Source organism: Telmatherina bonti, assembly GCF_933228915.1.
Source record: "Telmatherina bonti genome assembly, chromosome: 9".
In the NCBI taxonomy this organism is placed as follows: domain Eukaryota; kingdom Metazoa; phylum Chordata; class Actinopteri; order Atheriniformes; family Telmatherinidae; genus Telmatherina; species Telmatherina bonti.
The window spans coordinates 31,540,893-31,644,817 of record NC_136627.1 but is presented as its reverse complement, the minus strand read 5'-3'; the positions used below and the strand labels follow the sequence as shown (position 1 = coordinate 31,644,817).

Here is a 103,925-nt window from a genome sequence, read left to right as displayed (position 1 = left end):
ATGTGAAACAAAAGTCAAACAAGAACTAAAACCAACAGAGTAACTTCAAGAGAAAAAGGCACTCTGTCTTCGATTCGGAAGGTGTGGGGAAGAGCATGTAGCAACAGGGTTGTTCACTCAGTCGGTGTAAAACTAAACTTTTCAAGCAACTGAAAGAGAACATATTCTTGTGGGCGGTGAAGTCTTGAACTGTGACTGCACTCCTGCAGCACAGCATGGCATGAGCTACAGTATGCGCCAAGTTTTTTTTTCTTCTTTCCGGTCTTTTTTCTGGTTTAATTGATGCTATTAGTTATGTGTTACATACTTTGTATGGGATACACAAAAAGGTGCTCTTACGTGTCGAAAACAAGCCTATAAAGTGTTAAGAGGCAAGTCAATACAGCAGAGATTATACTTATGTTACATATTTAGTATGATTATATCAAAGTGTTTGCTAATGAGTAGATGTGTTAATACTGCCAGATGCAAGCTGTTGTTATATTATCGCTTCTGTTTTCCTCTTGTTACTTATATGTTGTCAATATAAACAGTAAAAGAGACAAATTATACAAGTTTTTGTTGTTGAAGCAAACTAAATGTAATGAAGAAAAAAATAAATAAATAAATAAAGTCTGAGCAGGAATGAATCTACATTCGGAGCTTGTTACATCGGGGTAAATGTGTTGTTATAAGCCAACACAGCTAAAACGATCATCCAGTAAATAAACTCGGCCTCAGAGTCACACTGCACTCAGACACCACAGCTGACAGGTCTCAAATAAAGCAGGTAAACAGTTCATTTCAGCTGACAAAAGGCGCTTAGATATGACATCACACACACACACCAGTGTTTTCATTAATTCCCGTGTCATCTAGAAAAGTTAGTCAGAGTTTAAAAAGAAAACAAATTAGTGACGGCTGGATAAAATTAACGTGACCTTAATGGGAGGGTGGAGGTTGGAACTGGGGGCGGCAGAGTGCCCACTTATTTTAATGGTAAGGAAAGCTGTTGTTATGTTTCCAGCATGTGTCCAGATGCTGTATTTCTACTGTATTTCTACTGTATTTCTAGAGTCCATCTATCAACAAGAGGGAAACTTTCCCCATTAATAGACATTATTAGAGTTCTGACAAACATGGTCCACATGCTGGATCCTGCAAGAGTACATGTAAATGTACACAGTTGAAAATGTCACACTGCCACATATGTCAACTGAAAACAAACAAAGGAAATACAGTTTTACTTTTATTCTTCTGAAAGCATGCGTTGAATGAGAAGATGGCTACTGAGGGAATGTTTCTCAGGAGATATTAGCTGCTGGATAAAATATCCCTTACATTTGTTTTATGTGTAAGACATCGTGTGGAAATGAAGCAATGAGACCAAGTAAAGCATCACATTAAGAGCCATGCGTGGACCTTGTTGTTCTCTCAGCTTTACCTCATTAATAATTGTCAGACTGAATCCAACCTGCAGTCCCTTATGGCATCCAGCACACAGCTGGAAAAGTTGCAGGGAACTATAGAATAGAGAAATTTACTCTGCTGGTTTTGTAGACAAATAAACAACATGCAACGTGTTTTCAGTTCATGCAACTTGTAAGATATCTTCTTTCTTAATTAAAAGGATGGAAAATTGAAGATGAAGCTTGCAGCGCCATGTTTATGGATTTATTAACCATCACAAGACTATAGATGCAATAAACCCTGATGTAGCCATTACAGCTTGCCATGTTTTCTGGTAAAGCTGTAGGTGAAAGGATGACGGGAAACTGAAAACTGAGTCCAGGAACAGCATGCCAGACAGATTCTGCAAGGCTTAGCTGGCAAATGTGGTGAAATTCATGCGGTCTGGGCAGATTTATTCTTCACAAACAGCCAGTTCTCTCAAAATGACAAGAACTCAACAATAACTCAGGTAGATGGGCATTCTTCTTACTGTAAGTCACATGTCAGTGCATGTTCCCAACATGTTTAGTAACTTTATCTGTAATTACTGTAATTATCACAGATAGTTCACTATATTTAAAAACATCTTAAAAGGACTTAAATTAAACTAGTCTCCCACCAGACACACACAATGTGCTGTAATATCTTTACTTTTATTTCTATTGTGACCCTGTTTGTTCATCAAGTTTGCTTTGTTGGGGTGAAAACTTCCATTTAAGTTGTAGAAATATGTACCGGCTAAAAATATTTAATGTATAATCAACATTTAATCCAAATATTAAAGATGCATTTCTAAATATATCTAATTATAAAGACCATTTTGATATTTTTTACTTTGAATTTAATGAATGATTTTTACACATACATACTGAAAATAAAAGTCATCAAAACAGACTGATGGGACTTTAAGAACATTTTATATTTCCATAATCAGCATTTTGCAGATATATTAAAATATGCAATGACAGCAGAAGTGGAGCAAACTAAGTTTTCCAGAGCTCTGCTAAATTTTAACAAGAAAAAAACATGAATAAACAGCTCAAACATTTTGATAAGGCATTTGTGTAACCAACACAGCGGGGAGCTGAAGCAGCTTTCTAAACCAGCAGCCGGAGAACAAACATCTTTGCAGCCCACACTGTGGTAGAAAGGGAAAACGTCATGAGATAGCTTGTGGGCAGCAAACCTGCATGAGGTTCTTACCTACTAGATCCTGTTTGTTGTTAGCAGGTGATAGAATATTTCTTGGCAGTTCCAGCCATCAGCACATGACAAAAGCTGAAGCTGTCTCAATAAAGGTGCTTGTGTTTCTAAAAAAAAAAAAAAAGAAAACATCCCACTTACTCTTATCAGCTTAACTGTGCAATTGACTGAAGTGAATTTTACTCCCCAGTGACTGTTACTACAAGCAGAGCAGTTTCATGGATCACATATCCGCCAGACTACAGTGGGTGCATTCTTCAAAGTCATTGCACTTTGACGGTGATTGTAATGTCAATGATAAAAATATTAGATTATTATGTCTTTCTATCAGCACTCATTGTCTGCAAGTGCCCAAGTACTTGGACCCGATCTGAAAAAGTGGTCTGTGTGAATGGACAGGATAGTGCTAGAGGTAAAACAGCACAGCGTTCTTTATGCAAAACATGCTCCAATCATGCTAATACAACCGAGAAGCTGCTGGTGGATTACAGCAGGAATATAAAAAGGAAAAATGTCCCTGAGAGTTTCAACACAAAATCATTTTACACTGATATGTCACGTTCACGATTCCTCCAGTCCAGTTCCTGCCCACTCTGCTGTTCGACCAGTTTGAGAAAAGGCAGACAATACCCAAATGACAACACGCTCACAAAATTAAGAGTTAATTGACTGGAAAATAAAACACCATGTTAAATTAAAAAAAAGAAAATAATAAGATAGAAATGACATAAATTGACTCCTTTTGTTTTAATTCTTAGCCTTTTTCAACACGCTCATGCAACTACAGGTGTTTTGCTTTTTTTTTCTTTTATTTTTTAAATTACAAGGCGCTAGAAAATGAGGCCGACACAAAGAAGAATAAATTATGCATGGTTAGTGACTTCTGCATTTTCTGGACATTCTTCCATCAACCCTTAGAGCTGGCTGTGCCACTGCATTTGTGATCTAAATGGCACTAACAACTTGGATGAAGATGAGACGTACTGTCAATGAGAGGAGGCACAGAAATAAATACAAGGCTCAAATGAATGCATCCTTTTTTTTTTAGATAAATGGAATGAAACCCTTCTCTTTCAAAGAGATGAATGGTGCTGAGGCGAAATAACAAGGTCAGCACAACTCCCTTTATAATATCAGCCAGATAAACAGCAATGCAGCATCTGCATAGTTTTCTAAATGGAGTTATGGAAAGAATCCATAATAATAAATTTATATCTTTTTATAATCTTTGTTTTAGCCTTAATGTTTGGTTCTGTACATATGATGGTGGTATTGAAAACTCCAGCAAAGCTTGATGAAAAACTCAAATTAATGGCAAAACTAATGTGAAATAAATGACATAGTTGTGCTTCTAATTGGTGTTCAGTGGATTATAAGAGTCAGCAGGTGTTTTTTAAGGGTTGGGTGAAGGCCACAGGGTTTGTCATAGCTCCGAATCTGCTTCCTTCTTTCAGGGTGAAAAAGAAAAGACTGAAATGGTTTTGCTTCAGGTGGATGCAATCCCCTAACAGGAGGCCCCATTGTTGACTCTTGTCACAGCTGAATTCCATCCAAAGCTGACAGAATATGAACTTTCGTATTTTAGCTCGGAGATTGTGTTTTTGCAAATCTCAAGAGAATCCAGTTGTCATACAAGTCAAATGAATAAATAAACGTTCCGTGCTGCAGGATTCCTGTGTTGGGACAATGATCGACGGCATATGTGAAGTCAGCAAGGAGAGGGGTTTTTGCTGTTCTCACTGTGAGAGCATGAAGGTGTGTTTGGGGATAAGAGAGCCTCCTAAGGAGCCTCTCTTGTAGGTAAAAAAAAAACAAAAAAAACATATTTAACCAGTTTCCAAATTCGATGTGGGAGGTGCATTAAAATTCAGGAAAACAAAGGCTTAATTGAATGAATATTGTCTGTGAAGGAAAAGATAAATATAGTATTTGTTCAGTGTCCTTTATGCACAGCAGTGGCATAACATCCCTCACCCTGCAATCAAAGATACAGTGCTGCCAGTCTCAGACTATTCACACTGTGTATTTCAAGCATACATGTGCCACTTCAATAGCCTTGTTAGTGATGTGAGTGCCAGCCATACTTTGATTCCATGAAGCATGTTTGATTTTTTCTCAACAAAAGACGTGCAGGGAATGGGAATGTAATAGCTCTGTAGACTGCACATAATTAGGGAGCATGTTGGAAATGCAGGAAGAGATAGCAGCGTAACTCGCTGTGTAATTTCACACGGAACTGTAAAGTGGGAGCTGATGTTTCATGTGTAGCTCCCCTGTGGACCAGCTCTTTTGGAGTGGACATCTTTGTGATAATGAAAGAAGCGAGCCAGTTCAGTGATTTGGATTAACACCTGGTTCAGTGTACCTCCAGATGCAGATTACAAATGACAGAACATCCTCTCACCTCATTTTTTTTTCTCACTCTGTTGGTAGGCACAGCTTTAATGAAGAAGCCGAACTGCTAACATTCTTGCAGAAGGGACCCTCTTCAAGAAGTATGGCGTCACCGTGGAAACCACTTCTCTTGCTGTCCGTCATCAGTGGCCTTTCAGGTAAGGAAATCAAAATGCTGCGCCAGAGATAACAGCAGGAAATGAATCTAGTGAATGATGTTCATAAATGCTGGCATTACAAGAAACTGGACGGCATTCGTTAAAATCAACCATGATTACATGACAGATGAAGACTTACTCTGTTCAGTTTTCCTTTGCATGAATGAATTACAAGTTTTGTCACATTTGGAAAGAGGAAATCTGCCTGTTTTAAGCTTGGAGTTTTGAATTCCTGAGAGGAGCTTTGCCAGTCGGGTTTTTCTGAGTGCAACTACTGTTTTTCCGAACATAGTTTTACTGCTGGTTTTATTGGCTGCCAGGTTTTGTTTGAGAAATTACTTTTTCACTTTATTAGGAAAAAGAAAATAGAACTCACTCCATCTGACAAAATACCTGAACATCATATTTTCTGCCGTTTGTCACCCAACAGCAATCAAAACGACAACACAGCGGCATCTCAGAGCTCGGTTTTCTCGATTTGCTGGTGTTTTGAAGTGTTTACTAGCAGTGAGTGCACATTTTTAAGCACAAGTGTGTCTGCTGGTCAATCCAGAGCATGTGTTAGCCAATTTAATGGATTCTGCCCTTTTTAACAGTTCTTCCAGCCCACCAGGGGAAGGTTCATGCACTCCTTGGCTCTTTTCAACCTTCATTTATGGGAGGATAATACACACCACTGACCTCACTTGTCTGCTTGTTAAACCATACTATTACATGGCAACAACTGTTTGTTAACTTGTTAGCTGCTGTCTGTAGGGACTATAGGACTTTGAGTAAATTGTAGTTATTTTTAGAGGACAGGGAAACAACACTTTACATAAGCCAACTTGTTGTTATGCAACGGAAAAAAAAGTCCATTTATATTTGGTTTGCTAATTTATTCATAGCATCTAAGAAAATGCTAAAACTTACTTTTAAGAATAAATCATAGGAGCAACCTGCAGGAATAGAAACAGCAGAGTCAACTCTAATTTTTTTTTTGTTCTTTTTTTTACTGCTGTACTCATCCTCCTACTGCTACTGATCCATATTTAGTTATCAGGTAACTATGATGTGTATATTCTTTTTATTATTATTTAAACAAGCTCCTTACATTGAATAAACCTGATTACAATGCAAAAAAAACAAGGCAGTAACCCAGCATCAACATAACAAACTGGTTTAGGTGGACAAATCTTTGATTCAAGAGGGGAAGCAAAAGAGTTAAAATAACTGCTGGAATTATGACTCCAGTGTGAATGCCAAACAAAGGAGCCAACATTACAGTCTCCTGTAGGGCTGGATTATGAGCAGTCTCAGCACTTATAACAAGAATACTCGCACAATAACAATGACATACAAAGTAATGAGTCAGTTATGATAAATTTCTATTTGGGTCAGCCTTTATCCTCCTAGTCAGCCTCTTAAGCTTCAGCAACATGGATACATAGCTGACACATGCTGGAAAGAAAAAAAGCCATGGAAGAAAGCACACATTTTAAAAGAAAAAGGAAAAAAAAGAATGAAAATAAGCATTCCAAGGGGTGCAAATGCTAAAAGATAAGCACACAACCTTTGCAGACAGAGACAAGAAAACATAGTTTCTTCACCTTCTGAAAGATGTGTGTTATGCAAGAACAAAATAGTCTTTTCCATCGTCATTATAAAACTCTAACCTTCCACCAAGTGCACAAAAAGCCAAAGTCTGGGCTCTAAAGCTGCCAGCGCTACCATTAGTGAGGAAGCTGGCTAAGCAAGCCTCTTATAATTTTAGTGTGGAGCCCAGCGGCAGGCCTTTACATTGGTTTGCAAAAGTACACAGAGAGATGTTGTAATTTAATCATGAACAATTTAAACTACTGTCTTCAAAGTGTAATGAGCACATCCCCAGGGACTGTGTTAGTGATTCATGGATGCGTGGGAATGTATGAGAAAATATGGTTAAGCTAAATCAACTCGCAGCTTATCGCTGCTGCTGTGTAGCGGTTCATAATCAAACCTTTTTTCCATTAGAAGTAGCATATCACAAAAACTTTAGAAAGCAATATAAAGAACTTATCTATTATTACCCCCAGAAAATGTCACAAAAACATAGCGTTGAGTGTTGCTCTCATGTTTTACTATTGATCTAAAAAGGAGGTAGATATTAAAAAATATTATTAGCAGCAATTAACCTTTCAGATAAAACAAATGGAAACTTGAAAAACTAAACTAATTGCTTTATTAACTTTCCTGACACTGTACAGTAGTATTCTATTTCCGTCCATGTTGTACTGTTCTGTAGTGCCACTGACTGCTCAAGGCACTTCCACCGAGATGCATCAGGCTTAATCATTGGGTCAACATTTAACCTCAGATTATAATATCATAGGTCCTGTTGCCTCTGATGAACTCCAGAGGACACTTCAGTTTGCAGGATACTGACACTCTTTAGTAAATTACATTTCAGACTATTCAATTTGTTGGTCCTTTGTGGTTCTTGAAGCAGATCAATGTACAATCAAGTGAAATTACAGTCAATCCCTCAAGGGAAAACAAATTGTAATGATATCAGGTTGTTAACATGCTGGGCTGCTCCACAACAAACAAGAAAACGTTATATCTGTTTGTTTATTTATGGATAACCCATATATAAATTATTTTTTCTTTTCCTATTGTTATAATATTAAGCCTGATATATTGAGATTGAAAAATGATTTACATATACGAGGTACAAGACAGAATAGCTGCAGAATGCATTGACATACAGAAATATATTGAATTATTGAAAGCTTTTGAGACCAACAATATTACTTAGAAAACCTCTCAGAAATGCCTCATCTATTGTGAGTGTCTCTGTGCTTTGATATGTTACAGCCGGGCTCAACGGCTGCACCAAAAGGGGAGGAAGGCACAAAAAGTGGATTCTTTAAAAAGACATTTTCTAACAAAATCCTAAAAAAAAAAGATAAGATAAAATAAAATGAAAACCTAAAGGTTGATATCAGCAGTGTAAGCTGAGCATGGATGTATGGAAATGTATGTGTAACCAAAATATGCAGAGTCAGCCAAAACCCGGGTGATCATCTGGCCCAAGCCTGGGCGAAACCCCAGTGAAGCTCCTAAAAAGGTGGCGGATCACAGGTGTGGCTTGTGCCACTAATCACCAAACGACACCTGCAACACACCTAAAAGAGCACTGGTGGTGAGCTGTCAGATACAACAGGAATGGTCACGGCTGCTGCAATCTCTGTCGCTTCTATCAGGAGCAGAAACAAAATGGAAAAACATGCAGAAGTACCATACAGCCTGTTAGCATGATGGCTATGTAAGTCTATTAAACCGTGCAGTTTTAAGGTGAGAATAATAATAAATGCACCAAAATGTTTGAATTTATTATAAATAAGAAGTTCATTTAGTTTGTTAGTATTGAAAACTCAGATAAAGTCATAAATTACAGTATTTATGGAACATCATTGTACAAAGTATTAGAGATTTAAGAAATACTTAATCCAAATGTTTTTAAGGAATATTTGCATTTGTTAATATCAGCATATGTTTGTTTTCTCAAGCCATATTTATTTGTTTTAAAACAACATTATTATTTAATTTCAGTTGTATTTCTGATCTGGACCAGCCTGACTGGGTCTGACGTCCCACGTTACTCACCTTTATTTGAGAATCAGCTGGAAATTAGTAGAACTACATCACAAGTATTTTTAGTTAGATAAATGCATCAATAATAAATAAATGTTTTTGTTTTTTTTAAAGACAGTTCTCTGAATTTAAGAAATATGGCAATGTAAAATAAAAATCACTTGGAAAAAGTAAAATTGGTTTCCAAGGAAAATTTAAAATGGTTTATTTTCTATCAACCTATATAATCTTCTGTAATTATATTAGCTTTATAGTTTACCTAATTTCAGAATTTATTCAAAATCCTTTTTCATATATTTCTATACTCATATTTTCTTTTGATTGGAGCAACATTCCATGCAATCCTTGCTTTGTCTAATGTCAAGAGTTGATAAACTTATGAGTTTCTCAAACTAATGTATCAGTTTTTAAAAACTGATTAAAAAGATAAAAATCAGCTTTTTTCAGTTTTTGGATTTTTGCCCCAATCCCTCTTGTGTCCAAGGAAATATTCCAATACATCCACTTTTGGTTTGCTGACAGTGAAAGTTCTACTAAAGCATTGTTTAACTCATGCTAGTATTTATCTATTAATGACAATGTTGATTATCAATACTTGATTTAATCAAGTCAGCCTTCAGCAGAACTGTGGATGGATGGATGGATGGATGGCTGGATGTTTTTTTTTTCATTTTTTATGGAGATGATTATTTCATGCAGATACTTTTCCACCAGTGTTTCAGTGTTTTTTCCTTATTTATTTTTATTCACAACGGTGCAGAGAAATGGGTATGCATTTAGAACTACAGTTATCCAAAGTATTCCACATTACAGTAAAAGTGCCACACTTCAAACGGGTTTTTTAATATCATCAGCAGCAGGGACTAAGAGCAGCTGTTCTCACTGATATGATGCTGTCCTAAAATACTTTTGACACAATGGTTTATGTAATGGATCATTGACCTACTGCTCACTCTGAATACTCTAAAACTGCTCACTTTGAAGATAGCATATCCTCTGTTTGTGTTTTTTCTTTTTACCTATCTCCTCTGTTAAGTCCTTTTTTTCATTCTATAGATATTGAAATCACATGGAGGCAGAGAAGTCTGCACAATTAGTTTTCGCTCATGTTTAAAAGTGGGTTTGGCTGGCATGATGTCTGGGACCATTTTTTTCTCCCCCACAGTCATCCACTGATTGAAATAAAATGTTGCTTGGAGTGTTAAGTGTGGAATGGTAATTCGGCTGTTCCTTGGCCAACTTTGAGGTATCTAAATATTACAAGTGGGTTGCAGGGAATATAGAAGTGCAGCGCTGGATAAGTAATGCATGAAGTCATTTTCACCAAGGGCAAAAGAGTCAGACACCAGAAAAATGGTTGTGTGTGGGGAAACGAATAAGTATTTGCATGCACTACACACAGCTGGACCATGCAATGAATATATTGCTTTGATTGTACACCTTGAAAAATAAACACTCAGATATGGAGCTGGCTGTGGTTTAAAAAGTCACCTCCAAAGCCATAAAGGTTTTGCATTTCCAAATCTTCTATCATACCCAAATATCAGCGTCAGTGCCAGCAATAAGCAGTCGTCACTGGCCAAGGTTGCTTGTGCACGAGCAGATAAACTGTACCTCATACACAAAATATGGATTGTGTTTTTGATCCTACCATCAGGGACTGGTGGATTTCCTCCAGCTGGCAGGGGGAACCTGACTTGTGATCATCTCTTTTATTCTCATAACTTGGTTTGGAGAAACAGAAAAAAGAAGTCATTGTTGATTTCTGTGAAGTTGGGCAAAACATTCAAGCCTTGGCAGTCAGGCTCCGACGGCGTGGCTGGTGCTCAACGCTCTAATCAGCATCCAGGGATATTTGATTTCGCATTTCAGATTACATGAATAGATGCGATAAGTTTGCAATATGGGTGACAAAGATTGCAAAACGACATGTTTTCAGGCCATGTGGCCTAAAACCAGGTAAAAATGTTGCTGTTCATTTGATATTCTAGGTACATAAAACATGTGGATATTGCCTTTGATTCTGTGTGATTATGTCGTAGCCTATCCCCGATAAGTAAGAAAATGAGCAGCAGTAAAACTGAGTATGCCGAAGACTCCCACACTTCCCATTAGAAGGCATGACACTTTAATACCATGCATTATAAAACACCTTTGGTTTCATTGTTACTCTGGCAAGGTTGAAGCAACTAATACAACCCTCACATTACAACCAGAATACGGGGAAAATAAGACTGAATAAGACTTTAGTAAGCAGTCCACTGTGATAGGAGGTGAGCTGAGGTTGCATATGATGTATGGATTGTTCTATCTGTAATGATATTCTGCTGAATAAATGGTCTCAAGCATAATCAGCTTCAGTCAATATAATCTCCCTGTGAAGGTCTTCATTAATCTTACAGGCTATGGCTAATCATGTCCGTCTACTTGAGACCCCATGAGCGCGTCACCTACTTACTGTATGTTATTCTAATTAATTTTTCACATCACAGTCCAGAGGCTGCAGGCAAATCCTCACAAGACTCACAAATCGTCCTTTATGCAGAGTCAGCCCTGTGACAGCGCAATGAGGAGTTTTCCACATTTCTATGGAACTTCTGTTGCTATGAAAATGGTCATTCTCCTTTAAGCTCACCTTCATCCTGTCAGTGATTTGTTTGCATGTTAAGTCCCTTGTTTGAATGCCATGTGAGTGACCTCAGCTGGTCAGACAGTACTGCATAATTTAATGGCCATCAACGCAACACACAGTCTAATAGTTGAACATAAGAATGATAATAAGGACAAGGTAACGGGATCGTTTGGCTTTTTGTTCTCTATTCAAGTATAAAATGGCTTTTGCTGCCTTTTTGATGTTATCATAAAGGTGGTGTTAAGACCTGAGACGATAAGCGATGGCATTGTGCTGGAACTCTCAGACATACAGCAGGTGCAGCCCTTTCAGCAACAATGAGTGCTTCTGATTTTACGCCCTCTAAAAGATAGGGATCAGTGGGATCTGTAAGGGTCATTGCTTTTATCAGATGAAGGTGACAGCTGACAAGAGAAGGTGCCTATCAGCTTCAGTAGTCAAACAAACAAAAGAGACTTTCTTTTTTCTATGCTGTATGTCTTTAGGATTTAACCACAGAACTGGGAAATGATAGGAGGCCTTCATAAACCTCACTTGACAACAGAATCTAAAATGCACATGTTTTAATTGATAAAATATCTTTGGAACCTCCTTTGCAACCATGACCAAAATGATAGAAGTGGAAGCAAATCTTAAGGCATGCCAGTTTATTGCAGAGTTTGACACAAACTGCAGCAGCAGAAAGTTGCGACATAAATCTCTGCATGGTTCCCATCTGTACTGGAAATTATAAACTTAAAATCAGGATGCCACCCAAATATCTTCAGTGACTATTTTATTTGGTTAAACTCAGCCATTAGAGAGCATTGCTTGCTTGTGTTCAGTTTTAGTAATGTAAGATATCTTAAGCCTATATTTACTGAAACCCTGAACTATCCTACATATTAAGAGGCTGAGTGGGAAAATGAAAAAAAAAAAAGTCAACAGAGAAAAAAATAAACAGGAACTTATGTGAGAGATATATATTTATACACACACAATGTAGCTCCAAGTCAACCACACTTCTGTGAAATGGAACTGTCCACTTAGGAAGCAACACTGATTGACCATAAATTTCACATGCTGTTGTGCAAATGGAATAGACAACAGGTGGAAATTATAGGCAATTGGCAAGACACACCCAATAAAGGAGTGGTTCTGCAGGTGGTGACCACAGACCACTTCTCAGTTCTGGTGCTTTCTGGCTGATGTTTTGGTCACTTTTGAATGCTGGTGGTGTTTTCACTCTAGTGGTAGCATGAGACGGAGTCTACAACCCACACAAGTGGTTCAGGTAGTGCAGGTCATCCAGGATGGCACATCAATGTGAGCTGTGGCAAGAAGGTTTGCTGTGTCTGTCAGCGTAGTGTCCAGAGCATGGAGGCGCTACCAGGAGACAGGCCAGTACATCAGGAGATGTGGAGGAGGCCATGGGAGGGCAACAACCCAGCAGCAGGACCGCTACCTCCTTCTTTGTGCAAGGAGGAACAGGAGGAGCACTGCCAGAGCCCTGCAAAATGAGCTCCAGCAGGCCACAAATGTGCATGTGTCTGCTCAAACAGTCAGAAAGAGACTCCATGAGGGTGGTATGAGGGCCCGACGTCCACAGGTGGGGGTTGTGCTTACAGCCCAACACCGTGCAGGACGTTTGGCATTTGCCAGAGAACTAAAAGTTTGGCAAATTCACCATTGGCGCCCTGTGCTCTTCACAGATGAAAGCAGGTTCACACTGAGCACATGTGACAGAGTCTGGAGACACCATGGAGAATGTTCTGCTGCCTGCAACATCCTCCAGCATGACTGGTTTAGTTTGGCAGTGGGTCAGTAATGGTGTGGGGTGGCATTTCTTTGGAGGGCCACACAGCCCTCCATGTGCTCACCAGAGGTAGCCTGACTGCCATTAGGTACCGAGATGAGATCCTCAGACCCCTTGTGGGACCATATGCTGGTGCGGTTGGCCCTGGGTTCCTCCTAATGCAAGACAATGCTTGACCTCATGTGGCTGGAGTGTGTCAGCAGTTCCTGACACACTCTAGCCACACTCCTGAGGGAACACGGCGGATGTTCCCTCAGGAGAACATCTGCCGCCTCATCAGGAGCATACCCAGGCATTGTAGGGAGATCATACAGGCACGAGGCCACACACACTACTGAGCCTCATTTTGACTTGTTTAAAGGACATTACATCACAGTTGGATCAGCCTGTAGTGTGTTTTTCCACTTTGTATATAACTCCAAGACCAGACCTCCATGGGTTGATACATTTGATTTTCATTGATCATTTTTGTGATTTTGTTGTCAGCACATTCAACTATGGAACAAACAAAGTATTTAATAAAAATATTTAATTAATTCAGTTACTTTAGTTTTCCCTTTATTTTTTTTTTTAGCAGAGTATAATCTTACATTACACACAAACAGTTCAGACCAAATGTGTTTAAAACATCATGAAACAGAATCCAATTCTTTTCTCTTTTCACACAACTTATTTGAATATTTTTGCATAAATACTACACGTATAGCATTGAGACAATCTTCATAAAAGTTGACTACGCAGTTTGTCAATTCTTTTCTGACTTTAAAACACTAGACAAAAGCACTGTGCTTGTTTTCTTGCAAAATCCATGTAGTCATGAAAACCTTTAATTTGAAGATTTTGTAAAATGGTAGCATGAACAAAGGGAGAGAATGATTAAAAAGGAGTGAGTTAGCAAGGATTTACACTTTCTGTATAACATCTCCAACGACATTTATAGTTGTAAAGTATTACATCCTGTCAGACTATGTATTGTATGTATTTTAAGAGTGTAAACCCAGAGCCATGACTTTTGAAAGGATGTAATAGTATTGCTTGGGCAATTTGGTAATTGTGCTTGAGTTGAGACATTTTTATGAGAAGCACTACCTCTGTTGGTCTTTTGAAAACATTAGCATGCCTTTATTTTCCGAGCTCCTCTAGGCCACTTGCTAATACTGACATCAGCACATATTTGATCAGCCTCAGTGCAGACAGCATTCTGTTTTCATTAGATGAATGAACATGTCATTATTCTTACTGTGATAACCTGATGGCAGACAAATAAAAACAAAACAAAACAAAATTAATGTAATTGGTGCCACCATAAATGTTCACTATGGGTCGATTTGGATATTTCATTTTAAAGCCTTTATCGGCTGGAACAGATGACTATATTCTGCACCCCACATTCACTCTGTGATAAGCACTCCTCTGGTATTCTTTATGACTTTGGTCTAGTCTGATTGAGCAGATTGTCTGGTTCATACTTGTATTGAAAGGATTTGCATCCTGGACTGTTTTTGCACATTTCTGCTTTATCCAATACTTTGTTTGTGTCTTCAAATTACTTGGCTTTATCTAGATCTGACAGTTCCTTTTAAGACATACATCTTTGTAACTGATAAACCTTTTTTTTTTTTTTTTTTATCACAGTCACTTTTATTATTCAAGTGAAACTTAATGCATGTATTCATAAAACAATTTAATAACACAACAGCAGTCTGTCAGCTGCTGAAGATGAGACATGAAATTTGCATGTTCACTACATTTTCTGTGAGTGAAGTGAGCCTTTTACTCAGACAGTGATTTGAACCTTGGCTAAATGAAGACCGTGCAGCTGTCATCTTTTAACAGCATCAACCTACTGTGTAATAAACTGCTTCCATGTCGTCAGTCTCAGCTTTTCTCAAGCACACTGAAACTGTCACAGCACAGCTGTCACTCAGAGCGAAGCTGCATTTATGTGTATATGCAAAATGCCGAGGTGTAAACGTATATCAGTGAAAACATTATGACATCAATCAATTAAATGGAAATGTGGAAGAAGTGTTATTACTCATACCTTTTTATCTATATATCACATACGATATTAACTACATTGAAGAAAGTTTGCTAGTGACAAGCTGATCTTTGTCATATTTCCGATTATTTTGAGGCTACAGTGCCCCACTGACTTTCCTTTCATTTTCTGAACCGCTTATTCCAATTCAGGGTTGCGGGGAGCCTATCCCAGCCAGCTTTGGGCGACAGGCAGGGTACAGCCTGGACAGCTCGCCAGTCCATTGCAGGGCGATGAACACAGAGAGATGAACAACCACACTCATGCTCACACTCACTCCTAGGGGCAATTTAGAGTGACCAATTAACCTATCATGCATGTCTTTGGATGACGGGAGGAAGCTGGAGTACCTGGAGAGAACCCATGCATACATGGGGAGAACATGCAAACTCCACACAGAAAGGCCACTGACCAAACCAGCCAAGGATCGAACCAGTGACCTTCTTGCTGTGAGGCCACAGTGCTAACCACTGCGCCACCTTGCAGCCCCCCACTGACTTAATTTTTTATTTTTTAAGTTGTACATTAGGGTTTTAAAGAGGTTTAATTTACATTAGGCATCCGATTGTGCTAATCAAATCAAAACAAAGACTATTTATGAAGCACTTTACATACAAAAAGCAGCACTAAGTGCTTTACATCATGAAAATGACATAATAGAATAAATGGATAAAACGGATCACAAATAAGCATCCAGTTATACTGCTAGGGGATCATTATGTAGAGGGAGTTAAGGAAATTGTAGGTAGGTTTTCCATGTTGTTTTACTACCTGAAACAAATGCACTAATTTTTCTCCCTGTGGAAGATCACTTTCCAGCAGTGACTGTTATGAGCACAAGCCAAGGGAAAGTGATTTCCACCCAACTGAGCTGATTCGCAACATGATGGATGAATAGACTACCATGACTACAACCAACTACCAACTGCCTCGCGATTCAATTTTCAAACTCGCAATACTTTTAATTTCAAACTGAGCTCCATTTCCTGCTGTACTGGAGAGAATATGTTATACAGTAATTGCCACACTCCATTTTTAGATAGTGGTATTTTTGCAGATGACAAGTCTCCAAGGACATATAATTACTTCTCAGTTTTATTCAGTTCCCTTATAGTAATTTATCATGTGCTGCAAAACTCTCCCACCCCCTTTGCCGAACTCTGATTAGACTTTTCCTTTTCAGTTTGAGCATTGTACCTGCATAGAAATGGTTCCAGATCATTTTACCCTATGTTTCAGATGTGATCTGCAGCTGCCTCCAGAACGATGTGTTATCAGCTGTCAGGGGGAAAATTGTGTTTATTTTAGTTGGTTATATATAAGGCATTACAAAAGTCCAACCAGATGCCCTGCTACACTAATAAAGCAGTTCGTATTCCTGAAGAACATGTACTGGGAATGTAGAGGGACGGTGAGTGACAGTTTGCTTTTTTAGACACGATGATGTTCCGAACCTTCCTGGACTCAGAAGGAAGCAGTTCTCCTCTGTTGTTAAATTTATCTCTTTATTCAATTTGAGACTTTGATGACAGACTGAGTGTATCTGTGGTTTGTTTCAGGAACTGGATATTTTCAGGCATATATGAGCTTCAGACTGAACAGCGAATGGCTGGTGATGCAGATAAAGACGAGCTGTGTGCGTGCTACAGACAAAACTCCCAGCATTGTTCTTGGACAAGAAAACATTTCACAACAATTTTAACTATTTAGTTTTGTTTTTTAGTTATTTGACTTTTAGTTATTGATTTTTGGAAAAAAAAAATATGTTAAGTCACTTCATATTTAGACAGGCATGAGTCTAGACTGCAAAGTCTTTGTCTTGTGTTTTTCTCTGTCCTTGTGTATTCATAAGACCCTGGATGGTTTTTTTGGGGTTTTTTTTTTTGCTCATTTCCTTTAGAGGTGTGTCTGAAATGTGACCCCCTTTTTACTGAGCTGTCTCTACTTTTTTGTTTGGTTCCCGAGCTTGTCTTTTAACACTAATTTGTTTTTTTTTTTCTTTTGTCAGAGAATAGAAACCTGCATTAATCAGCTTTGTGGCACACAGAAGACTGTACTGTTCTCTGTAGTAGAGTGCGCACTGTATTTAAATAAACTTGCATTTGCATTGTTTTTATCTGTGTTAATTAAATTTAGTGTCACTTTAGATTGTTGACTATGAATGCCTGAGCCGTTTTTTTGGGGGTTTTTTGTGTGATTTTCTAGACTTTGCAACTGCTGTTGCAGCACGGCCGATGTCATACGCAGCAGTATTACGGATGAAGCAAGACAGCTCCTCATCAGTGCTCAACTCGCACGCCAGATCTCGGCAACATCCCAGTGGAGGACTGGGGACTCCTGACTGGCCTGCTTTCTCCAGCCACCCCCTGTCAGCCCCCAGTCTGCTCAGCTCTCAGGAGGACTACAGGAGTGAAGGTAAAATTAATGTTGTGGTTGAGTGCATGCTTTGTTTGCTGTTGTCTGAACCAAAGTGGAAAAGTTGTTTGTGCACTTTAAGACTTGGACACAATCTTAATTGTATACAAAAAGAATATAGAGAAAGCAGGTCTGTAATGTGGCTATCTTGTCGTCCTGTGTACATTTCATCTGCAGCTTTCACCAAGGATACACTAGTGCAATATTATTTCCATGTTAAGAAAAGAAGATTAAAAGGAAACGAAAAACACAACTGTTCATTGTGATTATGAGCAACAAATTATCTGCTCAAATGTCAGAATCTTCTTGAACTCAAAATAGTGTGTCCTGCTTTTAGACAAAAATTAAATTCTGACCATGTGGTCACATGGTGCAAGACTGAAACCTGAATGTTCCAATCGGCTTAGTGCAAAAAGTTTCAGGAGTTCAGAAAACAATGGTCTTGTTTGCTAAAGCTGAATCCAAACAGGTGGACCCTCCAAAGTTTAACTGGACCAGATATGACTGGTGTGAATGTGCTGTGCTCTCTCAGCACTCTGCCCTTTACTTTCACATTTTGTGTGCAGTCCTGTCTGTTTAGATTTGCTCTTAAAATGAATGTTACCCATCCATTATCGCAGTGTATGGTCTGCAGCAACCGGGGTCGTACCCTTTGTGAAATTGAAGTGGGATCATGGCAATATCCAGCACTCGTTCTGTTTCTGTCAGTATAGAAGGTGCAAATATAATAGATATCTTTGTCAAAAGGGAAGATTTAATATCCCACATGCAGCATGGAAACACATCATACATTTCCTGTGTGTCACTTTCTGTCCTGATTTAAAGAATGAATTTTCTGGAGGGGGTAATGAGACATCCATGCTTCAATATCTGATTAATCACATCCATGCTGTTTGCATCTGAAGAGCTTAATAATGTAAAATGTGGAGGAGCTGCTTAATTGGCAGACATGATCAGTTACAATAAAAACAGAAAGAAAATTGAAATACCAGCTGAAATTTTCTCTAATTTGTTTTAAAATCCTTGTTCTCCTCATTATCCAGTCTGCCTGTCATTTTGTTTGTTTTTTTTTCTCTCCATGATTTTTTTTCTCTCTATGTAGCTGTGAAATGACATACCCCCTCCAGCCAAGGTAAGGGTAATGCCTCTCTATTGTCAGTGGTGACAAGCCCATTATACCACTGTACAGGATTGATGGTCAGTGGATGAAATGGATGCCAAGAAGCAGTGCACCTTTTGGTACCTTAAAAGAAGTAACGCTTTTGTGGCTCTGTGACTGACACCTGGCCATGGCACTTGAGTCTGAGCGATCTGAACAACCTGTAGACTCGTGTGTGTGTGTGTGTGTGTGTGTGTGTGTGTTTTCAGTATTCACACAGATGCTCATAAACCACTTCTCCTCAGGGACGGAAACCTTTTACTTTCATATTTTGTTATTTAAAGGATCCCAAAATTGACTTGGAAATGGATAAAGATGGTCTTCAGTGGTGAAACACTTAATCTTCTCATCATGTTAAATTGGATCTGAAATGCTTTTAAGTTAATTAAACCAACATTTAGCTTTGCATATTATTTTAAACCTTTTCTTTTGGCTGTGCACCATAATAATTATGTTCTGATTTTCATCAGATCCAGAAGATCATACAACTCTCCACAAGGAAAAAGTTTGCATTTCATTATAAAAAGCTTTTATCTGAAGCGCTCAGTATTTCAAAAGTTCAAATTAGGTTTAAGTTCAGTTTGCAAATATACAGTTAATCACATTGATTGACTCATACTGCCATTCTTTGCTTATACTAACAAGTGAAGTTGTTGTCCAGACACATCAACAGAAATCATTCGTCTTCTAAAGCTTGAGTTTGATATCATCCAGCTTCACTTCTGGATTTCTACATCTCTTCTGTCCATTATGTTTGTATTTTCTCTCCATATGCAAGCCTTTAAATTCGTCCATTTGCTCCATTTCTCTGAAGAAAGTCTGTCTGCTTTAATTGTCTGCATTCATGTAGCACTTTTTGACCTCATCGAGGCTCTACAAAGTACTTTTAAATTGCATTTCTCACTCATACAACACTTCTTGTGATAGCTTTACACTATTATTTTTTTCTCAGGAACTTCCACAAAGATACGCACACTAGAGGAGAAATAGGGTTCAGTTTTATGTCCAAAGAAACTCAAACACATGGAAGAGTTGTATTAGTTGTGTATTATTCTACCACCTGAGTCATACCTGCTGTTAAAGCCTAACTTCCTACAGGATATGAATTCTCAGGAGAAATATAAATGCACTCATTTCATTTTTAAAATTTCCTTCAGCGTGTTTTAAAGGACTGAGCTAACATAGTATGGAAGGAAGACTATTTTAACCATTCAATTTTTACCTGCTGTGTGATCCGCAACCCTTGTCTCTTTTCTACAGAGAGCTTTGCAACTTAATATTGATTTATATTTCTCCAGTGATTAAGATATTGCATCAAAAGCTCTTTATTTCCCTGTAGGACAGAGTTTGGGCAATTACTGACACCCTAAGAGAGAGAAGCCATGGCTCTCATCTTAGCACAGTATCCTTTCTAAGGATCTGCAAGTGCACCAGATCAAATGCAAAGCCAAATCAAAATGTGTAATTATGCCTCAAAAATCAAATTTAGCCTGATAGAAAGTGCATCTGCTTGCTGGGCTTTGCATTTTTATGCATTCATCATAATACAGAGAAACAATTCATTTCAAAAGCACAAAACTTCAAGAATTCAGCTCTCTTTTGTACCAAGACTCTCAATAGTAATATACCATCTTCAATCTGCTCGATGCATCACTTCAGAAGGCTCCAAAGAGCATGGTACTCTGGAGAAACAAGTGTGATTTGCAATAGTAGCCTAACTGTCAGAGTGGAAACACTGTAGCAACAAACAGATTGGTGTAAGGGTACATTTGTGCCTGAGAGAGTGCAGATTTCTGAAAAGATTAATTCAGCAGGAGCACCTGACTTCAACACATGGTGTAGTCAGACAAAGTCATACCTGTACATGCTGAACCATGTTAGTGAATTTAAGTGTATGAAACTATATGTGGACCCAGATTTTAACTCTTACAGCGTGTAACATCCTCTGGCTAAGTGTCAAAGGAACTTTGACAGTAACTAACTTTAATAAATGATCTTTTAGATGGTAGGGCTTCTTCCTGGTTACTGTTAATGGGTTAAAGGGGCATGTAAAAAAATCAAAGTTCAGTGATCTGGAAAAATGTCTTTTAGGTGTTGCTATGTGTATGCATGTAATCACATCATTAAAATGTCATGTTTTAATTTTCTTAAAGGGTTATCTACTTGCTGTTTGCCACATTTATTTGGAATAAGTGATGCCTTTAAAGGCGCATGGAAAAAGTCCTTATCGTTGCGGTGGTGCAGGTATTTATGTTAAAAGAGATGGACTTCTGTACAGGATGTTACTTGTTCAACATATCACATTTGTAGTAGGTATTTTGAAAAGTACAGAGATAAAATGGAAACAATAATTTTTAAGGTCAGTTTTTAGGTTTTTTTCTTTAACTGTTTAAACATGCTTGTAGCATGTAATTGCTTGTAGTTAAGTAACCAAAAATTGTCCAGAATTAAATTGTCTAAATTATCAGTGAGATACTTTATTTTTATTTTTATTATTATTATGTAATGTATATATAATATTTCAATTAAGAGATAGAGCTCAGTTTTAATTAACAAAAGTGGATGATGAAGAAAAAAGGCAAGTTTTTCTTTTTTTTTTATTTGCACATAGTCCATTAGGAGGCTGATTATGATTATTCTACAAAGATACAGAAACAGTGAGGAGAGATTAGAGATAATATCTCATTGATATTGTCACTCTTCTAACTCTTCCTCCCTTCAACCACACCAAATAAAATAAAATGTGAAAATGGGCCAAAGTGGGAGAGGAGCCAGAGCGATAGCAGATGTCCACTCCATGCACTGCATTCCCAAACGTGGCCAAGACATATTACTGCGAAGTTGGAACTCTCATTTATCTCACTTAAATACTTGGCCCTCAAGGCAAACAACAGTGGTGTAAAAGGTGTAAAAAGTAATTACTTGATAGATTTAGGGTTGAACCCAAAAGTGTGATATTTCAGTGTGGAGTTTTTAGCATGTGAATCATATTCAACATGATTAACTGTAAGATCTCTAAGGTTTACTTCAGGCTGAAATAAGTTATTTTACCTTTGGATTCTCCCTTTCAGGGGTGTTTCCATGTAGCTTTGTGTCTAGCAACCAGATCAGACATCAGTTATCACATTGAAAATAAGAAAATATGTTTGCTTCTGGATGGGATTTTGTTGTTCATAATTCCATCACATCGTGGTGCTGCACGTGCAGCTTTTCTGTTGTTTCATGCACTAACTGGCTAATAATAGAAAAGATAATTGGACTGTAGAAATGATCATTACTGCTGTGGTGAACATTGCAATCATCATCACCATCATTTCTTTTCTTTCCTTTTTTTTTTTCCCTTCCTGGCAGAAAGCGAAGAGTTGGGGCCTGTTTTTATCCAGGAGCCAGACGATGTTGTTTTTCCTTTGAATTCTGATGAAAAGAAAGTGATCATGCACTGTGAGGCACGGGGGAATCCACCACCCACATACAGGTGTGACATTTATTTGTCTGTCTCCACCTCAGCTTCCTCAGCTTATTAGTTTGCCATTCATCACAAATATATTAAAATCTGCTTTTTATGTGTGTGTGTGTGTGTGTGTGTGTGTGTGGTTTTTTTTTTCCAGTTGGTACATCAATGGGACCACGGTGGATTCAGAGACAGACTACCGTTACAGCTTCATTGATGGAGACCTAATTATTACCAATGCAAGTGAAATCACTGACTATGGGAAGTACCAGTGTCGAGCAGAGAACAGCTTTGGGACAATCCTTAGTCGAGATGCTGTCCTGCAGTTTGCATGTGAGTTGTCTTTTTTTTTTTTCTTTTCACTTTCACTCTAGTACTTTTACAGCTCTACATGCTCACTGTAAAGTAAGCCAAAACCCTGAATCCCTGTGTTGGGGAATTTTTTATTTTATTTTTTTTCAGACTGGCATGACCCTGATAAGAAACACATAATTAGCTTTAACCTCTTTGTCCGTTTAAGTCAAAACACACCTGTGTTGTATCAAGGGTAAATAAACGTGGAGCTGTCCAGTTAGCTTTTGATGCCGAATATAATTCCCACAGGCTCCGTTTTATACTCTATAGTTACACCATCAACGGGGTCTGAGCCCTTAAATGCTATTTCAGTGTTAAATGAGTGCAAAAACAACATTTTCCCCCCAGTAATCCCCTGGCTTACCTCCAGAGCGCCATCTCAGGCTAAGCAGCACACACGGAAAGACCGGGTGTACTATGTTGAGAGGAAAACGCATTTCTGGTGTACACTGCGGCTTTCTCAGGAGCAATGACCATAACAGCCTTATTGGCATGTCTACAGGGAACTTTGTGCTCTCAGTCACTGAGCTGTTGCTAGAAAGAAAAGTACATGGTCTCCTGTGTCGTTATGGGGACTTACAGTTGTAATAGCATTACTTAGAAAACAAATGGCCAGATTAGCCTGAAACTATACAGGCAGAGGAAAGGGATGGACTTTTCCTCAGCTAAAACACTTTCATCCAATGGCTAACAGAATAAAGTTTGCTTTAGTTCTTTCTTTTTTTTATGTACAGTATGTCAATGATTAAAAGTAGAGAAAAATAAATAAATAAAATAAGAATTGGTATTTAAGTCAGGCTACACTGGCAAGCTGAAATGCCCAGATGGTAAAGCACAGACTGCTACAAAAAAATTGCTGCTACTTTATGAGCAACATAAGTCGTATTTCAACATGTACCCACTTCTGTCCTTTCAGCTGTCCAGCTCTTTTCCTCCTCTTTCTGCTAAATGGTCACATATGCATGTAATAAAGAACTGAGCTTGAAAAATTGCCTGAAAATGAGCAATGTAACATTTAGACCCCAATTTATTACTCTCAGGCTAAGACATGGCCGGCTATTTATAGTTTTGCATAAATATTATGCATTGGCTTGACTTGTATTATCCATCAAATTTATTACAGTTGGATCCAAGAAACATGTTGTCATATGATTTAACTGACAGTGTTTACATTTTGCATTGGCCCTTCCTGATAATCGTGTCACTCAATGATAAAGCTTGACCTGGTTGTGTGTGTTTTCACTTCTTCATTAGTTTGTAATTATTACACATGAAGTTCACTCTAAATTCTTAAACAAAGGACTGGAATATTACTGGAAGGTTTTACTGTGCATCTGTCTCCTGGATTGCCTGCTTTGCAGCAACCAGCCTTGGTGCCTCAGTATCTATATCAGCAGTCTGGTTTATGATGCCTCTCTGTATTTGCTGCTCGAACGAGGCTCAAAATAATCTAAATATGCTCCAGTAAATGGGAACATCACCATAGCTACAGCTTAAATGCAAATCTTTATTTATTAATTTGATTTATTTATTTATTTATTTTTTTCCCAGTTTAATCCAGTGAGTCTTAAAGTTTTGATTACAGAGCCCAGCTATGGCACCAGCATTTGACTGAAATCCAGGAAAAATGCAAATGGCAACCAACTCATACAAATGTTCTCATCACGGAAACGGCTTAGTGCACTTGGTGATTTCATGAGCTGCAACACAGCTCCCATGTGTCACTACTTTCCACATGATTTGTGAAGACTGACTTTTGGGCTAATGAGCCTTGTTCAAACTGTCCAACCTGACATTTGCACCCATGAACTTTAAGATTTATTAGTGTCATAACTGCATTTAATATTAAGTTCTTTTTGCAGATAAGGCAGGTTATCTCCCCCCTGAGTTCAGACAAAAGAGTTCATCATACTTCCCTGGATCCCTTTCCCTCCCAACTGCACAGTATTTTTATTTTTATTTATTAATTTAGTTCTTTAGTGGCTTTTTGTTTGACTTTGTTTTGAAACTGTTGAGTTGTCCATGGGAGTTAGTCGTGTTAGCTTACAGTGTTTGTATTATTGTCAGGACTAAATTCAGTTGTAGTTGTCATGCGACCCATAGATTTCCACAAAATGTCATTTCCAGCCTGACAGACTAATGTTTGAGAGGAGGGGTTGACTGACAGAGTAGATGGGTAGTGTAATAAATACAGGCTGTTGCAATCGCCTTCATTTCCCATTATGTGTGTGCTGGACTGGACGAGTCACTGTTGCATCCTGATGTGTTCCACTGCCAGATGTGATTAGTCCCATTTGGAGGTGAAATACTTTACATTAATGGGCATCTATCTGTAAAATACTGGATTAAATATCTTTTTTCTGGTTTTAGTCAACAATGACTGACCCTGCACTGTGAAAGTCTCGTCCTGAACACGTGCACGTTGGCTACAAAAGTGCACAACGATCCGTGTATGTAGTGGATACAAAGCTGACATACTTAGTCTCTGTTGACGGCTCCACTGGAGGTTTTCCAGTCCTGTCTTTGGCTGAGCTGAACACTCGGATATCTCCCTCCTCAGTCTGCTTGAAGTTGATGTGTGATTTTTGACACGCATGGGCAGCTCACATCAGGCAGCAACTCGCATCAGATAGTGACAGTCACCACTCACCACTTTTGGTTAAGTGTCACTTCTGCATCTGTCCAGAAGATGGTGGTTATAGTTGATAGCGGTCTCAATTTGACCTGCTTTATCATTTTTAGTACGAGCAGATGTTCAGTTTCTTTACACCAGCTGTACTTTTGTAAAACGTTAACAAGTTCCAAGTAATCAGTTTCAATATTGACTGACTTTAACTCAGTAATTTCACAGAAAAATGGTTTATTCTGCTGTAAAACCATTACATTAATGTACAGTAATGTTTTTGTTTTTGTTTTTTGTTTTTTTTAAATAAGCCCTTCCATTTGACAACTTATTTTTAGACCATACAAATCTGAACAGATGCACATCTTCCTGATATGATTGCAGTTTGTTCCTTGGCTCATGTCTTAGAAATTAATTTGTGGAGAATATGCTGGGATGAGCAGATATGTTTGCGGTCATGCTTGGATGACTGACAGGCGTGACAGCCCATGCGATGGCCGCTTGTCACACATCAGCTTCACCTAAGCCACCTTTACACAAAATTGGATTTTCTAGCAGACGGGTCATTTTCTGGCAGACAGGTCAGTCAGTATCTTGTCGTAGAAGGCGTGACAGGGAGTAATGTGGAAAGATGCAGCACAGACACACTGCACCACCATCATATTGTTACTCTAGAAATTGCTTACAATGCTCTGTGGTTATTATTCAACTTGTTTTAAGCAAGCTCCATGTTGACTTGCAGTGCTGGACAGTAGCAAATGTTCTGTGGTCTTGAGGTTTGGGACCGCAGCCTTAAAATTTCACTCACTTAGTAAACGTGCAGCTCAATCGGACTGTGGAGTCAGCAACAAACCCCACAGCTCACCTGTCACAACTGTTGTTATGGAGCCAGGTGAAAAAGCATCCAGGAAGGTCCATGTGGGAGAATTGATTATTTTTTGTGCAATAGAAGCTAGGGAAGTCAGCAGCTGCATTTCTATGACATTTTTTCACAAAATAAAAGTGATATTTGTCAGTTTTGAAAAACAGTGATTTCCATTGAACATTGTGTAGCACATTAACCTAAAAACCCAAAAAAGTAGCATTAATTTGGGATTTTCTACTTGCAGAAAATTTGCTATGGCTTTTCAAAGCTTTTCTCCTTCATTTTAATTTCTAAAACTCTGAAATTTGCTGCTGTTTGTTCCACACCGTGCCATCTTTACCAGAAGTGAACAGGTCACGACACATCCGGGGACGCGTAAATGCGAAAAAAGTGTTTCCATTACACTTTTGCAATTTATTTTTATCTCATCTTGAAAAACCACCTTGTGATATATTAGAATCTTTTTAGCAACATTTAAGTCTTTTTTTTTTTGTTTAGGTGTTCTTAATAGAAATTTTCCTTGCGATATTTAGTTTTTGCACAATTCTAGGTGTAATAGAAACACACCTGTATTTGCATTAAAGAAATCAAACCTTCATGTAGCAGCATTACAGGTATTTTCTGTGTTATATTACTGACTACATATATAACATCGAAGCAGCAAGCCACAGAAAACTTCCAGGACAAACTCTTGACTTAAGGTTACTGATTAAGACTTAGTTGAAATCCTTGGACTTGGCTGTCTAGACAGCCCTCTGGCAGCTTTCATCCTCTTCATCATCTTTACGTTACTGCTGATATGATTAGACACTCTGCTCAGCAGGTACTGCTTATGTGTGGGATACATTCTGGAGCTCAGCCATGTAATTGGTGTTCCTCTGTAGCTCATTCATATTTATGTGTCAGACAAAGGGGCTGCGGATGCTGAAGGAGCAGTGGGTTGACTGCAGAAGGAGCATCGTGTTACTGGAGGTTTGTGTTGTGCGTGTTCAACAGTTGTTTGATAAACTGCTTGTGTTGGCTCTTCCTGTTGAGTTTTGTTGGACTAAGGGATAACGAGTATTGCTGGCTTTAACTCGAGTGCTACATTCTTGAGATGGAGCGCCATGTCAGCTTTACTGCCTCAATTGTGTGTCTTCCACCCTGGATGATTGTGAAGAGCTCATGTATGGAGACACAGAGGACAGAGACTGATGGAAAGTCAACACTCGCTGCTGTTTTCAGTGTCCAGTCATATATAGCATCATCTGATGAATTATTAGCTCAAATTCCGTTATCAGAAAACGCTAATGTAATTGTCTTCCTTATCTGCCAGCAATATATTATCAGTCATTCCTAAAATATCTGTTTGCTTAGAAAATGGAATCATTTATATAAACCGATAAGATCTGAGAATAGTGGATGCTTTATTGGGACACAAAGGCAGCGGTGGCTATTTTGTGAAGCTACAATCAGAAATAAGCACAAATAAATAAAATCTAGCAGACATCCTACTGAGGTTGTTTCTTTTGTTGCTTAACTTACCCGGAGACTTGAGTGATTTGAGCTCTACATATCTGTGGAGACAGCATCTGCGAATTAGATCTTTATCTACGTTTTTCTCTAAATTTCCTCCACATTTGTTTATCCTTTGAATTGACACACTTGTGTAACTGTTTCTTTAGCTTCATCCTGTACAACCATTCAGCAGCATCAACGGGCGATAGTCTGCATTGCTTTCAAACGCGAATCTTCAAAAGCTTCCACTGAAACAAAGAAAGGTGCCCTGCAGCACACATTTGAATGCAGAACCTCCCCTCGCTCTTTCCACATATCAAATGGTGGGTATTTATCACTCAGCATGGAGTCTAACTTTTTCTACCCTTTTTATGTCGGCGCTGCACATTTTCATGCAGCGGCACAGTGGTTGATTGCTTTACCTAGTTCAGATACACATGAACAGTGTGTTTCCTCTGAATATTTTAAAGCAGTAATTGCATGCCTTTTTGACTTGAAACAAGTTTTGACTTGTGCTCTGCAGTTTATCTAAATTAAGATATTATGCAGAGTTAGCAGACTTCTTATTGCTCTGCTTTAGATGGGGAGTAATATGCCCCAATTACACACTGCAGCTACGAGAATATCAAACATAGAAATCCTAGAAGTTTGCAATTTAACTCAATGCAGGTTCCAGTCTTTTTATAAATACTGCAGTTTCAAGTTTGATTTAGGATTATAACTTATTTTTCTCTCTAATATTTACCCTAATAAGACTATATTACTATTTTGTTAGTTCATGTTTGCAGTTAGTTTGCCTTTACAGCTCAGCTGGAGCCGATGCTAAATTTAAGGTAAATTCAGTTTTTTTAAAGCAAGTGAGAAATTTTCATTTATCAGCCCTGATCATTGTCATGGAATGGAAAGTATTTAGTAACAACACTTGGTGTAGCGCTGCCCCGCTTGCATGCTGAACACATTATTTGTCCATGCCAGGAAAGAATTAGAGTCCACGTGGGAAGGTGCAGTCAAGGCTCTCCGTATTATATTGTGAAAATCTTCTGGGTCGTGTATTCTGCTCAGAAGATGTTTCAGAAGGATGCTTTTTTTCCCCCCTTTTTGTTTTGAAATTCTGAGCTGCTGAACTCACACTCGGGCTGCTTTTCAGCCGTGACTTTGAAGGCAGCAGGCAGAAAGGAGGGCCTCTGATCTTTTCCCCCAAAGACTTCTTCTCTCTGCAGACGTGAGTCTGGCTAAGGCTCAGGTATCGAGCCACTTTCAGCTGTACAGTAATAATGAAATTAAAGTGATGCTTTGACTTGAGCATCGAAAGATTCACACATACACACACTGATCAGATGTGTCCTTCGGTATCATTTCTTATTGTCCATTTTTTTTAATTCATACAGACCATGAAGCAAGTGATTTGCATTAAGAACCTGCTGAAATGCTGGTTGCAAAATTAACCACAGAATTTCTGTATTTTAAACATTTAAATGGACATTTCTTGATGTGTAAGGAAGCTTTGATAATCATGCAGTTTTTACATTATTAAAATGTGTTTAATATTAATTTAGATGCATAATTGTGGTTTGCAAAGGAACCCTCCTGGTTGGTTCAGAGATTCATTTGAACCCCAAAATAATTCTCACACTTGTGTCCTGTTTTTTGATTGCTAAAATGTCCACTTGCCCTTCATTTTAGTTTTTCATTTTGTGTTAAATGATGATTGTGTCTATATGTTCTAATTACCAAGGTTGCTACCTTAAATGCAAAACGTACAATTATTCCAGCTGCCTGGAAATGTTTGCCAGGAGAAGAAAAAATGTCATCCATTTCAGGCTGTTTTAATGAGTCATTTAAAGAGGATATACTGTGCCGTAGTCTGAATTCTTATCACGCTGTAACAGCTTTATGTGGAAGCACAATGGAAGTGCATGAAGTAGGAAACATTTAATGTTTATTAAATTAGACAACCTGTCAAAAAAGAGTCTTTACCATGCAGAATAACTTAAGGGAAGGAAATATGTACAGTGAAACACACTCACGGCTGGTTGCTTCCACAAAGGACTATCTTGTTGTGGCTTTGCAGTGACTTGTGTTTTGCTTTTTACCCGTTTGTAAAGCAGTGATTTCATTCTTTATCCCATTTATCTACCAATGGAAAGTCTATGTAGTTTACCTACTATCTGTTAACTGATTAAATACATTGATCATTTATAGCTCATACTGTGCTTTTGAAATGAAAGTGACAAAGAGTCACAGCCGCAAGAATTTATACTGACATAATGGGCATAGTGGTGACGGCTGCTGTTGAATCATTAGCGAATATGGTGACAATCATTTGCTTTCGATCCTTACCCTGGTGGCATGTTGTCAGCACAAATGAATTAAATCTGGCCACACAGACCAAATGGCTGGAGTTGATGGGAAGTATCTGCAGGATAGTGCAATACAGCTGTGATGCAAAAAGAGAAAGGCAGCCAAACTTTAAGCGTGCAATTTGTAATACTGACAAGCTAGCTGGCCCTAATTTGACTCGTAGCAGCTGAAGTTACATTGGCACTCCATTGTGTGGCGAATCAAACATAAGTAAAAGACTCATTCAGTGACATAAGAAAAGTTAAAAAATAGCTCAATATGGTGAGATGAAATCAAAATATGTCACATTTTATTAATCGATGAGGATTAATTTTACTAGGCGAGTAGACATTATCTCATTGAAGGAGGGGGACCAGATCAAGATGCTGGCAGTGAATTAGACATGGTAAACATTTCTGATTTAAAATCCTTTTTAAGAATGAGAATCAGCTTGATTAGCTTAACTAGTAGTTCACAAACAGATCATTGGACCAGAGTCAGGATCTGGTGAGTTCAACATTGTGGGAAATGAACATTAGAAAGCGCAGCAGTTTCAGGCCAAACACCAGACAATGAGGGCTGATCTTGCTTGTTAAGGTTGCAGATTAGTTTAATTTTATCTGTATTTCAAAATTCTAGCCTGTTTACACCTTCTTTATTGTTCCCCACTTTGAAGAGCTGAACGGTACATCTGGAGGCTACATGTGACTTGTTGTAAGTGCAGGAAGTTGTAAGTTTGGCAGATAGATTTGTGGAATGGATCGATTGCTTGCAAATCCAGGTTTTATGGCAGGCTACTCAGCTGAGTCTATGGGAAATTGCAACATACCAAATGAAATATTCATTCCCTTCCTTCATTTTTCAGCATACTCCATCTCTAACTGTAGATTCCTTTCTATCTTCTGCTAATGGTTCACATCAGTGCTCTGTACTGTAAATTTCTCTGTTTTATCTGCATTCATTGTAGATGAGATGGATTAAATTGAGTTACTAAGAGCTTTCTCGTGTTCATTTCCCACAATGTTGAATTCACCTCATCTGGTGAATTGTTGTTGTATGCCATCCTCAGCGCATATTGCAGAGGTGCTTAATCCAGACTTGCAGCCGGCTACATGCAAGTGGAGATAATTATTAAACTTTATGCAACAGCTAAATAGTTGCAGTGAGATGATGTTAAAAAAATCATCAAGTTAAAGCAAAGTATAGAATTTAAATTTGAGTCTGACACAGAAGATGGGGGGTAGCAATCTGCATTCCTCCAAAGGAAAACGTGTATGAAAATAAAAGTGGACCAAAGTAAACTATAGATGAAGATGATGGGAATCCAAATGACCGCGTCACTAAAACAACAAAACAACGGCCAAACCAACAAATGGATGGCAACGGCTTTCCTGTCTGGCTGATTCTTCCTGGGTAACGATAACCTGCGATTATTCTGCAGCTCTTTACTCAAATCCAAATGCAGATGTTAGAGTACATTTTAAAAAACGTGGAGCTTGTGGCAGTGGGTGGGCATGTAAAGCTGTCACACACACCGGGTTTAATATCGCTGCATCGGCTCCTCGTGCATTCCAGGATTGATTTGAGGTTTATTTTCATTTAATGTCTTAATGGTCTTGTCCCAGAGGTCTGGTGCTTCATCTGGTGCTTCCTTTTAGCTGTTCCTAAAGTCAGGACTAAAACGTTTTGGTGAACCCGCATCCCACCACTGAGGTCTTTGTCAGTTTGTCCGTTGATTCCACATTTATCTGTCAGTCTGTCTATGTCAGTTGTTCTCAACAGCTTCAGACAGATGTTGTTTGTGGATTTCTTTTTTTTTGAACGGGTCTTGGTCTGAATTAGATTCCATTAAATTTTGGGAATTACTTAGAAGGAATTGTGGACGCAGGAATCTTTACACTGTTTGTAGAAATGAGCTGCTTGGTGGAGGTCTGCAGTCTCCGTGTGCTTCTCTAATTTATTTGCTGTTTTAATCATCTTCATTTATCTTACGCTTTGGGTGTTTCTCTGTGTGTGTGTGTGTGTGTGTAAATGAGTTAAGAAAAGAGTAGGTGTGTGTTTTTAATTTTAATCTTTTTTCACATGTAAAGCATTTTGTGCTTCTTAAGTAGAAAAAGTATTTTATGAATCAAATTTGACTGACTGCTTGACAAGCACACCTGCCCTTTGTTTGCTAAACACACCCATTTTGCCATCTTTTGGTTTTATTTTCTTATTTAATGAGCAAAACCATAAAAAAAAGAGAGATCACAATCTTTCTATCCAGAATATTAATTTCTCTTAATTGTGCAGTTGGTCAAGTTATAACTGCAAGAACTGCAGGCAGTGTCTGACTTTTTCAGAGCTTTGGAACAAGTACAACTTTTTGTTTATATCCTCATTAAACTATTTATCCCCCACCCCCCGCCCCATGTGATTTATTCGAGCTGTGGATAATTACTCAGTGTGGCTAAGAAAAATTAACTTTGTCATTTCAGATCTTGGAGATTTCAGTCCCAGAAACCGGGGTGGTGTTTCTGTGCGTGAAGGCCAAGGTGTGGTTCTTATGTGCACACCCCCTCCTCATTCACCAGGTAAGAGGTTTCATAATGAGTAAAGAACAAAATAAAATGATTTATTCATCGCTTGTCAGTGTTTATCATAATTTTGATCACAGCAGGTAATGCTTTCTATTAGACTGCCAAGGTGAATGATTGCCCTCTTTATTTATTTATTCATTCGCTGCTTTGTATTCCATGATTAAGTCTTGTAGCAGTCCTGTCCACCCATCCATGATGCACAGATGTTGAGTGTGATAATAAATGGCAACAGCTGAGTGAGAATACAGATTCTTGGAGATCAAATTTCCTGGATCATTAGAAATGGAAATAAATTTTGCACAGTCCGATCTTTCACAAAGACAGAAGGCAGGAACACTTTCAGTGGTGCAGCTTGAGTCTTCCCTTCTACGGGTGTCCAGAAATGATTCTTGTCACCTTGGTTATGTTCTGGATGCCATTTTACATTAAAGTCAATGATGAGATTATTTCAATATGTAATGACAGACAAATTAAACTGTAGCACAAATCAGTGTTACTGTAAATGATGACACTGATACATAAATTGTCCTAAGTATGAACAATTATCTGTACAGAATTTATTATTTAAAGCACCATATGCACATTCAGTTTGGTTTGTTTATTTATTGAATGGTTAGAAATTTGATTTGATAAAATTCAAGCACCATAAACTATGCTGAGGAGTGAGAGCAGCATGATGGAAATATAGATTTTCTGTCTGTTCATATGCTGCTACAGCTCTGCCCTGATAAACTGTAATTGACCCAGATTTCAGCCATAATAACACTGTGTAAGACCCTTAGGTTACATTGGATGCATTATGTTGGCCAACTGGATCAATATATCATACAAAACCACTTAACAGATAAAAAGGGAGCTCAGAACAGGAAGATTAGAGTTCAAGTCCCGTGCATTCCTCTGTTTTATGTTCAATACCCAGTTTTAAGATTAATTGAAGCAGCCCACTTGACATTGGACTTTAAAAGACAGCTAAATGAAATGAGAAAATGTGAAAACAGATTTAGACCGTACTACATGTACCATACATCAGCTTGTATTTTAACCGCAAACATGAGTTTAATTCAAAATGATTTGCGGATAAATCACATTCACCATAAAACGTCTCTGTCACATGTCGAGTGAAGTTCTGATAGAATCATTTCTGCATCAGTAAATTGCTTTTGAGCTTAAATTTTAAAGCTCATGTTTTTATCTGTTCAGATAATACTCACACACACACAGTACAGGTGAGATTATCATTTGCCTCCTCAGCAATACTGACATGAGCCCAGATAATGATCTCAAGTACAGCAGCAAATACAATTAGTCTATTTTTAAATGCCACAGGCACCAAATTTGCTGCTTTGATGGATGCTTTGCTGACTCACTGTTGAAATTCATATTACATTTGGAGTTTAAACTGTTTGTGGGTTAAATTGGTTGTCAGAGGATTCAAAGACATTAAAACACCACTTAAATTAGATCGCTCTCATGAGCGAAAATGATTTGCAATCATTGAGATGTAAAACAGTTTATTGTTTCATTTCATGGCAATGATTGGGTTTTTTCATGAACATTTTGCTAAATAGTTTTTTTTTTTTACTTCTATGAAGATGAAAAACAATGAGCTTTGAATAGAACCTATAACAACTGTGATGTCTTTGTCACAAACATTTTGTGTCATTTTTAAGACTGACATGCTGTCAGCATTACGTTAACATGCAGCAGAGAATCACAGCTGCTGAATGTTCCCAGTTTCTCCTCCTGTTTTCAGCCTCTCCTGCATTATTAAGCAATCCTCTCAGCAGACTGAGCAGAGGATGCTTACTTTGTAAATTCATGCTGACATTATGTAAAATCTGTTTTTAGTTAGTTATTTATTTTATTATTATTATTTTTTTACTTACTAACTTTACTTACTAACTTTGGGCTGTAAAATCCATTCATTTATTTATTGTTTACCAAGCAGATGAGAGGTTAGCATGTTTGTCGATATGTTTTCTCATTATTATTCTCATTATTATAGGGGATTATGATTGCAGATCAAAGAGCTGTGACATACTGTTTGGAATGTTAAATAGATTAATTTCTCTGTTGCTGACAGCACCCAGATTTTAATACAATGATGGATGTGGCTGCGTGGACACATGCTTAACAGTCTCAAGGCAAACTGCTTACTACTGAAGTCACTCCTACTCTCTCAGTGTGATCACATTTCTCAGATCTAATGTTTAATTTGTGCCTCAGCATGATTTGGAAAGAATACAAAACACAAAACCATATTTATTCTTTCAGGGATCAAGATATATGCCACGGTATGCCCCAACAAACTCTTATTCATGAATAAAATATAAAAAAGATTCCCTCTATCCAAATACCGTCATAATTATTCAGAGGTTATTAGGTTTGAAGTCAAGTAATCCCTTTCGGTGCATTTTCCTTTTGGTCTTATTACACACCATAAGACTGCACCTGTCGTTTAATAACCCTAAACACATGCATACACACATCCATACACAAACAAGCTTTTCCGAAGCAGTCTTTCACTATGCTAGTTTACCTTCTGATGCTATCACCAGTTAATTAAAATAACCTCACTGCAAAGAATTGGCTCAGCGATGCGCCTTTCAGTTGTTTATCAGAAGCAGAACGATTTTACTCGACTTTGTCATGACAAGCAAGATCTGTTGTTGGTGCGCATTTACTGTAAGACTTCAGAGCAAAGGAGTAGTCCACATGTCAGATAAGAACAAAAGAACCTCTTGGATGCTTCAGTAATTATTTACCATACTTTGCCAGAAAGTGAATCAACAACTGCCTATTAGTAGTTCAGAAAACTTGGCCGGTAAGATTGCTATGGATAGTTTAAAGGAAGACTCGGTGACAGGCTATAAGAGTCGGCACTATTATTTGTTTCTTCTGTTTGCTTTTATGTTTTGTTCATGATATGCTTTCTGTATACCTCAAAGGATGTTGATCTGAAGGAACATTGCAAATTTACTGTAAAAGAGGAAAAGCACTTGGAAAAAGCAAGTCAGCATGGAAATGTGCATTAGATATATATTAACTTAATGTTTAATCCCCTCCCCCAACCCTCCCTTACTCTCTGAATTTTTCCAGATATTATTTACAGCTGGGTGTTTAATGAGTTCCCATCGTTTGTTGCTGAGGACAGTCGGCGCTTCATCTCCCAGGACACAGGGAACCTGTACATTTCTAAGGTGCAGCCCTCAGATGTTGGAAGCTACATCTGCTTGGTGAAAAACACGGTGACAAATGCAAGAGTCCTAAGTCCACCAACTCCTTTAACACTGAAAACTGATGGTAAGGTTTCATTAGTTAAATCATCCACAGAAAACTGCGGTGCTCTCTCTGCTCATCAGATCCATCTGCAGTTTTTCCAGATCTGTTGCAGGGCTTCCTCTGATCTTGTTTAACAGATGAAAATCTAAGAGCAGATTTTATGACATTGTTGTACTTCTTTTGGGATTATGTATTTGGAGTTGAAATTTTCAGATCAGATTGGTTAATAAAAAATGGGACAGGCTCCTGCTTTCCTCCGAGCCTTATGTTGGCAGAAGGCATTTGGAATACCGTACACACTGTAAATAGATGCAGTGCAATGCTTTAGCGTTTGTGTGGGGAGCCTTCTTAGCTCACAATATGTTTAGTGAAACCGGCCATCAGGGAAATCATTTTCCTGCATAAAATTAACTGAATCAATGGCCCTTGCTGTGGATGGGAGTCTGCTCTTTTATACTTGCCTCTCAGGAGTCAGGCTACAGAGCGTTTTGTTGGATTCAGGTGTAGTTTTCAACTACAGGCTTTTGCATCAGACTTCAAAAAGAAACGTCCATCACACACATGTCGGTTATTGCAAAGCTTTCTGCTTTTTTTTTTTTTTTTCTTTTTTCTTTTTTCCTTTTAAATGTTGCATCAAAACTTAACCTCTCAAGGATTACATCCCTTCCAGCAGGATTGTTGCTCCATAATTGCATAACGCTGTATGAAGTTGCCCTCTGAGACAAACATAATACTTAGCACATAACCGTGCTAAATTGTTTTGTGTCTCTCGGTAAATGAGATGCAAAATGCAGTCAACAGGGCATGTGGTCAGTCTGCTATCAGCACTGTAGTGCAGAAAGAGACCTTGTGGTTATTTTTGCAACACTGAAATTAAGCAACAGAATTCAATTATGCAGCATTGATGGGATATAGTTATGAAAAAATAACCATTAGACATAAGTGGGCTTTTTTTTATTATTATTAATCTATTTCTTTGGAATAGCCAACCTTTGATCTGCTTTGAAACTGTGCCTTTTAATGAAAGCAAGCTACTCAAGCAAATGACCTGTAAAATTGACATTTTGTAGTCATTTACATTAACAAAATGGACAAAAGTTGGATCAATCATATGCAAAAAAAAAAAAAAAAAAAAAAAAAAAGGTACGCTCTTGCATTTGTTACACCCTCAAATCCATTAAATTAGAATAATGGGTGTCAGATCAAGCACAAATGATTAGATAGTCCTTTGGGATTGGAACATGTCACTCTTTTTATTTAAAATTGAACATCTATAGCTCTGCTTCTTTGTTACGGGGATCTATGAATCAAGGTCTTTAATACAAACAACTAGTATGGAAATACTATATGGAAATAGTTTAAAAATATATCTGTCAATTTTCAGATTTAAAATAAAAATTCACTGTAAGAAAACCACCTACAAGTGATTAAATTCCACAAGGCTGCCAATTTATGCAGGACCTGCTGCCTCCTCAAATCCAGCTCAAGAGCAAAGGCTTTAATGTAAAAAGAAGTTGCTGTCAAAGTCTGAGGCTCTACAGTCAGCGACATTGCACATACTGAACCTACATTTGAGACGTGCCAAGAAAAAGACATTGCTGCTTCAAGAGAACATCAGAGTAAAGCCACAGTTTGCCAATGAAAGATCAGATCAGGCTTGTTGGTACAATGTACTGTGGACGGACGAGTCAAACACGGAGTGGAAATATTTGGTGGAGAACAAATCCAACTTCTCAGGACAAAAATCCCATTACTAGTTCCAAAGCAGGACTTGCTTCACTGCCTCAAAGTGAATATCGTGCTGTCACTTATTCAACTCGAATTTCTGCATGCTTTCAAAGAGAGAAATTTAAGTTTAACCCTGAAATGAATGTTTTAACAGAATAATTATCTTGAACAAACTGTTATGTCCACTAAGAAACGACTCAAAAAAGCAAAATGTGAGAGATGTGGGGAGGCTAAGGACAAGCGTAGATGTAAATCCCTTAGAAATCTTGTGAGAATAAGAAGCAGGCAGCACATAAAAGAAGCCCCTCAAGCATTTTGCAGCTGAAGGAATATTGCATGGAAGAGTGATCCAAAACTACAGCAAGCTGTTGTGGGAGACTAGTGGACAGTTATTCCTTAGGCTTAATAGACATACAAGCTTTATCTTTTCTTTATTGTCATTTTATTGTAAGATATTATATCTTGATATATGTATGTAGGTTATATATTAGAAATGACCTGAAAGCAAATATCTTATGTTGTGTTTAAGTCGTACATTTATAGGCCCTGCTTTAAAGATAATGACATTCAGGCTGCATAATTTACTGTTTCAGCACTGGCACCGATGTGCACATGTAATGTCAAATATAGCAAGTTAAGAAAACAAAACTATTTATTTATTTTTAGTTCCTAATACAACATAATATATTCAGACTTGAGGGTATAGGATACATAGATGCAGTGATTTATGGAAAAAAATCTCAATAAAATATGTTATTTTTGATTATAAAAAAAAAAAAAAAAAACTTTTGCAAATGATATTCACGCAATATGCAGCCAAATGTTTAAAAGCTGTGAAAAAGAAAGAAATGAAGAAATACTTTGTAAACAGAAAGATGATATCAGCGTTGCAGAAACATTGAGCCTGCAGAAACCACGTTAAGCAAAATCCTCTTTGTTGGCAATCGCTTGTAGTTGTTTCCATTGCACAATAATGGTTTAATCACTTGACTTGGCAAAAATAATCTGATATTTTAACGAGTACAAAGCCAGATCCGTGTGCCATGCAGAGGAAATGTACAGAAATGTATCAGACAAAGCAGATCAGTGACTTTTGCTTGGATTAAGGTTATTTGAATACTGCGGTATCATTAAACCGAAAGCGAATTGAACAATCTTATTTCACTCAACAAAATCACTAAAGAGGAATTAAAACACTAACCTGCTCTGTACTGATACCAGTTTTGTAGCTTTAATAGTTTTATGGATTTTTTTTTTTACCAGTTTAGCTGCTTGTAAACCCAAATTTACCAAAATACTGTAAGTTCAGTGATTCTTTTTTTTTCCAACAAGAATGATTCAAGTCAGACCCATATTTTCCTTAATGGCTGTATTTTTTCTTTCTGTCTTATTATACACACAAAACGGCATCAGCAAGGCAAGTTTATATGTTTAACACATTCATGTACAAGACAATGGAATGTGCTTAACTTACATTACATGTGGTGTAAAGACAACAAAGAGCAATCATAATAAAATAACAAATTAAAATAAGAGCAAGATCAGCTAAAGGTTTATGACCTTTACTTGCTTTAGATTGTGGCTTATTTTCAACTGTTTTGCAGCTGTAAACAATGTTTGCATGTTGAAAAATGTGATGTTGTGTCTTTTGTATTCATCCACTCTGTCACCTGCAACACAAAGCAGCCAAATCAACACTTTCCAAATCTTGTGATGCTCTGCAGCTGTATAGGATATAAATTTGGGTGTAAAAATCTGAAAGTTACATCAGTGCACCTCACAGCAGTAACTCAAATGTGTCCAAGCCTTCAGTCACTGGAGTCTGACCAATTAAACACTGCAATCTGTGCCTCAGTCGAAGAGCGCGGTTATCGCAGCGCAGACAGTTCAAGCTGGATTTGTTTGTGACTAGCCACTGTCAGTTACAAGCCTGACTCTCTTCATCAAAACAAGCATCTGGGCTGCATCATACCCAGCTGGAGGCCATTGATCATCAGATTGCAATCCTGTGCAGAACAAGGCTACGCTGAACCCCAGATTAATGCTCTGGTTTCAACATGGTCTCTGATGATTTGCTTCACTTAAAGCAGAAACTCTACCAGCTGCATTAATGATTTTAAAGAGATTCTTGGTGTCTTAACATCATCTTCCCAAATGGATGCAAGTGAGACTGTTTTTATAACCCACACTGCTTCTATCAAGCAACTCATCAGTTTCAAACACTTATTTATGTTTTTGTTTTACAGAAGACAGACAGGCCTTTGTCTGCTCTAACTGTATTGTTGAATACCTCTAAGTTTTTATAGAGGTAAATTGGATGATTTTTGGCGCTTATTCAAATGCGGCCTGCCTGACAACATTGTTTGTGCAGGCTACTAATGGCATGCTAACATTTATTTACTGGAAAACCTTTGTTTTTGTTTTGAATGCTCTCCTAGCTGTTTAAGTCACATTTAACCTCCAACTTCAGTCACATTCTTTTTTTTTATGATAAAAAAATTGCTTTTCAACACATTTAAAAGGGCAGGAAAGCATCTTACGGTCCAGAAACACATTTATAATACAAGATAGCAGGCTTAGAAGTGTAATTTTGCCTGCCCCAAACACCTAATTATAAGTTTAGACTAGATCAATAAAGTAAAATCAATTAGTCACATAACCAGATATGTCATGGTTCATTACACCCTTTTCTGTGATATTAATCATTTTTCCAAATGGAAACCATTGCGTGCTTTTGATGTAGTTTAGGTGGAACTGTTTGGAGCAACCTCAGGAGATGTGAGACAATAAAGTTATACAAAGGACGACTGTCCAGAATTTAGTTTGATAACTTTTTGAAAGCTTGAAAACTTTTCAGTAAAAACAGCTAAATGAGTTAAAACTGTGTTTGCATTTTCATTTTTTTTTTCTTTTTTTTTTTTGTTTGTTTTATTGATTTTAAAGAAGCCATTTTAAGCATATTAATGTGAGTACACAGACCAGTGCTTTTTAGCTCAGGGATGCAGTCTTAATTCTTTGAAACTGGTCAAGAGAAGAACAAAGCACAACTGACAAATGCAATTTTTTATGATTAATAAATAAAATTGAAACATAAAATAGCAATGCGCACGTTGGGGGTGGTTATATTTTGGCAGACTGACTCCAGGCCTCATTTCTTACAGTTCTATCAAGTCCATCCACTGAGACTGAATATCATATTGAATATACCATAGCAAGCGGCAATGACATATTGCAAATTCATTATATGTGAAGGGCTGCTTTGGAGCCATAAATGTTGAGAATGAGATTGAAATTGAAAAGTTCTTTGGAACAAATATCATAAAACTCCCTTTCCATATATAGTGGGCTGCAATTCAATAACTCCACTCCTCTACTGCATTTATTTTATAACATAAAAAGTGTCAGGTACACGTAAAAAGTATAATTATGGTTTCTGAAATGCCATGCTGGTCATTTGTCTTTCTGAACATGCTACTCTATCATGCATATGGAGAACAACTGCTGACCATGTCAGGATTTGCTTTGGCACACATTCATGTAGGAAGAGGAGAAAGCGGTGCCCATCGGTGGTGTTAACTGCAATATTTTTCTAAAATGTAGAATTCTCATATGATATTCAGGTTGTAATCTACCAGTTAGTAAGATGGATAATGGTAATTAGAGCCTAGATGATGGTGTTTGCATTTGAGGGTCTAAATTTTCTCAATGCCATCTGACATATCATCCCGGCAAATGGAAATAAATGGTTGGCTTAACAAACTGATGAATAAACAAAGAAAGCATGTCCTCTGGCTATGACTTAGAGGGAAGGTGTTAAGCATTGTGGTGCTTAACATGACTGATAGGCTCTATGGCGTGTGTCCTTCACAGTGTGTTTGTGAATTGTCAAATGGATTACTCACTCTTAAAAACAACAGAGTCCTGCTCCCTGTTGTCACTGAAGAAAATTAGTTACTGCATCATTCTGTTTGTTATGACTGCTTTTTAGCTTTTCTGCCTTTTCTTTTACAGTTTGTCATGTTATGTTGATGCCAAGACGTTACCTGCACAATGTTCAGTTTACTTTTCTGAATTTTTCAACTGAAAAAAGTGGAAAACCTTTCCGAAACGATTTCATTTACTATGAATTAAATCTATTTGTAATTTTCTCTTTGTATTTTTGTACACATTCAAAGCATAGGCTGAAGTTGATTTAAACTAGTTTTAAGATTATAAATTGTATAAAATGAAGATGGAGAGTTGGAACATATGCCAGATGGTGTGCATAATGTGCTTTCCACGCTTTTATATTGTGTGTGATTTAATTTACTGTACCGTGTGTATTTGGGGAGATTTAAACATTATGAATCTTCAGAAAAATTACTGTTTCCTTTTCTGTTTGCATTTATCACAAGAATTCTCATCAAGTTGCCCCTCCTGGAAACGGAAATAGGCATCCTTTTTTTTTTTCCAGAAGTCATTGTTGTCAGTTTGTCTAGCATGCTGAAGGAAACAGGAGGATGATGGGAGAATGGGAGCTACAGTAAGTAGCTGTAGCAATGTTCTGAGTTCTTTTGTCCTCAATCCCTCTTTCTTAACCTTTTCCAGGTGTCATGGGTGAATATGAGCCCAAAATTGAAGTACATTTTGCTACATCTGTCCTGGCTGCCAAAGGAGTGACTGTCAGGCTGGAGTGCTTTGCTCTAGGAAAGTAAGTATATAAGGACATATTACACAAACATAGATTGTCAGTTACTACAGTACTATGTTATTACATGCTAGGAACTGTAAACTACAGCTCATCTTTGCTCTGAAGCTGAGAGATCCCTTAGATTATGCTGCCTGTGCTTTTCTCTCCTTTAAAATGTCATTATTCCATTACCTGAATGGGAACCAGGCATATCTTGTCTTCAGGCGGTATGTTAAGTGAGTGTAGGGAAGTGCAGCATTGTAGTTGCGCTGTTAGATGGCATGTTAGTGCATGGTAGTGGTGGGGGGAGGGCAGTGAATGGGGAATTCAGCCCTCGGGATCCATGTGTTCCTATAATTGAGAGTCTTAATGTATCTGTTTTTCCTGGTTGCTCTCAGTGTCGGTTATGAATTTAGAAAGTGAAGGATATGAGGTTGGAAAAAAGTGAAATTGATAATAGTCGTCTACCAGAAAGGAAGCAGTTTTACCCACAGAGACTAAACCTAAACCACTTACCACAGTTGCTTATGTGAAGCTTGCTTTACAGGGTTTCATACTGCCTTTTCAAAATCCAAATGTTTTTGTAAATTTGTTTTTTGTTCAGATGGCTGAAATGTGGATGGAGTCTATGTGCAAAAAAGAATTTTATCTTTTCCGTTTCAAAGCAGAATTGAAGTGGTCTTTGACTTTACAAGAAACCACTTTGATTAAACAATTTCATAATCGCAGCTGTTTACTGTTATTTCCCCCAAATGATTCATGGAAACATGCTTTTCTTAATTGCAAACAGACATTAATCTGATGACAACTAAAGGCCACACAGCATTTCACCATTAGATCAATTAATTGTAAAAAACGATGGTTAGCAATTTCCTAAACATATGGACCCCGCATTATTATTATTCCCAATCCTTTTGTGTTTTTGTGAAGATAAGCAGGAGTTTTTTTTTTTTGTTTTTTTTTTTGTATACTTGCTGAGGAGTCAAACAGCTTCAGTTATTCCCCCTTGATTCCCTTATTGAAGTAATTTGTGCATGATGGCTTTCAGTCAGACAGTGATCCCACTGACTCCCCCTTTTACGTGAAGATTAATGATTTATCAGAGTGCTCTATTAAGACATGCCAGTCTTTATATAGTGCTGAAAATGAAGTTAAAATGGGTTTTGTACTTACGTTGATCAGTATGTATGATGTCACTTCTACCTAATATGGAGCAGAGCCCCTTGTGTTGTGACTGCCAAAGCTTCTTGGTGATAGTTGTTGGATATTTATGAGGCGATAATACCTTGAGAGATTGCGTATAAGAAAAAACAGGAGCCATAGGACTATTTTCTTAATCATGATAAGGTTTGCATTGTGCTCACTTTTTTGACATCACCAAAATGTGCAATATGCTTTTGTAAAATGCGCTGACATCTCAAGGATCCGTGTTGGCATGTGTTATCCAAAGCTCCAGCTGTGGCAACATTAGATGCCAGCAGTAAATACCGCAAACATCCATCAGAAGCATTTCCTTGTGAATGTGTACAGTATCGCATAACACGGCTAGAGGAGTGGAAGGAAGTCAGCGGAACCATCAACATGGCATTTAGTCATTTAGTTTAGGTATTAATAGCTTTTCTACTTGCTTTTTGGCTAGTTCATGCTCAGGATTAAGCAGTTTAACCCCTTGTTTCGGTTTAGAAACCAAAACCGCTGAGTTGAGCTTAGAAAAATACTTCTCTCTCACACACCATGTCAGGAAAAAGTCTGCTCTAAAAGCACCAAAACGTAATATTGTTTTTATTTTAAGGGATAGTGGAGTGTAAAGTTCCCATTAGTTCAAAAAGCCTTATATATTTGATGTGTTACAGATTCAACCCACTCATTCCCACTTTAAATATGATATACTGCATGTGCATGGTGCTTGTACCTGAATAGCCATAGATTAGTGGGTAGACTTTTTAGTTTCAGTGACCTCAACTGGAATCAAACTCTTAAATTCCTGCAGTTACTCTCCTCAACGAACAATACAGGATCACATTATCAGCAGCATTAGAAAGTGCCTCTTAACACAACGCATTTTGTGCTTGTGGTGCAGTGCTTAATGTGTTTGACAGACTTGTCTGTGATGTGATTATACAGGTGAAGCACATCTTTGTGTTCCATTTTGCCGGTCTTTTCAGAACAGTGAAGAATTTCCTAAAGGGACTAGGAAGTTAGGAGTTTAGCAAATGAGCTAAAAGCTGTATCATTATCTAGATGTTAGCAACCTGAAAGAAACTGACTCACCATTATATTTTAGTATCAGATTTAATTTTCAACCTCTATTATGAAACAAGTCCAGATGAGGGCATAGCAATTGTGTAAAATGCTAATTAAGATGTAATCTTCAAAGCCTGCCTATAGGCACAAACTCTAGTTGAAAACTGCAACACCTTACACACACTCCAGTATCTAACAGCTTCACCTAGCTGGGATTGAATACTTATTTGAAGAGAATGGCACAGAAGACCAGAGTCCAAGATTGTATGCCAGCAGCTCTGGAAGACACTGACATGGAGAGATTTCTTTTTTAAATGAGAGAGCCTATTCCCTCCTGGCTGCCCCCCTCAGTCCTGCAAGCATGTTCAGTCCTGGCACTCATTACTCAGCCTCCAAAGAGAATCCTGCCATGAACTCTCAAAGATTCACTGTCATGTTCTGCCCCCCCCTTAAGGTCTCTATAGATTTCCTTTGTTCTCTGGCTTGTTGAGTTTAGTGAGAGCAAAGGTCCCAACATTCTCCATTAGAAATGCATAAAGTGCTTTACAACAAGTCCATGCCGTATTCAGGGCTTCTGATTGAAGACTTGTCTTGTTAGTATTTATGTTGTCCATAAAGGCATGAAAATTAGGAACCTCATGAGACTGGTTGAATTTGGCTTAATTTCAGTCATTACATGTTATGCTGTAGTCATTTTGTACAAAACCTTTTTTATTTTTTTATTTAGCACACTTAAGATAAATACCAGTCTGTCCTTCAGGTGGGAAGCTGCTAATGATGCTGCATCTGATGCTGAATGAGGGAAAAACATGTGGCTGTTAATTAATTAAGTTAAAATGAAAGATAAGTGATGTATGACTTTCTTTTTATTTTAGTCCAAAATAAAGAGAAATATTGAGTTTATCATAAAACACGGTGCAAAGCCTAATTTGAGAGTCTTGCAGTGAAGGGCGATTGGGTGTCCTTGCGAATGGATAAAGAAATGAAGTGACGTAACATTTCCATCCTGGCTAAATGATTGATAGTTTCACCGGAGGTTTGCTTGGTGTCACATTTCCATCTTTCAGAGACCTGTCAAATCTCATTGTCATACAAGAGCTGACTGATACTTGGGCACATTATAGGTCATTCATGTCAAAGTTATTTGTCGTAAAATTCGACTTAGAAATTTTGGAAGAAAAGGATTTGGATTATATAATCATAAATCTTTCATTTATCTCAGGCATTTTTCAAAAAGAAAAAAAAAAAAAGATTTATATGTTGCTGACACCCTCAGAGAGACTGACAATTCCCTGTACAGTCCATCACTGAATCTGCAATAAAAGCCTTTTTATGATTTTGATTCAGATATTGGTTCTAATATGTGTTATATGCGTGCTGGTTGGTACAGTGTATAAATCACTCATGGTCTAAAGTTCAGTAAGATATTGTTAAAGCAAAACTGACTAAATTCTCATCCGTGTTTCAGTACTTGTGAGTCTAGTTTGAAAATGAAAGAGAGGCTCATTTTAATGGCAGTTTCTGTCCTCCTTAGGTTTGGGTCACAATTACATATTTGCCTTTACTATCAAATGTCAGGACAGTTTAATTAGTAGGTGAAAGTCCAAAACATAAAACCAATCTGTCAGTTAATGATTCATTAATCATGTCATAGTACATGCAAGACAAGAAATATACTCAAAATTGGAAAAAAAAAGGTTTAACTTACGTCACAAATATCATTGCGGTAAACTATTATATACTATTCTGCTCATGTATTTAACTAATTAACTTTCTCTTAAGATAACCATTCAACTGATATTTTTAAATGCTGAAATGCATCATTGCCGCTAAAGCCATTAACTGTATGAACATATATATATATTTTACTGTTTTAGATTGTATAAACTGCAACACTGTCATTCCTCTCACAGTCCAGTGCCAACAATCACATGGAGGAAGATAAATGGTAACATCCCAAAAAAGGCAAGACTTCGGAAGTCTCAGGCGGTACTAGAAATTCCCAATATTCAGCTGGAAGACTCGGGAACTTATGAATGCAAAGCTGAGAATCCAAGAGGAGGCACTGCTTTCAAAGGTCATCTGCAGGTCTACAGTGAGTATAAAAACATTTATATACCTTTCTTTTCTTTGTCCGTGGATACAGTCTAACTCTTCTGTAGAAAATATGTGATGTGCATGCTATTCAGGCTGTCATGTTCCCTTTTGCTGCTGGTTGGTTTGGGTCCTTTTTGCTTTCGTAGTCACCATGCATTATCCAAAAGCAAGCATATATTATTGCAAGTGTTGATATATTTATTACAGGAATAGCAGTCGACATAACTGCTCTACTTACAGCTTCTAGGCATCTCTCATAATATAAGCTTAGTTAGAAAGTCCCCAAATCTAAGGTATGCACTGTCACCAGTTCTTTGAAATTTTATGAAGAGGCCAAGGACTAATTATTTATCCTGTCCACATAAGAAAAAGCTTTCTTCTTTTTTTTTTTCAATCTAATTCAGTGTGCCCTTAAATGTAAGCTTAAAACACATTTGTTTCCTAAACAAGCTTAGTTTTTTTTATAAACAAAAATCATAGATCCAGATTTTTTTTTTTTTTGATGAGTGCAGATGATTTTTGTAACAACACGAGAAGAATTTATTTCTTTTGCAAAAATTGCCATGAGATTGATCTTTTTAACAACATATTTTACATGAAACAATATTGATAATGATGTAACATAAATAATAAAAAGTTATGTTGCTGGAAATATTGGTTAAAGCCCAAAATTAATCTGCTTTAACACTAAAAATCACCATTAGTTAATTCATTTACCAATGGAAGACTTTTTCCAAACCATCAACTAAAGCATGGAGGTTTGAACAAAAACCTGTTGTTTTTCTTCATGTTGAGAGAATAATACGTTAATTTCTTTAGGAACAGAAACACATATAAGTTTAAGGTTGACTTCAGTTAAAAGCAGTTTCTGGCTTTCTACCAATAAAAGGTAAAAAGAAGTGAGTCTAAATTACTGCTTTTGCCACTTTAAGCTAGTGCATGTCTCCCATTTCTCTTGTCTGTGCCTTGTGCACAGGACCAAGATAATGGACTGCCTCAACCTTGGTAGGACACATTTTCAAGGCCCTGCACCTCTTGGCAAGCTCCATTCTGTTGACATCACAAGGAGAATAGGGGACCTAATTTGTAGCACTCTCACACTAAATGTAATTTACACAGGTCAGCTGGTAGTTTGAACTTTTGTTGTGAGGGAGACCTCCCTGACCATAATCATTCAATCAAACTGCACAAAAAGTACTTTACCAAAGGTGGCATATGCATGGGCTGGGGGAAAAAATGTCCCCAGCGTCTTGCTTAGGGGAGACGGCTCAATCCTGACCGTGTCCTTTTCTTTTCTTCTGAACACCAGACAGGAAATACAATACAGAAGAGAGTGGGCTGCTAAGATCTGGAAATGTGTCACATTTTACACTAATGTGTAAGGATTCATTTTAATAGGTTTTACCATTTAGAGATATATAATACTGCAGGAGTGATCTTTCTCCTGTGATTGGTTCATGTAAATTTTATATCTTTGCAAAAGTGTGAGCAGTGAGAGGAATTCACAACTGCACATAAGAACCACTAGATGGAAAGAGTCTGCAAGATTAAAATGAAAAAGCACACACCCTGTATGCGGTTTGGATCTTGAGTTGTGACAGATGTCCTGCAGCATTTAGAATTCAGCAGGACGTGTAGATGCACTTTGGAAAGCAAGTGGGCTGCGTGAAAAAGAAATCTTGATGATAAAAGGAGCCTCCAGGAAAAGCAGTAGTCAAGTTTGCATAGATCCTGGAGCTGCCATGAAGTGCAAGGAAAAAAACTCATGGGTTAACAGACAAAAAACTCTAGGAAGCAAGCAAAAGGTACTTCAGTGGTTACCCAACTGGGACGGATTTCTGCCTGCTCATTTTCTACAGTCACAATTATGTCCCGACAGTTTTGAACACGCAGACTGCTTGGTGACATGAAAAACATAAAAGAGTTCTGCATAAAAGCATTTGAGCAGTGAAAATGCGTCTTTCTTTTTGACAGCTTTCGGCCCCAGAGCCCTCCCTGTTGTTTTATATCCGTGCATGCATACATACATTTGCTGTATGTGCATTATAACAAACCATTTGCAATGAGTCCTGCTGTCTCGTTCTGTCCTTGTTTTGTACCTGTCTGAACTTATTTGAAGTAGTGATATTTTAAAGAAAACGTGGTAAATTTTCACAAACACACAGTGTTTGGCTTTTCTGCTTCATTATAGAATAATAGCATTCTGTTAAATCAATTAATCAGCCATCCGTTGCAACTCTGAAGTTAATTACAGCGTCCTGCATTGTTGATGGTACATTTGTTCAGACACATTTTCTCTCACAAAAGTGCACATAACCACACTCAGGTCTCATTTGTGTTTCAAGGATATATTACCTATTCTTATATCTATTTTCCCATCCTCAAGCCCTCCCTCAGTGGGTCAGAATGATTAATGACACTCAGATGGATAGTGGAGAGAAGCTCCAGTGGGAGTGCAAGGCCATCGGGAGGCCTCGGCCCACCTATCGCTGGCTTCGTAATGGGTTGCCCTTGACATCCCAGGTACTATTTTATGAACTCTTACCTTTTCTTCTGTAACTGTACCATGAATCGTGTGAATAATTCCTCTTAAATTACTTATACGCCTTTTCAGCATTACCATGTAAAGTGTGTCTACATCTGGGTATAATGTTTTTCACGACTGTTGTCTCATCGCAGGGTCGGATTGAAATGATGAATGGAGAACTGACCATTCACAAAGTGCAGCAGACCGACTCAGGAATGTACCAATGTGTCGCAGAAAATAAATATGGGGCCATCTACTCCAATGCTGAGCTCAAGATTTTAGGTAGTAACTCATTTGGTTTATTGAATGAGACTAAATTTAGGTTTTGAAGTTACTTTTCCTTTTGCACTTTTTAAATATATATATATATATATATATATATATATATATATATATATATATATATATATATATATATATATATATATATATATATATATATATATATACATACACTCTTCCAACCAAGCATTGACGTCTGAATAAGGTACAGGATGATAGGTAAGGGAGATTGAAATGCAAGTGGGGAACGCTGAGCTGTGAGATATGCTGATTGCCAATCAATGGTTCCTGATTTAACCCAGGCAGTGGACAGCATGAATAAAAGAGGACTCTCATGGTTATATTCACAGAGGTGTCTGCAAGCAGCATGTTGAGGAGAGTCTGGAACATTTCTGCATTAATCCAAGGAGAATAAAAAACAATCACTTGGAGCTTTAGTTTTATAGTAACAGAACCAACTACTAGAAGAGAGACATCAGTGGTTTGTTAGGTGGATTTTAATGACTTCATTAAGGTCTTACCTATTCTGTCAGTCCCCTTTACCCAAACAATTGCTTTACTTAATGCATGACTTTCAGTAGGCTGTTTATTAGTCAGTTTCCATTGTTATTCTTTAACAGTAAATTATAATGATCGGTAATATTCAAGTTAAGACACTGCACAATGTTTAATAGTGTTTTCTTAAAAGAAAAATGGTATTTTCACTTTGCAAAAGTAGCACTGTTTTAATGTAATTTAAAGACATTAAAATGCACTCTTCAGTCTTCAGTCTCCAGGCAAACAATACAACAGTGTTACTGAAAAGACGTCCACTATTTTGTGCCAGTGCACTATTTTCTCTTTTTCATCTTCTACACTGTGACACATCTGGTGATACACATTCCCTTTTCATGTTTCCCTGAGGTACAGTTTGATTTACTGTCTTTATGATTTGCCCTTTTTGAAGAGGAATCTGTGGCATTTTGAAAATCTTCCTTCGAACTGGAAAAGTTTCCGTGTCTCCACAGTATAAAGCATCGGTTTAAAATCTGTGTAAAACAACCAATGTGGTGTTGAACGCAAGGTGTTTGTCCAGAAAAGTTAAAAGTTGTAGATTTTTGTTTAGCTGGATCTGAACTGATGAGGAGGTACTTTTGCCTTCCTTGGAGTCACAGTCACATTGATGATATTTGGGAGCTGTTGACGAATGTTTTCATAACTTAATCTTCCGGGCACATCTTCCCAATGACCTGTGCTCTGTGTAGATGTCCAGAAGCAAACACTATCAGGACAGATTACATGACTAATAACAGCCTGCAGATGAGTGATCACTGGAGGCTACATGGGGGCAGCGCCTGCCCTCATGTCTGTGATCTTGTCCCAGATCCAGCTCTTCTGGGAAAGTAGCGGGTGAGGCAATATGGGTCCTGCTGCCACCAGCTTTGATTAAAACAAATACACACAGCAACTGCTCTGTTTTCTCCTCCTTTTGTTGTGTCCAAAGGGACCTCTGCCACTCAGACAGCTACTCAGGCTCAAAGACACAAGTGTTACAGGGATAGGGGGGGTCAGCCTGTAGCTACAGATGGGATTGAATTGTCATTGTGGATAATGTCACCTACAAACCATCATTCAAGATTTAAATAATCAAAGCCGACAAAGCCCTGCAGCCTGTAGATGGCCTTGATGTGTAACATAGTTGTGTACTATGGTACCATATCAACATAAGAGCCGGAAGCCTTAGTTGGACCATTACTGGTTAATGTGTTCTCTTGAGCAAGTCATAATTGTTGACAATGTTTATGTCATGAATTTATTTTCCACTCAAACAGTCTGATTAAATAAAGTTTAATAACAATAGACATAAAGGCTGTGGAAATCATTCAACCATGCCATCATTAACATGACATTCAGTTACTAATTATGCTGGTTAAACATATAATAGACACAGTTTGGTACATATTACAGTTCATTGTAAATGTAAGAATAAAAGCAATCTTGATGATTTTTCATGTGGAAAATATAGTAACAGCAAAGTTATACTGTAGTATTTTTGTCTTATAGTGTATTGAATAGCATCCGCTTGAGACCTGTTCTTTGTTAAATGCTACAACTGAAAAGGCAGAATAATGGATTTCTGTGCAATTATTTATAACTTGATTACTTTTCAGCAAAGCAATTATCTAAACTACATTTTTTTGTTTTTTTATTCTACTACGAAGCCACAGATGTAAGCAGACCAAGTTGTGTTATGAAAAGATTAAACAAACGGATTAATCGCACAGATCAGAATGAGAATCCCATCTGTGTTGTCATTTTCTATAGTGCATGTATCATGAATCATGTGCTGTGTGCTTATTTTCTGGCTCACATTTCAAAGCCAACATTATTTCAGAGAAACGTAATGTGTGCAGTGTTTTTTTGTTATGTTATGTTTTTTGTCTTTTGTTTTTTTTTTTACTTAAAGTTTAAAGTCAAATATTAAGATGCACTAACCTTAGCCATAAAGCTCGACATAAGCTTGTGGTGTGTCGGATGCTATAGCTCAATCTACCACCACTCTGGAAGCAAAATATGTTTTGTTTGTTGCTGTGAAAAGGACCACAGCTGGGATTTGGTTTAAAATATTGCCTTATATATGGTAAAGGCTGTTAGCTACATATGAGAAGGAGGGGGCTGGGGTTGAAATGCAATTGTGGGCAATTGTCCAACTTGCTCATTATGCAAACACAATAAACAGTGTCCTACCTCTGTAGCTATACAATGTTTTGTTTTCACATTATCTGCTTTCACATCTTCCATATATTCTGTATTTTGGTGATTTAAGTAAAATATGCTTCCATGTATCTTACATGTAGGGTACCCACATTTAATTTAGTTTGAGTTTAAAGAGACTGAAATAAACACCATTGATTTACCTTGACATTGTCACACAACCAGTTACATTCAGCAACATCCAGTAATTGACGGATCATTTGATGTAAATGCAGAAAGTCGTCACTGAGGCATAGAAACACAGCCACCAAGCAGCATTTTAGCTGCCTGATTGCACAGTGACACAGGCACACCAGCATGCAGGTAGAAAGGCTTACAGAGACTCTGGTCACTTGTGTGACAATTTTGATCTGACAAAGCATAAATCAAACTCAACCCCATTAGTTTCATCAAGATTTAACTGGGTCATTGCATCACAGACAGATCAGTGATTCTACATTATTTAAGAGTCTGTGATTTTATCTACTGGGCATGATTCATTTTTATATATCAAATTTGTGTTAAGAATTGTTTTAAACTACAGGATTATTCATAGAAAAAAATGTTCATAGACAACAATTCATAGACAAAACAGTGTTTTTAACCACAATATTGCCTTTTTTCAGTCCATGTAAAGATACTGTGTGTTTGTCCTACACAGCGTCAGCACCTGTCTTTGTCCCCAATCCAATACGGGTCATAGCCACACTTGGAAAAGATGCGTCTCTAGAATGCAAACCGAGGGCATCACCCAAACCTAAGATAACATGGAGGAGGGGAGACAGACGGATACAACCAAGTAAAAGGTACAGATTATCTGTTATTCGTTCTCAAATGTTTTTACATTCTCGATTCCTGATTTTCATGGTGGTGTGTTGGTGAGCATTGCAGTCTCAGCAACAAGGTTCCTGGCTGAAAAATGAACATGTTTGATGCTTCACATTCCTCCCTCAAACTGGGCACATGCACTTCACAGCAATAATCTCTTAAATACCACTGGCATTTCCATTCATAGCAAAGAGTCACACGTTTTCTTTCATCAGATAAGGTAAGATTTGTCCTACAGTGGGGAAATTCAAATGCCTTAGTAGCTTCTGAAGAATTGTACCTTATATTAAACAAACAAACAGAACAATAGAAACATAATACCACAGTGCAACTCAGGGAGTGAAATAAAATCTGAGGGAATTTTATTTAATATATGTGCAAGTTATACAAATAAAATAGGTAAAACTAGGTCCATGATCCGGTAATTGTGCAGATATGAATAATTTACAGGTTATTTGTGCTCACTGAGGAGTCTGATTGCTGTGGGAGTGAAGGAGCAGCGAAAACCCTCCTGTTGTACATGATGAAAAACCGTAAGCTTACATTCTTCTGACATGTCAGGGATGGTGTCTTCTCAGAGTCTGTCATTGTTAGTTCATAGTTATCACCCTGCAAGCCGTGTTACAGGTGTGTAATGATGAACAGATGAGCAACCCAGAACGATGTCTTTTGCCAGTCAGAGTGCAGCTGATGTCGTTTGACAGTCCAAAACATTTTGGTCTGTCTCATGAAAATATTTCTTTGACTGAGGACCAGCTCGAAGGTAAATGAGCACATTGTCACAGCCGCGGTATTCCATGTCTCTTAGTTAGAGCTCTAACACTCATGATTTCTTTGATAAATATGCAACATGGTTAAAACAAGACCGGATTTCCTCCCAAAGTGGGTTCAAATGCCAAGGAAATTGCACATACACACACAAACACGGCGCCACTGGATTCTTTCATCTCTAGCAGACATTGTTGTGGCTCCCCATTAAAACAATAACAACTCTGTGCCTCAGTTTGCACATTAACAGCATCTTGGCATCGCATTTTGTTTGATTCAAGACCTTGGTTGGACTCATTGTAGAGTGAATGTGCAGATGATGTATGTTGTTTTAGCATGTTTGTACAGAGCTGTAAAGATCTGTAATGTTGCACAGCTGCAGGTAATGAGCAGATTTACCAGAGACATCCTGCTGAAATCTTTGGAATGGTGGTCGTTGGGCTCTTCACCTCTTTTTCCGCTTCCAATTTGGCCTCAAACATGTACGGCGGGATTTAAGTCATTATGGTGGAAAACAGTTTGTGAAAAGTGTTGTATTTGTTTACAACTTCCAATCACTTTCCACGGCGACAGTACATGAGTTACTGATCATACTTTAATGCTCCCACAGCAATTCAACCAATTACAAAACATTTCCTTAATATACTTTCATTTTCAGGAGATGAAGAGAAGAGCAGAATGATTATCACTTGGAAATGATAATAACCTATATATAGTTATGCTACTAATGTAGAGCTACCCGAGTAAAGAAGCAAATGAACTGAAATGAGCTACTTTGAGGTATATTATCTCCTGCATTTCCTTAATACACATGACAAATATACCTCAGTGTGTAACTGCAGAGGAAAGTCAGTACATTTGAAGTGACTTTGTATGTCTAATGTTTACTTCTTCTTTGTACTAAGTGGCAATAACCATGTTTACATGGGAGTTTTAATTCTAAATAAGATTTATTCCATTTTAAACTGATGAAAAAAACTCATGTAAATGCCTAATTCTGAATGCAAAAGTCAATTTATTTGCATTTTAAAACTAAACTGATTTAATTACTCTGTCATGTAAACTTTAATTCAGCTCTAAGTTAATTCCTATTGTTCTGCGCATGCCCGTAACAGTGTCCCGTCCCGATGACGCCCATATTCCACATGTTGTTTTGCCTCCTGTCTTTATTAATCTATCTTCCTTCTTCTCAGTTGCTGGGAAAAAAGTGAGGTAGTATCCTTGTCGAGCTGGTACTTCACATTTCTATTCAAAATTGCAGTGAAACTGCAGGAAGCAAACTTTGTTTATTTCCAGAAGACATAAGTTTGTCACGCCCGCTCACTGTCCAATCAGAACCCTTCCTAACCCAACAATCTAAAGCAAATTTAAGTGGACGTGTTTGCATGTAAACCTCTATTCAAAATTATCATTCCCATGTAAACTCATAGGACAATACTGTCAATTCTTCATTGTTTAATTCGGAATTATTAACTCCAAATCAAAAATCATCATGCAACGTACCTATTGGCCAGGATCCCAAGTTGGTAATCACAGATATAAACAGCATAACGGATCCTGCAGCTGAATGTAGGGTTCCAACTGGCACAGTAAATCGTCGTGAGGCTTACATCTGTGCACTGATACAACTTTGGAGTTAGAAAGTAAAACAGGTTTTTGGACTTGCTTTAGAGTTGGAAATGAAACATTTTCTTCTTTGAGAAAGGATCATTTCTTGCTGTTATCAGTGGGAGAAATGGTGTGTTTTCTTCGATAGCAGCAGACTCAGTAGTTTATATAATGTTTTTCTCTGAATACTTACAAGAAATTAATATTAGCAAACTCTTTAAAATAAGACTGAAGCAATGAAATGTTTGTCTCCCCCAAAGTTTTTAAATATTATTCATCTTGTTTCAGTTACATAAATTCAGCTGTTATAAATTCTGGCTGATAGGGATTTTAAGCTTGTCTTACTGTAAGTGTTACAACAAGCCATGTTTCACAGTTTCATTACTGTTACTGAAATTAAGTGTCACTGCAAAATAAAAACACCTTAGGTAATGGCAAAACACTGGAGACTCGTACTGAAACCTGCCTCCTTTTCAAGGATGCTGACAATTTAAACTCTGCAATTGCATTTGGAATTTGCATGCAGTTTGATGCATCATTTTTTATGAGAAACATCTCTCCAGTGCACCTGGAGGGGGCTGAGCGGGGCAAGAGTCCATCAATCAAACTGAGTGACACTGCTGAAATTATCACTCACTGCTGAGCATCCCAAGTTTAAGAGAGAGAACGGATCGTTTTTTTTATCAGCTAAGATTTAGCAGTCTGTTCAAAAGCTTCACAGCGAGGGCAGCGAGTTGATAATCAGATCCTCAGTGTGGGGCTCCTTCAAGCAGACAGCAAGAATCTTTACGCCTCCAACAGGTGAAGGAACCAACGTATCTGGCTCTCAGTTTAACACCGTAATGGTGTGAAACAGTGAAAATCTGGAAATGATTGAATTTTCCTTTAGAAGAACAAGGAATCTGTAATAAGTTGGAGCTTTTTCACTGAAAGCGTAGAAATGTATACTTTTTATTTTTATTTTAGATGACATTTTGTTTTAAGCTTGAAATCGGATGAAAAAACATTTGCCCCCTGCACTTTGACTTTTTAAGACCCAACCTATGAAAAACTTTAGAGAAAATTCCTTTTTTTTATTTAAAGTCTATATTTGCCCCTTTATCAACATTTTAAAAAAAAACAAAACAATTTTGGTGGGTATTTATACCATTTATAACCATGTGATGGGTTGAAACTATTTTAGTATAATCATCTGCTTTCTCATTTCCATTATGGGGCAGAAAACAAGGATCAGATGGTCCACAACACAGTTTTTACCATGAAGTATTTTTTATAATCTGTATAACATATGATAGGCTTTGCTTTATGGAGTTAATGTTTAATTCTAGCATTACAGATGTTTATTTTCTTATCTGTTAGAGAGTAATCCTATAAGAGGCTAAACAAAGTGCTTTTGTCATCTAAAACAGAAATCCTGTTAGAATTTGACACTTCTAATAGGTTGTCTTTGGCAACTTAAGAGCACCACAGTGAGTTAATGAACTGTATGACACTGTGTTTAGGAGAGCCAGTGTTTAAATGGAGATCAACCTTGTGAAAGGGTGATTGCTATCTGAAACGGCTGAAACAAAGAGGAGCAGTGTGTTTTCAGGTTCTGGCCAGGGTGACTCCTGCAAGGATTTTCTGACATTATCTATAGTAAAGAGTCCATAGATGGAAAGACGTTCTATTCTTAGAAGAACAGGGGAGGAATCGAAACTGCTTCACGTTTATCTGCCATTGACAGCTGTGCTGACTTAATGAAGGTTTGTAATTAACATGGATTTCCGGTAATGTTCAAGGCTTTGTCTCTTAAACAGAAGGTATTAATCCCATTAGGTTGAAAGTATGTGGCAGATTCATTTGAAATCCACAAACTCTTAGTTTCATAAAGTAAATACACAATTGAAGTATATTTGCCAAATGTTTTGAAAAATGTGTAATACTTTACTAATCTACAATATCTTTTTGATTTCACCAGAGAATCTTTATTTTAGAATTAAAGATTAGAAGATGTTTTCACGTGATCTAGGTTCTCTGAGATCTTCAGCTCTTTCCTCAGGATTACTGAGGTTGAATTGATTTGCATATTCTGTATATCCAGCAGTCCCTATCTTGTCCTTTCTGCCTCAGTGTCCTTGTCGGATGTGAATTTCTTCCCTAATTTGAAAAATGTCTCCTGGCTGAGGATTGCCTCTGAGTTGTCTATGTGTAGGTGGATTTTGTTACGCCCTCCTGAGTTTTTTCGTAGCCATTTTCAATCACCTTGTACATGATGAAAGAGCTTACTGTTAGTCGTAGAAATGCCAAACAGAATAGCAAATTAAGAAACCTAACGGCTTGCTTTATTTTCAATGTTTAATTTGAAATTACATTGATTGAAAGGAGCTTTTGTGGTAGCTATGAAATGTTTGTTGTTTTGATTCGAGTCAGATTCATTTGTCTAGCACACCCCCCACTGTGATTTCATGTCGACTCTCTGCTTTGTTCCTGCCTGCTATGTAATACATGCAAAAATACCAAAATATTAGCATATCCTTCCCCCTGCTGATGCATTCAATATTAAAATGAACTGTGATGCAATGATTATATATTTTTTCCAGTAAATAAAGTTCACACCGGACACTTGGGGAATAACAGGAACTCAACGTGATGATGATGATGAGACTATACGTTAACATGGTTCCTGCTCTACAACCATCTGCTCAAACAGCTGCAACCAAGCTTGTTGGATATAGTTAGGTCCTATACTATCTTATGTCAAGTACTTAATTCCCCAGCTGTTACAAGTCAGAGCAAAATGTTACTACCAAATTGTTTGTGTCCTTCAGCTGTCTAAGGATCTACTTATGAATGCAGGAGTGGTGTTTGCAAGTTTGTTTTTCCTCTCTATTACGCTGGTGTTTCTCTGGAGGCAGCTTGCTGTTTTGAAGATCAGACTTTGGCAGTTTTTTCTTTAGATTCATTGAATGCAGCAACATTTATGGTTTGACAGGTGGATTCGTAAGCGCTATTCAACGCTATTAAAGCACTATTTATTTAGATTTATGGAAATACTGATGCAGAAGAACAAAGAATTCTAACATCTATTTCATATCCCATTGTGCATCATTTCCACAAATGTTGAACTGATTTTTTTTTTCTTTGATGAATTTTGAATTATACAGAAATTATTCAAATTGTAGCCTATTGTGCCTTTTCAAAGGCACAAGATCAGATATGGTGGGGTATTATGAATGCACACTGACAGCTAGAGAAATGTGGGTTTGTCTCGTTACATCACAACTTGATAAAAACTTTTTGAAGCCTTCGTTAAAATCTTTAAACTGTTTCCTATGCAGAAGAAACAGACTTCAGCTTTAAAAGTTGTTCTTTTAAATTCACATCAAAACACTTTTGCGTGTGTGTGTGTGTGTGTGTGTGTGTGTGTGTGTGTGTGTGTGTGTGTGTGTGCAAAAGTAGTAGCTCACCTAAATGCTTAAAACTCTGTTATTGTGTTGGTTAATGAAATGAAAGCAGATTTTTTTTTTCTTGACATCTGATGTCAACCTTGGAAATATTTCTTACATACAAATCTTGCTTTGTTCCACTTCCTGCTGAACATAGTGAATCTAAGTGTCAGCTGAATGATGCCATTTCACTCTGAGCTTTTCAGAATTTACTTTCAGCAGTTAACAAAATGTCCATAATGTGAAACATTCCAGTGGACGGGAAAACTTAGTTACCTTCTGGTCTTCTGTTTCAACCCTCTGAGCTCCAAAGTCACAAAATTGCAACAAACACCAGACAAGATGAAGAGCTGAAACCACTTTCCACCCTGAGATGGCAGACATGTAAATTTCCACTGGACTACAAGTGGTAGGATGGAGAGGGTGGGGGAGACGAGGAAGGTGGTGTGTTCAAAGTTTACGAGGAAATCAAATTTGAAAGACATCATGGAGAGCTGATGAGGAAGCGCACAGAGTGGGGGATACAGAGTGGATTACAGAGAACTTTTTTTCACTGGTGATGAAGAAATTTCCCAGCTGTAAGCCATCTCTGTTCCCAGAGGGGGAAATGGGCTTCCTGAGATGATAGTTTGTCTTCTAGCAACAGTGATGGTGGTGCGTTTGTTGGAAACCAAGGTGCATCCGTCAATAATAACATACCTGGAGCAGCACAGCGGGAGACGGCGTCTCCTGAGGCTTAAACAGTCATAGTTCATTGTGACAGACCTGAAATCTAATATGACTGCTAACCTGTGATGCCACAATACAACATTAGATGAGTAATTTTACTGCCAACACAATGGCTGGTTCATCATCAACATTTATTGTTTACAGTACTGTCTGATTTTAAAACTTTAAAAACGCAAGAGACCTAAAGGTTTAACTCACATGTAGGCAGTAGAAAATTTCTCATGAAATGGCATCAATGAAAAAAAAAAAATTGGAAAGCAATTTTTTTTTATGTTTTTTTTGTCATTTGGACATTATTTGGACTTTTTTTTTTTTTTTTTAATATGGAGGCCAGAGGAAAACTTCTTGTGAGGGGGGATGAATCCCCTACAATGAGTACCTGTAATGTTGTCAGAAAACACACATGGCATCTAACAGAGCTTGTGGTGGATGTCCATGCACTGCCCAGGCCCAAGCTCAAAATAATAGGATTCATCGTGTTGCACAAGGCACTCAGATGGCATTTTTATTTTTTGCACAGCAGATAATTCCTTCACAACTCTGAAAGCTGACATGATCTCACACAATGCCATCATTTGGCAAATAAGGTGTCAGTAATGTGTACTTTGGAGAATCAGGAGATGTTGGGTGCTATAGGGCCCTATTTATGGAATGTACAGCAGCTCACAGAATAACGTTGTCCCCGCTTTGTGTGCTAGCTGTGGCTCAGTGTCACCGGCATCATGTCATGTCAACAAAAACAAAAATGTGTCTCATTCTTGTTTTTCTAGGTCATCAGATTCTTACTGTGGTTCATTACTGTCACCGGACCTTGCCTTTGCCATGTCAGCAAACATTTCACTCTTGCTGTATTTATGGGATACACATGAGTTCATGAGACAATTCGATCACTGTGAAGGAGGAATTTGTGAAGAGGATGAAATTTTTCACAGACAATGTGAACATAGGTTTTCATCAGAAAGCCAAACACAAGTGATTATTATGCAAATTGCACACATACCTGTTGTATGTTTGCAAAGAATCCATCAATTTATTTGAATGATCAGTTTTGACATATTTATTGATATAATATAGCGCGTGTGTGTATATATTTTGTGCTTGCTCACTACACACAATTTGTGAGAAAAAAACTGATACATTAAAATGTTGACAGATCTGTGTTTGTTCCGTTGTTACCCTTCTCTGTCCTTTGAGTTTTTAAGAAATAACTAAGAATCAGAAGTCTTCACGAATTTTCTTTTCGATAACTGGAACCACTGCTGGATAGGTGTATAAAAAATATTACAAGAGATCGTTTTAACTTTATTGTTGTCGTCTCTAGTGAATATTGTTACTCCTGTAACCCTGCACATCTCAACATATGACCTTATGCTTAAACTTGTTGTGCAACTGCTGCTACGTGAATTTGTTTCTCATACCAGTATTGATTTTTGTGTCCTTTCTTACAGGATTATGTTGCTACGGAACAACACTCTGAAAATTGTTAACTCCAGCCGAGCGGATGAAGGGAACTATGTGTGCCGGGCAGAGAATCAGTTGGGCTCGGCAGAGATGACTGCCATACTGTGGGTAAAAGGTAAGTGATGCCCTGGAGGCCTTTATTTTCTGCCAAATTAGCACAAGTCAGCCTCCAGTAAACAGTCCCCAATGTCATTTCTTCCCCCCACCTTTGCTTGGGTGCCAGGAAATTTATTGTGCTTGCTCAGCCGTGAAGAAGGGCTTTCACATTCAAGAATCATATTACAAGGGCAGACTTTAACGGTGTAACAGCCTGTATGATAGATGCAGTGTACACAGTCTAGATCAAGCTAACCAGAGTGCTTATCTGATAAAGGTGATCGTCGTTACCTGATGCTAGCTCTGGGTTAGCCTGAGGTGACAGTGCAGCAGTTTTGTGCTTCCAGAGGCCATGCGTGTGGGGCTTAGCCCAAGCAGAGTGGAGGTCACGGTGGGGGAGAGCGTGGTGCTGAGCTGCAAAGCAACACACGACAAATCGCTGGACGTGGCTTTCCAGTGGTTCTTCAACCAAAAACCAATCAACTTTGAACAAGATGGCAGCCACTTTGAATACATCCAAACAGTAAGAGCGAGAGTAAGAGCAAAGTTTAAAGTAACTTCACCGTATTGTTTTTCTTCCTCTTTTCTCTTATCCTATGTAGGTGTATACCTTTTAATATTTCTGGTGTTTATTTTCATCATTTATTCATTTTTTGTATTTTTTAATCTAAATAGTTGATGAGCTTGTTAGGATTAATGCTATCTCCTAGTTTCCATTTACACTTTTTATTAAACATCCTGCAGTGCTTACATGTATTAAACCACACTTTAATATGAGACACAAGAACTGTGATTCCTCCCTTACATTCTTCTGATGTCTGGTAAAGATCAAACACCCTCTGGTATCATCAAAGAGCCGCCTTGGTGTAAGAAGTCATTTTTGTAGCAGTTAATCAATACTGACTGGTACTGGCTTTCAACTACAATTAATCTCAGAATAGAATCAGTTGTTTTTTTTTTATTTTTATATATATATAAACAATTAAAGCTATTCAATTATTTAGAGAGTTTAAACTGATACATTCAACAAAGAAATTTCCTACAACAAAAGTGAACATTTCTGGTGAGTGACTGAATGCAGAAAACTGAATATGCTTGTAAATGTCAGTTAGATATTATGCATAAATGTCATGTAAATATGGGGGCGTGTACGTATGAGCTGTATTAATACACTATAGGCACTGTTCCTTATAGTAAAAAAAAAAAAAAAAAAAAAGGCTGGATGAATACTAATTTAAGATCAGAGGAAATGCAGATGAAGCATAATCAGGAGGGTATAGAAAGAGCCATAGTTGCTGATTTTTAGTGCTGCAGCGGTTTGCTCCTGAAATGATTCAGTGGACATGGCACCACTTTTACAATGTCCAGTAGGTATATAAATAGATGAGTTATGCTTCACAATAAGCAAAGGGCTGAGAAGAAATCAGTTTCTGTCTCAGCTATGACACCACATAACATCAACCTTAATGAGAAATGTAAAGTAAAAATCGCTTGCTCCCCAATAAAGAAACGCTGCGGGATCGGACTTTAATCAAGAGCGTAAACAGAGCCTTGATGAATACCGGGGGAAAATGCTGTGCCAGCTGCAATCAAGAGGAATTCTTTCAATTCCGACATGGTGCAGTATTTTTGGTGCGATTCTGGCCAGGAAATGCAAAGTGCAGACAGCAATGCACAGAGTTGGGTGTGTGGCGACATGGTGCCAGAAATGTTGAGGTAATAAAATTTCCGACAACATGCCTGTGGATTCATCAAAACACTGGCAGATACTGTAACTCCCCGTGTTCAGCAGCTTGGCAGGAGAGGACGAATATAACGATCCACAGCACACTGCCAAAACCAGTCTCTCAAAAAGATCAACATGAAAACTATGATCTGGTCAAATATGTCAACTGACTTTAGTCCAGCAGAACACTTCTGGGTTTGAGTGACAAGAATTTGTGCAACACCACCATCCAGCATGCTGAGGAAGGTTGAATCTGCTTTCAACATTATATTCAGAAAGCTTTCTCTGCCTTGCAATCTCAGTAAATGAAGGTTTTCCCATAATTTCACATTAGAGCAAATATCTCACTGCTGAATTTGTAAGGCGCTGTTCTTATTATATTCATTTGCATTGCATTGTATGAGGATGTACACCATAGATGTTATAGATGGGCTTTTTTTGCCCCATATGCAAAAGGAACTCTGCAAAGGAGCAAGAAGACCTATTGATGTCACGTTTACTCTTTTTTTTTTCTTTTTTACCAACATAGGATGTTAAAATCAAATCTATCCCGAGGTGTCCTCTGCCAGAACTGTGCTCTGGAGAGAAAGTATTTGCAGTGGCAATCCTTCACAGGCACAATAGAGGCCGAGCTGATGCATGGTTTGTAATTTTAATCAGGTTTCGTGCTAAACAGCTGCCTGTAGACCTTGGATTATTCCCAGTCTTGCCTTAGGTTTTTCTCATTTCGGCAACGAGAAAATACTAGTAGTTGAAGAATGCAACACCAAGTAAGCACCTGTATTAAACAGGAATTTCTCAAGCTACATGAGCCTCTACAAGATGTAATGGAATCACACTTCTTGTGTCACGCTTATTTGGGCTTTCCTGATACCTGACTTTTTGACACTTCCTTTTCCCAACTGCAGCAGTCCTCAACAGTGGATCTGATGATTAGAAGCATTTTGTTGAAGCATGCTGGGAAGTATGGATGTAGAGCCCAGACCAGTGCTGACACTGTATTTGCAGAGTCTGAGCTTCTTGTGCGAGGTAAGCTTGTTATCTGTCAATGCACCAGTACACTGTGATGTCTTGTACACTCTTCACTGGACACTCCCAGCTCTCCATGAAGTGAACCATGACTGTGGAACAGAGCTAACTTATTATCGTCATACCCAATCACTGCTGTAAAGTTCAGTTCAAGACGCAGTAAAAATAACTAGGTTTTAGGAGAACTGAAAGAATGATGAATGAAAAACTCACTGTATATCTTAGCGTACATATCGGCACCTGACTGGTGCAGGGAATAATGTGAAAATGCACATTTCTCTGAACTGAAAACTACAAGTACAACATGCAAGATATTGGCCAGTTATATGGCCTGTTGCAACATTACAACCCTAATTTGTGATTATTGGGACCAAAATAAGCTTTAGAGCCGAGTGGCTGAAATGTATGGTTATAAAATACTTTTATTTCTACTATTGGTACGTACTGTTGACATCATTATCCAGGTAGGTATGATTTTGACAGTTTTCATTGTGATTTTGTGATTTTTATAGATACAAGAATTTTTATTTTAGGATAATTGGGTGATTACTGTTTTTGTCCCTTCTTGGTATGGACAAAAATATAAGGAAAGGAAGAATAAAATGGGGGTGGTGGTGTCATTCATTTAGAGTTTTACCCAGCTTGAGCTTAAACTGGCAGGCTTTAGTTCAGAATGTGTGTTTTGCAGCATAACTGACATAGTTGTCACTGCAGTTTGATATTAATTTTACTAAAATAATGCACACGGAAGACAATGACCCATTTCAGTGTGTATCAGACTGGAAGTGGGAGAATAGTCTGTGTTTCCCTTTTTTGAACCTTTTCCCCTACAAAAAATGAAAAGAACGAGTTAGAAAGGAAACACTGCATCTTGGACGTTCACAATTTTGAAGCATTTTTTATGGCATGTGATTTAACTTGTGAATAAAATTAAATAAATGTATGAGCTACTGATATGAAGTGTGCAACTAGAGATGTTTTTTTTACCAGAAGGCTAAAGACGAGAGCATCATAAACCCCCTTTTTACCTTTAACTGATTAAAAAAAACCAAGACTCTAATGTGGGTGATGCAACCTGCACAAAATGAACTTCATGTAACTTTGTGGGGAGTCCTGAAAACTTTGCACCCATATGGGGACAGTATCTCAGAAGGAAGTACAGTCTGCTGCAAACCTGAAAGTTGATGGTTCAGTTTTAAGCTTCTGCTGACTAAATGCCGAAGTATCCTTGGGCAAGACCCTTAATCCCACGTTGTCTGTGCTTAGTATATAAAATGTAGAACTGCTGTAAATGGGTGAATGTGGCATGTAGTGTTAAAGTGCTTCATCTGGTCAATGTAACTAGAAAAGGGCTATATAAGTACGGTCTGTTTACCATTCAAGTTTAGTCAATTTGTGAATTTTTCACTGGCCTTGGTGGAGGATGTGTTATATGTTCCTACTGTCATGGCAAAGATCCTCTCACATGTTCAACTATTTGTTGAACATGCTTAGTTTTTCTCCTGATTTATTTAAATCCACTCACCTTATTCAATTGTCAAGGCCAATAATCTAGCTGGCTATACAGGTCAGACGACTAATGCAGTGCCATAATGTTCCAGGTGGGACTTGAATCAAGAATTTTTAACAAGCCTTCATTGACTTTTTCAGCTGTGTTTCTCTGGATCAAATATGCAAAGCTCATTTATTTCAGTCCTCTAATAGCAGCCTTGTGAAGACATAGTATGCTGATTTTCACTAAGGATATCACCTGCAGCTCACCCTGGAGTCCTTGTTTACTGCACTCGCAGATTGCATGGACCTCTGAAGACCGACGTAAACATATGTTCAGCTGTACTGAAATACAGGAAGGTCTGCCTCACAGTCATAGTGTAGAGCTGTATGCTGATTGCCTAGAACTGACTCAAACAGTCAAACAAACAGGTTGTTTTTTTCTCTTCTGTCCTGGTTTTTTAGAAATATTTGTGGTTTTGTTGTACACACCTGCAAGTCTTTTTTTTTTCTCGTAATTACTCCTCAATCAGGACCTCCTGGACCCCCTGGAGTTGTGATAGTGGAGGAGATCACAGACATCACAGCCACTCTGTCTTGGACTCGAGGCCTGGATAATCACAGCCCTATCAGCACCTATAATTTACAAGCCCGAAGCCCATTTTCCTTAGGATGGCAAACTGTCAAAACAGGTAATCGATAAGGAGTAAATTGTAGCCTCTGCACCTCGGAAGTTATTGTGGGGTCATAGACAAAGACTTTAATCCAGCGCAAAGTCATGTAAAAACTGAGACTCAATGCATCCAGAGAAAGATCACTGTTCAGAGTAGGCTGAAATGTTTTTTGGTGACTTGTTTTCATAGCTCAACAAAATTTCTTAAATTTCCTAACAAAAGTAAAGGTTAACACATTTGACAGTTTAGCCCTGAACCAAGCCGTGACTTTCTTGTCCATCACTGGTTTTAGAAATTTAATTAAAAGTTTCCTAAGTTTTCCTGTGAACTTGGCTGTTGTTCAGAAAAGCTTTGGGGAAAGAAAAAAAAAGATTAATATGAGCCTGTTTCAAGTTTCACTGGTGTGAATTGCATTCTCTGTCAGATCAGCACTTAGTGGGAAATTAACCTTTTGGACTTAAACTATAAGAGTTATCCATGTTCATTTAGTATATAGCACTTTCAACGCTTTGAAACAAATGAGATTCTTTTTTTCTGTAACTTTACAGAATAACCATCAATTATTATCACTTAGTATTAACAGATGAGGGCTTGCAAAGCATTGTAATCCATCTTAATATGCCATGTGATAATGATAGCAGAGTCTAAGGTGTGATGATGATATATCCCCACAGATGTATTAATCATACTTTGTGTACACTCCTCTCACATCATGTCTGTTCAACTACATTTAATTCGATAAAGCACAATTAGGACTCTATGATATATTGTCAGAGATGAACTCGTTCAGATTTGCATAAAGGCGATGGAGCTTTTTGCCTCTACGCCTTGCAAACAGAGCTATCAGCTCCTGTTTGAAGAGCAGCTTGCTTAACAGAGTGGTCTCATTGTGAGCTGCTTTGGGTGATAAGAAACTAAGCTCCACTGCTTCAGAGACCTGTGGTTCATTTGTGACATGAATATGCTTTTACTTCATGTTTGCTGTTGCAAGACCAAATGTGTTGACAAAGCTTGTTTGTAGGAAGACTGGAGAAACCAGATTAGCAATGTTGCTTATATGCCTTCATGTAGCATGATTTATTTTCTATTTTTTGCCTTTGAAAAGGATTTCTGTAGATCAGTTCTATAGAAAAAGCCAGATTAACTCTGTAATTAAATGTAATCCCATGTGTGCTCTTCTGCAATTACCGTCATATCCATGCATCAAAATGTCATATAGCAAAATTCCGTAGCCTAAACACCTGGTGTAAAATTACATCAAAACGACACTCTTCAAAGAAGAAAAGCTGCACATATGACATCATTTGCCCCTTTTTTTGGTAAAATTTTAGAGAAAAATTATAAAATGAAAATAAATTTTTACTTCCATATTCCATAGTTTTAAGGATTCAATGTGTAACAAAATCAAAGGTCATTGAAAGAAAACTGTAATATAAAATCTAAAACTAGACTTTTTTGTGTTTAATATCTTTACAAAAATAACTATTATGTTTTTATTTTCTTTGAATGAGCCATGCATGTCTTCTCACACTGGCCCAAGATTTATTTGAGGCTATCATATTTGTGTCACCATTTTAACTATGTCTCTGAATGGACAACCAATTATGTGTGAGGACAATCCTTTCAGCTTTAAAACAGCACCACCAGATTTGTTTGACAGAGCACCATTTTGGACAAGTAACTCATTAAAAGGTACCTAAATTAGTTACCTATGGCATACTTATCGCACCTGATCCCTCTGGAGTCCCTTGCAGATAAAAACATATTGTCTAGGAGAATTTTAGGCACTGATAGCCACCATCCATTCACAACAGTTCTTGGTATTTAAAGACATTGCACATCTCTACCACTAGGAGTCTGTAATTGCTACACATGAGACTTAAAGCTGGGGTAGGTAATCTTGCTCAGACATTTTTTTTTTTTTTTTTACTGGGTGAAATGGTTCCTCGTCCTGATAGTAGTCTATACCTTTTGTAATCATGAACAATAATACCGCTCAGTTTACTGTAAATCTGTAAAAATGTTCAAAACGTTCGGGCTGAATAGAAGTTGTTCAATTTTTTATATTTTGTGAGCATTTTCTCCCGGCTAACATGGCAAACACGGCCGAGAAAATGCCGGAAGGATTTCCCCGACCCAGCTCGGTTTATTTATCTCCTGCTAAACAGCTGTGAAAAAGAAAACCCTTGGTGGAACAAACTGCGACTAAAATAGCACTCAGAGAGCGCAAACCTGTGCAGAGCTTAGCATCAAACTCTGCACATGTCTGCTAATCACCCATTGATTTGTGTCAGATGTGTTGGAGCAGGGAAACTCCTTACATTGCGAGACTGCGGCTTCCAGAACTGGAGTTGGCCACTCCTACTTTAAAGAAACATTAAGTTGCACAATATTTACGTTGTCTTGAAAAGGATTGATAATAAGAACTACTTGATACATAAGGCATTGCTTTTCTCTTTAATGACATTTGGCTACATCATAAAACAGCATGCCAACAGCAATTCAGATGACTGAAATTTTAATCACATTAGCTAGCAAACATAGCATATAATTATGGTAAATTCTTCTAAATTAACATTTATATGTTTCACTTGTAAATAAAAATCTTATTAATTGTACCTAAAAGTATTGATGAAATAATTATGAAATATTTAATTTCCAAAAGTAAGCAATATTTAACTCATTGGCTGCCAGCTATAGTTATAGCAGACAGCTCCATACTGTCAGCGTTTTGGACTTGTAAGGACTTGGCTGGATGCGTGAGTCGCAGTGTGTTCGGAGTGCGCATTCAAAGTGCTCTGAGTTAATAATTTATTTTAGGCATATCCTTCAAAGTTAAGTGCAAATTGTTAAACTAGTTTCATTCATCAGATTGCAGTATGAGTTCATGCTGTCCTGGTTGCTTTAACTCTTGGTTTATTCCATTCAACATTGTTTTAACAGAGTGGGTGCAAGGAGTTTATTTTTCATCAATAATTCCTAAGTGGTTTACACAACGTTCATCAGAACGCTATCAGGCCCTCTCACAGCACAGGGTTTGCACTTATGTCAAATTATATCTTCCATTATGTATATTGTGAGAGCAAAATTGCAGTAGGTGTCGGACTGTTTGTTTTGACTCACTGAAAATATGAGCCACACTCTTGTCTACAGATCCAGACACAGTGACAGGTGACATGGAGTCAGCCATGGCTGTGGAGCTGAGCCCTTGGGTGGAATATGAATTTAGAGTGGTGGCCAGCAATGCGATTGGGACTGGAGATCCCAGTGCGCCTTCTAGACGGGTCAGGACTAAAGAAGCAGGTGAGGTCTCCAAACACAACACAATGGCTGCATTTTGGACAGATGTCTGAGAAAAATTTCAGATATGTTATCCTATGCAATGAGTTCAAATTCCATCTGAAGTTGAATTGTAGCCATAAAGCTTAACCGGAGGCCCCGCCCACCACCTCGTGGAGTTCAGGTTTCCTGTTAAAGTAGCCAGTTCTGTAATACCCTAAAGCAAAGTTCCATTAGGATACACTACTTATGGTGAGCAGAAATTCCCACTGCTGCTTCACTAGCTGCTCATTTCTTTTCTATAAATGTAATAATTGGAAAGGTCAGTGGTAATTTCAGAATAGCTTTTATGAACCGTCCCATCTCTTCAGCTTAATTACCAGACTAATTACTCTATCTACACACAATTATGGTAGTCTGAGCCAAATGTCAACAAAAAGGGTTCAATTTCAAAACACACAAATCTCCTTGGCAGACATTTCAACTCAACAAGGATACTTGACACTGAGTTTACTGATGTTGCTTATAACAATGGCTTAATAAAATAATCTCCATTATTTCAGCTAATTCTACAATAAATAATTTAATGTCAGTCAATGTGTGACTGACATTAAAGCTTGGTGTGTGATGCGGTGTTAACCTTTTTTGTTTCACACAGTTCCATCAGTGGCACCATCGAACGTTAGTGGAGGAAACGGCCGCAGGCACGAATTGGTCATCTCGTGGGAGGTAGGTCCTTTGCCAACATGACAGCATGTGCAAGAGCCACAAATGTCACACTGGTTCAGCTGTTCCAGTTAAGGGTTTTCTCGAATAAACATGCATTCACAAGAGGTTTTTTATTCTAATGTAACTTCATGTCTGAGCTTTCGTTTTCTGACTTGAAACCTCAAGTCATGACATTGAAAATGTGGTGTTTTCAGAATTACTGAATGAGAATCTAAGATGAATTTCCTTCACTCTAAAGACAACTCTGAGGTAGAGGAACTCCAGTTTCAGTTTAATTACTATTCAGTCTGCTAGTTTCTAACAAGATTTTCCAGCAATTATTCTCCAGCAGCAGAATGACTTTCTGTTTATTTTAATATAAAGGTTCCATCTCGTGTTGAATTAAAAGGCACTGCATGGTTTTCTTGTAAACTAGTTCATTTATGCTGGACTGTGTCAGTCAAGTTTTGAAACTGAAGGTTAACTTCTGAAATAAATTCAGTAAAATAAACTTGAAGTCAGAGCCTTGTAACATCACTGTGATGATCATTGTGGTGCCGTTCTTCAGGTAAGACTCACTAAGAAGCATTGAAACATAATACAGCAGCGACTTGACAGTAACAGTTGTTTGATGTGGCAAGAATAATATAAATGCTTAGATTTTTTTCTGTTCTGTCTTGTGATTTCTGAGTTCGTTTTTGTCAAATGAGCATATGAAGCAATGATTCTTTTGAATCTGTCCAGGAAATTTATCTTCACCCAGATGCTCCTGAAACTGCCGCCTGAGGAGCAGTAATGTAATCCAAGAGTGTAAAGAAATGACTAATTCAAACATCTGCCTCAAAACTCCAGCTTTCTCATTATCACAATTTAAAAGTCACCAACTAAAAAATCCTGCATAAAACATGTAAGAGGTAATGATGTAGGGTTTGCTTTTGCCTTGCCGTTCTTTGAAAAAACATTCACGTTTTGTTGCCCTCACCATGCATTATTGAGCGGGATAAAGCATGGCTGATGGACGGTGCTTTTCCTTCTGTTTCTATGCTCCAAGGAAATGGAATGGTAATTTCGCATTACACAGATGATTGCATTAATCTGAAGAAAGATAACATGCTGCAGTTTTATTTGATGTGTTGGAGACCTGTTGTCCTATTCCTACAGGCTTCAGAGTTGGATCTAATTAAAACATAGTGTTTATAGACGCTTTAAATGGAGTGGAACTGAAGTGTTGAGGCATTTAAAAGAGTTTTGAGCCTATGAGGATGATGATATTTGTGTGTAGAAAACATCTTAAAAAAAAAAAAAAAAAAAAAAAAAAAAAAGCTCCTAATCATTCTACAGTGTCAGATCTCTCTCAAGGAAAATTATTTTTACATGTGTATTTATTTGTTTTCCAAAAATTGTTTTGGTTGTTTTTGTATTAATTTCCTAGGTATTCAGCAGAGATATTGAGCAGATAGCCCAACCAGCCAGGTATCAAAGCAGAAAGCTTTGATGTAGAAACTGCTGCTATGATCTAAACCCTTGTCCCTCTACTGGGTCAGACCAGAGCTATTCTTGGCCAGACATACATTCTCCTTCTTGCTGCTTTTAGAGTCACAAACTGTTCTATTCCTGCTCTTTCCTTGGTGGAGCATGTAAAAGTTGCCTTTTGTCTGTTTGTTGACCCAAATCATGTGCGTTATGTGATTTATTTATTTTTTGTTTGTTTTTGTTTCTTGAACGTTTTCTTTATTATTAAAAAATTTAATTTATCATTAAAAATTATAGAAATTTGAACAATAATTTTACCAGAAGTGGGGAATATCCCAACCTAAAATGTTTGACAAGGAGCTTTTTATTTTTACCTATTAAAATCACACAGTTTCCAACAGCATGCATTGGTGAGTTATTTAAATCAACACTGTAGATATGCTTCTATGTTTAGTAACGTTACAATGCAGTTAGAAATATATGGTACTGTTTAACCTCTTCATTACCACCAGGTCACAGTTATAGATTTATCTCTATATGGTTCTGCATGGTTCAGCATAAATTTCCTTCCTTTCTTTCATAAGCATGTCAATATTTATAAAAGATATAAACATCCCCACAATTCAGCAAAGTGCAACATTTCAGTTGATTCAAATTAAAACAGTATTTAAAAATCTTTCCAATCTTTAGAAGAAAAAAAAGGTAAACCTTTTTTTTTAATCTAATCCCCCTGCAGAAAGACCACAACCACGTTTTAAACAAGGGGTCTTCTTGCTTTGATGCAGCAGTGCTTGTAACTTATCTAAAACAAAGAAAACATGAACACACAGTACCTATCATTAACTGTTTCATAATTACACTGAAGCACCATCATCTTCCCAAAGGACCCTAAGCTCTTTAAAAACATCACTCACTTCTTTGAACAACCTTCTCTAGTATCCCTCGTGTGCCTGTCTTCCACGTCAGACTCTCTCATATTGATTCAAATGTTGCAGTTGTTTTGTTTATCAACAGATAACATGTTTTTCTATGTATTCTATTATTGAGTTATTCTACTAGATTAAACAGGTTCAGTAATGCAAGCAGGGTATGTCATTGAAGTGATATGCTAATTAGCCATGTGCTAATCACAGGACATTGAATGCAGCTGTCTGAATACTGGGGTTTAGTGACCAAAAGCTGAGCAAACAGCAGCAGAAAAACATTTTCCTAATAAAAGTAGGACAATTTTTCTTTAGTAGTCATTGCAGGTAATCCTAACAAAACACCATGAATATATTTGCATTCTTAAATCTGTTTGTACATAAAAGCAATGATGGATCACCATTTGACAGCTTAAAAATCCCATCTTTAATGTCCAAAAACCAAATAAAAGTGCATATTAATCAGAAAGCAGCTAGTCCACTTTTTTTCAGTGCATCTTTTATTGCTGATGTGATATTTTTAACCTTTTTTTTTTTTCTTTTTAACAGTGTTTTCTCTTAAAAAAAACAAAACAAAAACAAACAAAAAAAAAAAAACTCTTCACAGAATTCCCAAACTTTAGACCTAAAGTAAATCAGAGTCACAAGCTTTTACATGCACATCTATTACTTATGATAATAAATTCCTACAGATCCCAAGCTGCTGTCAAGTGTGCCAAGGGTCTGATAGGTGCAGCTGGTCAGAGGATATCAAAGTGTACTTAGCAGAGCTAAAGCTGGCTTTACTTAAAAGATTTTTGAAAAATCAGCAGGATCTTTTCAACTGTGTTGATTCGGAAGTGGTATCATCCATATTTTAGCAAAACTACAGCAGCAGTCTCTCTAAGCAAACAGTGAAGTATACACCACATACCAAACACCTGCACAGCTGTCGAGACAAAGATAAAATTATCCAGGTGGTAATGCCAAAACTCCCAGGAAGTTATGACCCCTTTGATAGAAAAAAACCAAGTGAGATGCACATTATATCCAGGAAGACAACATTAAGGTTGGAGTTGCCTTGTGGGGCTCAGGTGTGTGCTTATCATTAGGTCAAAGTGACCTTTTTCCATTTCAGAAGGGGTACATGATAAACCCATCTGCTGTGTTCTGCATACTATGCTCTGACCTGCTTTCATTGAATTTGAACTTTGAGACACACACAGCAGGCTGGAAACAGAACTTCAGCCCTGCCTTAAAAGGAATAAACCTTATGGATGAACCTGCAGTCCGCTGACAGGAGATTGTTTTCCACAAGACCAGAGGTCGGAGGTTGAAATGAGTATAGTGCAGAAGATGTACCTGCATGAGATAAGATGTAATTATAAAATTAAATCTTATTTTATCACAGGGGAAATTAATTCACAACAAAAAATGTATTAATGCCATCTTATTGCTACAAAACACATTTATTTGAGTTAATTTAATTGAATTAATTTTGACAGATTTATGCGGCGTCTGTAAATGCATTCTGCACTTATTTCCAGCACCTGTGCAAGATGTTAAAGTGGCTATTACTGGCTCCACATTGTGAGATTTATAGAACATTTGTCAGAGTACTGCAAGCTGTTGAGATATTACCAGCAGGGCAGAACTCCTGCTTGATTATTAACAGTGCAACAGTAGCTCAAGATCACAGCTCATTGCATTTTAAACAGGGTCCCTTTTTTCTGCTGAAATTTGTTTAACTGTCTCAATGTTAGAGGGTGATATGTGCAACTTGGTCACAAAAACAAAATCTGCTGATGAAGCTTAGGGAAGGCCAGCTGGGCTTATTACTACACAGAGCTGCATCAGCGGTGCAAGTGATTAAGATGTACCAAATTTAAAATTTGGTCCCACCAGAGAAGCACATTGATGATTAACCTTGACTCCAAGAGCCATTCCCACTGAATCTGGGGGATGTTTATGAATATGTGTTTGTAATCTCCAGCCACAGTGGTTACAGAAAATGTAATAAATCTTACACCAAGTAAAGAGGATATTAGTGTGGACCATTTCCAAAAGGACAGCTTGGCGCTCAGCCAGATTTAGGGCAAATCATGTACAGAATTACTATGAGCAAAGCTGATAATTTGCAATTGAGATTGGTTGAAGGATATATTAACATGGGAGCTGTGAACAGATGTGGAGGCAACTGACAGTTATTCTTGTAGTTATTAAGTATGGCAGCCCAACTGCCACTGGGAAGATAACCTTCACATCAGGAGAAGTGTACCTCAGTGGCACATTTTGGGAGCTAATGTCCATTCCAGATGGGATGGTGTTTGCAAGTAAACCACTTCCTATTTATAACTCTTGAGTGTGATTACCTTGTCCAGTACAACGCAATAACAACCTTCTCTAAGTAATATAGGGCACTATTTCGAATGAACAATCAAGAGAAGCCAAAAACTATAGTGGCTGGATGCAGAAGATGAGGGGGAAAAAATCCTTCCAAGCCCTGCTTGGATTTAACATGCAAACCAATGACATTTATAATGAAACAGCTTCAAGTACATAATTACTGTGGTTAAAAGATTGCATGCAGGGTCTTGACTCTACATCTTTTTCAGTACGAGTTGAACATTTATGTCCCTTGACATGAAACATGTATTCTTAATAAACTATACTTGTCTTTTTTTTTTTTTTTTTACATCAACAGCTTTGCACTTGTATCAAGTTTCCTCTTAACTGTGCTATAGTGACAAAAATAAAGTTGTTTTTTTTTATTTTTCTTTTACTCAAACCATTTTTGGGGTGCAGGAATTTAGTCTGTCAGTGTTACAGCACAATTGCTGACACACTCCACTTGGATGCAGAACCCTCCTTTTGGTATGTGGCATTTCAAATTGTTTTTGCTCTGCCCTATTTACTCTGCGTCTGCTAAATGCTTTTTGAAATAAATCAGCACTCTGTCAGTGATCAATGAAGATGGATATTGAAGGAGACGGTGCAGGAATGTTAGCTCTTTTTGGCAGTCGAGGCATGCGAGCGGGTGGCAGTTCTGCCTTTCCAATCATCTGTGGAGAGTTGTCAGAGCCTAGATGGCCATGGTGGGCAAGGTTATTAAGCAGGATGAATGACTAAACAGTCTCTGCAGCTTCATTCAGCTGTCTCATTAGAGTCGACTATTTGACTGCTTTTTCTCAAGGAGCCATAGGGAGGACCATTAGTGATGCCCCCGTGGTCACTGTCGTGGAGCCCAGGAGGTCCAATAATTTCATCCAGAAGACTTACCTAACAGCCCTTTCACACTGTCCTTACTTATCCGTGACTATCTTACTCCTCGGACCCTCAAGGAGTTCTAAACTCTACTTGCTTATTTGTACATTCACATTTTAAAAGTCTCATATTCCCTGGCATGTCTTTCAAACCATTGCCAGAACTGATAATAATTTTGATGGAAGCTCATTTATTTTCCCTCATCATCCTTGTAATTAAGCAGTCATGGTGATTGGTCTTTGTTGAATGAAATGTGAACTGCATCTCCATCTAGCTGCAATTCCCCTGCAGACTAAATGGCTAATATGGGTGATGCCTTCAGGGGACGATGTTACGGTGTAGCTTATGCAAATCAATACATTACAGGATCAGCAGCAGACTTGTTGCCAAACGCAGGTGTACAGGTGTTTGTCATTTATTAAATCTTGCCAAAGATTTAATCCCTGCAGCTCATATTTTAATTAGATTGTAGCTCACTTAATAAATTGGCATTTGATTTGATTACGCACACAGCAGCTGTGGAGGACAGCTCCCAGTTTCATCACTGCAGGAAAACCAGAAGACAGCGCAAAAAATCCTGTGCAACAAAAATCCTCCTGTCAGACATGAAAAGATAAATAGCTACATAATGGGCACAACTGAGCCAAATATGATTTGTTTCCATTACTCAGGCCTGACTGTGTCTTTATTAACTCTGACAGGCCATCACAGAACATGGTATGGATAGGGAAAGGAAAAGTTGTTCTTGTTTTGCTGGGTTTTTTTTCCCTTTTAGTCAGTAAGATCACTGCTGGCATTAAACAAGCTGTCCAAGAGAGAAAATGTGCAAATGGTTAACTTTTGTCCTATGAGAGTCCGTACTCTAGTTTTGCTCGTAAACTTGTTGCACCATTTTTCTCCTTTTGTCATTTTTCAGCCCGTTTCTGAGGAGTTCCAAAATGGCGAGGGGTTTGGCTACATTGTTGCGTTCCGTGCCAACGGTACCAGAGGTTGGAAAGAGAAGATGGTAACCTCAGCGGATGCTACCATGTACAAATACAGGGATGAGACATTCCCTCCTCTGACACCATTTGAAGTGAAAGTTGGTGTGTACAACAATAAGGGAGACGGACCATTCAGCAATGTTGTCATCATCCACTCAGCAGAGGGCGGTGTGTTATATTCATGTTTGGACGCAGTGAGAAGGACCAGTGTATAGAAATTTCATGGCTTTAATAATTGTCATCCTTTTTCTGTGTTTCGCAGAGCCAAGGGAAGCACCATCTGATGTGAAAGTTTACAGCATTTCTTCCTCAGAAATCAGAATGACCTGGAAACCTGCCAGTCCCGGCCCTGGAAAACCAAGAGGATATGAGGTTTTTTTTTAATGAATTGTCCATATGTTTTGCTTTTATACTTAACACATTTGTGTAAACTTTGACATTTTGTCTCTGCATAATGTTCCTTTTTTGCATGAGTTGAGGCACAATGATCCTAAAAGTAGCTTATCTTCCGTTAACAGGTCAGCTATTGGAAAGACACGGAGCAGGAGGAGTCTGGGAAAAAGCAGTGCACTGAAAAAAACGAAACATCCATGGTCTTGACAGGACTGGAAGGGAACAGTCTGTATCTCATCACAGTAAAAGGCTTTAACAGCATCGGCCATGGTCCTGCCAGTGCTGCTGTCACAGCCAAGACCAGGAAATCCCGTGAGTGCGGCGCTGACACTAACCACGTAACACTGTATACGGAATGCAGGCTACCTGTTAAGTTTGCTCTAAATTTCTCTGTGAGAAGTGTACTAATTGACCTAATTGTGTGAAACTCTTTAAAAAAAAAAAGTATTTTTGAGTATGCAGCATTGGTGTTGTGTTCTGTACATAGCTCCCACTCAGCCTCCAGCCAACCTCATGTGGATTCAAGAGGGCAACAACGTTTCATTAAGCTGGGATCCAGTGAAGGCCAAAGACAATGAATCTGATGTCATCGGGTACATGGTAACGATCTAACGCTTATTTACTTTCATAAGCAAAGCTTTTAGAAGTATTTTCACTTGTGAAACTTTCTCTTAAAATTCTGTTGAATTTGTTATCCTTGATTTATTTCCCTGAGAATACATCCATACGTGTGCTGGTTTTAATCAATACTAGTGTTTTGCTTTTAACTTGGTTTATTGAAAATAATGTTCAGTGAATTTATTTAGTGTTGACTCAGAATGTAATGTCCTGCAAGTCAATAAATAATCTTTTTACATAAGTTAGCTTTAAGAAATAACTTACTGAAGGTTTATGCACTCATTTAGTTCCACAATTTAGTGGAACGCGTTATAGTACTCTTTTCATGTATACACAGTAAACCTGAAAAGGTTGTTTGCACATGCCGTACAGGTGTTACTCAAACAAGAGGGCAGAGGTCACAATCAGGTGACAAGAACCATTAACCCATCCACCATGCTCTCACTGCCAGAAGGAGGCACTTACATCATCGAGGTGCGTTCGCTCAGTGAAGGAGGAGAGGGAGCCGTCAGCCCACAAGTTCGACTCGTCACCTCCTCTGGTACGCTCAAAGCTGGTTAGCTCCCCTCCCTCATCACACACTTCACTGCATGACCTCTGAAATCAAATATCTGTGCACAAGCTGTTTCCTGTTTGTACCAGTCTCATGTCCTGCCCTTCATGGAGTCACCACATCTGTTGCGCAAGCCAAGTTTTCTTTGGTTAATACTGCTTTAATTCCATCGCCCACTCAAACCTTTCTACTGTTGCACAGCTAATTAACTTCTATGCAACAAGATGAACGGAAAGTTTGCAGCGTGCAACAAAAATACTTTTTGAGGGCACTGGGTTGCTGCTTTTCTCCCAGTTCTTCTTTCCTTTTATTATTCTATTTAGAAAATGACTTCACACCTCCAGACTCCATTAGATCAACTCACTCAAAAAAATCAAATAAATCTTGTTTTGCATGAAAGATTAATTTTCTTTACGTTCATCTGCATGGACTCAGCTCCTTTCCCCTTGTCTCCCTCAGGCGTTCGTGCAAAAAGCAACCAGTGCTCAGTGCACCGCCTGCCGCAGAGCCTAACATGGACAGCGCTGCTCCTGGTTTCTCTGGTGCCTTCAGCTTCCTGGTGAGGCCACTGTGCCATCCCTGTTTCACAAAGGGAGCCACCACTCTTCTGCTCCCCTACACCCTCTGACTGCCTGCTTGCTTTGGCCTTACTCATCTCAAAGGGCCTGAGGCGTGCCGATGGGGATTGAGCCTGCCGGTTAACACGGAGCTCTGCAGAGCTCATATTTTTCAGTTCCCTGTTTTGTTTGAGAGACTGGACTTTTTATTTGTAGTTCTTTTAAACATCACAGTAGTGTTGTACTGTAGTGTACTTTGTGTGGAAAGATTTGTTTAATTGCTTACTTTCACATTTTGTGTTCTTCTCATTGACTGGCATCTAACCACTTCCAGACGGCCTCTCAGCTCTGGGGAACTGCAGAGCACGAACAATTCCTTGAAAGCCGCTGTGGTAGTTATACAGGGATCGGCCGGCCTGTTTCTTTTCATTATTTATCTGCATCAATTTACCCCTTGGCTGCCTAACAAGCAATGCAGCAGAAGCTCAGTAGAGATAAGTGCATTGTTTTCTTATTCACACATTGAGAAGAAGAAATGTTTTATATGAAACCAAGAATCTTAATATTTCCAGACTTGCTTTTTGTACATTGTTTTACCTTTAGACAAATAACAGTGGTGTGTGTCAGCTATGTCCAACTCTGTTTTTTGGTAGCTATTAAGCAATGCTTGGTGATACAGTTTATTGACTGTTGGATGTATGGAAGTAGGAAAACAGGTGCCTGTAGTGCCCAAACACATCATAGACAAAGACGACTCTGTAAGGACTCCTGGTGTCAGTTCCAATAAATGTGATGTATATTTTTTAAATGCTTGCTCTTTGTAATTTATGACACTCAGAAAGCTAAATATGAATTTTGGTACATTAACAATTCTTTAAAAGCAAATCAGTTAGCTAATGATTTAGTAGGAATCTAAATATTTTATCTGTGCAACGCTTAAAAAGAAAAAAAAAAGAGATATACAGCCTTACACAGTTTGCAAAAGGACATCATCTGACTGCTGTTTTTTTACTGACCATGCAGAAAATTAATCCATTTACAATCCCATCAAACAGTAAAATTCACTTATAGAGAGAACATGTTATATTTCAATATATACACACTGGCTTTAACACATTTGGACAAATAATTCACATTTATATTTGTTTTTTTGTGACTTGAATGATGTGAATGAATGAAAATTATTAATACCAGAGGGAAATTGCAGTTCTCTCTTATTTTTTAAGTGTCTATCAAAGTTCTGTATGTTAAGAAGCCGGTTCCTGGTATTTCAGCAAATCTGACTAAATTAAATTCCACATATGTGGCAAAAGAGAAAACCACCAAACTTTTTCAAACTATAAAGAACCAGTGCAGAGCCAATATGGGGAGCATAAAGAATGTCTAAGTCCTCTCTGACTCCTCTCTTGTCCAGTGCAACCTTATCTCTCCCTGGGCAGAACTCCAAATGAATTTGCCTGAAGTGTAATTAATGTTAGTATGGAAATCTGAAGACCTGAAGACTTCTTGCTTTAGCAGACCTTTCGCATACTCTCCCTCCAGCTTTGTGGAATCCATTACAGAATCCGAATAACCTGCCTGCCGAGTGGGTTCAGAGAAGGGCACCACACAGCTGCAGCATGAGAGAGGAGGAGAGGAGCATCGCTCCACTGACTGTCCCTTAGCTACTTCCTTCAGACTTCAGTGCTGCGGTTACATTCAGAGGAGGATGATTCTGGGGTTCATCTCCTGTTTCTCACTTGTAGATCATTTCCATCTGCAGCACGAGGCATTAAGCTATTAAACGTGGATGGAGCAGTATTGCTGTGCTTTTAGCTTGTTCAGTGACACTGGCTCAAACAGATGCCTCCGCACAAGTGCTAATGTACCGACCTTTAATTATTCATGCAGCACCTGTCTGTGTTGGTGCAACTGATTTATGATAATGGATGATGTATCCAGCAAGGGAACCTGTTTGGTCCAGAGAGCCTGGAGCTATAGTGTCAGCAATTAAAATGTGAACTACCCCTGGGTTAATGTCTGTCTGCATAAGTGTGTGTGAGTATGTGCAATGATATACTGTCCTTTTTTATTTTATATAATTTTGTGATTTTACGACTAATGCTCAGGGTCTGGAGTAAAAGTCAGCCATGGCAATTTTGTCTAGACTAACCTCATTGTGCCTGAACTTAAGCACTTCTAGTTGAAGCAGTTTAAGGAAATCAATTCTAATATTATGCTGGAAACCACGATGTTGTTTCAGAAACATGGACGTTGCTATTTATTATGAGACTACAAGCACCGCCGAGCCATTTTCTTGCAGCCCCCAGAGAATCATTCAATTTCTATTATCATTAGAGATTCATGCGACTTAGAAGTTGTGTGGATATCATTGAAGAGCCTGGGTAAAGTGTAAAGTTGGACAGCATCTTCAGCAGAGCACTGAAGATGTCTTTATGAAGTATAACCTGCAAATTTGTGTTACTTTCCTTGACAACCAACAGAGCTCTCCACACTAAGAACTTCTTCCCAGGCTCCTCCTTCCTCCTGCTCAGTCAACTAAACTTTGTTTCTTTCTGATCTGTTCCCTTGCTTGTTATAGGACTGATATCCATTCTTTTATCCATTTGGTTCACTCTGAAACCCTCTTGACCTCGAACATTTTGGTTGGCAAAGTCATTTAAAGGGGCTGGGGCAAATAATAACAATACTTTCTGTATTATATTAAAGATTTACTTATATAAGACACGGCCTGTATGGAACAATACAATGCATTTCCAAAATGGGTGTAGAAATTGGTGGCCTTTAGTAGACAGTATGGAAAGGCCAGAATAGCTTTTTAATGTTTACTTTCTATGTATTGATATATTCCTTTTTATATTTGGTATGTATGAGTTACAAAATATTGATGCTTAAACATTTTCTTTTTAAAATGCATTTAAACAAAAGTTATGTAAGGAGCTGACAGGATGGATTCTCATTTATGTGATAAGCTGCTGTTTTTTTAAGTTTAGGACCTTTTAAATCTTTGTATTCTCCATAATTTATCCAACTGCATCCGTCCTCTGACACATCAAAAAAGACTAGCTGCCAAGCCCTATTTAGAGTCATACATGATAATACCATCATCATACAGTTTCCATCACTGCTGGTTTCATTTCCACATATCAGGATCCATTGTTAGCATCTTCATTAGTTTTTTCTTTCTGTCATTCAGCTTCGGGTCAATCCATCTTACATCTGTCCAAAGGATGCTGTTCCAGAAGGGTTCTTGTTTTTGTTTGTTAAATGTTGTGTTGTTTTGTAGTTTATTCTGCCCTGTCTGTTCTCAAAGCTCATGAATTGTTTGCACCTTGAAGTGAACCTGCTGCATTTGCTCCCAGTAAAGCCTTATCTTTACAGTAGACTTGAAGGATTCGTAGACCTACCTCCTGGGGAGTGTTCTTCTCTCAGTTGGATGTTGTGAAGGAGCTTTTCTGTACTGTGGAGAGGATCGTGTGATCATCCACTGTTCTCTCGCACAGACATCTAAGCCTATATCTCACTGAGCTCACCAGTGTTTTCTCTTTTTTTTCCCTGCAGAAGTCACCAAACTGTTGATGTAACCTCCACTTTGTCTCATTCTTGTAGCCTCACATTATGAGCTCTATTAACAACTGGAGACATTTTTACCTGCTTAACTGATGAATTATTGAAGGAGCAGACAACAACTCATAGTTGTATCTGTATGTAAAATGTATGCATGAATGTCAAACTAAAGCTGAGAGTCTAAAACTTTCTATAATCCTTGAACATGGATACATTTTGGTTAACAGTTTAAATGACTTTTGCATTATTTTCCTCTGATATTATCACTCTAAATATAGAGCAGAAAAGATTGTTTATCATTACTGCTACTTCGGTTTGGTCTGTTTCTACACTTATGCATAATGAGATGAAATAATCCCCTTTTTGGTTGGAATAGCAGTGCATGGATCTATTAGGAATGCAGAAGCTAAAGAGCTGATCTTTTACTGAAAGATCTTTTTTCTTTCTTTTTTAAATTTACATTTCAAAAGAGCTTGGATGACTTAAAACTGCAGTAACATGTGGTAAGTAAATTTCTCTCTTTAGTCTGACTGTAAAGCCCAAACCATACACACAAAGAGTGTGACTGCCTTTAACTATGCCATCCCACCAAATAACACTTGATACGATTTCTTTCTTAATCCATTCCCAGATGTCCTTTAACCTTCTAAAACTTACAAAATCCAGTATTAGATAGTCTCTGAGGGGATTGGTTCTGTGATTTAAAGCTGTGCTGTGACTTCTCAGGCAGATCACACAATAACACTCCTTCTGAATTTGTCAGAAAAGTCGGGGCTCCAAAAAGATGTTACTGTTAAAAGCTAATCTTTAATATAAAGGAGTTAAATAGTTCATTTTTGTTTTGTATTTTTCATATTTTTAATAGATACTTGCTAATTCTTCTCTGTTGATATTTATTAGAATATTATAGTGTCAGCATGTGTTTAAAGGCTTAAGTTTGATATAAATCTTTGGTAGAAACGACACATTCTCCAGATAAGATCATTTCATTTCTCCGCCTCTGATTTTTTTTACTGTGCAAAACATTCAGTGTGTCTCAGTGTTGTAAAAGTGGTAATGCTGGGAGTTCTGCTACAGCAAGCTAATGTGTGTTTGCTGTTTGAGTTTCCTGTGATGTTTTGGATTTGTGGTCTGTCCCCTGAACCCACCAGTTTGGGGTTCAGTGTCTTGCCCTAGGACACTTTCAGGGGAAGCCTGGAATTGATCCCTCAACTTACCTGTTGAAGGACAACTGCTCTTCCTCCTGAGCTACAGCTGCCCAAATGTTGGAGACTGTGAACAAAGGGATTAAAGGAGCAGCTTTGTAGAAATTCAACATCCAGCGTTGTATTGCACCAGTCCTGTAATCACTGAAGTTATAGTAGAAGTTGTCTTTTGACCCCTAAAACCAGCTTTACTGTAAGAAACCAGTTGTACACAACAAGTTCAGCTTTTACTATTTGCCTGAAAAGTATCATGAGTGCACCATAATCGCTTCTTTCTTTCTTCCTCATTAGGAGCCAGATTATGTCATTTTATTGATCAGTCCATTCCACACTTTGGTCAGAAAGTGTGAGATTACTACAGGTACAGCTTTGATACTTGAACTGCTCCTATAAAAATATAATGAGCTGTTCTTTGATCAGAGTTGTAGGATGAATGCACTGACACCTCCAAGAGGATGACCTTATCTTTTCTCTGGAGGTGTAGTATGTTGCTGCATAATGACAGAAACTATAATACCAGTAGGAATATGTTATGGGTGTTGCCAGCATTGCCTATGTCAATCTTAATTTGCTGTTTCCTTTGTTTTTCTTGATGTGTTTTAATATGAGCTTCACTAGATGTGAAACTTTTCTATTTGATCGTTACAAACAGGACTCCCTAGGAATGAACCTTTCAGTTTTCAATAGACCAGAAAGGGAAAATGAATAGAATAAGACAATTAAGTTTGCACAAAGCAAATTTCCTGATGTCTCATGCTGCCACAAGAAAAGAACTTTCCTGTAATGACCTAATGCTCCTTCTGTAGCACCACGCACATAACAAGCTTCCCAAATTAGATATGCTGCACAAAGGCCCCATACTTTTTGTTCATGTTATTGTTTTTCCTTCACAATACAATAACAAACATATACCTATTTATTTAACCCTTTAACTGCCTGCTCTATCGTTTGGTAAAGAAACATTTCAGTAACTATAATAAATCTTATTAAACAGTTTGTGTAAATAACCCTGCTTGAACCTTCTCTACGACTTGGTTTGGTGTTGCAATGCCAAACGTAACTTGCCAAAACTAAGTTTCAACCATATAATTTCAACCATTTACATCAACTGTTAAGTACGTTACTCATTCATAAATAAAATGACTATTTTTTTCTTAGCATGAATGTTAAAGAAATAAGAAAGAAAAGCACCTATGTAATTGCATCATGATATCCTGCCTTAACATCAGGACATTTGTATACAATGATAGTTTTGTTAGAAATAAAATTTAGAGGTAATTTTAACTGAGTATTTAAAGTTGAAGTAAATTCTAAATTTGTAGAAACTTATTCCAAATTTCTCCAAAAGAAATATTCGTGTGTGTGGCAGATGGAGTACCTTCTTTTTAAAAAAATGCTAAATCATTTCATATTCTGTGACTCCTCATTGAAATTAGAGCAAATGTTCCCCGTTGTGAGATCTCATTGGAGATTGCTCAGCTGTATTTACTCAAAGCTTGACATCTGTTTAAAAAAAAAGACTAAATAGGCCTGTAGCAAACAAACACTGAGTAAAGGATGTATTAATTTGCAAAAACTTCCATTTACTACTATAACAGGGTAGCATAAAGCTTTGTCCATGCTGGAACACAATGATGTATACCCTGGAATAGTATCCAGATGATGTAATAAGTCATGCCGTTCAAAAGAACATTTAATTCTTGTCAGGAAGGAAAAAGTCACATATGGTGATTTGTTTATCCAGATCTTGGATTTCAGCCAAATCCCTGCAGATTGGAGAAGGTGGTGATTCAATTTGGAGATCTCAGCTACTTTTCTCCAGACCCATTGTGTGAGGAAATATAATGAGATGGATGTGTAAATCTGCGGATAAAAAAAGGGGGCTGCAGAGGGAGATTTAAAGTTCAAACCAGGGAGCAGTCAGCTCGCTGCAGACCTCTTCCAAGACCTTATAATCTTCCCAGTTAGCTGTTTTGGTCATATTGTTCCATGTAGATGACCGAATATATAAAAATGGTTTCTAAATGATCTGATGTGCCACAGAGACTCATGCCAACTAGTGAAAATATCTAAAAATATTTTCATTTTATTTGTTTTTTTTTTCAGGGACATGATTGTTTTCCATGTTACATGTTAAGGGCTTGCAAATCACACATAGTTTGTCTGACCCAAACAAACTTTTGAGTTTGATTATGTTTTTAAACTTAAACATACAGTTCACACAGTTTAAATTCTGCACAAAATCACTCATGTATATACATATATATATATATATATATATATATATATATATATATATATATATATATATATATATATATATATATATATATGTATATATATATATATATATATATATATATATATATATGTATATACATATATATATATGTGTGTGTGTGTGTGTGTGTGTGTGTATGTGTGTGTGTGTGTACTGTATATCAATAACTTTCAAGGTTAAGAATAACTTTATAGTTTGTCTTGAAATGGACCCTTTCAGAATTTCCACCACATTGTTTTGCTGTTCTGCAATATCTGTAAATATCAATAGTGAAAGAAATAATAAACTAAAATACTTTGAGAGCAGTTTTGTGTGTAAAGAAATTTCCATTTGCAGAAATATGATTTATATTCTCTTCCATTTTCTTTTTTTTGTAACTTGTACCAAGCAGAATGATGGTCTGCCTGCTGTGTGCTTGCAAACAAATTTGCTCTGTCAAGAGGAACTTTATGAATATGCGGTTGCTTTTGAAATATGTTATTTATAATCTCTTTCAAAGGAAAAGCATCACTTTTTTTAATCTATTTATCAATTTTATGGTTTTTCACATTAACACAAACAAACATCATCTATTTCAATTTCTTTGTTAGAAAGAGTATAAATGTCCACAATCTGTACAGATTATTACATGATAAAACTGTTGCTTTGTTCTGTCTTTAACTAAACACAATGCTCTAGTCAGCATTCTTCATAAGAAAAGTCTCGCTCCAAACCTTTACCAGAAACAGACTGACAGAGGCAAACATTTCATTTATACCTCAATTCCCTTCATTTTTTTATTTATTTATTTATTTTAAACGATGTTGTCCCTTTCACTAACACATGACTAAGGACAGGAATACTAGATTGAAATTATGCAAAATGGATTCTGAACCGTGTTCTTTCCATTTAACAATATACAATTAAAATCATTAACTTGGCATCTTTCTACTCAGCATGCATATTCTTGTGTATTCCTCTTTAATAATTTCTTTTTTCTGTTGTGCTAAATGTTCACTTTCTTTAAAATCACTGAAAAAGTGTAAGTTAGCCACCTGAAGACCTGATAGCCTAGCCTGCTGGTGATGTCTATCCTGTGATCACCTCTGCTTGCTCTGTTACACTTTCAGCATGTGGCTCGATGTTGCAGACACCATAGGACCGTTAGACATACCATGTCATTGATTGTGTATTAGTAGTTACTTGACTCACAGGCGGAATTGTTTTTTCTGCATCGTAAAGACTCTTCAATTCTCTTGTGAACTTATCACACACTTATCAGACTGTTTCGCAAAACAAACCTTCAGCTTCATGGTAACAGTAGTTCTCTTTGTGTCATGTAGGTTTCCTTAAACTTTGAAAAGTACTCCACTGTTATCAGTCTTTGATATTGTCTTAGTAGAGTCTTTGATAGACACAATGGACACTCATTCTCTAGCCCAGAGGAACACAGGAACTTTCCTACTGCAACACACCCAACACATGCCAGATGTAATAAGCTTTAGCAGAGGTTGACGTCAAACTCTGCAAAAGTCTGCTAATTACCCATTGATTTGAGTCCGACGTGGGAAACTCCAAACATTTGCAGGAATACAACCCTCAAGGACCAGATATGCTCACCTCTGGTGTAGCCCATGGTCTGAAGCCCATTTCATGGTAATCGTAATGTCTCACGCTGTTCTTATTGGTCTACTTGCCTGTATGTATCACATTTTGAGGTGAAAGGGTCACCAATGTGCAATCCGTTACCATGATGAGAGGCTTCCTGTGTGTATTCTCCAGCAGTGTATGATGGCTCTGAACTGTCACTCCTCTAACATAGACATACTGAATTAACTTTTCCATCCCAAACACCATGTATAAGTACTTCATCACACTGTATTTTAGTTTCACTCCAGGAGGGGAGTAAAGATGAAAATATGTTAATCTTTATATGAAATGTTTAGTTAGCCACCTTAAAAAATAACCACTTGAAAGGGTTGTTTTATTTTACTCAGCATGCCCACCAATACGACCAGCAAACCCAAGCATTATTCTACATAGTTTTCTCTGTCATGAAAACTGAAAATCATTTTCATACAAATCATCAATAAACCATAGTTTATTGATGATTTGTATGAAAACAGTAGTAACATAAAATGGAAGAATCCAAGAGGGTGAAAACAGAACATATGGTAACTGCCAAAGTCCTCATCTGTTCTAATGCTTAACTGTGGAAAAAAGTGCATACTCACACCAGCATTTTGGTTTGCTTTCAATTTGCCCAAATGTCACACATTTTAAATACAATTTTTGCTTGGGACCATATTCTTTGAAATGAGCACTTAAGAAGAAAGAAGAAGTGAATTATTCACTCATTCACTGCAAGTAAACAAAGAGGCAACATATAGTTTCTGAGTTTTGTGTTTTGGTGTTCAAACTTTAGGTGCTTTCACAAGAAGCTGCCAGTAAGAAAGGCTGCAAAAGCTTGCCATAACAGCTTTACGGCATTTTTCACTATGATGACATCACTTCCTCTCTTTAGACCTCTGGATGATCAGTTTACTTTCAGACTGAAAGCGAACCGCACCAGGGTTCACCTGCAAATCTCTGAATGATTTCCAGACCACATATCACATGGATGAACTTTGTAAAAATATTGTGCGTGAACTTTGGAGGCTTCATTTGTTCCTTTTATTAAGTTTTTGTCAGTTTCGAGGTAAAACATGTTTTTCATGCCTTGTTGATGCTGGCATCAACTTAGTAGACTTTTATTTTTACACACAAGTCGGCAACAAAAGGCATCAACTATCCAGGTTTTCATATGTACTACATCTCCTTCCTATATTCTCATGATCATGACATCTCCAGAACACCTTGAGGGAATTTCTTCAAGTGTGACATTAATGTTCACTCTGACTCCAGGATGAGCAGATTACATTTTATGAAAGGTCAATGGAAAGGTCAGTTACCGTGACCTCACATCTGATCCATTCTCAAGACCCAGATATACCAGGAACATCCAAGGGAATTGCATTTCATATCTTGGACTCATGGATGAACTGATTAGAAATGGATAGTGAAAGGTCAGTTACTGTGACCTCACAAGACATGTTATTGGCCATAATTCAAGCATTCACAAGTTAATTCAATCAATATTTCATTCAAATGTTTTAATAGGACAAATTTATGAGTCAACAAGTGTACTGGTAGATGTCTGTGCAGATGAGCTGAAGATACCAGTGATGATGTTGAATTTATAGCTTCTTTGCAGTATCATCCACAAGGCATCATTGCCTACAGTCATAGTTCCAACATGATCAGAATGGTCTTTATTGGCCAAATTTAAATACATATAATCCCTTTCTTGGGACTTGGGAAGTCTTCTCTATGTGCTTTATGTAAGTGTGGATTGAATTTGGCACTACAGATTCTATATTGTGAAGCGAGTTTTTTTTAATTACTTCTGTTTTGTATTTTATGTTCAAAATACTTTATTCCCTTATTCCACTGAGCAAAGGTTATCATTTTTGATTCGACAGGATGACAGGGTTGTTCCAGATGGGTGTAAGCTTACATGGAATAAGTGAAGAATTGGTTATTTTAAGAAACTCCCAGCAGGCTTTCAGAGAGGCTCTGATGCTTTTAAAACATTTTTGGTGTTTTGATAGCTGAGCTAATAAATGGCAGGTCAAAGACCTGATCATCACATAGTACTTCCTCCACATTTAGCCATGGTTCATCTGGATGAACAGATTAAATAAACGTTTTGTAGTATATAAAGAGAGAGTGTGTGTGTATGGGATATGTATGTATGTATAAATGTGAAAATGATTGTATGTATGTGTTGGTACAAGTGTATGCATGTTAACAGTGAAATTTGTGTGTAAATTATCATGATGATGATTAATATTATTCTCTTCTCTAGGGTGTGGTGTGTGGGTGCTGTTCAGGGTGTGTTGGATGGCCCTGGCTGCCATTGTTCTGGGTCCTGTGATTCTGCTTTGGCCAAGGATTCAGGGAACTGGGGTGCCCAAAGCTGCCAGCAGGGTTGCACATCGTTGCCTCTGAGCCTCCGTGGCCCATGTTTCATTGCAGTTGGGGCTCTAGCTGCGGCCTTCCTCACATAGCTATCCCTGCAGTGGACTGTCTTGGTTCTGTGCTTCCTGGAAGTGGGGGAGAGGGTGAAAATTTTAGCATCTGTTGGAAATATTACAAGTGGATCAGAGGAATATGATGGTAGCTTTTTGATATTTTTTCAGCAGTATGAGTGTCAGAAAAAAGAGGTTTGTAGATGGTCTTATCAGACTGTGTCCAGGCTGCCAAGATGGATACAAAAGCAGAAAAATAAATATGTTCTCTAGCTGCTGTGGATATCTAGTGACAGAGACAGGATAACAAGAAAATTAGGACTTTTTATTTAGTCAATAATCTGTACTCAATTATTCCAGCATCACTACTTATTTGTTTAGAGTTTACTCCTTTCTTTAAAGATCTCAGTGCCAAGTGGATCTATAGATAATACCCAATGTTTTATTCATTGCTTTTAGATGCAGATGAATCAAAGTCTTATCCATGGTTTTAATGCACTGGCTTCTATCCAGATTGAACTGTCTCGACCTGTCACTAAGACCTTGATGCAGCCTCCACTTTCCATTTTCTATGCTGGAAAGAGGGAAAGGTAAATGCTGGATTTATCCTTGGTCTGGGGCGCGACTGTGCAAGGGAGCATCCAGTTCATTTCTTGGCCTTTTACAGCATCATTGCCTACTTTATAGTAAAGCCAGGTGCAGCGAACCCTGGGTGGAACTGACATATTGCCTGATTTAAAGATTCCCTGGGTGGCAGGCCTCAGTAAAAACCTGGAACAGCCGAGGCAATCTGAGGTTTCCTTCAAAGTGAAACTAAGTAATAAAACTGTATCGATGTCACACTCTCCAAATCAGTCTGCTTCTTCTTTTCGATGTTCCTTTTTAAGCATAGATTAACTGGGAAGTTCACATTTGACTTATAGATTCTGTAGGTGATGAAGGGGGATGTGAGGATTGCTGGGACTGACATAACAAAGCTGAAGGCTGTTCTGGCTTCATATACTGTGTTCTTTATTATATAAAACAACATTACAGGATTTATTGTTGACTGAAATAGTACTCACTGACTGACTGTTAATCTGAACATGAACTGGTTATGTCTTGGTTCCTAGTGCATGTTTTTTTTTATCTAATATAAAGAAAAAGTAAGCTAAAGATTATAAAAGCAGTTAAAATTAAAATAAAGTAAGCTGAAGCTAATTAAAGTTGCCAAGCATCCTAAAATATTCCTAATCAGACATGAGTGTGTCAGTTCATCTGGATGGATCATGTTAATCGAGTTTTTCTTGAACGTAATCAATATCAACCGTATCCATAGTTGTCTTTGGAAGAGTTATAGTATCCAGAACAAGGTTTTTCTGAATAGATTGTAATGGTTTGGCAGTGTGAGAAGAGGAAAGCGTGACAGGATAAAGCAACCAGCTACAGCTGGTCATTCTGGTGTACAACTTAGCTTCCCTGCAGGCAACCAGTAAGCAAAGGGTGGATACAACAATGATACTTGTACAATCAATAGCTGCATCAATACTGTGCAGACTGCCAAGATGCTCACGGCTCAAATCATTCATTTTGAAATGTTCCTCCATGAGCTATCAGACATCATGTCTTTTCTGTTTGACAGCTGCAGATCACTGGCAAGAGCAACATGGGTCCCAATCAAGGTTCAACATCACACTCTAAAACTAGAGTCTAAAAACAGGCTTCGACATCTTCCAGAGAATCACTCTACTCAGGGACTGCGGCTGTATGAAGACTGTGATGAATGAAACAGACTTGAAAGTCATTGAGCATGTCTGCTCTAATGGGGGTACATTTAAACCACGCAGCCCCACTGGTCTCGAGTACATGTAGAGACGGGCAAAAAGTAGAGCTGAATTTCCCAATCAGGCTTAGTAATAAAAATGATTATTATGAAACTGGACTGTCCATATAAATATTTTCCTTTAATTGGTTGCCAGAGGATGTTTATTACTGGAGGTGAATACAGATCTGCAACACAGGCAACTGAAATTCAGCTTTAATGAGCTGCAGGCTGGAAATCTAGGTTTGCTCACACAGACTGAGCAGAAACCCGCTTCCTTTTACCAAGACTTAGAGATTTTCTCATTTTTTAAACTCTGGTGATTAATGTCCCATTTTTGACCTTATTGACTCAGAACTCAAATGAAGAAATTGCTCTCCAGAGCAGTGCACTTTACCCGTTATTGAGACCATTATGCCACATGTGTGAATTGTGCCTCCTTGAGGTTAAATTCATCAGGCTGATTTTCCTGTTCCTGAAAAAAGACAAGTTTGAAAAATGGCTGGGATGGGACAGAGATGGCAGTGTTGTCTGCTGAAGTAGACTGGACGTCAAGGTCTTTAGTGTTGAGTAGATTGCTAGATTAATACTTTTCTCACACATATCAATGCATTGGACAGCTCTTTCATGGTTGTGACGAACCGTATGCAAGACTATCCAACGGGAAAGAGCCGCAGGGTGCTGAAAAACAAGGATCTGAAAACAAAACAGATGCCTGCAGTTAGAGAATTACACAAATCCTCAAATAATGGTAGAAGCTGTCGATGCTATCATCTTCAAACACCCCAGCATGCAAACTCTTCATTTGTGAGCACACTTAATGCTGCACACAGGAAGATAAACACACTATTGAGAAACCATTGACAAGGAAAAATTCTGCCCAAGTTTGGGAAAAATTGTGTCAGCTTAAAAAAAGATTATTAATGGATATTCGTTTTACGTTTTTAAAATCTAAATAATTTGATATCATTGTAGAATGTAAGTTATTGTAAAGCCACTGCATGAGAACACCAATGACAAACTTGTCGACTGATCAATGACAAGGGTAAACTTCAGCTTTTGTTTGGCATTTTGTTGAGGATTGTATTGTTTGCAATAATGTTGGGGATTCTTGGTGTTAAATAAAATAGAGATTTCAATACGAACACCCTTGAAATCGAGAAGGCCATTCCTCGGACAAAAATATAAAGATTGAAATCAATACAGCCGCTAATATGTTTACTCTGCTGTATGCTACCACAAAATCAATATAATACAGCTTCATAATATCCTGCTGGATTCTTAAATGGCGCAATTGGTTGATAAACTTCAAAGATTTCCTTTGGGTTTATTTTAGAGGAGCTGAAGGGTTTGTTTTAAGCAGTTCAGTTCTGGCCATCGGAGCAACTGGGTGATTATTGTGCTCTTTTCTTTGGCTTCATGCAGACAGCTTGGCTGCTGAAGTTAATCTTAGTTTGGCATTTCCAACACAAAAGCTGCTTTGTGGTTATTCTAACAATGGCAGACCACTAGAAACCTCAGATCGTGCTGCTGTGAAAACAATGACATGTACAACTCAGTTTGAATCTTTATGAAACTGAAGTTCGTACATGTAAGCTTCAGCTCAAGTGGTTTTCCTCTGGACCATCCATCTGGTCTTGATCCCTCGGCCTAAACACCATTTATGAATGATCATGCACATTAAACTAGAAAGAGCCACTTATGTTTTTATTTGCAGAAAGCTTCTTAGTTTTGCAGAGAAATTTAATTTAATTTAATTTAATTTAATTTAATTTAATTTAATTTAATTTAATTTAATTTAAATAAATTCATTAGCTACTTTTGTTTATGCAGATTGTTATAAGTTCTATAAAAATGAAAAAAAAATGAAAACTTGTAAAAAAAAATTAAAGAAGAAAAGAAATTCTCACTGATTTTTTTATCTTTTTTAAAACATATTAACTTTAGTGATCAAAGAAGCATCCAAACCATTTAATTTAATAAGGTACCAAGTGGCAAAACATATTTAAATACTGCTGCAATTGTGGGAAATATTAATGTATAAAATAACCAAAGATTATGAGGACTGAAGCATTGATGTGTGAGCAATATTTAGGTTTTCATAAGTAGTTAATTACACATTTTTTTACACGAGCACCGGCTAAACTTTTGTCCGGTGGATCAAACATTCAAAACATGCATTTTCCATTTATTTTTGTAGAGTTATAACATCACCCAAATGCTCATTTAAATTAAACAATGTGAAGATTTCAGAGGAACTTCACTTGTTCAAGCTTTAAGTTTTTAATCATCAGAATTATGCCTTGAATACGTCATGCTTTTTACAAAATGTCAAGCGTGAAATGGAAATTTTCAAGTAAAGCAGGAGTAAGTGAAAATTTTGCTGCAGTATACTGTTTTAAAAAAATTGTGTACTTATTTTTAACCATGGAGGGAAATAGTTTAATTTTGTTGAAAAATGCAACTTTAGTGAGTCAAACTGGTCATGAGCCATCTTCATATTTGTACTTAAAACTGCATAAATGTCATGGCTGGGTGTGTGAGGTATTATATCAACATCTGTGTGGACAGCACCATGCCCACAATAACAGTGAGATGCTTTAACAAACCCAGGATCAACAGGGACCTGAAAAAAACAGTTAAGCATAAAAAAGAAAGCCTTCAGTGATGGAGACATGGCGTCACTGAAGACAGCACAAAAACAACTTAAAAGAGAGATTAATGGAAAAGTTTGTCAGTCAGTTTCAGCAGAACAATGTGAGGGAAGTGTTGTCAGGAATGAAAAGATTACAGACTGATTGAAGTCTGGATAGAGCTAATGAGCAGAACATGTTCTTCAGTAGTTCTTCAGCCCAACAGACCACAGACCCTCCACAAGCTCTCTGATTTCCTGTCACACCTCCACTCGGTCACCCTGCAGCTCAGTCATGGACCTGGAAATCGCCTCATGTCTTTCCACATCTACTGATACCTCCTCTGTCTCCAGCTCTGTCTAGCCTGTCTGCCTCCTGCAGTCAGATGAAGAAATAACTGGAGGAACTGAACTGGAATAAGGCTGCAGGTCCAGATGGTTCCAGTCCCACGGTTCTGAAAACTTACTGAGATCTACATTGGATTCTTCTTCACCTTTTCAACACCAGCCTGAGTGATAAAATAATCCAGGTGTGGTGAAAACTTTCCTGCCTTGTTCCAGTACCTAAAAAAAATCCCAACCATATGCACAAAAAGACCAGTCGAACTTCCGAACATCTCACAACATTTAAAAGTTATAAGGTATATAAGGTTATTTTTGAAAGCAATGTATGTTGAATTCCATGATTTAATGTGTGTATTATGACTGCATACTGTTTAAGTTTCATTATAATGGAACTTAATGTGTATTACTGTATTTTTCATGCTGTAAAAATTTTACAGTGTCATTGATAACTGGGTTTCGGACTAGATAACAGCCCAACTTCTTCCAAAACCAATATTAGTTCTTTTAAAAGTCTTTTTTTTTTTTTTTTTTTGAAATAAATAAATAAATAAAATAAAAAAAAAACATGAAAGTCAATGACAGATTGTTAATGGCTAGCCTCAGTAACAAGTTAACAGCAGATATTATAATTCAGCTGCTTGGTTATGTGAGAAGTTACATAAACACCAGGTGGAAGCCTCCACAACCAGCTGGTTTCATGACTGTTGGTAAGACGGAAAGGTTGTGTCTGAGATGGTGGTCAGCGGCACAGAAGCACCACAAAGGATTTTACTCTCTCCATTTCAATTTTACAAACATGATTTACAATCATCAGTGTGAGAAGTTGAGTACAGAGAACTGCTTAGTCAGCTGAAATTGAGCAGAATTTATTTGCCTTTTGCCGTTTTATTTGAAGAAATTTTACATTTTCATCCTCACATCTAATAACCATATTGTACACAAAGGAAGTATTAAACATATGTATTGATGTCCAAAGGGTGTGCATACTGCTTTCAAATCAGCATTGATTGCTTTGTGTCACTCACATGATGTTTGGCAGCCTGTTTATAATCTATTGCCCTTTACTGAGAACTTCACAGAGGATTTGTCACACCTGAGCATCCAAATATCAGCTGTCCTTTCTCCTGTGCTTCAAACAATACCTCAGGTTTATCAGGGAGATGCTTGGCAGAGCAGCCCATCCCAGGGCATGACACATGAAATCTGGGGGTATAATCTGCTTTCAAGAAAAAGATAAGTCCACGGACCAATGAGCTGAAAATGAGGTAATAATAGTTACTATGACACATTGACTGAGCACAATAAATGTAAACAGAAGTTAAGATGTTAAATCATTCCTTTCTCTGAGGAGAACTACACTAAATCAAGATAAATACCAATGGTTTAATTATGTTGGACACCTTTTGTTTAACACATTCATGATGTCTGACATCATGACAGCAGCTGTGTGTTGCATTAGCATTAGCATAAATCTTTAAAAGGGAAACTGTCACTCATTTGGTTTGACTGCCATTACTTGTGATGGGAGACAAACAAAAAGTAGTTAGCTAAGCCCTTTGTCTTTGTTAAGTGCCTTGACCTTGGATTATTGAGCTCCTGTCAGCTGCAGTCTCCACTCCCTGTTGCTTACCTACCAGCATTGTGCCTGTGTAAGGACAATGCAGAGAGGAGATAGATGACACTTTTGAGGCTGTCTGTACAGAAAGTCAGGACAGTCATCAGTCCTAACCTCAGCTGGCCCTCAGATGTAGTCTGGGAGGCTTATATTGCAATTTTAAGCTTGATGTTGGTGTGAGTGAAAATTATGGCTTGACATTTTGAAAACTGCACCTGCTGCAAAGACAGGACTATGGGCTACTGGAAAGCAGCCATTTTGCTTCATTTTGAGAAGGTATTTTGGACATATCTAAAAATAGGTACGTCTCTTATGTGTTTAAACTAATGTATAGGAACACTGTAGAACACTCAGAGTCCTGGGAGCTTGAGGGTCCTACACAGTATCTTAGCTGTTCCAAGGACTGCCTTTTTCTGGATGAAAATGTCTGATGTTTCACCAGGTATCTGTTGGAGCCACTTCTCCAGTGTGGGGGACACGACCCCCAGTGCTCCGATCACTGTTGGTACTACTGTTGCTTTCACCCTCCAGGCCTTCTCCAGTTCTTCCTTGAGGCCTTGGTACTTCTCCAGTTTTTCATGCTCCTTTTCCCTGATATTTCCATCATTGGGGATGGATACATCGATCACTACGGCTTCCCTCTGCTGCTTATCCATGATCACTATGTCCAGTTGGTAGGCCACCATTTTATCTGTCTGGATCTGGAAGTCCCAGAGGATCTTAGCCCTCTCATTCTCCACCACCTTGGGGGGAGTTTCTCTCTGGGACTTAGGGGTCTCCAGTCCATATTCTGCACAGATGTTCCTGTAAACTATGCCAGCTACTTGGTTGTGGCGCTCCATGTATTCTTTGCCTGCCAGTATCTTGCACCCTGCTGTGATGTGCTGGGTTGTTTTAGGGGTTCCTTTGCATAGTCTGCACCTGGGAACCTGCCTGGTATGGTAGATCTGGGCCTCCATTGCTCTGGTGCTCAGGGCCTGCTCCTGAGCCAGTGATGGTTGCGGTAGGGATTGTACTTATTGCTGCATTCACCTCAGTTAGAAGCTTTTCTTGTGTTACATCACTAATTCTTGCCAGCGGGTGCCGGGGGTGGCACACGCTCATCTTAGCTATGATGCTGACTCTGAGGCTGATTATTCCCTCACTTATCTCTATCTCTGGGGCTTGGTACTCAGTCTCAAAGGGGGAGTTGATGTTATCTCCCCTACAACCCCCCTCCCAGTCAGTGGTCCCCCTGTCAGTATTAGTGTGTTGTATCTCCTCAATCTCTAACTGTGACAGCAGCTGCTGTTTGCGTATGTTGGAATATTGTGCTACTAAGTGTTTCAGTATCATTGTGGACTGTGGGCATTGAAGTATCCATATGTTCAACAGCTTCTTCATATAACCCCGCTCACTTGCATAGTAACACTCCAACAGTACCTTATTTGCCTCTCGTGTCCGGGCAACGTCTGAGCCGGTATGTCAGCTACATAATTTCCACTCATCATGAGGTAGCTGGGCAGTAGCGCTAAGGGTCTTGCCCAAGGACCCAACTGGATGTTGCACTGAAGCTAGTTCACTACCTAGCACCATGTTACCTGCGGGATTCGAACATGGTTCACCTGCACCCGAGGCAGATGCTCTACTTGATACTAATGATGTGTCAGAGTGTCAGAAAATACGAAAAAAAAGGTTGACAAAGAAAAACAAAAAAAAGGTAAGTCTTTCTTTCTTTTCTATTTCTAATTTATTTTTTACAAGTACTTTTCATCACAGGGTTTTAATCACAAGGTAACTTTCTATATTACCTAACCAGTGCCTAATCAATTAAACAAAAAAAAGATAGATATATTGACAATTAATTAATCCTGAATTAATTATAAGCCACCCAGAAACAAACTTGGACCAAATAGAAACGCTACCTTCTGATGTGTGCTTCCCCTTGCAGGGACACATTTGCTGCTCATAATATGTACACACACCTGGTGTTTACTGTTTGCATGCTTAATTTTCATGTGCACGGTAGGTTTTCAAGCACACTGCTTTTGGAACTAAATAAATGCCATATTTATTTTACTGCCATCATCATCTGGTTCATATTCAACATTTTTTTCTAATCTGATGTCTTAAAAACTGGGATAATGTTGTGGATCCCATCACTAAGTGTCTGAAACTTGATTGAAGGTACAGTTGTGATACAGTCTGGCACATTTGATCTGTGAGCCATCAGTCTATTAAGAGCTTCCAGAGTTATGTAACTGCTAATGAGGGTGGTGTTATTATGTTGTCCCCCATCACTGCCAAATCTACAGATTTAACCATTGTTCCTGTACGACTGCTGTTAACCTGTCAGATTATTTTGTTTGCTCTGTGCTGATGAACTGTGAAAATCTTTGTTTTTTCTTTTCTTTTTTTCTTTTTTATATTTAATGGAACTCATTATGAGCATGGAAGATCAGGATTTAATCAGCTGAACAGAAAAAATTGCAGTGATAAGTGATGCTTTTAGCCATTTACTGCTTTTAGTTGTGCACTTCTTTTTTTAGTCAGCTCACACAAAGACATCTTTTTCCTTTTCAATTACCTGGCACAAAGCTATAGAGATCCCAGTTAGAGCAAACAAAGCTTCTATCAGTCAATCACCAGCAGTGGAGGCTTGTACTTGTGTGCCTTAAAATTGAAAGCTTCACAGTTATTAAGTCTTTCCTTCAAAGCACATTCTTCTTGGAGAAAAGGGATATCTTCAAACGGAGCTTTTCTTAACTCTGATATTTTTTTCAAACATAAAATAAGCTCCATGCCAATTTTTCAGCCTCAGCCCCGATGTCCTTTTTATTTCATCACCAATGATTAAAGATGGCTTCGGTTACTTAAAGTGACATGTAAAAACAATATTTCACTGATATTCATATAGAAATATCTTTGAAATGTGAGAGTAAATGTTTATCTATAAGGAAAACTCTCCTTATGAGCAACTTTTTTTCATTTAGTTGCATAAGTATTCACTTACTGTATTTCTTACCTGAGAAAAATAATAACCCATATTTGCCTTTGGGAACCTCCTGTATTGTAGTGATGCAATTTCAAATTTTGTGAGGCTTGTTTTCTTGATTTCTTTTACAGAATACATTGTGGAAGTTAATCTCTTTGGCCCCTTTCTCTCTGCCAAAAGAAGAAATATATTGGATGGAGAAACTTCAGGTGACATAAAACTAATGGGCTTTAAATTCAACCATGAGAAGGAGAGATGATTGGAAAACTTTTTGAAGGATGTAAAATTACATCCACTCTCCCTGAGGAGTAGTCTGAAGCATTGGAGGACCTGTGTAATACTCTCTCTGATGAAAACCCTTAATACTGATTTATCTGATCAAGAGCTTCTCAACAGCTTTCTGGGGTCTGCTTTAAGAATACTAATAAAGCATTCAATGAAAGCTCATTCAGCAAAGAAATGAGCAAGATTAAGGCTTTACAAACAATATAATTTGAGCATTCAATGTCTGATAATCCACCATTTCAAACCATGACCTCTACCATGCTTCTGCCTATATAAAATAAATTAAGACAGAAAGAGTTGTTCGAAAAACAAGTTTATTTTATGGTTTGTTTTTTTTCCTCAAGCTTACAGTTTTACTTTAATCCAATTTCTGGAAGAATACTTTGATATCATTCATTATAAACTTATGATGTTATGTATTGGAAGGAAAGCAAAAAAAAAAAAAAAAATAGTCATGGCATCATTTCTAAACGAAATGGTACTCAAAAAGAGTGTCTGCTGAAAAGCACAAGGTCCAGATGGAATAAACGGTGGAGGGGAAGGATCCAGTTTTTTGTCCAATCTGTCGTTTTCTCTTGGGTACAGGACATAGACCGGATCCAATCTTATTAACTCCTACACAATTAAGATGAAAAGTACAATATATAGATAGATATCTAAAAGTTTACAGTCCTTTTAAATGATCTGAAAAAATAATAAGACAGCATTCACTGGGTTGGGTACCAATAAGAACTGTTATGATTTTACTATCATGTTCATTTTTTAATGATAGATTTCTCTTTATTGCCAGGCAAAGACAGAATAAAACTATCCTTCGGGCTGTTATAAAACAGTTCTGTTTTTTATGACATACCTTTCTAAAATGTTATCCTCCTGAACATAATTATAGTTTATGGTCAAAGAACAAAAGGAAATAACTGAAGCATCCAATGTTTCAGTGAGGTGTCAAATGTGAAACATTCTTCTTTTGAGCTAAAATGGAAACAATGTGTTTTTCTTTTAAAAGAAATTAAAAATAGTTGACAGTTTTTGAAGAGTTGACCCGCCTCTTATCGCAAAAAGAGAAGTGCTCTTTTTTGTATAATTACACAGTTTATCCACACATTTTCACATCCAGTCCAATGACTGGTGATTTGCCACGGCATCCTCACAGTGTGAAGCCAAGAGATGAAAGTATCAGAGTTGTCTTGGTTGAAAGACTTATTTTTACATTTCTGCGGCTCCTAATTAAAGGCCAAGTTCCAGAAAAACACATAAATAACTTGCTCACAAAGCTGGTGGAGCAGCTCCTGTGATTTATCACCCAGACCTAAATTTGCGCCCGAGCTCCACCTGGACAGGTATCACCTTATGGGGCAATGAGACAAAAAAAATAAAGCTGCTTCACCCCTGAGGAGAATCTTTCTTGTGTGCTGAGAGGATTTGGAAGTCAAAAGTTGCAGATGCTGAAACACAGGTGAGCCTTTCATGTGTGCTGGATTGCATTTACTCCCTATCTCTAGCAATTTGCAGAGGATGAGTCCTTCACCTGGCACCACATTTAACACATGTGTGGCCATGACATTTCAAGCTAAAAAAACTTACCATCCCAGTTTTCACCGAGCAGTGAAAAGCAATAAATGGAGTCCCTGTGGACACTCCATGCTTTAGAGATGTTTCATTTTGTAAAGAGGAGGTAATCATGCATAGCTGCTCAAACATCAGCTGGACACGGGGAGTCATAAATGAGAGTCCATCACTTGCCACTTTGGCAGATTGTACTGTCAGGAAGTAAACAACGGAAAGAAAGAGGAAGGACTCATCTGATAAGAAATGTCAGAGCATATTGGATTAAAAAAAAAATCTAAATTAGGGTCATTAATCATGAGCAAGAAAAACAGTGACAGATCTGGTTCGCAAAAGCTCTCCTCTGGAACTAACCTGAGTGCCACCCGGAAATTGTGTAATTACCTTCATACCTGATTTAAATGAAGGGTAGCTGTGTCAATTGTTAATTTGGGAAAACAACTCAAATCATTTAGAGGTAATTGTAATTATCTGATGGTGTATCCCCTCTGCATTTTTATCACAAGCTAACGTAAATGTATGATGCTTCCCTAACAAACAGTAGCACAATGTCAGAATGTCATGTGAAATGTCTTCCTCTGGTAAATCCAAAGCGATCAGCCCAATTCAAACAGTTTTAAACATGACAAGATGAATCTGTGCTTTCACCAGGAAAAGTAAGAGTTGTGCATTGAGCACAAACTTATTTTTCATAGTCCATCTAAGTAATCATCTTTCACACAATTACCCAGTTCAGTACTGCAGAGTGCATGCGGCAATTAACTCAAAGCAACAGGGTTTCCACTAATGTATCACATTTCTCTGCTCACTGTGTCAGTGTAACAAACTGCACCCCTGAGGGCTGCAGCTACAAAATGATGGCATGCGAGCTGGAATTGATGGGGGCATGTTTGGGACCAACAACCCCCCCGCCGCCCCCCCCAACACTCTCTCTCTTACTATAAAGAGACTAAACATCTTCACACAAGAATGGATGTCCTACTGAGTGATGCAGTAATTTCCCAAGAAATCTAATCAGAAGCTGTCTGACTTGTGCATAACTCAGTACAGAGCTAATCGATGCTTATTCTGCATGGATTATTGATATCTTTTGTGAATCCAAGTCTTTTTTTTTTTGTCTGTGTGTGTGTGTGTGTGTGTGTGTGTGTGTCTGTGTCTGTGTCTGCATGAGCTGCTGATTTTCCAACAAGCAAGACCAGACAGGCCTGCTTAATGCAGTAAGAACAGGGGTGAGGACGTGGGAAGATGTGTCTCACATCTAATTTCTTCCCACACTTGAACGGTATGTGAACGATGTCTCACTCACTTAGTGTTTGTGAAAAGCCCATGTGGTTGGACTATGCATGTATTTATTTGTGCATATATGTGTGTGTGTGTGTGTGTGTGTGTGTGTGTGCGCTCCAAGGCAGTTTCATTACGGTTCTTGGTTGGTCTCCATAGGTTTAGTCACAGAGAAATACATGTGCATTGCTACTCAGAAGTCTAATGTTTGCATGGCTAATATAAATATGTGAATGTCTTAATGTGATAGGAATACAGAGGCAATGTGTTTTAGTATCATCTTAATTAAACAAAATTTCCCTCAAAGACTCCACAGGTAGCTATTTTAGATTGCAATTAGCTATGCTTCATCCAGCTAACCATTCGTTGACAAATCTCTAATGGGGTGTTATTAAGATCCTATTTTAGACTTCTTTTCTGCATAAGTCATCCAAAAGCAGCATATGGCTTTGAATGTGTGACATATTAAGCTTTATTTTCGGAGCATTACCTGTTCATTGAACAATTTATTTTCCCACAGTGATATTCTTCTAAGTGTATTATACATGCAAGGGCATTATTACAGCTGCAGTATTCACACATCCCCAGGCAAACTCAGCTCCCTGGCCTGCTTTGTCACATGCAAATTTAATATGGTTTTATTGGTGGACACGAGGAGCGTTACTCCTCTGAATGAATCACTCACAGTGGGTTTCTATTCAGTTTCATTATCCAACCTGAGATTTCATCACCGTAAATGCAAAATGTGTAAGCAGGCAGATGCTGTCACAGTAGCTAATTCCTCAGGTGGAGCCAGAAGGCAGTCTTTGTTCCATTTACACATCTTAACAGCTGTTGCACAGGAGCTTTTTCCTGCCACATATGACGCTTCTGAATATGTGCGTTGAAGAGTAAAAAAATATGGAAAATCTAAGTCGAATCTATATGAACTTAAATCTGAGGTAAAACAATAATAACCAGTAAAGTGCAAAAGAATATAGGAGAGTATACTTAATAGTTTATTTAAAGTTTATTTAATATAATAGCCAGACAGGCAATCTGGACATACAAAAAAGCCAGTTTTAACTCTGTTTGAAAACCAGTGTATTGTAATGTTCTTTTTCCATTTTGTGCTGCAGGCATGTGCCATTACCTGTGGCTGAAGCTTATTTGTCTGTAAATCTATAGTACATGAAGTTAAACCAGATATGCTGCAAGGACAGTGCGCAACTTTAAATGACGAAGACCCCATGGCAATTTTCCAAATGAAAATTAGCAAAGCTGGGTCTACTTATTAAGCTCCCTGTCTGTTCTTTATTGTGAGGCATTAAACCATTAATGCATTTTCATTTGTGTGCGCTGGTTCTGACAAAGCTTCAACATCCGCCTCTCCATGGATATTCTTTTGTATTCCCTGTTCAATGATAAAAACCCCTTCCCAGCCCCCTTGATGCTTTAAAGCACCATAAGTAGAAAGAGTCATCCAAAAGACTTAGTGCCACTAGTGACAGAACCTCGGCTTCATGTCTAACAAAATACTAATTTGGAGTGTGACATTACTTTCGTGATCCTTCCCGGTTGCAAGAGGAGAATGTGACAAATTCCTGACTTCAATTACACTCAAGTTTAATTACTTCCATTTACCAAGGTATTAATTCAGATC

The 103,925-nt window shown here is 37.9% G+C and overlaps 1 protein-coding gene across 1 annotated transcript; it reads left to right on the top strand.

The window, feature by feature from the left end:
• Positions 1 to 5,116: 5,116 nt before the first annotated feature.
• On the top strand, positions 5,117 to 78,688 carry cntn5 (contactin 5; the record flags this gene model as incomplete). The annotated part of the gene is made up of 23 exons (XM_079245827.1): positions 5,117 to 5,186; positions 17,475 to 17,684; positions 22,195 to 22,318; positions 22,452 to 22,627; positions 32,451 to 32,546; positions 35,652 to 35,855; positions 42,150 to 42,252; positions 46,389 to 46,570; positions 48,959 to 49,095; positions 49,252 to 49,381; positions 52,776 to 52,920; positions 60,924 to 61,051; positions 61,380 to 61,555; positions 63,667 to 63,787; positions 65,812 to 65,970; positions 69,106 to 69,255; positions 69,890 to 69,960; positions 76,495 to 76,729; positions 76,824 to 76,933; positions 77,080 to 77,266; positions 77,442 to 77,554; positions 77,945 to 78,113; positions 78,585 to 78,688. Exons 1-23 carry the CDS (start codon positions 5,132 to 5,134, stop codon positions 78,686 to 78,688), a joined length of 3,285 nt encoding a protein of 1,094 aa, XP_079101953.1. The 5' UTR covers positions 5,117 to 5,131.
• Between the last annotated feature and the right edge of the window lie 25,237 nt (positions 78,689 to 103,925).